General features: G+C 37.9%; 1 protein-coding gene across 2 annotated transcripts; it reads right to left on the bottom strand.

Annotated features, from left to right (window-relative positions):
- Window positions 1-10,876: 10,876 nt before the first annotated feature.
- Window positions 10,877-98,241, bottom strand: EML5 (EMAP like 5; the record flags this gene model as incomplete). Of its 2 annotated transcripts, none has more annotated exons than XM_081312779.1 (42): window positions 10,877-11,404; window positions 11,730-11,830; window positions 12,405-12,558; window positions 14,696-14,799; window positions 15,956-16,118; window positions 16,534-16,706; window positions 16,932-17,120; window positions 21,118-21,232; window positions 22,286-22,443; window positions 23,454-23,662; window positions 27,108-27,281; window positions 28,843-28,863; window positions 30,293-30,391; window positions 30,521-30,650; window positions 31,027-31,138; window positions 42,476-42,602; window positions 43,380-43,581; window positions 44,616-44,792; window positions 47,088-47,176; window positions 48,074-48,205; window positions 49,261-49,413; window positions 50,673-50,814; window positions 52,437-52,564; window positions 55,642-55,753; window positions 56,606-56,808; window positions 57,505-57,605; window positions 59,595-59,688; window positions 60,496-60,601; window positions 61,686-61,872; window positions 64,706-64,824; window positions 66,647-66,753; window positions 68,966-69,133; window positions 70,680-70,892; window positions 71,532-71,788; window positions 72,852-72,989; window positions 74,492-74,693; window positions 76,507-76,642; window positions 82,407-82,592; window positions 89,441-89,509; window positions 89,940-90,038; window positions 92,831-92,990; window positions 98,045-98,241. In XM_081312779.1, 42 exons carry the CDS (start codon window positions 98,239-98,241, stop codon window positions 11,368-11,370), a joined length of 5,943 nt encoding a protein of 1,980 aa, XP_081168905.1. In that variant the 3' UTR covers window positions 10,877-11,367. The 2 variants fall into 2 exon arrangements, with proteins under 2 accessions (XP_081168905.1, XP_081168906.1); XM_081312780.1 differs by having other exon boundaries at window positions 31,027-31,105.
- Between the last annotated feature and the right edge of the window lie 10,129 nt (window positions 98,242-108,370).

Here is a 108,370-nt window from a genome sequence, read left to right as displayed (position 1 = left end):
TTGGGTCCTGGGCAGGTATTCCAGGGACTGTATGATGCATAGATTGTCACTGACTAATGGTATAGAAAAGGCTCCAACCTTGGAAATAGCGATTAGTATAACTCATTGCCTGATAGATTCCAGGCGGCGCTGGGGTCCCCACCTGCCTCCGTTGCTCACAACTCGGCGGATGCCCTAGTGGAAGCCTGGGAAAGGACGGCCACTGAGGCACTCGACCGAGTTGTACCCTTGCGGCCCCTGACCCGGTGCAGATCCCAACGAGCTCCATGGTTCTCCTCGGAGCTCCGGGAGATGAAGCGTCGGAAACGGGGCCTAGAGAGCAGTTGGAGGTCCAGCCGATCCGAATCCGACTGGTTGCGACTAAGAACCTTTATTAGGTCTTATCTCGCAGCGATGAGGATGGCGAGGTGTAATTACTTCTCTGCCCTCATCGCGTCCGCAGAAAATCGCCCGGCCGCCCTGTTCAGGGTGGCCCGCTCCCTCCTTAATCAGGAGGTGAGGGAGGATCCCTTGCAGGGTTGTGCCGAGGAGTTTGGACAACATCCGCTGGATAAAATCGCTCGGATTCGGACCGGTCTGGACTCCAACTGGGCAGAGTCTGACGAGCAGGACACGGGCGGTCTTGTCGATGTTATTTGGGAGGAGTTTGATTCTGTAACCCCTGAGGAAGTGGACAGGATTATGGGGAGGCTGAGCTCCACCACATGTTTATTGGACCCGTGCCCTTCTTGGCTGGTTTATGCAGCCCGGGAGAGGACACGAGGCTGGTTCCAGGCAGTTATATCTGCTTCCTTGAGTGAGGGTAATTTCCCCGCCATCTTGAAGGAGGCGGTGGTGAGACCTCTCCTCAAGAAGCCTGCCCTGGACCCAGCTGTTTTGAACAACTTTCGTCCGGTCTCCAACCTTCGCTTTCTTGCGAAGGTTGTTGAGAGTGTGGTGGTGCATCAGCTTCCCCTGGTCCTGGATGAAGCGGATTATCTAGACCCGTTCCAATCGGGTTTCAGGCCCGGGTACAGCACGGAGACGGCATTGGTCGCTCTGGTGAATGATCTCTGGAGGGCTCGGGACAGAGGATATTCCTCTGTCCTTGTCCTATTAGACTTCTCGGCGGCTTTCGATACCATCGACCATGGTATCCTGCTGCGGCGTCTCAGGGGATTGGGAGTGGGAGGCACAGTTCTTCAGTGGTTCTCCTCCTATCTCCTGGGACGCTCGCAGTCGGTGTTGGCAGGAGGGCAGAGGTCGACCCCTAGGACCCTCGCTTGTGGAGTTCCTCAGGGGTCGGTCCTCTCGCCTCTCCTGTTCAACATCTACATGAAACCACTGGGTGAGATCATTCGTGGTTTTGGAGTTGGGTATCATCAATATGCCGATGATACCCAACTTTTTATTTCGACCCCAAACCACCCCAGTGATGCCCTCGATGTGATGTCCCGTTGCCTGGAGGCGGTGCGGGCCTGGATGGGGAGGAACAGACTTCAACTCAACCCAGACAAGACTGAGTGGCTGTGCATTCCGGCATCCCGGAACATTCAAAATATTCCATCCCCGTGGATAGGGCTCGCAACTTGGGAGTCCTAGATTCACGACTCACTCTGGAAGATCATATAGTGGCCGTGACTAGGGGGGCTTTCGCCCAGGTTCGCCTGGTGCGCCAGTTGCGGCCCTATCTGGACCGGGATGCCCTGTGTACGGTCACTCATGCGCTCGTGACCTCTCGCCTGGACTACTGCAATGCTCTCTACATGGGGCTTCCCTTGAAGACCACTCGGAGGCTCCAACTGGTACAGAATGCAGCCGCGAGAGTTATCTTGGGAGTTTCCCGGTACTCCCATGTTACACCTTTGCTCCGCGAGCTGCATTGGTTACCAGTTGTCTTCCGGGGGAGGTTCAAGGTTTTGGTTATGATCTTCAAGTCCTTACATGGCATGGGTCCGGGATACCTCGAGGACCACCTGCTGCCGGCGTCGACTCCCCTCCGCCCTGTGCGTGCCCACAGAGAGGGCCTCCTCAGGGTGCCTCCGGTCAGGGAATGCCGACTGGTGGCCCCCAGGGGGAGGGCCTTCTCTGTGGGTGCTCCGGCACTATGGAACCAACTGCCGGTTGAGCTCCGGATGGCACCGGACCTCCGCTCCTTCCGCCGCAGGCTGAAGACCCACTTCTTTGAACTAGCTGGTCTGGCCTGATGGGGAGGGTCTTTTTAACGGGTTTTTTATTATTTTATTGTCATTGTATTTTAATTGGGCATTGGTTTAATCTCTTTTTAATTTTTGTACTGTTATTTATTTATATATGCCCTGTTAACCGCCCTGAGTCCCTCGGGAGAAGGGCGGTATAGAAATTGAATAAAACCTAAACCTAAACCTTTGTTCCCCCAAAAAAGCTCTGTCCAGTATCCTAAAGGGTCCCCAAGTCCCAAACTGATGTTTTGTAACCTTTGATATGGTACAAATATATTCCCAATTAGCTATAGTCTTTAACAGAAGGAAATCCCTACACTTCGCCTTTTTGATTTATTGCCAGTAAGTTCTCACTGCTTCTTCAGTTAAAGCAGCTATGTGTAGTAGTGATATTTTTCAGACCTAAGGTACAAATAGGTGATTTGTTCCAGAGGCTGTGGGAGTGCACAGTCCTCCAGGCTATTGTATTCCCTTAGTTGCAGTTTATCAAAAGCTCCATGTTGCATCCATACTCAGTTTTAGATATGGGTAAAATGAATGGTAATTCCCATGAGAGATGCAACATGAGGCCACTAAAAATGTATACATTCTATCAGGCTTATTATATAGCATTAGAAAGTACACCTATCGGAGGTTTTTGAAATCTCACTGACCAAAATTCTGTTGGGCTCTTTGATTATAGCATTAAAAAATTAAACAGTAACATTAATGCATTTTAAATTACGTTCATTGTGGTTTTTACTGGGCCAGGGCATTGTGTGACACTGGGTTGTGTACCTTGTATTCAACTGTTACTACCTAGGTGTGAGACAGGTTTTTTTTTAAATTTGTTTCTATAAATAATTTGGGTTTTTAATGATTCTAAGCTGTCCAGTCAATTAGCTGATAATTAAATGAGTTTGAAGAGCTCTGCCCTATAAAAAGCATGTGTTGGTTACTACTATTGAGTAGCATCACAAGTTTGTAGATGTAAATCATATCCCAATGAAGAGAGCTATCCATACACCTCAGAAAAAAGGTTGTCAACACTTGTGAGGCTGGAAAGGGTCACAAATTCATTGTCATGTATTTCGGCTCCATCAGGCCACTGTTAGGCAGATAATATATAAATGGAGAAAATGCTATGCCACTGTTACTCGTTCCACTAGCTGTCCAATACAATCCACCCCAAGAGAAAGATGATACAATATTCTGGGAAAGTTGTAGAGTAATCCAGATCAGTGAGAGAAATTTGCAGGACGCCATAAAAACAACCCCCCCAAAAGAATAATGTGTTTTGGAGAATACCAAGGAGGAAACTACCGCTTTTCACTGCTACTTGTTTTAAGACCACGTTGCTAATTGCGCAGGATTGTAGAACAATGGATGGCTTACTCAAATGTAGAATGTTTTGGCATCAGTGAGGAATTGATGTTTGTAAAAAAATAAAAAAACCCTACATTTTAACAAAAGAAACTCACCCGGCTCATGAAGCGTAGTGATGGCAATATCATGATTTGGGGCTTCTTTGCAGCCTCAGGAGCTGGACTGCTCATAATTGATGAGCAAATAATTTTGGGACCATAACGTATCAATAAAATGTACAGGTGAAGCATAAGCAAATGTGTATTGTGCAGCAGAACTATAGTCCCCCACACACAAATCTTTGAATGAACAGCTGAAGCTGAAGACATTCTATTCGTTGGAATGGTTGTCAAAGCCCTGGCCTTAATCCAACTGCATTGTTATGGTAGTAGTGCTCAAAAATATCAACAACTTCTGCCAATGTGCAGAAGTTATTAAGAGATTCAAAAAAATGTTTGGTTGACCCACTCCTGCTAAAATATATGCCACCAATTGCTATAAAAAATTCCAGCAAAGGGAATAAATGTTAGTTGACTGTTCAATGAAACCATGCCAGAGTACTCTGGTTTGGGAGTGTGTGTGTGTGTGTGTGTTAATTTAACTAGAATCCTTTTTGCTATTAATGTGATTTGATGAAGTTCAAATGACATGGTAGATCACACTTCTACAGACCTATGGATAATTTTAAAGGGTTCACAAGGCTTCTTTCTCCATTATACATTGCCACATTATCACATTTATCTTGCTTCCTCTGGGAAAAAAAATCCAATTTCACATAAAAGTATTGCTCAACTTTGAACTGCATTTTCCACCGTTTCATATCTTGATCCAAAATACCAGTAAATGAATGTAAGGCTGCCCACCCTATTGTCTTTGTACAAGTTACTTTAAAGTTTTAAAGCAGAGCCACAAGTACTTGCTAGGAGCAGCAGATCTTCATACCCTCAACAGCTAAGATTTTTCAAAAATACAAAGTAAGCATATTTTATACCAGTTTAGTTATCAGCCATGTTTCATCTTGCCAGTTGTTTAACAATGTTTTCTTCTTTTTTTGCAGTGTTTTGCATTGCTTGACGGTTTTATTTGGCTTACCCACTTTTACACCAATAGGGTGGGCAGCCATACATTCAGCCTTAAAACAGATGAGCAACTGTTAACTCTTGATTATCAAGGATTGTGCAAGATTGCTTGCTGTGTAGTTAATATTTATCAGGCTTATATCCTGCTGCAGTTGTAGAATTCTGCAGCTCACAAAATAAGAATGTACAACAAAGTATAAAACAAACATACATCAAATAAAATTGCAACAATGTTGAATTTTCTCCATTTTTCCATGAAAGCTAAATTAGTAATTTTGGACAAGTAGAAAATGCTATCAAATAATTTAGTGTAAGAAAACATTCAGTAAGTGATAGGTTTTACAACAGTGCCCCTCACAATCTATTAATTCCATACAGAGAACAATGGGTCAATTCAACCTTAAGTACCCATTAAACGATATCTCCTTTGAGATATAATTCCAAGTTGAGATTCTGTATGGAAGATAGAAGCAGTAAGTAAATCAACTTTGCACTGAATCCACTGATAGTTCTGTTTAGATCACTACAATTGTTCCAGGACTCAGGGTGACAGCACAATGGAATATTTGCAGTAAAATGAAAACAATCTTGTAAGTATGGAGAGCGTTGATAGCATCAATGTACATGATTGTATGCAAATGGAGATTTAATTTTTAAAAACGGGTCACAAAATTCTTAGCATATTGAATAATATTCATGGCCAGTTTGAGTCCAGTTTGAAATTTTGGAACTAAAATGATGGTTCTCAAGAAAGCTAAATGCTGCATTTGATGCATTTCAATATTACCAAAAGCCATTTTGAAACATATATATTCGGTATAATACATATATTGGACTTTATACTGCTTTTGAGCAATTTTAATGAGAATTACGTATTTTTAAAACTTAAAAGGATGAGTTATTAGTACTATATAAATTTTTAAAGACTGGTCTCCCTATTGCAACAGCTTTTCATTAGTATCAAAAATATATTATTTTCTTTGTGATTATAGAAGTTACAAATCTGTTAGAACGGGTAGGAAACCTTGGCTCTTTTATGACTCGTGGACTTCAGCTCCCAGAATTCCTGAGCCAGCATAGCCTAGCAACCCCTGTGTTAGAAGTAGAACACATTGTAGGATTGGAAGGTGGTGTGTAGGCCCACCAAGTCCAACTTCCTTATTGAAGACTTGAATCCAAACCGAAGCATCACTAACAGACGGCTAATAGTGATGTGAATTGGTAATTGTTTCTAGTTCAGATTGGCCTCATACTTAGGAAGTTTGTTTTAACATTCCATTGGAATTTGCCTTCCTGTAATTTGATTTTTTTTAATTTCATCTCCGTTTTGGAATAATAAATAATAAGTCTTGGTATATTGTAAACAAGGTTTTTCAAGTGTCTGAAGACTGTTATATATTCTGCTTCACTTTTGTTTTTTCAAAGCTAAACATTCCTGTAATCATTTCCTATTCCAATATATACTGCTCAAAAAAATAAAGGGAACACTTAAACAACACAATGTACTGTATTTAATGGTAGGATGTCTTATTTTGTGTTCCCTTTATTTTTTTGAGCAGTATATTTTTCACAAGTACTGTTGCCAAACCAGGAATTCCCCAATCTAGTATACATTTTATTCTTATTTTATCTCTATTTGATTGTTATTTTCAGCTATCTAAATGATCAAGATCATGTTGAATTCTATTTCTCTAGATTTGTGTCATCAGTAAATTTGGTGAACATTCTTTCCATCTTTTCCTGCAAAGTATTTGCAAACACAGGATCATGGACCAAAATTTGTGACATCCCTCTTGAAATTTTACTCCAGTTTGATGAGGAAACATTGATCAACAGTCTGAGAGGAACTTCCAATCCACTTAGGTATACACCCAATTGTTATGCTATCCATCTTACAGTAGCTTGTTAGTCAATATCTCATGGGGCACTTTGTCAAAAGGTTTAATGAGATAAAAACACATTACATCTGCAGTGTGCCAATGACATTTGAAGGAACTTACCCAGTCAAAAAAAAATAGGACTTAAGTCTGGAAATAATTGCTAATGACAAAATCATGCTGATTATAAATCAGCCACATTAATGTCTGGCTGATTTTTAGTAACTTGCATCCTCCCCCCACCCCAATACACCAGTTTTTGAAGAAAGGGATAAAAACTGGTCTCCAGTTGTCTGATACTCCTGTTCTCCAGGATACTGATTATTCTCCAAAATAATATGTAACATCAACAAGCTCCTTCAGTACCATGGGATCTAATTTATCTGGCTTAGAGCTTTATGTTCATTCACAATATATCCCCTGTACATATTTCTATCAGTTTCAAAGCTTCAGTTCTTCTCATTCTGCCCTTCATAATTGCCTGGTGAAACACATATCCTCTTATTGGAGAAGACTGAACTTAGGTAGATTCCCTTTCATCATCTCCATGAGCAGCTGGTACATTGATTGTTCTCCCTTGAACATAACTGAAGAAGACATTGTTCTTGGCATATTTCACTAACCTAAGCTCAGATTAGGTTGAAACTCAAATACTTTGGCCACCTAATGAGAAGGAAGGACTCACTGGAGAAGAGCCTAATGCTTTGAAAAGTTGAGGGCAAGAGAAGAAGGGGACGACAGAGAATGAGGTGGCTGGATGGCGTCACTAAAGCAGTAGGCATGAGCCTAAATGGACTCCAGAAAGTGGTAGCGGACAGGAAGGCCTGGAGGAAAGTTGTCCATGGGGTCGCGATGGGTCGGACACGACTTCACAACTAACAACAAAAGCTCAGATACTGAGTAAAGTCCACATAATTGAAACTCTCCATCTTTACAACTTCAACTTGAAAGATGTGCCATTCTTTTTTTGAAAACATCTACCTCCTGGTTGGGTAGGCAGTAATAGATATCACCAATTCTTCCATTTAGCTTTAACCCTGATAATCTCTACAGAAATGCCAAATTCATTTACAGTACTAGGATTTGGGGGCATTTATAATATATTTCTTCTGCTTTGGAATATATTCCATCTTAATTGTAAAGTTTATATACTTATAAAATCAGTATCCCCCAAAGGTACACAAATTGTTGCTAGGGAATTCATAAACTTTGGGCAGGGAGTTGGCCTCAAGGGATAAGTTGCTTATCTGCAAAACAAAAGGCTGTGATGAAATCAAACCTTTACTTTTTTCAAGATTGGAAATCTCTTTCTAGTAAAAGTTGTTTCAGTTGTTTTCCTGTGGCTTCTTCATTCCCTTTTTCCTCCATTCTTTAGACACATCTCTTCCTACAAGGATTTTTACTCCTGTTAAGAAAAACTTGACGCTGCATCTTGAGTAGATAACTATGGGTCAGTGAACAGTTTAGTTACCACTACAAATGGGAGACTCTTAAGTTTTATTTTGGGGATGTTTGCATGGTATAAAATATAAAGGTTAAATGAAAATGAATATTATACTTATCTGGCAGTAAAATTTTATGATCTAGTCATTCATTTTATCAATAAAGGAGAATATTAATAGTTCAGGGTTGAAATGAGAGGTCCTGGGCACTCTCTGAGCTTGGTTTTTATTTCATTTTATATCAGTATAACATTTTTACCCATAATTATAGTCTGTAATTTGCTTAGCTTATACAGTGCTGACCATAGCCATAGCAATTGTCTCCACATTATGCAGTTTTTGTTAGCAAAAAGTAGTAGTCAACATTTACTATATTCAGGGTATACAGATACATCTGTAACGACTTGGATAGGAATTTTCAACTTGCTTTTTATATGCCATAGACCAGTGTAAGCATCAAAAAGTTTATTATAATCATTAAGAACTTTTCTCACTAGCAACAGATTTTCAACAATATAGGGAAATACCTCTCTTACTGTTTAAAAGAAAGGGTTTAAATAAACTGATAAAATCTTTCCATCTCACATCATATTAAATGCAACCACAATTGAATGTAAGTTTATTTAAAGCTGTTTATATGGGAACCCAGGATAAGAAATGTAGTTTCACAGTCAAGAAATATAACTTAAAATAATTCATTGGCATAGTTTAACATATTAAATGGGACTATAATTTTTTACCTCTGGAATACTGTTAACAGTCCTCTACGGCTCATATGAAGCTGGTTTTAAAACCAATTCATTTGTACTATGGCATAAGCCTAATGCCCCACCCGATCTCACCTAAAACATACACACCATTATCATCATCAGATCATCATTATATAGATTCCTTAGTGTTAAAACTATGCAATAATATATGCAGAAATTTGAAAAGTACATAATAAACATCACATTGCATTCTTCCTAAATGCAATATTCTCCTTTTACAACAGAGTAGTAACCACTTCCTCTTAGAGAAGAAGGAAATATTTAACTTATAGCACCTATTAAACATTTCAGGAAAACACTGGGAAGGTTATATAAGCATTAGCCAAGAAAACATGCAAATTAGTCCTAACTGAACCATTAAAGCATGCTTCTTGGTTTATCCTCTAGTATCTTTTAGTATTAAAAATATACATTTCAAAACAAAGGTTTACATCTAGGACTCAAAAAAATAAGAACACTTAGATTTGGTTTGCTCATTTCACAGTGACTGGATAAACCAAGATAGGAGGAAGCAAAGCCTAGAATAAAAAACATTTATACAATGAATCCGCTATCATTTTCAGGATTATACATATAGGCTGAAGTTCATAGGTTCAGGTATTCATTACACTTTTTTAACTATTGCAGAACATTTTCAGGTCAAAATTTGCAAGCAAAAGAATCACTAGAAATTGAATTTCTTGCAATGATCCCACTGTTAAGATTGGAAGTCATATTTAGGCTTTTTATGGCTTCAGTGTACCTTATGTCATTAAAATTGCATGACTATGTTTGGGAAAGGTAAACCTTGTACGTGATTATACAATGATCAAAATAAAAATTGAAAAGGTATTGTTGTAGGTACCTATGGCCGACGCTCTTCTCAATATTATTATATATGCTTTCAAGTATTCAAAGAGGGGAAGAGAATTCTTACTTAAGTAATCAGGTTAATTTAGATGCTACGTTATCTGGGATACTCTGTACTGAACACTCAACATAAAGGAAACTCTTTAGAATCCCAGATTAGCTAAATGTATAAATATCCTGACATGTGTTAGGCATCTTTTCCTTTTTATGATGGCATTCCTAACTCACCTAATGTTTGTCTTTTCAATTGCCTGAAGGTGTATTTTGGTTCAGAATTCTTGATAATATAATTTTCATTTCTTTCTAAATGCCTTTGGGATGTTTAAAATGAGATATGGTATGCAGGTCTTTTTTATTTTAAAAAAATTAGAATTCTGAAGAGGGTATGTAGAAACTTTGTTTCCTGTTTTTTATATAAAACACTAACTGACCCAGGTATGTTTCCAGTTTTACTTCCTAAAATGAATGGTATTGCTTTTAAAGACACACAATAGTCTACTTTACAATGGCATCCATTTTTACAAAGGAGACTTAATTCTTCCCTGGTAGCAAGGAATTATAGTTACAGAAATGTTTTGGTTCTCATTTGCCAATGTTTTCATTGATTATGCTGAAGTTACATTTTGATTCCAGAACAGAAGTTTTAAAAATCCCCTAGTTAACTAACCTGTAACTTTTCTATCCGTAGGCACATTTTTATTCCAAAACAAATAATCACGAATGTTTTCTGAGGTTAAAAATGATGGGGACATGCATGTATGAACTGATTCTGACTTGAAGAACAAGAAATTTAACTCTTCTTATTTCTTCTGTTTAAAAATCACTATAAAATACAATTGAATTGCTGATTTCACTTTGAATTTACGAAGTTTTCGTCCAGAAATGCAAGGAATATGGAATAAATAATTCCTATTGCTATTGATTTTATTTTTGCAATTGTTGACAGTCTATTCCTTCTATATACCTGAACACTAAAATGAACTCAATCCTCTTTTCTTCAGCATTGTTTTACAAACAAGCACTTGCTCATTTACTGATAACACATTTATTCACAAGGCAAAAACCGAAGTTAGATCTTCTAGGTTTTGGGCAAGGCACTCAAAATGTGAGCAAATGTGATTCTGCTCACAGAATTTATTTAATGCTCAAATGATACAAAAACAGTAAGTCTGCCTTGAAGAATGGGCTCCTACAGGTCTACCCACAGTCACCCAACAGGATTACAATTCAGGCTTCAAAATCAATACAATTATGCAGGTCCTGGAAGCAAACAATTCTTAAGGGGGATGGGTTGATTAGTTAAAAGTTGGGTAAACTAAGCAAATCTTTTCGAGGTCCATTTTTTAAAAATTTTATTTTCACTTAAAAAAAAAGTTTTAAGACCAGCACAGTAGTTTGCTTTTCAGTAATAAAATAAGAATTCTTCTGTTGAATATAGAGTACCCAGTATTTAAACATCCATGATGAAAGTAAATGCATCAATATACCTTACAGATTTAGATCAGAAATAATATATCTTGAATATAAGCCACAATTTTATTGGGGCACTGTAGACTGAGCCCAAACTCCTTCTTTATCAAAGTATTTCAATATCTGGCAGTGAGTGGGAAAGAGATATAGGCTATCAGATATGCTAGAAATAGGATTAATTTCAAAATATTTGCAGTAGTTCATGCTTCTGATAGATTCTAGTCAGACAGACAGATCACTACCTGTCTTTATCAGCACCATTTCTTGAAGCATGAAGGGCACTGGAGAACTCTCTTTGCAGCCGTAGTGTGCTTGTCACTTCATGTCCCATCTATCAGAGAAGGTCTCCATGTCTCTTAATGAGGCATGTGGACACATTTCCAGACAAATATACTGCATTTTTAAAAGAAGGGAAGGAAAAAGAATAAAACATGTTAAGGATTAATGGATTTTAAAAGAGAAAATATATATATATAGTATGTATGTATGTATGTATGTATGTGTGTGTGTACACACAGTATGTATATCTTTAGTCATTCAGGTTTTTTCCCCACGTAGAATTGGAGGTATCAGGGCAACCCACGGTATCTGTAGACCAGCAATTATTACATAAATTTCTGCTAATTCTATTAATTACTTGAGTGCAGTTTTAGAAAGAGCTGAAGATGTGTTGGTGCAATTTTGTCTCTTTTTCACATTCAAATGAAGATTAACATACCTGCTATCATCTCCACCAGCACTGACAACATATCTGTCACCACTTGTAAAGCGAATATTAGTCACATGAGCTGAGTGACCTAAAAATCGTTTATGTTTTGCCTTCAAAAAACAGAAAATTTCCTGTTAGTTTAACACTTTTTAAAAATTGACTTTATTGAAATAATCATTAATCAGGGCTCATTGCTGAATTCCTTCTCTTTATATTGCTCCCTCACTGCAAAACTATCCATAGTACGACTAAATATAGCATCTCCTTATGGAGGATACTTTTATGTCTAAAAAGATAATTTCAACACAGTTCTATAGCAGGTATATATGCATTTTTCCTTTGTCCTGTTTGACTGTTTTCTTGGGATGATTTGGCAGAAAGGGAAAGCAAAACTGGATTGTTGCTCAATTCTTTATGAAGGGACAATAACAACTAAATTTGCATTTATACCTTTTTGGGATCTCCACATGGTATAATATGATATAACCATAATGGTATAGTTAAAAAGGAGTTGGTAGCCATGACAGAACAATCAAATCTCTGTCTGCGACAGACATTTAAAAACAGGCAAAGTTCGAATTGCACCACTGTGCCCATCATCTTGATATTTCTGTGGATACTCTGGTAGCTTTCAAATTCAGCTATCAAAAGACCTGGTGACTGAATGAAAGAAAAGGGTCTTACAAACTTCTCTGGACAAGGGAAGTCAAACAACTTGACCATGCCAAAATCATCGCCTGTTACAAGGCTAATTCCCGAGTGAGAAACACAGGCACAATTTACATCCGCTTTCTCAGCATGCCTGGACCAGATTCCAACAACTTCATCTCCTAGAATGCTGAAATAGAGGGAAAAGAAAGGAACCAAGAGGATATGTTCTGATGTAGTGGAGGAAATAAAGAACAAGGTATACTATATTGTCAGAACTGAATCATTATAACATTTAACTATTATCATTGTTTTATAACCTTATACTATTTACTGTAGTAAATACATATATTTACTGTATTTTGTCCATAAATTTTGTCCTCTCAGATAGAAGATTATGCCAAAGAGTAGGGTCACTTAAATAGAAGGCACCTCTCTGAAGTCATAATCATAATCTAATAGTAAAGTTGGAAGGGACCTTGGAGGTCATCTAATCCAACCCCCTGCTCAGGCAGGAAACCCTATACCATTTCAGACAAATGGCTGTCCAGTCTCTTCTTAAAAACTTCCAGTGTTGGAGCATTCAAAGCTTCTGGAGGTAGGTTGTTCCAATGGTTAATTGTTCTAACTGTCAGGAAGTTTCTCCTTAGTTCTAGGTTGCTTCTCTCCTTGATTAGTTTCCATCCATTGCTTCTTGTCCTGCCTTCAGGTGCTTTGGAGAATAGCTCCCTTTTCTTTGTGGCAGCCCCTGAGATATTGGAACACTGCTATCATGTCACCCCTAGTCCTTCTCTTCATTAAACTAGACATACCCAATTCCAGCAGCCGTTCCTTATATGTTTTAGCCTCCAGTCCCCTAATCATCTTTGTTGCTCTTCTCTGGACTCTTTCCAGAGTCTCAACATCTTTTTTACATCATGGTGACCAAAACTGGATGCAGTATTCCAGGTGTGGCCTTACCAAAGCATTGTAAAGTGGTATTAGTACTTCACGTGATCTTGATTCTATCCCTCTGTTAATGCAGCCTAGCACTGTGTTGGCTTTTTTGGCAGCTGCAGCACACTGCTGGCTCATATTTAAGTGATTGTCCACTAAGACTCTGAGATCCCTCTCACAATTACTACTATTGAGCGAGGTAGCCTCTATACTATACCTGTGCATTTGTTTTTTCTTGCCTAAATGTAGAACCTTACTTTTTTCACCATTGAATTTCATTTTGTTAGATATTGCCCAGTGTTCGAGTCTGTCCAGATCCTCCTGTGTCTTAAGCCTATCTTCTGGAGTGTTGGCTATTCCTGCCAGCTTGGTGTCGTCTGCAAATTTGATGAATTCTCCATCTATCCCCTCATCCAAATCGTTGATGAAGATGTTGAAGAGCACATGGGGTGTAATCCATCTGGTCGTGATGGTTTGAACTCATCTAGGCTGCACAGGTGCTCACTTACCATTTTCTTGCCTATCTTAACTTGTGTTTCTATTCTGTTTTTTATGGCACTATTTTTGATAGGTTGGTCTGGTTTTTTCCCTTTGTATACAGATGCAAAAAATGAGTTAAATAGTTCTGCTTTCTCCCTGTTGCTTGTCACCTTCTTGCCACTAATGGACCAATCATTTCCTTTACTATTTCTTTGTTTTTTACATGTTGAAAGAAGCTTGTTATTTTTTACTTTGGTCGCAAGTCGTAGTTCATTTTGAACCTTAGCTTTCCTCACTTCGTATTTGCAGGCTCGGGCTATTTGCTGATATTCTGACTTAGTTATGATTAGTTGCAGCTTCCAAAGGTAATCTGCTAAGAGGTATGTTTTTATTGCCCTTATTTTATTTGGGGAAATTCAGTAAGACATAAAGCTGAACTGCAGAATTCCAAATTTTTCTAAACTTCCCCAGCCAGAATGACTAATGGTGCTGGATGCTGTGGTTGTGCAACATGTGTACTCCTGTTGGAATATACAGAACCAGGTAAAGGTCTCAATTAGTGCAGTTAATGAATTCCAAAACAGTCACATTACAGTAATGGAATATTTCTTTGGAAAATAAAGTAATTGGTTCCAGCTTGACAGAAGTAAGCAATTAAAATTTCTAAATGTAATTATATGTTTCTTAATGAAATGCTTTATGATAGTAAATGAGGACAAACCCATATGCAAAGAGTACCTGCTGTCTCCTGTTATCTCAAAATGAGCCTCTATTTTTTCAGCTTTCCTTGAATATCACACTATTTGAACTTGCACTAATTGCAACCTACCTGTATGCAGAAGTATATAGGTTTATGTTCTTTTCAGTGGGAAATGATGTGTCATATTTTAAACAATAAAATATTGATCTACCTGGTCCAAGTGGCCCATGTTATTCTATCAATCACTGTTTGATCCAGAAGTTGTTTTCCTGAAGGCACTTCATAAACTTGCCTTTTGTAAGACCCAGTAGACACCTTTAAGAACACATAGAGGTAAATATAAACTTTATAAGTATCCTAATAAATTTGTGCAGTCTATAAGAAAGATTTTGCATTCTTAAGTTGCATTACCAACATGTTACAAAAACTGAAGGTCCAGAACTATATCCAGAGAAGGCTTATATAAACTACTACAGGCAGTCATCAGGTTACAACAGAAATTGGAACCAGGCTTGTCATCACTAAGTGATGAAGTTGTAAAGCGCGATGGCACATGACTGCAACATTTAGCGATGGCAGTCCCAGTTCTTCTTGTAACCTCAAGATAGATAAGTTGTTAAGTGAGAAGTGACATGCGTTCCAGATAAGGAGCATAGCAATAGCAGTTTACAGAGTCAGCATATTGCCCCCAACAATCTGGGTCCTCATTTTACTGACCTCAGAAGGATGGAAGGCTAAGTCAACCTTGAGCCAGTCAGGATCGAACTCCAGGCAGTGGGCAGAGTAGTCTGTGATACTGCACTTTAACCACTACACCAGGAGGTCTAGCTCAGGCAGTGGATGAATTGGGAAGGGGCAGCTAAGGTGCAGTGTGAGCACATGGGAGGCCAGGGAAGTAGACCACAGTCCAAGCACAAGGATGCTGCAGCTCAGGACAAACACAGGGAGGCCAGGTGAGGATATATCAGAGCAACCTGCAACTTTCCCTGAGGCTTCCCAACTGACTGCTCGTTCAGCATTTTCTAACAACTTGGAAAGGTCTCTGAACAAGAAGTCAGTAAGTGAGATGCTCTGAAATGCTACCGTCAAAAATATACAATAGCTGTGTAATGAAGTATTGTTATTACTGCTATCACTACCCCTCCTCTTAACCCACATAAGAAAATTGATGGATAAACCCCAAAGAATTCTAAAATAAGAATTTTTTTAAGGAGTAGCATTTATTAGTTTTGTATGACTTTGAAATCTCCAAATCTCCTAACTTTAACTTTTACAAATGTATTTAAGTTCTGCTATACTTCCTGCTTAGGCTGTTGACACTCTGTTTGAATACAACAGGAACTAGCCTGTCTCAAGACCAAACTCTTATAAATTCATACTGTCGTCAAAGATTACAAGATTTAACCTTAAAAAAATGTTCATGATGTAAATGAAAAAAACGCATAACAAAAAATCCATATTGTTTCCTTACCTGAAGATAACAGCTATCTGCAGAAAAGTCCATTTGAATAACAAAGCTCGGGATGTCTTTGCAGTAGCTGGCTCGGTTAAGAGGAGGCCCCAGTGTCAGGTCATAAAAGTCAACTGCATTTTCACTTGAACCCACTGCTAAGTAATGGGAATCTGGGCTGAACCTATGTAGAAAAAAAGTTTTAAATTCATTCTAATTTACCAAATAACTCATTTAAAAAGCTCAAGATGTTAAACTGCTGTTTGAATCTTTTCTGCTGCATGCTGAAAATTATTCTATTTCCCCCTATCCAAGGCATTTTCATACTTCAAATTCTTTTATTTCCTTCTGCTTGCACATACACCTTTATTACTGTTGCTGACTGTGACTCAAAGGGGATTCAGTTCAGTTTCTTCTCCTTGAAAATGGTGAATGGTGAATGGTGGTGCTAGAACATTCCATCTGCTAAACCATTAATAGATGAACGAAATGCAATAGCACCATATCTGGATAAGCATCATATTCAGTAATAAAACCCAAGTGCAGATGTCACATTTGTTCCTTGGAGCAAGTGAGCGATACTGTATATGATTTCTCACCTGATGTCTTGGATGGCAGATCGTCTGTCTCTTTTCTTCCCCCATATCTTCAGAGAGTTCACTAATAGGATAATAAATTCTCCATTTTTCATGCCAATTGCTACCATGTCACCTTCTGGGCTGTATGATACAGTACATGCTGCATGGCCCAAATTGACTTTGTTCACCATTTTCTGCAATAGTTCCAAAAAACGAAAATAAAAATTAGAATAGCATGTTATATGACACAATGCTTTCTTTTCCTATAAATATTAGCTTATCTCCTGGTAATACTTTACAAAATGGGTTGAAAAATTAATTACCAAGCCACCTAGAATCCCTTCGTCAAGATGAGTGGCACAGATGTTCAATAAATAAATAACTTACTGTAACTTCTTAAATGCCATTTTTACACCTACTTTGTCAGCAATATCCCAAAGTCTGACTGTTCCATCTTCTGCTGCAGAAAGAAAAAGATCACGAGATGGGTGGGTTGCCAATCCCCAGATAGGTCCATCCATGTGCCCATTAATCAGAATGTTACAGGCAGCATTTTTCTCTCCAACTTCTATGATTTCAGCATTTCGTGTCCCAACAAGAATTTTTCCCTAGAACAATAGTGAATTAATAGTCATTGTATAATTTAATAATTTATAATTATACATATAATAATTATACATATAATAAAGAGAGAGCAAACCTAGAGTAACAGTTAAGGCATCAAGCTAGAAACTGAGCAATTGTAACTTTGAATCCCACCTTCAATTAGAAATAGAGACAAGGAAGACACCTCCAATGGGATCAGTAATGGATGCCATCATGGCACATAGAAGCTAAAAAAAGTAAGCATAACAGAGGACTTCCAGTTTTGTGCCATAGCGCATGACCGAGGGATTGCAAAGCTCTGCATCCCACGGCTAGTTTCACCCTGCCAGGGGACCCTAACTGGGTCTAAAGTCGCCCTGGAGAGGCAACAAATAAAGAGGGGCGCCCCGATGATTGTGAAATGATGGCAGTCATCCAGCTCGATCTGGGGAAGCCCTCTAACCTGACAGGAGAAAACCTGGCCACACCTCGGTGACCAGCCTAAGCTACTTGCAGCTGAAGTCCAAAGGCACTAACGGTGAACAGTGTGCTTGAAACTGGGTGAGGAATTCAATCTTCTCTCTCCTATTTTGTATCTGATTTCCTGGAAAAGATTCCTAAGAAGCAAAAATCTTCCCAAAGTGAGAAGGGAGGGTCTACACCCCCACCCTCCCATAGACGGAAGCAGCGAATTAAACTCTTAGATTAGAAGATTAGAATTAGATTTAAGAGATGTGATTCATCTTAGCAGATGGAATACTATATGACTAAACACCTGCTTGAATAGGGTTAAAAATATAACATTTGCATATAAAGAGGCCCGATAGTAAGATTGCTAGATGGTGTACTATATGATTAAATACTTGTTTGAACATGGTTAAAAGAATAGACAAAGCTTGGACATAAAGGGGCCCTATAGTAAGAAGGATAAGATATATAAGTAGTATAATACTTTTACAATATATGAAATGTAAAAATATTGAGATGGTGTATTTGAATGAAAAGTTTGGATATTCAAAGGTAATGAATTTTGAGAAAATTATGACTGATAAGAGTGGTTTCAATACTAAGGGGAAATTAAGCTTAAATAAGAATCTTGAAAACAGGACATATAATGACAAGAAGATGGCTTCTATAAATACAATTGAAACATAAGTTGATTAGAAAAGATCTTATATGTTGATGTTATTGTTATATGTTTATACCAACTCTGTATGTAATGAAAGTATTAAGAATTATATTTGTTTAATGTAGATAAAAGGAGATTACTGGAAGAAGTGAGGATCAAGGAAATATATTATCAACTAACATATTGATCAATTATAGAAATTAATTATTATTGATTGTTTTTAAATATATGAACCCAGACAACACATTGTTCACTAAGCACTAAAGATTGTTATTGTAAAAAATTAATAAAAATATATATAAAAAAATAAAAAAGCATAACAATATCCTCAGCTACTGGTTCTCGTAACTACGTATATAGTCAAACTGGTGGACCATAGTCTGGATTCCCAGGAAGAAAGGGCTGCTTTCTGGGAGGCAAAGAGGCAGCGAAGCTTGGAAAATTTAACCCTCAAAAAGAGGTTTAAAACAGGTCTCCTTAGCTATTCCCAGATTATGTCTGTAGTTGTGAAAATAGTTGCTTTAATCTGGCAAGATTCTGTTTATAGATAAAGGAAACCACTCTTAAGGAACTCTACGTCATTCTTGGTACTTGGGACCTGGCACAAACTATAGATTTACACAACTATTTAAAAATAAAATCTATTACACAGTATTACCTTATCTTTAATACCATTCTTAGTAATTATTTTTGTTCTTTATGTGGTCAGCAGCAATATATCAAAGCAGGGGATACATATAACCATGGTAAAAAACAAAATTTAAAATGGTGGCCACAACAACCTGATTGAAATTCTGACTGTTTTTCATGTGCAATGCATGATACTATGGCGGCTTCGACTGCACTGTTGTGGTCACCATTTTGACTTTACCATCTATCAAAGTTTAGGATTATAATAATAAGAATGTATTTATTTGATTTCTATAGCTGCCCACAACAACAAATGACTCTTATTACTATTGCTAGGCTCTTGGTATGGTTTAATCCTTACTCAAAAGTTTCTCCAAGATATTTTCGGATACTATAAGACAAAGAGAAACTCATTTAATCATTGAGAATATGTGACAGGGTTTATCCTAAGACTACTCTGTTTGGGTTGCAAACATGTGGATGCCTACTAGACAGCAAATACTGAAAACTCCAATTCTGTGCTGTCATCTTGTGGTTGTCATGAATGCTGCAGCCAGAGTATGGTACCTTAGGTGTATCCAAAAGTAGCTAGGACAAAAATAAAATATATTTGTGTTTTTTTAAGTTAAATTTAAATTTAATTTAAATAGATATGACAGAATAAATGCATTCAATTACATAACAATTTTCTACTTTTGACACATTAAAAATTAAAGCTGAATGGCATTTTCTGGAAGATTGTGCTACCACTGGGCAACAAATAGAGAAATCCAACAGGTGCAATTTCCCTCCAATGTTAAAAAAATAAGGAAAGAAAAAACTTCTATAAGGTTATAAATAAATTTCCTAGATTTGCAAAGATCTACTTGAAATTCACATTCACAGGAACACACGGACACACACACAAACACAGACAATGCATAAAAATCCCCAATTGCCCCCTTATGTGACCAAATGGACATTGGCCCACCAAATCAGTTTGGAAAAAATGATGACCTAAACACTGTCTGTTCCTGGATTTAGAATCTTATTTTCCAATATGGCATATATAAGTACCATGTGCCCTCCAAATCTCCCACACCACCTGCCAGATTCCCTCCCCATATGATTATTTTTTTCATTAGAAAATAAATAAATGGGTAGTTGGAGGTCATCAAGTAAGCCACTTACCTTAACTCTAATTTGTATTTCTAACAATATACCCAACTCCTTCAAATACTCATTTATTTCTTAATAAATAAAATAATAGATGGCTACAGTCAATACCTTATTTGACAATGTAGTTGCTTCCTGTGAAAGGAAAGGTAAACTGAATTGGTAGAGAACATCCTTGGAAGCTAGGGAGATGGGAAGCTTTGGGGTGATTGCCATATGTTGTGGCTGCCTTGGAAACTGCAGCTGGTCCAGAACAGAGTGATATAGGCAGTGTTGGGTGTGCCTCATTATACCACTGTCTGCAAATTGCATTAATTGCTAGTAGGCTTCCAGGTGCAATTTAGGGTGCTGTTTATTATCTGTAATGTCCTTCATGGCATGGGGCTATATTATTTGAGGAATCACCTGTGTCCCATGGTTTTTGCTAATCTGGTAAGATGGGGCAGAACTGGTGTGCTTTGGATCCTCTTGATCAAACAATGCCCTCTGTCAGGATCCAGGAAGTGTCCCTTCTCTGTTGCAGTGGAATCATGCTCCCCCAGAGATCTGTGTGGTTGCCATCCTGATGACCTTCCAGAAGTTCCTTAAAAACCTGGCTGTTCTCCCAGGTCTTGGGATACAGTGGTTGCAGAGCCCTGTTGGTTGTGTTTCATGATATATAGATTGTGGTTTGTCTAGATGCATATAATCATTCTTTTGTTTTCTATCTTTGCTTTCTATCTTTTTAAGTATAAGATGCCCAAAGTCATTTTAGAGGCAAGTGGCTCTAAATTTAATAAACAATCAAATAAGGGTTTTTATTTTGTTAGCCACACCCACTCTGACCATCTGTTGCCATGACGCCCTATCAAAACATAGATACATATTTTATGACTGGAAACACAATGGCAGCCATTTGAGGGCAGTGCCTATAACATGGTTTCAAAATTCTGTGCCTACCATCCCAAACTGTTACGAAAGAACAGGAATTAATATAATGTGTTACTATTTTTTAAATGTATGTTTTAATTACTGTAACTTTTACTGATAAAACATGGAAACAAGACACAATACCAGTTATTTATATATCTACTTTTGGTCTGGGCCATATTGCATTATTGACTTACTTTGCCTCTGCACACTGAACGGACACAGTCAATTACTTGTCCTGTCTCTAATCTAAAGGCGCGACATCTTCTAAGTTCCTGATCCCATAGCTTAATTGCACCTCCTTCTTTTGATCTAGCCAAAATAAGACAGAGTCTTTTCAGAGAAAACATATGAAAGCCCCTAAAACCAAGTATTATTTATTAACTACTAAACAATTCAACAGAAATTCAGTATTTAAAAAATGATAATGCCTCAGTTTGTGCTCTTCAAAAGTCATTATGGTATTTAAACCAATTTTGTAATACCAAAAATGATTTTTCCACGGCTGATAAGTGATATCTGATTATGTATGTAGGAGTTTGCATTTAATGATCTCAGGATATCAGAATTAAGATTATTGTATGAGTCGCTGAGAATAAGATAATTTTCTTCACATGGTATAAAGACTCCCTAAAGTTTTCATGTAATCTAGAACAGTGTTTGTCAACCTTGGCAGCTTGAAAATATGTAGACTCCAACTCTCAGAATTTTGGAAATTGAAGTCCACACATTTTCAAGCTGCCAAGATTGAAATACAGTGGTCTTGAATCATTAAACATACAATTAATTATTTCCTTTGCAAGAGAAAATTATTTACTATAGTCTATGTAAAACACTTAATTCCACTAAACACATAGGAAAATAGGAAAAGAGATGCAAGATAATTAAGTCACATGGCAATTACTACTTTTTCTACAAGTAGATATTTGTTTTACTTGACTAGAAGATTACAACTAGTCATGCAAAACCACTGAGGAGATGTAATCAGCAGCTCCAAATACATCCTCTTGGGTGGAAAAGAAAAACTGAAATCCATCTCTTTGATTTACTCATAAGCATCATTTCCCCCCTGAAAGTAACTAGATAGAAACAGCCACGACTGACATCACTACTGATTAGCCGTATCTGTCAATGTAGACAAGATAGATGCATTATACATTGTAAATACTTTACAAATACAATTACAATAAAATTTATTATTACATTTGTGTATCCATTAATTATTTTGTAAAATTACTAAATTTGTAAAAATTACTACTAGAGCTTATAAAATTACTAACATAGCTGTCCTATGGTAAGATGGGTGGCCAACAAATAAAAGAAACAAAGAAACAAAAAATATTCACATAAGAAAGCAAGACTCACGGCCTCTCTTTGCCTCCAGTTACAATTAAGCCATCACGTAATGTTGTATACATTGCAAATATAGGACCATTATGAGCTTTGCCCACAATTCGATTCAATATGTGGTCCTTCCAAACACACACATCTCCACTGATGGTACCTGTAAATGTCAAATTATTCTGAAAAGGAGGAAAAATATGTCTATCATCTGATTTCAAAAAGGAATGAATGCCAGCATTTACTATAAAAGGACAATTTATACAGAATATTGTGCCCAAATCCACAATCCCAATCTGACTTTAGTTCTGAGTTTGGGAGGGAAAAAAAACTTTAGTCATTTTGCAACCAATGATGAGGGCAAGATTCTAGTGTTGTTTACTTCTTATTGGCCTTTAATAGCACTGATCACAATTATTCTTCAGTAACTGATCTGAGACTTTACCTACATTTTTGCTTATAGGGATTCCTAAGCACTATGATCACTTCTTAATAAGTACTTTCTAGTACTTTCTTTTTTATTTTATATCCACAGAATTGTTTAAAAGAATCTTTGGGAGTTATGTGAGAAACCTAGCGATACTCTGCTTTTTGAAAGGGCACCTGTGTACTAGGTAAAGGTAAAGGTTCCCCCGCACATGCGTGCTAGTCGTTTCCAACTCTAGGGGCCGGTGCTCATCTCCGTTTCAAAGCCGAAGAGCCAGCGCTTGTCCGAGGACGTCTCCGTGGTCATGTGGCCGGCATGACTAGACGCCAAAGGCGCACGGAACGCTGTTACCTTCCCACCGTAGTGGTCCCTATTTTTCTACTTGCATTTTTACGTGCTTTCGAACTGCTAGGTTGGCAGAAGCTGGGTCGGGTAACAGGCGCTCACTCTGTTACACGGCACTCGGGATTCGACCCGCCAAACTGCCGACCTTCTGATCAACAAGCTCAGCGTCCTAACCCACTGAGCCACCGCGTCCCATACCTGTGTACTACACAGTAGCTAAAACTATAAGCTTTTCCCCATAAATGACGCATACTGTATTCATAGCATCATGCAGTCATTGCTCAAGCAATATACAGCCTCCCTAGTCCTTTCTGGATTGGATGACTGTGAGTCATGAGTCAGAAAATATACTAAGCAGCAATTACAAAGAGTGCTTTTAAAGTTGATTAATATTTTAAAATATTCTTTTAAATTACGTACAGCTCCAAATGCCAAAGAGAGCATGGTTTGCATTCGTGCATCTTCTATTGAACTTGTTTGTCCTTTTTTACTAAGAAGGGCTTTTCCAGCAAGGGTCCAAAATCTCACATGTTTTACTCCTACTGAAACAAACTGAGTGTCGGAATCAGGCCTGAATTCTGCTACAAAAATACGTTGGTTATGACCGGCTCTACTGGCAATTTTGGCACCTAGTGGGAAGAGTTAATTATATTTTACATTCAGATATACATAATTGTATCAAGAAATAGTGAAAAAAATAGTGTCTTAAACAATATTCTTTCAGGTATAGTTGTTTTCTATCATTAAAGCCCTGTCTTCCTAAAACCAAGCCCAGGAAATAAAAGAAAAATAAATTACATATTTGGTCATTTTCTTTATTGATACTGATAATAACATTATTGCTAATAATAACATTTTTATCTTTGTTAATGAAAATTGTTATTCACTTATGAAATTTTAGTGGTTAAAACTTTAAAAACAATCCGGAAATTATATACAATTCTAAATTTCTTATATTTCACCTTGCTATTAATCCCTGTATTATTTCCCATTCTATAATTAGTATCATATTTTTTTAGTAACTGTATCAGTTTGAAGAGGGATCTGTGATAATGTATTATCCACACATTATGTTGCTCATGTAAGTAGTCTAGTTAAATAAGTATTCCTATTTACATGCAAGTCAATACGAGAAATATTGGCGCTCACTAGTGATTAACTGGTGCTAATAAGTATAATCCAGGACCTAAAGCTTCTTTCTGTACAAGAAAGCAATAGCACTTAGACTTATATATCGCTTCACAGTGCTTTACAGCCCTCTCTAAGCAGTTTACAAAGTCACCATATTGCCCCCAGTAATCTGGATCCTCATTTTACTGACCTCGGAAGGATGAAGGCTGAGTCAACCTTGAGCTGGTGAGACTCGAACTGCCAAACTGCCAAACTGCTGGCAGTCAGCAGAAGTAGCCTGCAGTACTGTATTCTAACCACTGCGCCATCAAGGCTCTACAACAGGGGTGTCAAACTGGTGGCCCACGGTCCGGATGCATCATGGCAAAACCATGCCCACCCCATTGCCAGCAATGGAAAAAAAGTCGTGATACGTCACGACATATCATGTGCCGTTACGAGTTTGACACCCCTGCTCTACAAAGTATGGTTGAAACTATGTATGACATCATATTTAATACCCATTGTACAGGCAGAAGATATCAGATGATATCTTTGCAAAGGCTTTTTAGGATAGTAAATTATTTCATATGCCTTAGCTTTCTGCTTCTAGAACAGTGCACTAGGCCTATGAGACCTAAGAGATAGTTATTTAATAGTCAAGTTGCCCTCTGTTAATTCATAACATGAGTTCTCAATAGCAATTTCTATCCAGAAGGTTCTGAACAAATTAAAGCTGGGTGTAGCTGATGTAAAAAAGACAAATGCAAAGTTCTTCTCTTAAGTAATAAAAGTCAAATGGTCCAGTTAAAGATACTTGTGTAAATGATCTTGCAATAGTAGTTGATTGCAAACTGAGTATGAGCCAGCAGTGTGATAATGTGGCAAAAAAGGCAAAAGTAATAATTTGGGCTGTATCAAGAGAACTTCCAAACCAGGGAAACATTTGTGATAATGTGTTGACAAAATGTTGCAATTTCTCAATATTTTGCTGAATCTGTGATTATACCATAGGTTTGGATCACTATAGTATAATATTCATTTGTTTGACTTGAACTAAGCTGAGATAATTCTATCATTTTTTTCAGTGGTTATTCATGAACACTTTGGCACCATTAATAACAAAGGCTATTCCATTTCTTTTATTATCTTTCCATTCCTCAGTAAATTTGATGCTCCTTTGATGTAAAAGTGACCCATTCCAATGCATTTCAGTTCACTGATTTTCAGAATGTCAATATTCAGTCTTGATTTTTTGCTCTGGCAACATCAAATTGGCCTCAGTTCATGGTTCTAATGTTCAACAGTATACATGTACTGTATATTCAGTACTGAACTTTTGCCTCTGGGCACATCAACACGGGATGTCCAGCTTTAATTCATCCACATTAGAAACACTAGTGCTTCTTGTACTTCCCTCTGCTCTTCCCAAGTAGTTCACTGGCTGCCTTCTGGCATGACTTGGAGGTGGGCAGGGGGAGAGATGTCATCTTCCAGAATCACACTGATGCCCTTACAGCACAGTACTTGAGCAAAATGGTTCGGATAAGATTGGCATATGTGGGACTGATTGGGGTAGATTGTAGGGGTGATACCAAAATATAATTTTATCTTATTTTACTTGTTTATGTATTAAATTATTGTATTTTACCCCAACTTCATTTTAAATTGATTTTATGGGATTTTATTAATATTATATGTTTGGAACTCTGTATTTTGATATGACCTATGGGCTAATCAATCAACTAATCTAACTTACACTGATGCCCTGGTTGATATTGCCATTGGATTTCCTTGTCGGAATACTGAAGTGATTTATCACTTCTTTCTCCAAAGATTCTGTTTAATATATCTATAATCTATCTACTTGTCATGGATGACCTTTCTATATATTCAGAAAGATATAAAATCATGGAGACATGCAAGCTCCTTCACTGTTACCAGGTAATGATCTATGAAGGAGAAACCTTTATCACTTGATATCAAATACAGAGTTGGCTTCCTTAAAATAATTTATCAGTAAGAACTTTGTCCGGGGTGCCGTGTCTCACATCTTTTTAAGAAAGATGGGTGTCCGACTGCAATCTCTGATGAACCATTAGAGATCACCAACCTTTCCTGCTTATTGACTTCTGAAAAAAACTTCAAAAGGCATACAAGTTGGTTTTCAGAGAAACTTACCATTTGATTTGCAAGAAAGGCATACAAGTACTTTACAATTAACTGTAAATTTTGGTAGGGGAATTTTAAAAATATGATAATTCAGTTCAGACTGACAAGCAATCTCTCTTGGTTTTCATGCAACTTATAAATCATATTTCTCATGAATTTCTGCTTATTTATTCTTAGGATTGTTTTTTCTCCACAGTGAATAAGGTGCAGGTAGTTTTTTCAATGCCTTTGTAAATATTGCCTCTGCCTAAGCTAGACAATGTACATGATCTTCTTCAAAAGGATAATGCCTCCTTTCGCATTATCAAGTGACATTTAGCATTTTGGGCAGTTTGCCAATTTTTATTGTAGGTTATTCCTAATTTTGCTACACTAAGAACATCCCTGGTTTATCTTATTAAGAAAATAATTCCTTTCAACTAGTATTTTAATAGATGTTTTTTCTGCTTAAACAGACATTTACTTCTCTATGTATCCTTTCATCCTCCAAACTCCACCACCTCCTTTATTGTACCATACAGGCTGATACTCCCAATTTTATTTTGAGTGCAAATTGTGGTTTTACACCCTATTCCAGATATTAAAAGTGGCCTTCATTGGCTCTCTGCCCATCATGCATAATCAGGTGGAGAAACAAAAAAAAACACTTCATTCAGTCAAAAGGTTCATTGCTGTGTAAATTATGAGTGAGATTTCAGCAAGATTTCTTTAATCCTAGTTTGAAGTAAATACAGAATCTTGAAAACTCTCATAGAAATTTCCTAGTGTCAGACAGAGTGAATATTTGCCTACCTTCTTGCCATTTCCAAATGGTAACGGTATGTTCAGGATCCAAACCAACAGACAGAAGAAGCTTGCCAGTGGCACTAAATCCAACTGAACAAACTCCTTTTGAATGGTAACATCGCAGTACAGACAATGTCTGTTTGTTCATTGCATCCCACACATGAATACAAGGAGCTGTTGCTGAACAAATACAAGAACAGCAATAATTAATTTTGTTAAAGAAAGCATGTAGGGCATTTAATATTAAAAGCATTCAAATTTGTTTTAAATCATCTTTCATTTTTTTTAACATTTACATTTGTTCTTTTAAAAAATTACATTTAGTAAGTATAACCTCATTCCTGCTAAGATTTCTCTTGCAGTCCTAAACTCTTTTTAGATCTGAAAAAAGAATGCCTTAAAGCACATATAGGAGCAAGTGTTTTAACCAATAATAAAGTAAAGGTAAAGGTTCCCCCGCACATGCATGCTAGTCGTTTCCAACTCTAGGGGCCGATGCTCATCTCCGTTTCAAAGCCAAAGAGCCAGTGCTTGTCCGAGGACGTCTCCGTGGTCATGTGGCCGGCATGACTAGACGCCAAAGGCGCACGGAACACTGTTACCTTCCCACCGTAGTGGACCCTATTTTTCTACTTGCATTTTTATGTGCTTTCGAACTGCTAGGTTGGCAGAAGCTGGGACGAGTAACAGGCGCTCACTCTGTTACACAGCACTCGGGATTCGACCCGCCAAACTGCAGGCCTTCTGATCGACAAGCTCAGTGTCCTAACCCACTGAGCCACCGCGTCCCTTTTAACCAATAATACTTTATGCCAATTCATGAGTTTAAATTTAGTTTTCTAGAAATGTTTCACTGGATTTTAGTTGTGGGCCATAATGCCCTTAAATGGAGACAACATGGCCCTGGATAGGAAGGTAAAGAAACTGGAAAAACCAAACTGTATTTTCAACCACTTGCCAGCTGACTGTCACTGCATAGGAGAAAACAGGATCCTGGAAAGAAACTACTGCCTGTGCAGATGCTGCTGCTAAGAAGGGTTTGCATTTCTCGGTCATGGACTGCTCAACCCACATAAAGGAATCTTGGCAAGAGATGGATTGCATCGCCCACACACTGGGAAAGATGTGCTTGGCAGGTGCCTTGTGAATCTCCTATTAATCATGTAGTCAGTCCAAGACAACCCTCACCTACAGTTTTCTCCTCCTTTACAAAAGAGGCAAACATTTATGAACGAGAAGCAAATCCTTCTGCCCTGATTTGCCTAGACACAGATTTTTCATTGAAAGTAGAGTGCTGCCAGAAATGTTATGTTACTTTTATGTCTCTTAATAAATATTATTAATCAGAACTCAAAGACTTGTTCTGGTCTAACCCAGGTTGCTTGCAGAAGCCTGACAAGGAGAAATATGTTGTCACAGGTGCCACTAAAACCTAACAGGATAACATACATATTTGGAACATAGACTTGAAAAATTACAGTTTATTGAAAAGGAATAGGCTCAACAGAAATGTAGTTCAGAAATTGTTTATTACTAACAATAACATCATCATTACAAAGAATGAATATTTTTATTTCAATTAAGGGAAATTTTGAACATTTAAAAATGGTTAGATTTTATGTTTTGAATTAAAAAACCAGTAATATGTTTTAATACCATGTAATCAGTTATTTACAATACACTAAATAACAGAAAATGCTTAGTTATAATTGAAGATATTAAAATTTAGCTTTTTTCTTACTTGACATGTCTGCTGAGTCTCCTGTAATGGAAAACCAGTAGAAAAATCATTACAAACAAAAAAGATGATTATATATGTGTGGTATAATTTTAATTTATTATCAAAAATAAATCTAAACTTAAGCTATCTCTATGTAGTTAGATGCTGTTCCCAAGCACAAGATAAATTGATCAGAGCAAAAACAGACTTTTTTACATCAATCTTGTAGATTATATATCTAAATTATATGGAGTTTTCCATTTGCAGAGAAATTTTATTTGGCTAAAGACAGATCACGTCATTGTGTTCTTTTTTAAGCAATCCACAGAAGTGCAGAAAATTTATTATCTTAGCTACTACTTTGAGACAGTTTACAGGTTATCCAAACAATGAAACAGTATTATGTGAATGAAAAACTGCCCTTATACTAAATTTTCTCTTTTTCTAATTCATGCAATATCACAGGTGTTCTCAAACTGTAGTTTCCTCAAAATTAGGACTATGCATAATGTGTTTATCCTACCTTACTGAAGATGGGTTATAACTATGGGGGATAGGATTATTTATAGTAATTGCTTTTCAATTATTTCATCTTTTTAATGTTTTATTTGGGGTAAATTCTTTCTCTTCCTAACATAGACTAGGAGGAGACAGCTCCCTTTAATTATCTTCAGAGAATCATATTAGAATGAAAGAATAAAGAGTAGTACAATGATTTTTTTTAAACTAATTAGGAAAGGGCGCCTGTTATTCTCCAAAGTTCAGTAAACTGAACAAAGTTCCACTGCAGCAATACAAGTTATGCCATTTGAGCCGTTTAGGTTATGATGTCATATAATGCATTATGTAAATTAATATAAATGACAGAATATTTTGCATAACACATTATATCATTTGTATTATTGTGATTGTGATGTATCACAACAATGACTATTTCATATCAATTGTATCTTGACATCATTCACAAATGACATAAATCATAGCAGAATCTTGTGCAAAATCCGTTTACTGAAATTTGAGATCTAATTGTACTATTGTTTTTCAACCTTCACAAGATAGAGCATGTGGTTATATGTAATTTGTTTATCTACAAGCTATAGAAATCCTCTCTTCAGCCAGTATTCTTTGAAATCTTTTCTTCATTTCAAAGCTACGGCTATTTTATTATTTAAAATATTATAGTTGGCATATAGCAGGCTTCATAGTGTTATATAGAATAAAAAATGCTTAAGTGGGACTCACCAAATTTAATAATCATTTTGATGAATGCTGGGATGAAAATATAATTGGCATTGTAAAAACAGGAATAGATTTGTGAATAATTTTTAATGATATAAGAATAAATTTAACTGACTCCAGTAACTGACCAATCAGAAGCAGTATAACTACTTTCTTCTCTTCATGAACTCATCTGGCTATCTGCTCATAGTTATGGTATATATTGTTTTTTTCTTAAAAAATTGAAACATACCTACTTGGCCAGATGCCACAAGGTTGACAAATTTGGGATGCTGATTTATTGTGAGGCACAAAATGTCATCATTATGTTCCTGATAAAAAGATTGAGAACCTAAAGAGAAAAATGTATATGTATTATTTCAAGCTCAGTATTACATTTGGAGGGGGAAATATTATCATTACAGAAGGGAACATGAATAATGTTTCACACTACTTACTTTTAGATACGTAGTTTTCTTACCTGTTGCCACATTGTACAGAATCCCAACTGATGCTGTATGATAAATTATGTCAGCACCATCATTCAAATAGTGCACATTGTTTCTGCCATCTCTACCGCGGTATCCAAACACCAGTTCAAGCACTAAATCCTAAGAAAACATATTTAGAATCACAGGATTCTTATATGAAAAAGGCTTTAAACAGGTGTACTAAACAACTTTTAAGTTCCCCAAACATTGAGAAAAACTTAGATTACCACATATAATTGACAACAAACAAGAGACATGTCTTCTAAACCTCCTACTTCTGTTCTTCAATTTTAACCCTGAAGTACTAGTTGATTTAATTATTGGAAGATTTAAATAGAAACAGAATAAAATATCACAGTATGGGTTACAATTTATTCCTTCTAATTGGCCAAATACAGCTTCTACATTTCTTTAATATTTTTAACGAGATAGTTCCCTATAGTTCTTGAAATTATAGCTTAAATACTATGTTTTAAAAACTAGCAGTTTTTCTTACCTCTATAGGTCTCTTCTTTTTCCCAACATTATTTGTCTGGAGTTTTTCAGGCTGAGGCAGTGCCCTACTAACTGGTGGTCTGAAACAAAGAACTGAGAATAAGAAAAATTGTCTGTCACCTATTCAGTATAGAACAGTACCTTTTGAACTGTCACCTGGACAATGAAAAATGTTAGCCTACCTGGCTTATATATTAGGAATCAGTTTTATATAAAAATTTCTTATTTAATTGTGCACACATTATTAATTTTAATTGCCTTCCATATGTTTAAAAATTGTTTAAATGAATGAAATAAAAATTAAGTATATTTTATCATCACAAGGACAGTATTAATTCATTCTTGAGATAAAGGAACTAAGTTAACCTAGATCTCTTTTCTTTGATTATTAGTGTGTATATTGGTCATAACAAAATCAACTTTCTTGGCAGAATTTGCCTTCTCACTTTCCAGATCTTATATTTATCCATTACCTAAACTTGTCTTTATCCTGCTCATATTTAGGTAATGTGTTATAAATTCTTATTTGAATGAATAGAGCTGAATTAGCATAGTATTCTAGGGGTAGCAAAAATTATTATAGTATTTTGTAACATACCACACTCATACAAATCAAGAACCATCTAATTTAAAAATATCTCAAGACATTCCTATTAGTATCCAAAGTAACATACATTGGCAAATACAGTAGGTAGTGCATCTGAGATAAAGAGCAAAGTTCCTCTGTCTTTACTATTCTGAGAATAATGGCAAGAATGAAATAGGATTGGCTGCTCACTATCAGATGACAAAGGAATAGACAATGAGTAAAAAAAATGAGGTCCTAAATGCTATCACCAGATGTACAGTGATGGAACAAATATCTCTCAGACTTCTCTGATCCCTCCGTACATTATTTTACAATGACATCACATAGCTTCAAAAGGATAAGTGGAGAGGAAGAAAGCATGATAACTAGGTAAGAATATAGCAGGTCAAAATCTGAATTTGTTAAAGATACTTAGTTAAAATATACAACAAATTAGTCAACTGGATGAATCTAGAGCACATATCAGCAAGCTAGTAAGCAGGTTTACAACTGGTCATTCTATCATGCCCTTATACTTCAACTTTTGGCTGAAAATTACACAATTAAAACAAACTTAGTATTACATGTTGCATGTATTGATTTTAGACCTGCATTCTATCTAGTTCTCAAAGCAGAGTGATGGACTAAGATTATAAACCACTTTATAGATAGACATCTACTGTACAATGTCTTTAAAAACTGCAGAATCAAAGTCTTTGCAAAGCCACCACATGAATGAGATTCCAACGTGCTATTTAATCTGTACATAAATCCATTTCTGGCCAAAATAAATAAATCAGAATCTCATTCCTCAAAAACTAGCCCAACAGGCACACTGCAACCTTGTAGTAAACTTATAGAAGGAGCTTTAACTGCATTTAAATGAGCTTTGAGTGCCCTAATGTCTGCTTTGAGGAAGCACTCAAGATCAGCTACATAAAAACTAAGATTTTGATTTTTGCAAATACTGTAGATCTATCTAAACTTCATGCCTAAATGTTAGATGGCCAAAATATTGAACAAGTAAAATCCTTTAAATATCTGGGCATGGTTTTCCATAGTTCAATCAAAATCAAAATGCTCAAAAAGCAGCAACTGTAATTCAATCCTTTTGTAGTGTATGCTCTTAAAGCATACACGGAATGTCAGCACAGCAGGGGGCTGGACAGCTCCAGGCTATAACCGCTTTTGGCGGGAAAGCCTGAATAGAGCAAGTCGTTGACAGCCCCAGGGCATGGTCAGCTCTGGTGGGAAACCAGGGTTTAAATCCATTGGCCACCTGCACTGGCCGGAAGCCCAGGTTTGAATCTATTGGTCATGATTCACCTGGGCAGGTATAAAGAGACGCCAGGTAACCCCTTTGCCCCAGCTTCATTCCTGACCCAATAAAGAAGTACTACCCAGCTCAAGTGTCCGTCTCTGTGCGACCACGCAACATTGCACTGGCGACGAGGGTGGGATCCTGCACCGGACAATGCTAGCCGCGGACGGAATCCTATCGGCAGCCCTGGATCAAGACGCAGGACGACCGAGACGGCAGAATGGCACAACTGGGTCAGTATCCCCTTTTCAATAGCAACCGCCCAGAGGAGTGGGAAGGCTTCGTGGGGCAGCTCAAGTGCTACCTAAGGGCGAATGGGGTGAAAGATGACCGGCAGAGAGCGGCAGTGCTACTCTGCAGCTGCGGCACGGAAACGTACCAGCTGGCGGTTGGTCTATGCTCACCCGATGACATCCACACCGTCGGGTACAACGAGCTGCTAGCAAAGTTGACCGAGCATTTCAAGCCCGAGACGTCCGAGATCGCGTGGCGGTATCACTTTGAGAAACGGGACCAGCGGCCAGGTGAGTCTGCCAAGCAATACATGGCCGCCCTGAGGCAAGCAGCTTGCCTCTGTAATTTCAAAAACCTAGAGATCCGGCTGCGGGATCGGATCGTCTGTGGGTTGAGGGATAGGAAGCTGCGCCAGAAAATCTTCGCAAAGCAGAAGTTGACCCTGAGGGATGTCCAAGAGGAATTCCTAGCCTGGGACGCGGCCGAGGAGTCCGACGCGAGGGCGGATCCATCCACCAGTTGAGCGGTTGCGGCGATGCGGAAGGGCCCGAATCCGAAGTGGACGCCATACACCGGCAGCAGCGACCCGCCACCTCCAACTGTGACTGTGAGGGAGCCAAGACCAGCCGCAGCGGACCCGAGGTGCCAGGAGTGCAGGTGCGGAGTGAATGGTCCTCAGTCTACGCAGTCTCCCGGCTACAGCACAAATTGGCCCCGGTCTACCCAGCATTGCGGTTGTGGCCCCCGGTCTACCCAGCACAACGGCTGCGGACAACCCCTGTCTACCCAGTGCTCTGGCTGCAGCACGAACAACTCCCAGTCTACCTGTTGCGCCAGCTGCGGAGGTCAGCATCCCCAGTCCACCTGCCATTTCAAGTCGGCCAACTGTCGGGCATGCGGGAAAACCGGGCACATCGCGGCGGTCTGCAGGAGCAAGCAGCGGGATAGCCTGCACGACGTGGAGGTGGACTTCCAGTTCGCTACAGGTACCGGGGAGCGGTTGCCGAGTCTGACGGTCAGCCACACGGAGGGACGGCCGGACGTTTGTTTAACGGGCCCCTGCGGCGCTAACCCCAAAAATAAAATTGAGGGTGAAGCTGCAAGGGGTCCCCTGCACGATGGAACTGGACTCAGGGTCAGCCGTGTCAATCATCTCCGCCGGAACGTTTAAAGACATTTGCAAGTGGAGCGGCCAACGGGTTCCCTTGAGGCCATCCAGGCTGACCCTCTTTGACTTCCAAAACTCACCCATTAACGTTCGGGGGCAGGCGTCGTTGTGAGTTCAGTACAAGGGGTTCACGGGGAAATTAAGCGTGCTGGTCATTGAAGGGCAGCGAACCAGCCTCATGGGGCTAGGGTGGTTCAAGGCACTGGGCATTGGAATCACGGGGATTCACCAGACGCGGAGTTGCCTTTCACTGGAAGGTATCTGCAAGGACTTTGCAGACATGTTTGACAAGCAGCTAGGGAGATACACCGGTTCCCCAATTTCATTTAAATTAGACCCCCAGGTTCAGCCCATTAGAATGAAGGCTAGGAGAGTCCCGTTTGCGCTAAAACACAAGATAGAGCAGGAATTGGATAAGCTGGTAGACCAGGGGGTGCTAACGCCAGTCGAGGGAGCAGAATGGGAAACCCCCATCGTGATACCGCTCAAGGCGAACGGCGAAATTAGAATTTGCGCCGACTATAAGGGGACCATCAACCGAGCGTTGAGCGCCCATTCCTACCCGGTCCCCATGGTAAGCAGCATCCTGGTGTCCCTGCAAGGCGGGGCGGTGTTCGCAAAACTGGATCTTGCCCAAGCTTACCAGCAGCTGCCGGTTGACCCGGAAGCTGCTAAAGCACAAACAATAATTACACACAAAGGGGCGTTCCGGGTAGACCGGTTGCAGTTCGGGGTTAGCGTAGCTCCTGGAATTTTCCAGGAGGTGATGGAGAGGACCCTCAAGGGAATACCAGGGGTCTGCCCCTATTTTGACGACGTCCTGATCGCAGCCAGCTCCGAGGACGTTTTGGCAACCCGATTGAAGGCAGTGCTAGAGAGGTTCAGGGATGCAGGGTTGAAACTCAAAAGGGAGAAATGCAAGATTGGGGTAACTGAGACAGAGTTCCTGAGGTTCAGGATTGATGCTCAAGGCATCCACCCATCTGCATCCAAAGTCAGGGCAATCAAAGAAGCCCCAACTCCCAAAAACAAGTCTGAGTTGCAGGCATTTCTGGGCCTCCTCAATTTTTATCACGCATTCCTGCCACACAAAGCAACAATTGCAGAACCCCTACACAGGTTGCTTGACAAGCAAGCATCCTGGGACTGGACTAACAAACACACTAACGCATTCAAAACACTGAAGAACCTGTTAGCAGGCAATGCTACAGTCACGCACTTCAGGGAAGACCAGCCAATCTGCCTGGCATGCGATGCATCCCCTTATGGAATTGGGGCTGTTCTCAGCCATTTAAGGGAGGATGGAACTCAGGCCCCCATCGCCTACTACTCCCGAACCCTGTCAGCTGCAGAGAGAAATTATGCGCAGATAGACAAGGAGGCACTGGCAGTGGTTGCAGGAGTAAAGAAATTTCATGACTACCTTCATGGTAGGGAATTTCTAATATATACTGACCATAAGCCATTGTTAGGGTTATTTACAACAGAGAAGCAGACACCACAAATCCTGTCACCCTGGATGTTATGCTGGTCCATTTTCCTGTCAGCATATTCATGCAAGCTGGTACACAGGCCGGGCAAAGAGATGGGGCACGCAGATGACCTCAGCAGGAACCATCCAAGCATTGAGGGGGATGTTTGCAACGCATGGTCTGCCAGATGTGATCGTGTCGGATAATGGAACACAATTTACCTCCTCAGATTTCCAGGTGTTCCTGAGGACCTTGGGGATTAGGCACGCCACCTCGGCTCCTTTCCACCCGGCCAGTAATGGGTTGGCAGAGCGATTCGTGCGGACAACCAAGGATGCCCTCAAGCGCATAGTGCAGGGGAATTGGAAGCAAAGACTGGCCACCTTCCTCCTACACCAACATGCAACACCCTGCACCGCCACAGGCAAAAGCCCAGCGGAACTCAGATGGGGCAGACACCTCATAACAACTCTGGACAGGCTGCACCCAGACAGAGTAGCAGCAGACGCCGGGACCCCTAACATCAAAACAATTTTCAACACAGGGGACCCCATCTGGGCTAGGAACTATAGCACAGGTCACCCATGGGTGCCAGGGGAGATATTAGAGCAAACAGGACCCCTTTCCTACAAAGTAAGGGTGGAGGGGGGACTCCTTTGGAAGAGGCACCTGGACCAGCTGAGGAAAAGGGCTCCTGAAAGGGTTGTTGAGGACACACTGGGGGCTGAGGAGGAAGAGCCAACACAAACGCCAACACAAACACAAACACCCAGGAGGGTTACCAGAGGGGCACAGTGGCAACCCCACCCCAGACAGGAGACGGACAGAGTAGCCAGGCAATCACCGGAACCCAGCAGAACACAAAAACCAGGCACCGCAACACACACACACACACACACACCACAATCCACCACAACATTCACAGCAAGGGGGAGAGTCTAGAAACAGCACCACACCACCAGGAGAACCAGTCCCAAGAAGATCAAGCTGGGCCAAAGCTGAAAGGACGCTCAGCTGTGGATGTATCTGGTGGTGAAAGGAAAGTCTGATGCTGTAAAGATTTTTTTCCAAAGGAACCTGGAATGCAAGATCCATGAATCAAGGCAAGTTGAACATGGTCAAACAACAGATAACAAGACTGAACATCGACATCTTAGGAATCAGCGAACTAAAATGGACAGGAATGGATGAATTTAATTCAGATGACCATCAGGCATATTATTGCGGCCAATAAATTTTACAAATAAAATAAATGAAGATCTAGAATCTCAGAAGCAATAGTCTGCTCAATGCAAAATGTTTTTCTGAGCAGTTAAGACCCCCATTTCAAATAAACAAGACATATACATCATTTAATTTGTTCCAAAATTTTGAAGAGCACTAATGCAACATTCTCCTTATAGGAGTATTGGAGGGCCAGTGTAAAAAAGTTCCTTATGAGCTAACACTGAACCCTATAGATAGGAGCTATTAGGATTATATCTCATATCTTGCTATACTGTATCCTTTATAAGGATCCTAGTACCTCCCTTATAATGTGTTATATGGTAAAACACATAGGAAATCCTGATCATTTTTATATACAACTGTTGTTATCAGATCAGTATTATTTGGTTTGCTTGAATGTAGCTAAAGTCTGTTAATATTGCCTGTAAAATTAGCCACACTACGACTGCCTAGCGTTGCACAAATCTTATCTTATTCTTATCCTATTTTGTTTTGTTTTATTTTTAATGTGTTTATTTGCAGTTTGTTATAGTTCTATGTCAATAATACAATTCTATCCATCTATGAGGCAGAGACAATCTGCAAAATTGGCAGCATAAGAATCAGAGTGAAAGAATACACCGTCTTCTATTTATAAAAAGAATAATTGTGAAATGTTCTTTATCAGAGAAATAAATACTATTAAATAATTCTTTAACAAGTCTACAGAGAAGCAGTTTCTTGTATATTTTTTGATTTAGCTATTACCTTTTTTATCCCCAGCCAGAAGTTTCACTCACCTCTTGGAAATAAATGTGAAATAGGGACCTAAATTAACTAGTACCATATGGAACATTTCCAGTAAAACCTATGTCAACTTGTCTTCGACAACTGACTGAATTTCACACCTTAGTTTTATTTTATGTTTGTTTATATAATAGCAGTTACTTTACAAATATTTACTTATGTATGCAAATAACATAGCATGATAAATGTTGGCAAGTGCAGGTATAAATAAATAACGACACTACAGTGGCAGATAGCTTTGTAGGGCAATGAAAGATGATACAGAAATATGGAGTAGGTGGGTGAAAGAGAAAGTATTACCTGGAACCTCTTTTCAGCAGCAGATAGGAAAAAGAAGATGATTACTTATTCTAATCTGGCTTGAAACTGATACATTGAAATAGGTGCTTTTGGAAAAAAATCAATATTTTTTTCCTCATAATAGGTAAGATTTTACATAGAATTCTCTTAATTTTCTCTTCAGCACAATGCCTGAGTCTAAGATTTTTTTTTGAGGATGTATTACTACCAAATGGTAAAAGGCTGAAGGAAAAATTTCAAACATTTTTCAAGGATCCACTTTTACATTGCCTAGAGTTGCTGAGAGTAGGTCTGCATATAAATTTAATATATTCTTATTCGTATGATTTATTCAGATCCCCAATGATGAACAGACAAGTTCAAGCAACTCTGAGTAACGCTTGTTCCTTTATTGCCACTGGACACATCAAGAAAAGTATGTGGAGTGTGATATGTGGAGTTTCATGTCTCTTATCATCACTTAAAAATATTCAGAACCTCTGAATTGAACTGCATTGTCAGCAAAACAGAGCCTTTATGCGGTCACCCTGCCTCATATACAGAATTTCATGAAGGATAGCCAGCTTCCACTGGTAAATTCCCCATGTTTTCCTCATCACTTCTTTAATGTTTTTCTTTGCACAATAAAACTGGTATGAAAGAAAGTAAGAACAGCTACATAATCTCATTTGATCAACAGTACTAGCAGCAATTGTTTTGGAAGGAAGTCTACAGATGAAGATTTTGATGCGCCTATTTACAATACGCTAACTTTTCCCACAATACTATCTAATGTTTATATCATCCAAATTATAATACACGACCTAGACTGTATAAACTTTGGATCGGTTCCACCTACTACTCAATCTCCTCATAGGAATACTTCTGATCAGTATCATTTTCATTTCATTTGTTAAGTGCTTTACTAAAATTCTCCTGCCAGCATAGGGACTAGTACAACAATAAATTGTATCAGGGGAGGGTAATTTGAAGGCAGGACTATACTTTCTGGATTCTAAAACTTGCATAATTTTATAAGATTGCTTGATATAGATTTTTAGTTATAGTAACAAAGATATACTAACTTTGTGATCTGATATAGTTTTGCTTCGTTGAAACAGTCATTTGAAAATGAAAGATCTGCATCAGTAAGAGCACTAGAGCAAAGAATGAATCTGGCCAAACCCAAATAAGCCTATGATGGCAAATTGTTATTTCTCTACTCTTATTATTATACCCACCAATATCTTTATAATGGACCTGTTTAGTGTGTCTTCTTCCTTCCTGGTGGAGTTCAGGGTTCATAGAGTTGCTTTGAAGACTATTTTAGCTACTTGATGGATAAAATCTTTCAAATGTACTCAAAGTTTCAAGTCCAACTAAGGTATTTGATGTCTTTTACCTGGGCTGTTTTTAAGTCTGTCACTCATGATGTAGACAGGTCAGCTCAGCCACCTGTTCAGGTTGTTCTAGGGCAGGGGCGTTAAACTCTCAACATCAAATGATGTGTCACGACGTAGCATGACTTTTTTTCCATTGCCGGCAATAGGGTGGGCATGGTTTTGCCATGATGCATCCAGCCTGTGGCTGGCAGTTTGACACCCCTGTTCCAGGGTTATTAAAGCAGCCAGGGAGATGACATATAGTTGCGCCCATACAATTACAGCTTGCTTTATGGAAAGGCTGATTCCTCCATCTTTAAATAAAGTAGTGATGTAACTCTTCCTCAAGAAACCAGTCCTAGATCCAACAATTCTGAATAATTTTCATCCATTCTCTAAGACACGTGCCATCTGGAACATTATCAGCTCAGGTATTATATGGCTCCTAGCCTGATGATGTTCAAAACATCACTGAAAAATTGGCTATTCCCCCTGTAAAATTTTATCTGATAAAGTGTTGGTTTCTCCAGACGCTTACATTTGTATTGTTTTTCTGCTTTTAATTCTGTATATTGCCCAGTGTTGGGAAGCCTCAGAATTGTATGTATGTATGTATGTATGTATGTATGTATGTATGTATGTATAAATAAATAAATAAATAAATAAATAAATAAATAAATAAATAAATATGTTTTTCATTTAAAAATGCTCTGTGTGGAAACTATTAGGAGAAGCTGGTTGATCACAGCAGCTTTCTTACCCTTTGTAATCAATATTCATATGTAATCAATATTCATAACCAAAGAACATAATTAAAACACTGCTTTCTTGTACTTTCCTCACAGACAATTGTACTCAGGTGTGTTTTTTAACAAGTTTAAGAAGTAAAGATGTGCAAGGCAGTGAATTATTCAACATAACATCTGGTGGTTTTTCTCCTAAAACAAGCTTCTTTCCCAACTCTCCCTTGTAATATTCCACAACCAATTCAATTGACAACCTGAGTAGTGTGAGGAACAACTCTTGAGTTATAGAACAGCTGAATTATAACAAAACAAACACACAGATTGTGCAAACCATTTTCCCAATCCATTCCTAAAAATAAAAAGAACCTCAGTGCTGCTCAAAGCATTGGGGCAACATATCCTCTTTAAAAAGCTTGGTCTACTTTCTCACACTATAGATGGATGGATAGAAGACAATAAAGATTTAAGTAAAGCAAAGTTGCCCGACCCTTATAATATATATGGTAGATAGGTATGTGTCGGTATGTGTAACAGATCCAGTAATAATCCAGTAAAAATCCAGCCTCAGTAATATGCCTTTTGAATTTTCTAAGATAGTGATTTCCTGATTGCAGAAACAACTATCCTAGAAGGTTAGCAAAAAATATCTTGTATAAAATTTCTCCTAAGAATATCATACTCCCACTCTCATAGGGAAGAAATTCATTTATATCCAATAGCCTCCGCAATACATGATGGATATTGCCCCAGCAATCATAGGATTACTCTGCTGGAGATTAAAATATGGTAATTACACATTCAAATAATTCTGTAAACACAGCTAAAAGAAACCATGCCTTTCCAACACAGTGTTCCTTAGAGTCCCACTTGACAAATAATATCATTTCTCTAAGTTCAAACCCATTCTTTTTCTAATGAGATTTGACCTGATAACATGATTTATAGTGATTTTATAAAGAGTAGCTCACCTTACAACTCCTTGCCTTCATAGCAAGCATAAAAAATAAACAAGAAAATTAAATTACAAACAATGCACAGTGTACAGTAAATGTACTGAAAAGAGAACTGAAATTACTTAAGGGTGTTATTACTGTTTGATTCACTAATATTTAAAATGAATAATAATCTGTAGAGGATATATTTTATGACATATTAAAATAATTTTCATACTTTGCAATTAGTAAGCCTGTGTCTAGACTGATTCCCAAGGTAACTTTTGAACAAAGATACTGATACTAAGCACAAAATGTACACGTAAAGCATAATGGACAAGATGTACAATATATTGTGAGTCTCTGTAAACTTAGAAATAAATACTTTTACCAGTGCTACGGGAAAGTGTTTAAATATATTAGATTTTTTCATCCATGCACTGTTCAAGGACATTGTGGTCTCTGAGTAAATCTATCTCTGCGGTGATCTTTCTTTACTAGAGTTAATTGTGTTCTCTTTCAGCCTTCCTATAAGAATCTCCTACAAATCTTAAATGTTTTGCTTCCAGCTGTGCTAGAACTGACACTTTCAAATGTCTGTCTGAATAATGCATGAAAAAGAATATATTATTAGGCTTGGTAGGGAAACTATTATCACAACGTTCCCATCTTAAGGTTAGGGTGTCAAACTCAATTTCACTGAGGGCCGCATCAGCATTGCGGTTGCCCTCAAGGGGCCGGGTGGGTATGGCCAGGGTGGGCGTGGCCTACTGGGTAGGCGTGGCCAGCTCTACATTGTTCGCATCAAGGGTGCCTATGGGGGCCTGGGCAGGAGTGGGACAGATCTGAGGGTTTCTGGCAGAAGGAGGGTCTCTGGGCCAGGGCCAAGGCAGTGGGGGCCATTCCCTCACTGTTTCCAGGATGGCTTCGTGGGCCACATGAAACCACTTCACGGGCCGGATCCGGCCCCCGGGCCTTGTGTTTGACATGCCTGGGTTAGAGTTACTGTGGAGTTTCTCCTGGGCACTAGTCATCCTATCTAATGATGCCATGCAGGACTTTAAAGCTAAGGTTCATGGCTAAAATCCAGAGTTGCATTCAGATGAATTCACAGGAGAACTGCAAATTTGAAATATTCAGTTAAAGAATTTGAAGTATGTAATATAAATTATTTCTGAAGAAATGGGGATCTACTAGGCCCTTAACTAAACCACTGATCCTAAGTTCAAGCATCTTATTACTAATTAATTAATAATATGCATGTTAGTTGCCCAGAGTTGCTGTGGCAAGATAGTGGTCATATAGTATTTTTTGTTGTTGCAAAGTTAGAAGTACCTTTCATCGGCTGAAGGCTCTTTTTGCTGTAGATGAGGCTTGATTCCAAACATAGGTCTTATGTTGGTTGATAAGGCTTTAATGGTGTAATTAATTTCATTTTCTCTTGTGACATCACTATCATATCCTAATAAAATAATCACAATTGTAATAGTTATTGGAGTTAAGAAATAGGCTAGATATATTACATTATTTTTTTTTATTTATATAAGGGTTCTTTTTCCAGACTATCAAAAACAAATCAGTAGTCTGGTTCTAATATAGTCTTTCAAACAACAGGAAGAACCTTTCGTTTCCTAAAAGAGCCATTTCACTCTAAATAACACTCTGCAATAAAATGACAAGTTACACTTTATCCTATTTAAGCAAGCATTTGCAATACAAAACAAGTAAATAGTCTAGGTACAAACAACAAATGAAAGAATTTCCCTAAAATATTTAATGTACATAAATCACATAATAATGTTAAAAGTTTATGAACTTGTAAGGCTGCATTACTATCTATCCAGGGCCGCATGCAGCTTGTAGGCAGCGGGTTGGACACACCTCATTTAGAGCATACTCCCCTCCTCAGGCATAAAAAGGGCAAAGGTTTCCCTATCAGTCATGTTCCACTCTAGGGCGCGGTGGTCCTTTCTATTTCTTGGCTGAGGGAACCAGCATTGTCCGAAGACAATTTCCATGATCATGTAGACAGCATGACTATATGCTAAAGATGCATGGAACATTGTTATCTTCCCCTGGTAATGGTACCTTTTAATCTACTTGCATTTGCATGCTTTCGAACTGCTAGGTATATGATCTTATGGTTGGACTATACGTCCCCAGGTATAGTTGCTATTTCATACTGAAGATTTTATAAAAAGAAATCATTTTATTCTTTAAAATTTGAATAGTTACTTACCCCCATCTTCCTCAGAATCCAGATCAGATTCTTCGCTATCACACTGCCTACTTTCTCGATGACCCTCTATCTCATGGGTCCACAGCATTAGAGACATATCTCCTCCTCCAATACTGACTAATAGACTGTCATCGTGAGTCCAGCGAACATTTGTCACATGTGTACTATGAGCCACATACCGCTTAAATTTGCTGTACTTTCCCTAAATGTGAAATATATAAATGTTTAATTCACAATTAAATAAAAAGAATAATCTAAAAAACACATTAAAATGTCAGTGCTTTTGTTTCTTTCTGCTTTAACTGCAGACTCATCCATTTATGCAGTTAAAGCCAGTGTTAGGATTCTTACTAGAACAGATATAAAGGAGAGGAGATATTAGATTAAAACCCAAATTTGCAGAACTCCAGCAAAATAATTTTGAAATAAGCACATACTTTAGGCTTTGAACATTCTATCATGAAATGCATAAGTGTATATTTATGTTCACATTTAACATAAGAACTCTTCCTAATCATTAACACAGCTATGAACTTTGATTGGTATTTTTATGAATATTTCAGAATTTCCATGGACTTTCATTTAAAATTATTATAGGAAAAAAAGAAAAAAATCACACACAAAAAGCATAATACAAACAACGGGTATGATTCAGCCTAATTTTTAAATAATTCATTAAATTGCTACCACAGAAAATAATTAATAATATGTTTCAACTGTGTTGACAGAAAGCCAGTTCATAATGCAAAAGGAACATGTATTTAAAATCCACAATTTTAACACTGGTATAATTTTATCTTTCCAATGGAGCTGCTCCTTCTTCATACACAATAAATCCACATCTTCATAGGACGAATTCACTTTTGTTATAAATCAGGAGTCTTTTAGTACCTTTTCAAACTAAAAAAATTTATTTAAACATTTTTTGAACTAAGGTTTGTATATTCTACTTTATAATTTGGCAAATGCAATTGATAAAATGAACATTTGCATTATGAAACAGTCACTGGTTTGACAAAAAAGTAAAATGAAAGTTATGATAACTAGGAGTTTATCCATATATTTATATTAATATCATATATACTGGAGATAGAGAGGCAGACAGACAGATAGATATAGAGATCTTGCACTCAAGAATAACATAAATACAGTAAATTCCTCCTAATTAGTGTGTTGCTAAATATAAAAAACTACAGGATTGCCTTATTTTATTATGTAACCATTAATTTTACTTACTTTGGCAGGGAAGTGGAAAAGTTTTACAAATCCAAAATCATCTCCTGTTGCCAAGACTGTACTGTCACTGCTGAGGCACGAAGCAGTTACATCTGTGACCTCTCCAATTATTGGCCATATTCCTTCACAGCATGTACCTAAAACACTTGTCCAGGATGCCCAAGAAATCTTTTCTGCCTACAAAGATAGTAACCTGATCACAAAGATTACTCTGGTTTAGAAGCATTCTTGTCATTCACTAACATTAAATATTCTTCCTTCTTTCTCCTGTTATCATATATGAAAAACACTTGTCTCTTTTATGGGCTACAGTTTCTGTAATCCTTTTCTTTATGGTGCCCATGTTTCCAGAGAAATAGGTAAAACTGGCATTTCCTTAAGGCTCAACCAGAAACGTGGTTTAGGTCTTTTGATTCCACTTTGTGGAACATCTATTCTGAATTAATCCACTTTTTCCAGGGATTGGGATTTAGTCAAATCTGATGCATGTACCTAATTATTAGCCAATATACTAGTTTAAACTGAATTTTAGTTTAAAATGCAAAACTATTACAAATGAGATCTTACCTTTACATGCCTGGCAATTATTTTGATCATTAATACTATTTTAATTTTAGCCAAAAATATTTGAACAGATATTTCAGCTGTAATACTTAATAGAGGACTAATGCTTTATTTTAACTACTAGTTTTAACTATTATTCTGACTGACTGAAGACTTATAGCTAACATGTAAACATAATGGTTTCAGAAATTGCTATTATAAACTGTGCATTAAACTCCATTGCCACTGTGTACCGCAATGGAAACTTGCTGCTTACATGATTCTCTTGAATGACATATGGTAAATTGCAGAGGAAATAAATCTGCAGTAGTTACAGCACAATCCAGGGAATGTTTTCTTGGAAATAAGCCCTACTTGGTTAACCAGAGCTTACTTTTATATAATGCACATATGATTGGAGCCGCCGTGATTTTTATGTTCTTGTTATTCATTTGTAAGAAAGTTTTGGGAAGGCCCTTTTTTATATGGAAATCATAAAGATTCCCTGGACATACCTTGACTTCCTGTGTCTTGCTGGTGATTAGTGTAAATCATACTTGTAGCATTTGAACTGAATTCATAGAGATGAGTTTCTTAGTCTCCCTGAAAGGGCAACACAGCAATACTCACTATGCTATTCTAGGCTGTTCTATTAAATTTCTTTAATTGCTTATTTGTAGCTTCTAATGGTTTGTTTCCATTGACTATTTCAATGATGTAAACCATAATATTAAGTAGGGCTGCTAGCTTTGTGGGAGAAAATAGTACTAATGCTTTTTACAATCAAAAGTTGTTAAGTAAGCATGGAAAGAACAGTTATTTAATTGTAGAAAAACATTTCAGGATTTATAAAGAAAAAATAATCACACAGTAGATATGAATCAGTATTCTAGAAAATAGACGGTCTTTTGGGGGAGGTTATGAGACTATAGTTTGGATATGCTCAAGAAATGGCTGCCAAGGAGAGAAAATACCGTACATTCTTAATTATGGCTGCCACTAAAGGGTAAGGTCATTCAAAACCACCCTTTTATTATATATATAACTACACCCCACCTCCTTTCGTAGAGCCCCAGTAGCCTATAAGCTCAGATAACTTTTTCTTTTACAAGCGACTGAAGAGTATATTTCCAAACAAAAGACTGGGCTATATTCAGTCCCATTTTATTTCTTAAGAATTAAAAGGGAGTCACATAAAATCAGAGACATTCCTACAAATATAGTAGAAATGTATGTTTAGCTTTTCATTAACAAAAAATAAGCATATTTTTAAAGATAGGAAATCTGGAGGATATAAAGGAACTTTTCCAGGAGTACCACTGCTTTACATAGCCACTATTTTGCCAGTGTACCTCTTCTAATCTCAGTGGCATGTAAGAGAGCTTTAATGTAGCACATTATCCAAAAGAAATTGAAGATCCAGTGAAACTTAACTAATAGGTTACATAAGCAATTTAAATTTTGTACAACTATATATTTTTAGCATCTAAAAATATTACTCACAAATATATTACTGAAAAAATATATTACTCAAAACTCCTCAGTTTTGTTTTATACAATCCTTGCAGTGAGTTGCTTTATTTATCATTTAGCATTATTTATATGAAGACATGACCTAATGGATTTTATTTTTATAAAAAGATATAACCTGATTCCATTTAAGGTGTGGCCTTTATACAAATTAAGAAAAGCAAGCAAGCATCATGTTCTACTTCATTTTAATACTGAGAGGTGCCATTCAAATCATAAAAGTTTGTGTTATCCCAAAAGTTTGTGTTTAAAATCCCATTTTCTGCTATATTATAATTAAAAAGTCATTTTTGTTCTTTTTATTAGAAATTTAATGGTAGAAAAAAAATCCCAAATAAATGATCAAATGTAAATGACCAAATAAAACATAATTAAACCAAATGATGGGTATCTTTTTACCTGTGCAGTAGAAATTATCTGCCTTTTCCCCCGTGGAGCTTCAAAAAATAAATGTTCTTTAGCACCAGTGTTGACTTGTAGAAGCTTGCCTGAAAAAAAAAAAATAAAAATGCACAGTTCACTGATAATCTTACCAAACGCTTGATTGATCGTAGAATATTAAATTATGGCACTTATTCAGGACATTTGGGAGATATCTATCACTATTATTTGGAAATTATTTAGGAATCCTTCAGAATTATCAGAAACCTACCCTGTACAGCTTTACACTTTCTAAAACTGTAGAACTGTAATCAGGGACAATTGCTTGGAATCAGGGTGAGTGGCAGAGATTTATTTCAACAGCTGTGACACCTGCAATTTTCCAGGCCATAGCAGTATCCAGCAGCATCGAGCAGACTGTACGAACACTGCTGCTGTTTTGTATCTGTCACACATTCACCAAGCAAATTGGCTGCAGTGAGATCCGACGTCCATTTCACACACTTGACTCCCAAAGCCAAGAAGGAGGAAAGCAGCTCCTTGACAAATCACAAAGGGTGCCCACAGAGTAATCAGCATCTGGGCAAACCACCCAGGTCACCAGGATTCTATGTACTTTGTGGACTAAGGAGCACAGAAGAGAATTGTTTCAACTTCCCAGGGAATGCTGATTTTGCTCCAAACACAGATAGCTTCCAATATCTTTCCTATCTATTTATTTGGCTAAATTCTCCAGCTAAAATTGGGTCCCCAAGAGATATAAAACCCCAGTGACAAAAGTCCCCATCCTGAGGCTGGAAAAATAATGGGAATATAGGCTTTATTGGGAAGCCTCATTACAAAATATGTTTAGTGTAATTTATTGTACTTAAGTGTTAGCATTTTTAAAGAGAAGATAGACAATTGTATTTAAATGGCTCCATCAATTGCATCACTTGGCTTTGCCATTTACCCCACCATCAGCCACTAAGAATAATCATTTTACAGTGATTATATTTCCTTACCTCTTATATCCCAATCCATATGGGTTATATAACTGGAAGCTCCCTTGCAGATTCCAACCCTTTTACTGCTCATTACATTGTAGATATCTACAAAACTATCGTATGATCCTACAGCTAAGTATTTTCCAGCACCTGTAATGCAATTATAAGGGGGTAAGTATTTTCATATCATTTTCAGTATTCTACTGGTAGTGCCCTCAGCATATACCAACATTTGGACCACCTTACCTAGAATCATTTCTGTTTTAACAATAGCAACATAACAGAGTTGTTGGAAAAGATGTTGGAGGTCTTGTAACTTAACCCACTGTTCAAGCAGGAGACCCTATAACATTTCAGACAAATGTCTGTCCAATCTCTTCTTAAAAACGTCCAGTGATAGAGCACCCATAACTTCTGGGGGCAAGCTGTTCCACTGATTAATTGTTCTCACTGTCAAGAAATTTCTCCTTAGTTCTAGGTTGCTTCTCTCTTTGATAAGTTTCCAACCATTACTTCTTGTCTGGCCCTCAGGTGCTTTGGAGAATAGATTGACCCTCTTCTTTCTGTATCAGCCCTTCAAATATTAGAAGACTGCTAACAAGTCACATCAAAACAGAAAACTTCTGTTTTCCTTAATTTATTTCTATTACTTCCAAAATATCACAACTACTTCTAGTAAGAAAGATGTCTGTATAGATGATTTCCATTTCACAATCATTTCAGAAGCTAAAAATAGTGAGAATGTTACATTCAGTCTTGGGTAACTGATCAAAGGAAAAAATTAAAATTAATTAAAATGTCATTTCAATCATATTATGGGTAGAAAATTAATATGCCTGTTTTTTCAGTACAACTCTTCACGTACTACATAAAAGTCAATGTAATTCTAGGTTGAGAAAAAAGAGCTCTTCATAACTGGTACAGACACAATACTTAGTTAAATAGACTTGTGATCTGTTTTAGCATGCTCCAGTGGGTATGCAACACTAACAGTATGGGCTCACCTCAGATGTTTCCTCCTAAAGGTTTGAACCTTGAGATTTCTAAGGTTTTTTACTAGGTTTTACGGTATGTACATCTTCATCCTTGCAGAATGCAGTCTGCTACTGTAGTGAAACGCAGTCTTATAAACGTTCATTTCAATTCTTCTGAACATAAAGCACTATTATTATCAGGTGTCATCTGATCTGAAACCAATGACTTACCAGGAGAAAACCGTATTTCTGAAATAGCATCTTTCCTGTGATGAAAAGAAACGAGATCTTCCAGAGTATCTGAATTTACCATTAAGAAACTGCCATCATTAAGACCTACTGCCAATGCCTTTCCATCAGGTGAGAAAGAGCAACATCTTCCCCCTGTGAAAAGAAAAAGACATGCTGCATACCTGCCGATTCTGATCTCCAGCCCCACACCATCCTGAATGGTGGTCACACTTTGACTTCTTTCTATCTCTGCTGTTATTCAGTCTTCATCCTCTTACCTTTTCCCAGCATCGCCTCACTTCAAATTCCATTGCCCCATTATTCCATTCCTGTAATAATTACACTCACCTAATCCTTCCCATCATCTGTCCCACAACCCTCCTCCATGCACCTCCAATATCCGCTCCCCTCATTCATTTTTTTCCACTCACCATCAGAACTTTTACATGCTTCCATCTCCTTATGCTGCAAGGCCTCCAGCCCACTTTCTGACCATTATACCTCAAGAACTCAGCAAACTCAGATCTCCTCTCCTTTTCCCAGGGTATAGCAGTGATACAGATCTCCCTTACAAAACACATCAAAACTTTCCTCACTCCCTAGACCGAAGGATCAACATGTCATTCAGATGTCTTCTTGTCTAATTGTGACTCTAATACCTCATTGCCAAACATGCTATCTTATCTAGTCGCTGTATGAGAGGTTTATCAATAAAAACATCCCACCAGTTATTCTGGAATTTGATTGCTTAATTTATTTCATTGTATTGCAAAAACATAGAAATATTTCTTCCAAAAATCTAAACATTGCAAGGGGAAAAATACCTAAAATTGACCTCTTCACAAATGGATTTTCATGCAACATTGAATGAAGCCCTCATTTGGTGACTCCTTCATTTAGCAAACATTCACTTATGATGATGCAAAAGTAAACTTTGTGAGAAGTCCTTGCATTCATGACCTTTTCATAATGTAAGTATGATCTAAAATAAGATCTAAAGTAAGATCATAAGCTCAGTCATATTTTCACTTAGCAATTGTTTCACTTAATGACCAAATTGCTGGTCCTAAATGTGGTTACCTGTATCCCAGCAAATCCCATCCTTATCTCTATGCCCAATATTTCTTACCCACAAAGACTCTAGGAGGACATAGTGTATAGTAAAATGAGTTAACATATTCCACAAGCAGTTAGTGAGTAAATTTGCTTTGTAAGTTACCCTGATAGCTCTAGTAAAATTATCAACATATCTTGGTGGTTCATTCACTCTAACAATCTGATTCCATTTTTAAAATTCAAATTAATTTTTGTTTTTTAATACTTTACAAATTGTTTTATTGTCACTTAATTGGAATCTTGGTAAAATTCAAAGATGTGGGTAAGACTGGAAAAGGAAACCAAAGTAATCTTACCCTTCTTCAGTTTTCGAACAGCTAGCATGCAGTGGCTTGGTGAAAGATCCCATATTCTTAAGGTTTTGTCTTCGCTTACAGTGGCACAAATAGGTAAATGAGGATGAGAGGCTAAACCCCAAACATCTCCTTCCATATGACCCTGTAAAAACAAATTTTCCTCTGCAAGTTAACAGCTGATAGTGATGCACTTCAGCGGTGGGATTCAAATATGTGAACAACCGGTTCTCTTGTGTGGATGCCGCTTCCGGAAGTCTATTCTGGGCTTGGGCAACAAAAAATTAGCTAACGGTTCTGCCGAAGTGGTGCAAACTGGCTGAATCCACCACTGATACACTTATAACATGGACCTTTGGAAAAGATCATTGAACATCTTGGGAATATTTCAGCATGTTATATAGACATTCTGATAAAATAGCTACCCTAGTCAGTTTGGCCAATCACAAAACATCCACTTAGTAAAAGGAAAACTAATAAGATTCCTCCTTTTTATTCCCGCTATTTCCCAAATGTTTTTTAAAAATTTTTTGGGTAGAATTGCATTTGTCAAACAAGGCACTGGGCTGCAAGTATCTCTAATTTTATTTTCTAAGTACACCATTGGGATATTTCTTGGAGTGAGAAGTAGTTGAGATTGGAGCCTAGCTATGTAACACACCTATTTATTTTTTATTATATCAACATGAAAAAAAAAATCAAATGAAGCAAGTAGTTTGGCATCTGTGATCAGAAACACTGTGCCCAAATACCATATCTGGGGTAAAGGATCTTAAGACATCACAAACCCACTTCTTTCCCATCCTCAATATATAATTTTCTTTCTTTTGCTAAGATAATGCATGAAGGGAAAAGCAAGACATGGTTGATCCTGCCAGTGCAATTTTCAATGAGACTCTCTAGTATTCAGTAGCTGATGTTATATGGATTTGGGTACCATTAGATTCTTATTGTATTACCTGGGGGTTCTTTGGGTGGGGTGTTTGTTTGACCTTATGCCTGCTGACCAGAGCCACAAATGGCAAAATGGATGGATGTATAAATTGATTAAAAACAGCATTTAACTGGAGACATAATAAGATAATGCTTATTTAGAAGACATGTTTTTACAATGTCCTGTATTTACCAAGTTTTGATAGTAATGGATTATATAAATAAGATTATGCAACAAAGGCTAAAATTTTCAAAGGATCATATTCTCTTACAGTACATGGAATTGGACAACTGGACAACATAAATGAATTTTCCATGTCCCCTTAATATTGCCAAAAGACTCATATTGTAGAATTAAAAAGATAAATTTACCGGTATGTCCATTTTCACTCAATGGACTGACTGCCATCTATAGATTTGTCTATAAATGTAGATTTTTATATGGACACATATAATGAAATATGAGACTCATTTATACAGAACACAGATAATACAGATTTAAAAAATTTATACAGATTAAAAAAAAGATAGCTCTGTAAATGTATCAGAAATATATTCAACTTGAGTAATATTTGCAGTAGACAACTACAGTATATATGGAATTATAACTGTTTATTGTTATAATGACATATGGGATTCTTTTTTGTCACAGCACTTTTTATGTGTTTTTTATGTCTTTGACAATGTATGTATCACTATCACTATTATTTTTTAAAAAATAATAGTAATAATAGTGAATTGCAGTGAATTATTTCTAATTCACTGCAATTTTACTTCACTATTTTAACATTCCAAAACTTACACTATTAAATAAGAGATGTTTTTAATATTTACCTGAACTAGTAAAGTTATTGGTCCACTTTTATCAACTTCCAATATTTCACCATTCTTTGTTCCAACTAAAATATGACCATGTCCTAATGATATGGCACGGATAGAAGGATTATCTTCTAAAAGAAGACCTAAATGGGTAAAAGAAAATAAAGAATTCTATTTGAACAATCATTATATAAATAAAACCAATTTATTATTGGAACATTGTATTATGTTTCCTAAAGTTTAACATAATCTTTGCTTAAAAAATACATTTTTTCTTATTTATCTTTGATAATCCAATGCTTATTTATTGTGAATTGATCTAATTGAACTCACTGGGACATATTTATGCAGACATGCATAGCACAATTGCATGATTGTTTCTACGTACCACAACAGATTTAACAAGAAGGACATGCTCTTGAGTCTCTTCCATCATCAAACAATGCCCTCTTATTGGAGCTGGGAGTCATGGCTTCTCTGTGGCTGTGCCTAGCCTGAGCAACATCAATCCACCAGAGAGAGCTGAATGCTGACCTTATTATCCTTTCGTAAAGTTGTGAACTGAGCTTTTTTGTTTTAAGCCACAACTCAAAACTTGTACTGGTTGTGTTGTAAGATTGTGTTTCCTCAGGCATTTGGATCAGGAAGTTAGGTGAGCTATGCTGGTGATGTTGCTTTTTGTTTGGGGGTGTTACTGTTTTAACCAGGGCATCATATGCTGGTCCATAATCCACAAAAGAAATATATCTATCTAGCCCACAAAGAACAGGAAGAAAGCAACCTTCTGTTTGGCTGCTTTTATGAGTGCTTGCCATCTCTTCGGGTAGCCATTTTGCCAATGAGTTCACCAGCCACCTGGCATTGGTAGAGCAAGAAGTCCCCCCTCTGGTGCAGCTGAGTGCAAGCTGAGGTAAAGAAGGTGGAAGAAATGACAATGACAGCATGGCTTCTGCCCCCTATGTGGGAGAAGACTGCTGTAGAGATAACTTATACAAGATATTCAGAGATAATTTTGAAGAAGAAATGCAAGAACTGTTATAAAAAAGTAAATGATAATTTGATCCTGAGAATGAAGTGGGCTTGAGAAAGAGAATCAAAATAAACTCATCTTGCTTCTCCTTGGTATAAAAGTGGACTGAGGGATACTCCGGCAGGCTTTCAAGATTCTCTTATTAGGACTTTTGGTTTTGCACGGTAGCAACCACTCGTGGGCTTGCAGATTCTCCGCACCCCCACGGCTAATTTCACCCTGCCAGGGGACCCTAAATGGGTCTAAATCATCCTGGAGAGGCGGCGAAGAAAGAAGGGTGTCCCAGCGACTCTGGAACGACAGCAGCCTTTCCATTCGACAGGAGAAAAGCTGACGGTACTTTATCGACCAGCCCAAGCTACTTGCAACTGAAGTCCAAAAGTACTAATCAGCACAACTGTGAACAGCGTGTTTGAAACTGGGTGAGAAATTTGATCTCTTTTTTATTCTATATTTAATTTCCTGGAAAAGATCCCCAAAAAGCAAAATATCTCCAAAACGGAAGGAGGGGGATTTCCACCCCACCCTTATACTAATGGAAGCGGGGAATTAATCTTTTTATGGAGGATCAAAATATATTAAAGTGAAATAAATATATAATCTGAAATTTAAAACTTAAATCTGGATAAATTTAATATTGTTGAATGATTAAGACTCTCATTCTAAAGACAACTATTCATTTAGGAAATTGAAAAACAAATAGATGCTGACACCTAGTGGTGGATGAAGACTATGACAGCTATGACTTTCATATAAAAAGGTAAAGGTAAAGGTTCCCCTGCCCATGTGTGCTAGTTGTTTCCAACTCTAGGGGCCGGTGCTCATCTCCGTTTCAAAGCCGAAGAGCCAGTGCTTGTCCGAGGACGTCTCCATGGTCATGTGGCCAGCATGACTAGATGCCAAAGGCGCATGGAACACTGTTACCTTCCCACCGTAGTGGTCCCTATTTTTCTACTTGCATTTTTACGTGCTTTCGAACTGCTAGGTTGGCAGAAGCTGGGACAAGTAACAGGCACTCACTCTGCTTTGTGGCACTCGGGATTCGACCCGCCAAACTGCCAATCTTCTGATCGACAAGCTCAGCGTCCTAACCCACTGAGCCACCACGTCCCTTGGCAAAACCTGGGAAAAGCTAACCTGTGTTTGTGACCTTCAAAGCTTTAACAACAAAAAACAGCTGTGACAAAAAAGGATAATAATCTGGGCTGTAGACAAAGAGAGAATTATAAATTTCAAAAAAAATCTTTTTTGAACTATTTGGAGTACAAATATCTTTTTAACCAGGACTCTAAAGCTATTTGCAGAGAAAAGGAAAGAAGAGAAAAATTCAAATTCTTGGCCATTATGGATCAGAGATATGTAGAAAGAACATATCAAGAAAACATAAATACTCCACAGGAGCAGATATATAGTATACTGCAACTAATGCAAACAACAATGATTTTAAACCACAAAGAAATTCTAAATAATATAAATAATATAAATCAATCTATTCCCAAGTTAATTCTACAACAAAAAAATTCCCAGAAAACAACAGAGAAGGAGCAGATAAAACAGATAAGTGGATACAAAATTGAGAATAGAGACTTAAAGATGGAACTTAACAAAACAAGGAAACATGATTTAATACTAGTGGAAAAAAATTCACAAGAATTGGAAAAAACAACTTATCCCTTAAGACTACAAAATAAATCTAAGGACAAGGAAACAGATTGGATAAAATGGACTGTAGAGATGTCAGGAACATCGGAGAGAAAGGAAATGATAAGACAAGCAGAAAGAAAGAAAAAGAAAAAGATTTTCAACAAACATGGAAAGGCAGAAGCCCCATACAAAGACATTTTACCTGATTTACTTTTTATATCTATGGTAAAAATTCTGAACATATGGAAAGACCTTTCGACTCAGCAAAACACATTGATCAAGAAAGATACTGGGTAAAGGCAAAAGTCTAAAGTGGAAATCAAGAAAATAGATGATGGGACCTACTAGAGAGAATAATTAAAAAAGAAACATTTGTTTGAATATGGTTAAAGAAATAGAAAAGATTTGGATTATATATATAATAAATAATTCCGTGCTTTCACAGTCTTCAAAAATTTTCAGCTAATCAGTTCACAAAAAGACTATTGTTTTAAAATAGTAGGAAATAAGTTTGCATTATAGTAATCTAAGGAAACATCAAATTACCTTTGGATCCTGGGGCTAATGCAGTTCGTTTGATGGCATATGTTTTCAGACACCGTTCAAAACTGTCATCCCAAAGAGCAACAATTCCATCTTTTGCTCCAGTTACAAATCCCTAAAGACCAAGAGAAATAGAATATAAAACATATTCCATATGTCTTGATTGTAAACCACATTGAGAAGTTATTTATATGTTATACTCATTCATATTTTATTCCATTGCCACAACCTTGAGTAATATTTCTAGAGCTGTTTATTAATGCTATATTCAAGTTCCTATATTTATGGCATCTATATTCACAAATTTGTGTTTCTATGGCACAGATTGCAAACTTTATCATATTAAAATTTTGTTGCTTCATGCTACATTAACCTTGAATGATGGTGACACAGTTACACAGTGAGCATCATCTAAGCAGGATGGTTTGTGACCTTTGTTGCATTTGTGTGTGCGAGGCTACTTGTGCTAAAAATATTATTGTGCTTATAGTGAATTCCCTTGCGTTCAAAGAAAAGTGCATCTAGTGATGGAGAAAAGACTAAAAGTACTAAGAAAGGGATGACTTTGAATGAGAAAGGGTGGATTCTAAAGAGATTGCTTGGTTTTTTTTCTCCCCCACCCACAGCATACAAATTATTTAAATGAGGAGGGGGAGAAAAAAATGAAAAAAGGAGTCTCTTTATGCAATCTCTCCCATTTTCCACCCTCCCCCCCTTGCAGAGTGGAGAGATTGGAGAAAAAGAGATTACAAGAGACTAAGACTAAGGAAAAATACAACGAAGAATACCCTGGCTGCTTGTGTAGTGTAATATGTGCACTGTTGGTTAGATTCATAACCATACTTTTTGAGTTAAGGAGGAAAAAGATGAAAAATAGTGGGTTCGCCAAATCCTTTAGTCATGTCTAATCCAACTTCTGGGCTTGAATGCAATAAAATCAATTTATATTCAATGATAAGTTACTCACTTTTTCTAATGCATGCATACTGAACAATGGGCCATCATGTGCTTTTACTGTTTTGACGAGGAAAATATCTCTCCATATACACACATCTCCAGTTGCAGTTCCAGAGAATGTCATTTCTTCTGTCCAGCCATAAACTGCACACATCATTGTATCAATTTTTCCCACTGGACCCACATAACCTTTTTTCCCAATTAGTCCACCTCCTTAAATTCAAATAAAACCAAATTATATTTGACCTTGATCATGTGTTTCTAAACGAACACAGAAAGTTTTAAAGCTAAAACACAACAATGACTTCCATTTTTTTTATTAATTACAATGAATAATTTGTACTTTCAATTACGAAACCTTAGACTACATACAGAATTTAATATTAAACCATAAAAAGCATACAATACAACATCAAAACAAGTTTGACTGTATATATGTGTGTATGTATGTGTGTATATATATAAAATCTTCCAGTGAAACCGGTCTAATAGAACACCTTGGTCTACTGCTATAATCTATCTATCTATCTATCTATCTATCTATCTATCTATCTATCTATCTATCTATCTATCTATCTATCTACCTACCTACCTATGAAACAAAATAAAAACAAAACAAAAATAGAGGGATGTATTGATACAATTATTTAAAAATGTTGTATCAGTATCTGTTTCAAGAGAGAAATGGGAGATTATATATTTCAGTTGTATATTGAGTCAAGTGTCATCTGTTACCCTCACTTTCTCAAAAGCAAATTATATTAAAAAGCTAAACTTACAATTTATTATGCAGTTTAGCTTCATTTATTCTCACACCCCAGTAAACTAGTGTCATATAAAAGAGGAAAATAAAATATGATTGAAGTAACTTGATAATTATTCAAAGTAATTTTAAAAACTTTGCCTTACCCGCTCTTCGCCAGAATTTTATATGTTTAATTCCAGCTGTAATTAGTTTATCAGGCATAAAGGGGTTAATTTTAACAACAAAGATCTTGTCTTTACTCCCCCTAAAAGAAATTTAAAAATATTTTCACTTTCATGTGGGACAATATTTTCTCTATACAATAAAGCTTTGACAAAACTATATCTTCAACAATTACTTATATTCAAATAGCAATTTTGTTTTAAGATTAGTAGATGACTTGTCTATTTATCTTTTAAAGTTAGAATTTGACATTCTCATTCTGGAAAGACAAAATAAAAATATAGTTTTTTTGCATAATTATCTCCAATATAAATTTTTTCTTGCTATGGTATAATATCTTCATATACCTTTTTCACATCTCTTTATTATTTTGGTCCCTAATTCTTCAGGATATTTCCTAATATACTGGTCATAAGGTTTGTTAAAAAGATGAAGGTAATTATCTCATTTTGAAGTTTTGATCAGAATTCTGCAAGAGCCAAAATACGTTGTTGGTCTCTGTGACTTTATGTATGGACAAGGGACAGAAATGTCACTGGTTGTGCTTTTGGATGATCTTTGGCAAGGGCAGAAAGGGGGTTGGGCATCCCTCCTTTCCTGCTTGACCTCTTGGCAGCTCCCAATACCATCAGCTCACTCCGACAATACTCAATTAAATACTGGTCTAAGACTATGCCATCTTTGGTACTTGATGGATTGGCACCGCCCAACAAAGATCCACTGTGCAATCTGGGGGCCTAACAGTTTGCAGGTCTGACAGGGCCCTTCTAAGAGCAGGTGACAGTCACAGCTAGGAGGACCTTTGCAAACCTTTGAGTTGTGCACCAGTTGTGCCTATTTCTAGATCGGGAGACTCTGCTCACAGTCACTCATGCCCTGATCATCTCCAGATTGGACTATTGAAATGCACTCTATATGGGCCTGCGTATATACAGTATCTGGAATTTTCAACTGGTGCAGAATGCTGAGGTGTGGGCAGTTTTGTATATTCCCAGAATAACACATATCACACCTCTGCTCTGCAAGCTGCAATGCCTGCAACTTTCCTTCTGTACTCAATTCAAGATGCTGATTTTATCTTTTAAAGTCCTCCCTGGCATAAGACTAGGTTATCTGAGGGATCATTTCTCTCCGACGGCATTATCCATCTCATGAGATCTGCCATTTGCAAGAGTCTTACATTTCATGGGTCCCAGGAGGGAGTCCTTCTTATAGAACATTCTCCCTACCACCACCACCCAAAATCACTTCCATATTAATTTGATAAATAAATAAAAATGATATAACCAACCCTAATTACTCAACTGTTCTCTCAAAAATAGCTTGCTTCCCCCTCCCCTTTTCCCCCTTCTCTTTCAGTATTTGAAGGATGGATACATATACCGGTAATAAGACAGGAGTTCTTCCAAGCTTATTGAGAAAGTAAAAGAGTAGTTCCCTCCTCGTTAAAGAGTTATTAAAATATTAAACTTGACTACTTCTCTCAGTGTTGTCCCCATGTCTTTTAAATACAGTTGATGAGATGCATGCATTCAATATATATGGAATTAAAAACACAGACCACAAATTTAATTAAGAAGCCGTTTTATCTGCAGGAGGCAGATTCTGAATCCAGACCTTAAAATTCATTGTTCACATTCTAGGCTTTGTTCACATCAACATGCATAACATATTTTTTAAAAGACTGAAAACATCTTCCATCTTTTTAAAATAATCCTAATTGCAGTAAACTGTGATTTATGCACCTTAATCAGCAAATTAAAATTACAGATCTTCAAAATCTCTGATCAACATACTAATGATTAATCATAATGGGCTGTACTACCTTCCTTTTATCTTATTCAATTTTTACAAGTGGATGTAGTGTACATGTAAGGCCTGGGAATATAAACACAATAAAGAAGATTGGATATACTTTGTACAATTCACCCACATCCATAGTAAGACATTTACCAGTCCACTGCACATTAGGTATCAATAAAAACAACACCAGAAATGTCCTGCTTTTTACTAAGATTTCAATATAATCATAACAAATGATTATAGTAAAACAGTTGGATGACTTTTTTACCTTACTGCTGAAAGCTTATCTCCTTTTCTCCAATCCCAAAGAATAACAGTGTGATTGTCATCTATTCCAACTGAAGCTAAACGTTTGCCATCAGCTATAAAACAAAGTATAAATCATTGTTTTATAAACAGCAATACTTACAAATTATGGCAATAAATACGGGGGGGGGGGTATTCTGAATATCTAAACTCTATCACATATTTGTATATCAGCAGTAACTGTTTCCATTGCTATTCGACTCCAAATATGCACTTTTATTTTGAAGAATGCATCACATAATAACTGATGAAATTTAAATGCAGGCACTTTGATGCCAAAATTTGGAAGCAATATCTGTGATTCTTACTTTAAAGAGACAGTTTAGAAATGTAATGATTTCTCTAATTCAGTCATATGCCCGTTTTCAAAAGATATACTTTTTCAAACTAATTAATTTTTAAAATGTTTTTTTTCAATAGTAGTAAAGTATATGATAGAAATGATGCTTTTGTTGCATTTCAATGTTTTTTCATAAAATTTGGGTCAAGCTATTATGCTAATTAGCTTATTTTCAAAATTTAATCAACTTAAGACCAATGCTATTATCTGCTCCAATTACTTTCTATGCAGGCAGCTGTCTCCACTTGATGGTTAGAGATTCCCCTCCTTTGGCCATCAAACATCCACATTTTAGGAAGAGATGGGCCTCATACGGATAGGAAATGAGAAACTGAATTAATTTCATTATATTGTTGCTGAACAGAATCCAATCCCAATGACTACAGAGATACAAAAGACAGCTTTCTAATAATATACCGTACCTCCTTCATCACCATCAAATACACATCTGCCCATAGTATTAACAAAATAAATCACATTTATGTAATCTACAGTTTCACAAAAATATGATAACCATACATACCTGAAAAGTCAACAGCACAAACACCATATTGGTGATAGCCCTTTAATACCGACAGTGGTTTGATTGTTTCTGTATCCCAAATATGGGTTGAGCAATCCCGGCCAACCTTATATAAGAGATTGAACGCATATACTTACACATGCAATTATACAGTCAACTTTAAAAGCCCAAAGTATATAATAGAAACTGTACTAATTTCCTAGTTTTTCTATTATACCTAGTTCCTAACCATGCCATCCATTCATATTATAGTATTTTACTCCTATTTTCATGTCCTTCAGGAAACTTGCAAAACTTGGCTGCACAAAAAGGCCTTTTGAATCTGATTAATATGGAGCCATAACTCTGGCATTAATGTTTGCATTCTATATTCTTATGATTATTTTTACTTTATAATGTGTTTAATTTGTCAATACCTCTACATTCTCTAGAGTCCATTTGGAATAAGGAAATAGATAAATTCTGCAAATAAGTAAGTAAATGATAACTTAGCAAAAGCAGCATTGCTTTTTCTTGGGATGATTCTGTCTGTTATTGTAATGACTGTTGGAGAATTTAGAAAATAAACTTTGTAAGGTATATTATGTTACTTAAAACAACCACTAAATTAACAATTTCTAACAATTGTTTAGAAAACAGAAATTACTTCATAGGCATCCAGACCAAGATATTATTAAAATTATGACACTTTCAGGATGTAATGATGCAAATGGCATTGTTATATAAGAACATCACAACATATGATGCCACAACATAAACTGCATCATTTACATCAGGATCAAGATGTACTGTAGATGTCATCTTTTACATCCTTTGATCCAGCCACTGCCATCTATGCAATGGATTCAACCCATTGGTTCTAATCAAGCGTGGGTGCATCAATGTATTTTATGAAGTTCTGTGTATCCGGCTGCTTTAGTATTTTTCATGCAATGGAGATGCTCCCACACATACACAGAACATTTCCCTTTGCAGGAAAAATATGTTTCTGATTTCCAGACACTCCTATTCTTATATAGCCCAAGAATCATCCAAGAAAGTCATATATATTATTTTTTCCTTATGTAGCATAACAAGCCCAAACACATTTTCTATAGTAGAAGAATATTGACAGGAATATTAAATATCTTTTATAGACTGACTAAACTGAAATAACAACTCTAGATCTCTAGTTCCTCTATACATCTTACCTGGCCTGTGGCCACATAGTCCTTTAGAGGGTGAATAGCAAGGCATAGGATATCATCATCATGACCCAAATAAAAGCGCTGTGTGTTTTGCTGCCGATTGTATACTATACCCACTGCTGCAACATGGTACACAATTTCTCCAGTCTGAGTGTAAAATAAATTACTCCGACAGTCATAACCTCTGTAACTAATAAAACAACATTAAATTAAAGTAGCATGTATCTTAATACATTATAGACATGCATCATGCTATTCCTCTTCAACATCAGCCACGTTGTATAAAATGCAGAAAAAAACAATCTGAAGCAGGAGAGAAGAGAGAGAAAAAGGAAATCTAACTAAATTTAGTTTGTGCCAATATTATTCCTTCTAATGAGAAGGAAGGACTCACTGGAGAAGAGCCTAATGCTGGGAAAGATTGAGGGCAAGTGAAGAAGGGGACAACAGAGAATGAGGTGGCTGGATGGAGTCACTGAAGCAGTAGGCGTGAGCCTAAATGGACTCCAGAAGATGGTAGAGGACAGGAAGGCCTGGAGGAACATTGTCCATGGGGTCGTGATGGGTCGGACACGACTTCGCAACTAACAACAACAAAATATTATTCATCATACCTTTCTATCCCTATTTTTGCTTTCACTAGGTTCATACCTTGTCTTTTGTTCTCTAAGCTGCTCCCCTCTCTCTTTTTGAAGATCTCATCAAGTTCATCCAAAGAGTTTCCCAGTCTTCCTCTTCCCTTCAAACTGTCCTTTCTCTTTTTTAATAACACTCCATTTTTTGTATGCAGTCCATATTCATTTATCTTTCAAGTATCTACCATTCATTCTTGACCACATTTCTTTCTGTTTTACAATACATTTCTCCTGACTTATCCAATTCTCCATATAATAAACTGGGTGAAAGGACACTCCTATAAAAAAAAAAGCTAAAGGTTTCCCTGTCAATTGTGTCTGACTCTAAGTTACGTTGCTAATCTCTGTTTCTTTGGAATGTTGTTCAAAGACAATTTCTATGGTCATGTAGCTTGTGTGGCTATATGACAAAGGTGCATGGAACACTATTACCTCCCCACCAAAGTGGTACCTATTAATCTACTCATATTTGAATGCTGTCGAAATGCTAGGTGTACAGAACTGGGGCAAGTAAAGTGAGCTTACTCTTTTGTGCAGGTCTCTGGTCTCAAACTCGGGCTTGTCAGCTCTCCAACTGACAAGCTCAGCATCTTTAACTGCTGAATCATTATGCCCCTGCTCCTACATATCAAATTAGGTATGTCTCACAGAATAACAAATCAAACTAAGTTATATCAGTAATTTCCCTTTGAATTGTTTGCCCTGTTTAATAATAATAATAATAATAATAATAATAATAATAATAATAATAATAATAATAATAATAATAATAATAATAATAATAATAATAATACATCAGGAAATTGCAGCTTCCTGCAATAAGTCCAGCAAAGCTACAAAAAACTGTGCTACTCGGAACATCTTACATTTTAAGGAGATACCTGGTTGATACCTAGGATGGTGGCAGCAACCCGTGTCAACCATTAGAGCCACTCAATTTGAGTGTTCAGTTGACTGAGTTTCATGTTTTATGAATAAGTTTTATAATAATAAAAAAATTGAAGGGACCTTGGAGGTCATCTAGTCCAACCCCCTGCTCAGGCAGGAAATCCTAGACCATTTCAGACAAATGGCTGTCCAGTCTCTTCTTAAAAACTTCCAGTGTGGGAGCATTCACAGCTTCTGGAGGAAGGTTGTTCCACTGATTAATTGTTCTAACTGTCAGGAAGTTTCTCCTTAGTTCTAGGATGCATCTCTCTTTGGTTAGTTTCCATCCATTGCTTCTTGTCCTGCCTTCAGGTACTTTGGAGAATAGCTTGACTCCCTCTTCTTTGTGGCAACCCCTGAGATATTGGAACACTGCTATCATGTCCCCCCTTGTCCTTCTCTTCATTAAACTAGACGTACTCAATTCCAGCAACCGTTCCTTATATGCTTTAGCCTCCAGTCCCCTAATTATCTTTGTGGCTCTTCTCTGTACTCTTTCTAGAGTCTCAATATCTTTTTTACATCGTGGTGACCAAAACTGCATGCGGTATTCCAAGTGTGGCCTTACCAAGGCATTGTAAAGTGGTATTAACACTTCATGTGATATTGATTCTATCCCTCTATTAATGTAGCCTAGCACTGTGTTGGCTTTTTTGGCAGCTGCAGCACACTGCTGGCTCATATTTAAGTGATTGTCCACTAGGACTTCGAGATCCCTCTCACACTTACTACTATTGAGCAAGGTACCTCCTACACTATACCTGTGCATTTGTTTTTTCTTGCCTAAATGTAGAACCTTACTTTTTTCACCATTGAATTTCATTTTGTTAGATACTGCCCAATGTTCAAGTCTGTCCAGATCCTCCTGTATCTTAAGCCTGTCTTCTGGAGTGTTGGCTATTCCTGCCAGCTTGGTGTCGTCTGCAAATATGATGCATTCCCCATCTATTCCCTCATCCAAATCATTGATGAAGATGTTGAAGAGAACTGGGGCCAGAAAAGAGCCCTGGGGCACCCCACTACTCACTTCACTCCATGTAGAAAAAAAAGATTAAGATAGTTACTGCTTTCAACTTAGGCCTACTTCCCATTAACTACTGGGACAATATTCACTATCTTGACCTGTTTTTAACAATAACTCATAAATTTAACACAGTAAAAGTATTGTTTTATAGAAGAAATATGCAAACATGGGTATGTATAGGAAGAAACTTAGAGATGAAATCTGAGAAATTATACTCAGGAAAAATAATATTTTTTCCAGTAGTATAATTCCATTTGAAATAAACCCACGAGGCTGCTTTTAATTAAAAACAAAATAGAACAGCCAGTTGTAGAATTCATCCTCGAGTGTCCAAATCTGGATAAATACATAATAAGTATTATTTGCTTTTAGGAAAGAAAGGAAATGAAAGGGGAAAAAATACAAAAGGGAAAAGGAAAACGAAAACATTTACATACCCGTGAACAAAATGCAATCTTATACTATTAAGTGGAGCCCTCTCTCTTCTTTTTGAGGCTGCAGTTTTTCGTTTTTCTTTGCATTGCTCTTTAAGCTGAGGTAGATCTTCTTTGTAAACCTTAGCAGAGAATATAAAGATTTTCTGTCATTGTGCATATATGAAAAACCAATCACTATAAGGAATAGTTTTCTTACCATCTATATGAGCATCATATATTGGACATGGTTACAACACTGTTAAAAAGCTATTCCAATAAAATAAATTATTAGAATAAAGAATTATAAGTATTTACTGTGAAAGCTGAAAATGCAAATGGCTTGCAAGCCCTAGTAATGAAAGTCAATAACATAAAAAAAACTGAGACTAAGATTAAATATAATAGGAGGGTCAAACCACAACAATCTGTTCAAGAATTGAAAATGAAGATACTGAACTAGTGGAAAGTTTCTGCATATTAAGTTGACTACCAAAAATGAAGAAACCAGCAGTCAAGAAGTATGCCTCTGACTAATTCTTGGTGGATTACCAATGAAGATCTTGGAAAAGATATTTAGAAGCCATAACATGTCTGTATCTACAATATAAAAATTATGCAAACAATGGCTTTTCCTGTAACACTCTCTGGAAAAAAAAGTTGAATTTGAAGAAGCACGATAGAAACAATATTAACCATTATTAACTTTGGCATTGGAGAAGACTGATGAAAATACCACAAACAAATGAATTATAAAACAAATGAACCCAGAATTCTTACCTGAGCCACAATTAACATGTCTCAAGTTATCATACTTCTAACACATTGTGCAAAGATGCAACTCTCTAAAGAAAACTATTAATGCTGAGAAAGGAAAAGGGGAAAAAAAGAAAACAACCAACAGCAAATTGCATAGACTTGATTACAAAGGTGATGAATACACTGTTGGGAAATCTTAATGGCCACATTGGGGATAGGTGGTCCTGGAAATAGTGTATCTATGTGGTAGCTAAGTTGACACTGACTTGATAGTACATAGTCAGTGAATCAGTAGTTTGAATAACATTTCCTCCTAATTTCAAATGTTTCCACTAAAGAGTTAAAATCCACTGATTTTACATAGTTAAGGAGCTGTACATCAATTCCCATTACTACTTGCAGCTTATTATACTTTTTTTAATAACTCAGTAATCACTTGATTCAGTATGGAGTCGTGGTGACTGAATGGAGCTGAGCGTTTACTGGTTGGCTGCCCTTCCTGACACTTATGTGGAGTTCATAGCAAATATTTTCTATTTCCAGTCTGATAGAGAAACATCTGTCTCTGCCTAGGATTTAACTCTCAGCTTTTAGAGTTCTGGTTCCATCTTAGGCATGAAAACTGACCAGAATGACCTAGCTGTATGTAGCAAATGCATTTCTCCATTTTTAAAAATCCACTTGTGATGATAGCAAAATGTTTATCCAGTGATACACTACTTCAGGGGACATAATTTCAGGGGCCTACCTTTAATTATCTTGAATTTGGAAGAAGCTCCATAGAAACTCAGTATGACATGGCTAGGTGAGAAATTTTATTGAACAAAACCACTTAAAGCAGTTGATTAACCTCTGCCAACATGACAACGCTATCCCTTCTTATACTTAAATTGGGCACTTCTTCCTTTTTCATGGCTTAGGAGAATCTTGCTTTGTATGTCTTATGCTGGTCATTAACATATGGTAGTAGGAAAGTCTAGTACCCAACATCTCCAAAATCAACTGTTTCCACATTCCATCCCTTCCCTCCTTTTGATTCTGAGCAACAGACTATACAGAATTAACAGGCAGACATTTGATTCTATGGCGGAAAAGCAACTCAAGCATAATTGCAGTATTAATATTTTAGATGCATCCAGGATTATTAGGACAAGCGGAAACAATCTAGGGGTTTTCTAGCCCACCCTCTAATGTATAGGATAATACCTGTCGTCGATAAGTGATCTGAGTCTCTTGCTCAATTTCAGAGTCCAGCTCTGGAACATCAGATTGATCAGAATCTGATTCTTCACTATTGGAGTCAACCATGCTTTCTGTAATACAAATAAAATGTAGAGAAAATACTGAAAAATAAAAATCAAATTCAAGTCAAGAAATATACATATCCCCACTGAAGCAAATTCTATGGAGAATGGAATGGAGTGGAGTGGAGTGGAACAGAACGGAACAGAATAAAAAAATTAATTGTCACTTTAAAAGTACACTAAACAGCATACATTAAAGTGAAATTTCATTGCATTCAGCTCTCAAAAAAAATACCATATACACACATACACACACATATTATGACAAAAAGAAACATCACAGTCTAGTTCGAATGTATACATATACATGGCGAAAAAAAGAATCCTACGGATTTACAAGATGGATGGCATAAAGAACAAAACTGTTATAGAATCAAGTAGTTCTGCTATAAAAACTTCAAAACCTCCTCCCAGATCATGAAGTGGGTGTGTGGGGTCTCTAACAATGCTTTATGCTCTAAGCACATAGCTCTTATAAGCAGTATCCAGAATAATGGGAAGCAAGCTTCCTATAAACTTCTCAGCTGTCCTTACCACTCTTTGTATGGACCTTCTATCTGAGGCACTGCTACCACCAAACCAAACAGTGATGCAGTTTGTTAAAATGCTCTCAATCATGCCTCTGTAAAAAGTGGCTAGGGCAGAAGGAGAAAGATGTGCTCTTCTCATCCAAGGCAAGAAATGCAAATGCTGGTTTGCATGCTTCACTAAAGATAACATATAAAGAGACCAAGTCAGATTGTTAGTTATCTGCACCCCCAAGTACTTAATACTATTGACCACCTCCACAGCTGCAGCCTTGATACAAAGTGGAGTATGACTATGCCATCTCTTTCTAAACTCAGCAATTATCTCCTTTGTTTTATTAACATTCAGAACCAGGTTACTTTTACTGAGGGCCTTCTGGCTATGAACGTAATGTTCCCACATGAGATAAAAGGTAAGATAACAGAAACCTGGAAGGTTGGGAAACAAGCAGCTACAAAGTACATGGGCTGTTAACTCAAAAATATAGAAGAAGATGGCTGGGATTCTGGGATACTGTTCTCTAGAGTGGAGAATTTCTTCAAAGGATAACACATACACCCTCTTATTTTACTGAAGTAAATTTACGTCTGCTTGAGAACATACAGGAGGGAGGAAGTTTAAATGTTATAAATGATACATAGCCCTCCAATTTAAGTTTCCTTTTTACTAGTACTCTCATCGCAGAAGGAGAGCCCATTCTTGACAGTGATCAATATCCATACATGCCTGGCAATAGTGCTGACCGTGGTTAAATCACCAAAGTTTTCCATCAGTATCAGAACTAAGTTGTCACCCGGCTGCAACAATTACAAAAATCCTCAAGGTACAATAAGCGATTGGGGTCAGAATTTCCATCAGTAAATGATGAGATTGCAAAACTCAACATCACATGGTTGAATTGGTTAATGATGGCAATCCCGGCACTTCTTATTGTAGTTAACTAAATCCCTCTAATCATTAGATTCCCATTAGATCATTATTACTTTTCCTCATTTTAGACTATTAATCTGATGAGAATGTCCGAGGACATCTCCGTGGTCATGTGGCCGGCATGACTAGACGCCAAAGGCGCACGGAACGCTGTTACCTTCCCACTGTAGTGGTCCCTATTTTTCTACTTGCAGTTTTACATAGTTTCGAACTGCTAGGTTGGCAGAAGCTGGGACAAAAGGATAACATTTAAAACGTATTTCATTGTAATGGTGCCACTATGTAGCCAATCTTTTCCAGATAAGCTATATTTCCTAAAAGACAGGAATAAGAATCATCTAATCTGGTGGAAATTCAAAAGTAAGAGCAAATTACAGTCCAGAACACTTGCAGAAGATTTTAATCAATCTTAATCAAATCAAATTCCCTGGACTTAAAAATTAGAAGTCTGTATCTAGCATTGATGAGATATATTTTCAATCATTGTTCCATACTGTTCTGCAATATTTTAGTATTATACTCATTTTTGTAATCTATTCCTGGCATTTAGCATGACTTATTTATGTTATTAAACAGCTATAGAAGGGGGAGAAATGTCTACATAAATAAATACCAATGTTACGTAAAAATAGAAAATAGCAAAGAAAAAAACTTAGGGGCAAAATCTGAAAAAATATTAATAACATCTCAAAACAAATTCATGTCAAAATCATTACTAGCAATATTATGTTATTGCTGAAATCATATTAATTTGTATACTCACCTTGCGGCGCTATGTGAACAGCATCTTTCAACTTTCTTTCAGGAATAAATTTCCACTGGAAAACAGAGTGGTCTGCTCCACCAATAGAAATAACCCATTGATAATCATGTGACCACCTGACATTTGTCACGTGTGCTGAATGACCAAGGTATTTCTTAAACTTTGCCCCTATTAAAAACATAGGTTATTACATTCTGAAGTATAGTTTACACAATTTATCTGATGCAGTATTTCTCAAATGGGGCTCTTAAGACCCTTGGAACCCCAGGCCTGGGCACATCACCAGGTTTTCATGGCCTTACGAAAGGCCAGCAGGATCCAGTTCATCCTGATCTCTGAAGGGAGATTGTAATATGTTTTTGAATTGTGAGCCACCCAGAGTCATTTGCTGAGACGGGCAGCTATAGAAATCAATCAATCAAACAAAAAAATGGAGAATGTTCTATGTCTCCTAGTTTCCACCATTCCTGGAGTGATGGGACCTGCCCACCTGCTAGCTTGAATTAGATGTGTAGACACAACTGGGAAAAGATGTTGTCTCAGGTAACTTTGTACCAAGCCATGAAGGGCTTTAAAGGTGATAACCAGCACCGTGAATTGCACCTGGAAATACACTGGCAAGCAATGCAACACATGCAGTAATGGTGTTACATGTGTCAAATATCCAACACCATTTAGTACCTGTGCAGCCACATTTTGCACCTGTTGAAGCTTGTGAATACTTTTCAAGGACATCTCCATGTACAGTGCATTGCAATAATCCAGATATTTATGACCACAAAACACAGTAAGGGTAGTGTTTACTTAACAACCACAGCTGAGTCTAGCAAATGAAACTCTGAAAGCTCATCACTGTGTAACAAGAGTTGTTTGTCTCTGCATCAGGGACATATTTTTCCCTCTTCATAAAGTTTTATTAATGTTACATAGCTATAACTGAATTAATTTTTTTGGATTGGCTTTTAATCTCTTTAAATGTGACTAAAAACTATCTTACAATCAGTCTCTTTTTCTTTCATGTACAGTATTTTAAGCATGCATAGTGTTAATATAGTCCACTGGACTATTAACCTGTTTGAATAAATACTATAAAATCCCAAGAAATACTGAAGTCTAAAATGATACAACCTATTATCAGAGAGATTTGCATATGTCCAATCAACCTATGGCTACTTTAATAATTAAATTCCATAATAAATGAGCCACTAAGGTTACATTAGGTTGATTGAGTCTGTGTTGCATCCAAACCTTTCTGAGCTGTGTAAGGGGATTTATTTTTATTTTATTTTATTTTATTTTAATTCCATTTATATCCCGCCCTTCTCCGAAGACTCAGGGCGGCTTACAAGCTTAGCAGTAGCCTTCATTCTATGTATATGCCTGCTTATTAGGGCTTTCACACACACCCCAAGTGGCATTATTACAAAGTCAGCTTAATTGCCCCCAACAATCTGGGTCCTCATTTTAAGCTCCAATTGGGTCCTGTGTGTTTGAAAATTGTTTAGGAGTATCGTCCTCATCTAACATGTTGTGAAACCTGTATCTTTTATAGATGTGTGTGTTTCAGCCGGCAGAAGTGACAATGCCTTATCCTACCTCCTTCCCACCAGCACATATTTCTTTTAATTAGAACTGATCTTTTGAAAAGACATTACTTTGGTTTACTACCTTATAAAACATATTTTCATTAAACGTACTTTACAAAAATTCTTACCTTTTCTGATACATGGATACCGAAAGAGTTTTACTGTTCCATAATCATCAGCTGTAACAAGAACCTGACCAACAAAATTTGCATCAACAGAATTTGTATCATTGCTCTCTGAATATTTAGGCCATATCCCGTTAACTTCAAGGCCTGAAACTGAAGTCCATGAAGCCCACTGGATACCCTTTAACTCTTCTCTATTTATCACCTCTTTCCCACCTAAAACAGAAAAAGATATCTACTTAATTATAAAAATTACTTTAACAATTAATTACTTTTAGTAAATTCTGAATTTCAGAATTGGCTTATTTCACATGAAGAGCCTTAATGAGGTTTCAACCAAGCTGAGAGAAGCTCTTCTTTCTCTTTATAAGAGAAAACTGAAAGGAACAACAGTAAATAGCACATTTATTAAAGATAATGAAAACATTGTTAAACAGGAAGAAAGAATAACTAAAACTAAGTTTAATATTACTTGAATTGGAAGTAGATGACAATAGAGCTTACTCCCAAGAAATACTGATGCAATATTGTAGCCTAAGGTATTCCAAGGTTTATGCTACCTCTAGCTTATATAAGTTTTAGTTCAAGCGCAGAAATTTTGTTAACACGTTTAAAGTTTAGCATACGTTTTGAATACAGCTATTCTGTTATGAATCATAAAGTTAGCCAACAAAGTGAGTGATTTAGGCTTTTATACTTGTTATTCTCAAATAGGGTTAAGCTTGATGAGAGTTGTTAGAGGACTAATCATTACAGTTCCTATGAACATTCCACTAAGAATATGATATTAGGCAGCCCAACACACAATTCACTTCTTTTTCTCTTGGGTTATATAACAGTAGTAAAATATCTCACCAGGCATCCTATAAAAAAGACGTTTTCCACTACCATCATTGGTTTGCAAATATTTACTGTCTAAAGACCAGTCCATATGGGTTATAAAACTTGAGGATCCAACACATTCTCCAACCTTTTTATATCGTTGAATAACACCATAAATGTCAACAGAGCTGTCATTGGAGCCAACTGCAAGGAAATTTCCATCTGGTGAATATTTTAATTCATGAATAGCTTCCTTCCTATCTTTAATGTGAACAACTTCTGTCATATCTCTGTAACACAGAAAATAGATAATATTAAATGATTAATGCTACATTTAAAAAGATTACGGTAATCTCTGTTGAAGCTAAACTCTTTCTTATTTTGTGGATATATCTATGTACTACAATCATATGGAAGTAGCTTGCCATTGCCTTCTGGGATATTTTTTTAGCTTTTTGTTATTTCCTAAATTATAGGCAGGATGCCTTAAGTACTAGTTTTCATGAAGTGACAATGAAATTTAATCCACTTGTGAGCGTTCTTGCACCTCTAGTTGGCCTTTGTATAACATAGAAAGTTGGAGTAAAAAGTTGTACGTGATCCAGTAGAGCAGTTTTTATATTCCTTATTCTCCATATATACTCCCATTAAGTCTTCCACCCAAGCAGAGAAATATTATTACTCCTAAAAGCCTGCCATGAAATTCTAACCAACTACACTTATTGATTGTTGAGATGCCCTCCCCAGAAAAGTTTGACTGGTGACAGGTGAAGACCTTTTTATTTTTCCAGGCATTTAATAGTACTTTAATCATATACTAATGGTGTATTAATTCATATTGACCAAAGATATTAATTACTTGCTCCTGCCTAGTTTGTACAGTCTCTTTGTTTTGTATTTTATTTGATTTTATTGCATATCTTTTGTTAAACTGGATTTATTTTATATTTTGATTTTATTGTATATCTTTTGAACTGGATTACTCTTTAAGTATGTGTGCATGCGTGTACACACATTTACTGTAAACTTAATAGTTTTGACTACTGGATAATTTAAAAATAAAATAAATGAAACAGATTAAAGCGTAAAAGTGATGATCTTGCACAAAAATAAGATTTTTTTTCTTACTAATCAAGGCAACAAAAAACAGCTTTCTGCAAAAAAAAATACATTCTACATTCCACAGTGGCACATATAGGCATTTTAAGCAATTGCATTAAAAATGAGTACAAATGAAAAAAATGGATTTAGTATTTATGTCATACAGCTAGTCAACAGGGGGTAAAGAAAATTACTATTCATTGAGGAAAGCAAAGTTTATTTTATGTTAAAAGCTCCAAATGTATAACCTACCTAACACGAAGTACTGTAAAAGAACCATCTTTCATCCCAAGAGCAAGATGAATTCCATCAGTGCTAACAGCTGCACAACGAATGGGTTCTTCCATGTTACACCGTGCAATTAGTGCATGATCTATAAGGCTCCATATTCTATAAGAAATGTATTTCATACAAACAATATATTATTGCCTATGCAGCAGAAAATAGAACTGATTTGCCCTTTATAAGCAGATAATTTTTTCTTCTTTCTCTTCTAAATCAGACTGACATTAAAAGTTTATTCCCATCATCTCAAAAAATATTTGAGTACTGAAGTGCAGAAGTCCCAACCTTTGCAGCTTAGCAGACCAGCTTAGGGGGCAGCGGCAACAAAGTGGAAGGGGTGAGACGGGATGGTTTTGCATGTGCACCGCTTTCACAAATGTAGCTTTGTGTATGTGTGTGTGTGCACTAGCCCACCACTTCTGCAGCCTGGTTTCAAATGGGCTGCAGCCTAGACTGGTGGGTTTGGGGACCCCTACTATAGCCCACAGTTCTCTGGCTGTATGGTTAAGTTATTATCCAATTACTTTGTCTGATTGCAGATCAATTTCTACTCACTTCAAATTAGCTATATTATTAAAGTAAAGGTAAAGGTTCCCCCGCACATGCGTGCTAGTCATTTCCAACTCTAGGGGCCAGTGCTTATCTCCGTTTCAAAGCCGAAGAGCCAGCGCTTGTCCGAGGACATCTCTGTGGTCATGTGGCCGGCATGACTAGATGCCAAAGGCGCACGGAACGCTCTTACCTTCCCACCGTAGTGGTCCCTATTTTTCTACTTGCATTTTTACATGCTTTCGAACTGCTAGGTTGGCAGAAGCTGGGACGAGTAACAGGCGCTCACTTTGTTACGCAGCACTCGGGATTCGACCTGCCAAACTGCCGACCTTCAGATCGACAAGCTCAGCGTCCTAACCCACTGAGCCACCGCGTCCCTCAGCTATATTATTATTACCACTCTAATAACATTAGTGCTTGCAATTGTTTACTGTTATACTCTATATTATTTTCTGTTGTGGTGGTTTTTTTGCTTATTCTTAAGTACTTGTTATATATATATTTGATAGCTTATGTATCAATGTTTTGTTTTGTTTTTTCCATTTTCTATTATTTAAAAGCAATTAAAATTATATTAAAAGGTATGTGATTATTACCATATATTGAAAATCTATCTGCCATGTCACGTAGCAATTAGATAATTATTCCACTTACTAGTCAGCCGGCTGCAGAATACATTTACAATAATGCAAAACTAGGTACAATTCATGTAAATAATTAATCTAATAAGGAAAGAATGTGAGTGAGGCATTGGAAAGAAAAGGAAGAAATAGGGCCCACACCTTTATCTGATTTAGTCTGTTAAACATGAACAATATAGGAACCTTTACATAAATTTCACATAATTTTATGAGCATTCTGTTCCAAAGGATTTAATTGTAATAGCCACGTTGTGGCATCAAAAGCTGATTTTATAATAAGGCAATAATTTTACTGGGCAGTAATGTGTATAATAACCGTATAATGTATAATGATTTATATAATTAGTTTGTATTTTAAAATTCAAATAACACTTTATAGAATCTTGTATCTTTTTATAAGTCCACGGAGCTAACCTAACTGATCGATCATCACTTCCAGTTACGGCTAATGGTTTTGTAGGATGAATTGCCAGGGCCCAAAGCTCTCCTTCACAGTGTCCTTGCATAATAAGGAAAGGCTTATTGCGTTCATGTACCACAATTTCAAAAATTTCACTGTCCTGTGTTCCAACTAGGATGTGATCTCCTCGCCAGCAAACACTCCTAACTGACAGACCTAGGAAGAAGTAGAACAATTGTTCAAGCATAGGTTTCATACTCAATTACTATTAGACCTCAAAATTGCTATTCCAGATAGCAGGAAACTAATTAAATTACACATAGTGATTAACCCCAAAGAGAGGTTTTATCTATAACAAATATAGCATACACAAATGTATTACAACTGTGCATGTGTCTCAAAACTTGCTTTTCATCCAAGTAGTTTGCCTTTTATCAGTCTGCCATACACCTGAAGAAAATATGGTGCTGCTTTAAAGAATGTACTCAGTAAGGTTAATGCAACTTTTTAAACCATGGCACTTTTTCCCCAAATTCAACCAAAGCCTTTAATGAAGAGCCAAAAGGATTCCTGTGCTGGTGCACACACACACACACACACACACACACACACACACACAAAAATTAGAGGTCAGTCAACTCCTACGAAGTTCAACAGAAATAATTCCTACGAATAGTACATATGTGAAGTCTTGTTTTAGCTAAACTGCTACATTTTTGGAAAAGAAATTTATTCATTTAACAATATGTCCAAAGTATTCCAGGTATTCCCATTTCCAAGGCTCTAATTTAGACACTAAAACCTGTCTGCAAAATCTTCCAATAGTTAACAGAAGAAAACTGAGAGAGGAAATTAAATATACAACAAAATATAGCAGGATCAATAGGTACAAAGAAGGAAATCTAAGTTGAGCTAAAGAATGTAGACTGGCAGCCAGCTTGGGTTACTAAATGGCTTACTCTGCAGGAGAATATATTTTTTTTACTTGTGAGAAAAGCTCAACATGATTGAGCAAAGTTACATTAATTTGTTTTTACCCCAAGTAGCTTTTTAAATGACAAAAGGATGCGTATTTGATATCTGTTTAAATCCCAATTTCATTACAATTGTGTACATTATCACAGCCTTCTGACAAAAGGCTAAACTTAGTAGAAATATTTTGGCAGACTTTTAATGAGAATCCTGTTGAGCATTTGCCTTATGTAATTAGCTTAATTGGACCAGTCATAATCCATCAAATAGAATGTTCCCTTCGTGATTTTCTTCATATTCCAATTATCATACCTCCACAGTTTCTCAGTGATTAAAAGCATTAGTAAGCATGTTTTGTTATGACTCAGTAACAGCAGTATTGCAGTATAATAATTTTAAAGAACATGAGAGGGGAGGATAAGAGGAGCAGATTGAAAATATAAGCAAAACTACAACTACATTGATTTAAACCCAAGTGGCAAAACCATTTCATGCATGAAATTTATCACAGTCTCATTACTACTCCAGATGCATTCCCAGATTGGCAAAACAAAACTTAAATCTAAATTATATATGGGATCTCATTATTACATGTTCATACTCCATGCTTACTATAATAAGGCCTGGGAACCATTCTTCTATCACCAAGAAGATGGAGTCAAGCTATTCTCCAAAGCACCTGAAGGCAGGACAAGAAGCAATGGATGGAAACTAATCAAGGAGAGAAGCAACCTAGAAGACCTTCCAACTCTGTTATTCTATTCTATTCCATTCCATTCCATTCCATTCCATTCCATTCCATTCCATTCCATTCCATTCTATTCTATTCTATTCTATTCTATTCTATACCAATAGAGTACAAAGAACAACCAGCAGAATTACTCATTGATGAAAAAGGGCCACTACTCTACTGCCCAACTCCAGCTCTGAACGTTACTCATTTGGAACACGATCTGCATTACTAGGTAGGAACATGTTTTTTGTTTGTTTTCTACATCATACTTTAGAAAAATTATCTCTTAGATAAACTGATTAAAGTAATCCATTTCTTTTTTACCTTTATACCCCTGGTCGGTTTCCCTGAGATCAATTGCAGTAATGGGTTTAAAATTTAAATCCCAAAGACGAATACAACCATCCCTGCCACCAGTGGCAAAGCCTTCTTCACATGCATTCATGCTGAAAATTCCTGCCTAGCAGAGAAAAAAAGAACATATTTAATTAGGGATTGCTTCTAAAACCTAGAGTCACTTTCATATCAAGGAACATGATTATTCAAATAAGATAAAATATTTTATTTATAATGTTTCATAATAACTACACTAATAAGAGATATTGTATCCTAAAATAGAAAATAACAATTATATGCATATCTGTATTTCTAGAGAACCCTTCCTTGAATGCAATTGCATTATATAATTGTAAAACATTTACAGCTTTCTATAATTCTTGAGTAATCTGCTGAAATAAAAATACACAAATCTATCTTTCTAATAGTAATTTCTATTATCATATCTGTATCATTTAAATCAATATTAAGTCAATTGTTTTAGTGTCATATACAGTAGCTCAAATATTTTTTTAATTTTTGTAATTACAATATCTAGACAGAGAAAATAATCACAGATCAAGTAATTACAACTACATGAGTTCTTTACATGTGGATAATAGATTTTTTGTACTAGCAACGTGGGTAATCCTAAGTGAAAACTATTATAATCAAATTATTTCTCACACAGTATGTACAAATATTGATAGGACAGTCCTTTTCTGTACTATATCTAACACTACAACTTCAACAATACACTTCTTGAGAAGAGCTGTTCCTCTGGGCCAACTGCAAAATCCATTTAGAAGCAACGAAAAATGTCCTTATTGAGAACAGCATATCAAGTCTAATTTGATAATTAAGGAACTGTTCCAACATGTTCTATCTTATGCAAAAACATATAAAATGCATGACAGCTCAGAAGCAGCAATGCTGAGGGGAAAATAAACTGCAGATAATACAACTGTATCACATCCACAAGAAATTTAAAATGATTTCAAATCTAAGCAATCTACATTTTAAGTAATGACAACCCATACATCCACAAAGGAATGTAAGGAGCATAATATACTAGCAAACAATCTCAGAGTATTTATTTATTTATTTATTATTTGGATTTATATACCGCCCTTCTCCTATGTACTAGAGCATATTAAAGTATTAATTTAACCATTAATTAACTGATCAATTATTAGTTTAAAAGATGAATGTGACTGTTTTAAAGTTTATATCTTATTGAAAAGTTTTTGTTCTTGTATCACATTTAACATTCCAGCTTCCAAAATTATAATACCTTAAATATATTTGCATATATTCTCAGTTTCCTTTGACAAACATTGGTTGGATGATCTGGGAGGGGGTTCACCAACCATTGTTCCCCTGTCATGGTCAGATCATCATCTCCTGCGGCTGATCTGGTGGTTCCGCCCCAGGCGCCTAATGGACCCGGAACAGTTCCAGATGGCGCTTGGTTCTATACCCATCGCCCTCACCCACAGCCCAGTCGATGCCTTGGTGGATGCCTGGGAAAGGGCGGCCGCCAGGGCACTTGACTGTGTTGTACCCTTGCGACCTCTGACCCAGCGCAGATCCCGCTGGGCTCCATGGTTTTCTGCGGAGCTCCGGGAGATGAAGCGTCGGAGACGGGTTCTAGAGAGCGGTTGGAGGTCCAGCCGATCCGAATCTGACCGATTGCAGCTAAGAACCTTTATAAGGTCTTATCTTGCGGCGATGAGGACGGCGAAGTCTAATTACTTTGCTGCCCTCATCGCGTCCGCAGATAATCGCCTGGCCGCCCTGTTTAGGGTGACTCGCTCCCTCCTTAACCAGGAGGTGAGGGAGGATCCCTTAAAGGGACGGGCCGAGGAGTTTAGTCACCATCTGACGGACAAAATCGCTCAGATCCGGGCCGGTCTGGACTCTGACTGGGCGGAGTCTGACGTGGAGGAATCGGACGGTCTTGAGCATGTTATCTGGACTGAGTTCGATCCTGTTTCCCCTGATGATGTGGACAGGATTATGGGGAGGCTGAGCTCCACCACCTGTTTGTTGGATCCGTGCCCCTCCTGGCTGGTTTATGCAGCCCGGGAGGAGACACGAGGCTGGTTCCAGGCAGTAATAACTGCTTCTTTGAAGGAGGGTGTCTTCCCCGCCACCTTGAAGGAGGCGGTGGTGAGACCCCTCCTCAAAAAGCCTGTCCTGGACCCGGCTGTTTTAAATAATTATCGTCCAGTCTCCAACCTTCGCTTTTTGGCGAAGGTTGTTGAGAGTTTGGTGGCACATCAGCTTCCTCTGTTCCTGGAGGAAACTGATTATCTGGACCCGTACCAATCGGGTTTCAGGCCCGGACACAGCATGGAGACGGCATTGGTCGCACTGGTGAATGATCTCTGGTGGGCTCGGGACAGGGGTTGTTCCTCTGTCCTAGTCCTATTAGATCTCTCAGCGGCTTTTGATACCATCGACCATGGTATCCTACTGCGGCGTCTCAGGGGGTTGGGAGTGGGAGGCACCGTTTTACGGTAGTTCTCCTCCTATCTCCTGGGCCGCTCACAGTCGGTGTTTATGGGAGGGCAGAGGTCCACCCCGAGGCCTCTCGTTTGTGGAGTTCCTCAGGGGTCGGTTCTCTCGCCCCTCCTGTTCAACATCTACATGAAGCCGCTGGGTGAGATCATTCGTGGTTTCGGGGTGAGGTATCATCAGTACGCTGATGATACCCAACTTTTTCTTTCCACCCCGAACCAACCCAGCAATGCCCTCGCCGTGATGTCCTGTTGCCTGGAGGCGGTCCAGGTCTGGATGGGGAGAAACAGGCTTCGTCTCAATCCTGCCAAGACTGAGTGGCTGTGCATATCGGCATCTTGGGTTAACCAGACCATTCCACCTTTAACGATGGGGGTGAGGTGTTATCCCCCGTTGATAGGGCTCGCAACTTGGGCGTCCTCCTTGACTCCCGGCTCAATTTTGAAGACCATATAGAAGCCGTGACCAGGGGGGCTTTTGCCCAGGTTCGCCTGGTGCGCCATTTGCGACCCTACCTGGATCAAGATGCCGTACGCACAGTCACTCATGTGCTCGTGACCTCCCGTTTAGACTACTGCAACGCTCTCTACATGGGGCTGCCCTTGAGGACCACTCGGAGGCTTCAGCTGGTGCAGAATGCGGCCGCGCGAGTTGTGATGGGGGTTTCCCGATACTCCCATGTAACACCTCTACTCTGCGAGCTGCATTGGCTCCCGGTTGCCCTCCGGGTGAGATTCAAGGTGCTGGTGATGACCTATAAAGCCCTAAATGGCTTGGGTCCGGGATATCTGAGGGAACACCTGCTGCCAGCATCAAGTTCCCTTCGTCCAGTGCGCTCCCACAGGGAGGGTCTTCTCAGGGTGCCGCCGGTAAAAGATTGCCAGCGGATAACACCCAGGGGGAGGGCCTTCTCAGTGGGTGCGCCTGCCCTCTGGAACCAGCTCCCCATGGAGCTCAGGACTGCCCCCGACCTCCATTCATTCCGCCGGGACCTGAAGACCTGGCTCTTCGAGCTCTCTGGCCCAGGCTGAGAATTTTAATTTTAATTTAATTGGGGTTTTTACTTTTTTCAGGGATTGATGTAATTTTTTAATTGTTTTTAACTTTTGTATTTCTTGTTTTAAATACCCTGTAAACCGCCCTGAGTCCTTTGGGAAAGGGCGGTATATAAATCAAATAAATAATAATAATAATAATAAATAGGGTTATATTTTGAACTGTCAAATCAGATCAAATAAAAGTCCATTTTTATAATGGTCATACCCCAGCATAAGGAAGATGGGTACAGTCATTAGGAAAAGCATGAAGGGTACCTTAAGGATCAAAATAAAAAAATCTAAAACAAAATATGAAAAGCTGTTAGAAATAAAAGATATTAATTAAAAATTAACAATATATATATATATAAAGAGCAAGAATCTAAAGGAAGGGGTAGGAACATTATATGGATAGAGAAGAATAGAAAAAAAATAGTTGGTGGAAGATTATATCTATCAAGTTACAAAACACTCTAATATGACAAACTAGATGATCATTAAGTCTGGTTTATAACACAGAACATCATCCAACAAATGTTGAGCACTGCTGCACAGAACCTGTGCAATGTGAGGACGTCTGTAAACATGATAGTAGGATAACATCAAGTTGTTGCTCTCCCTTCTCTGCCATCTGCTTGGCTATCCTCTTTTCTCCAGGAAGGCTTGTAGTTCTGGCAAGAATTGGTGAAGAATCAATGCAGCATGGGCGGCAAAGCATATATACTACTTCTTTAGCAAGGAGACATCCTTTGGCTTGCCCAATGAAATAAAAGGGGATAGCAGCTATTTCTCCTGTAAGTCAGGTAATGAACTTTGTCTGTGGTCATATTTCCCCTTTCCATAGATCATGTACTGTATTTTGTATGTATTTTCTTTGTATTTATTTATTTAATTCAATTTATATACCGCCCTTTTCCCGAAGGACTCAGGGCGGTTTACAGGGCAAAATTAAAACAATACAATATAAAAATTAAAATAAAATTAAATCAATAGCCCCAAAATTAAAATTAGAATTTAAAAACCTTAAAACCCCAGTCCAGGCCAGCTAACTCAAAAAGCCAGGTTTTTAGGTCCCGGCGAAACGAAGGAAGGTCAGGGGCGATACGGAGTTCCACCGGCAATTGATTCCATAGGGCAGGCGCGCCCACAGAGAATGCCCTCCCCCTGGGGATTGCCCGCCGGCGGGACCCTGACTGGCGGGACCCTGAGGAGGCCCTCCCTGTGGGAGCGCACAGGATGATGGGAAGTTGATGCTGGCAGCAGGTGCTCCCTGAGATAATCCGGACCCATGCCATTTAGGGCTTTATAGGTCATCACCAGCACCTTGAATCTCACACAGAGGGCAACTGGAAGCCAATGCAGCTCGCGGAGAAGAGGTGTTACAGGGGAGTATCGGGAGACTCCCATCACAACTCGCGCGGCTGCATTCTGCACCAGCTGAAGCCTCCGTGTGGTCCTCAAGGGCAGCCCCATGTAGAGAGCATTGCAGTAGTCTATCCGGGAGGTCACGAGCGCATGAGTGACTGTGCGTAGGGCATCTCGGTCCAGATAGGGCCGCAACTGGTGCACCAGGCGAACCTGGGCAAAAGCCCCCCTGGCCATGGCTCCTATATGATCTGTATTGTATGTTAAGTTTGCAGATGAATATTCATCAAGCTTTATTACAACTATGTGTGCAAGAGAGTTTACATAAGCAGTTAACAGAAGCAAAAATACTGTTATTTAATTCTAAATTATTAAAAAAATCTAAATCATAAAATGCTTCAAGTCTATTTATATATGGCCACCCCCTTGCCAAGCAACTCTGGTTGTTAACAATTTAAAAGCCAGTTTAGTCTAGTGGTTAAGGCAGGGGTCTCCAATACCCGGTCCGTGGTCCAGTACTCGGCCGCGGCATGATAGCGACCGGTCCGCACAAACAAACAAAGCCCCATCCGTGGGTTGCAGGCAGCACACAAAACCACACATCCTCCGGTCCGCGGAAAAACCTCTCTCCATGGAACCGGTCCCTGGTGCCCAAAAGGTTGGGGACCTCTGGGTTAAGGTACCAGGCTAGACCAGGAAACTCGGAGTTCTAGTCCCACCTTAGGTATGAAAGCCAGTTGGGAGATTTTGGGGCCAGTCACTCTTTTTCAACCCAACTCACCTCACAGGGTTTTATAATGGGGAAGATAGGAGGAAGGAGTATTAGGTATGTTTACTGCCATGAGTTAGTTATGAAAACAATAAAGGCAGGATAAAACATCTTTTTAAAGTATTCAAAATACATATTCTACAAATCAGTGTTTGTCCTGCCTGTTTTTTAAACTTATAAAAAAATAAAGATTGCCATATCAAAATTATACTTACGGCATGTGCTCCTTGTATGGTCCGTATAAGGTTGATTCCTTTCCATACATAAATATCTCCATTAAGTGCACCAGAATATGTTATTTCATCTCTTGCACAGGCGAGGCACAAAATAGTTTGGAGATCACCAGTCTTACCAAATACACCACGCTTTGGTGTCAAGGAATTTCCACACAGACTCCAGAACTGTAATATACAAGTTATTTGCTTTAGTAACATTATTCATGGAGTATTTTAAGCCAGTAAAACACAAATGTTTGAGGTGGATGGCTGCCAAGGCAAAGCTCCAAATTTTGACTTTTTTCTTTCACTGTCATATATTTAAGTAAATACAAGCTCACAATATGATGCCAATGCACTTCAATGTCATTTTTGTTCTATATAGACAGACAGGAAATATGGAATATGGAAGTATGCTGAGGAGAGATGAAATCAAGAAATATAGTTGTATCATTATAACTGTACATTTCTAGTAAAACAGCATTCACATTTTGTTTTCCTCCAACCACATAAAAGGCTATGCAGAACCTAATGTTATGCCTATTTCTCTGAGAGAGAATACTGCTGAATTCACTATTTTTTATTCTTAAGTCTACATAGTAAATCCAGACTTACACATACTTCAGGATGAGCCACTTAAATCAATGGGATTAGAAGTTCTACTGGTATCATTGAATCTACTGAAATCCAAACTGATCTTACAAGAAACATACCACGTATATCTGTGAACAATACAGAACAAATCCTCCTGACAGACAAAATATTTAGGCTTTAAGAACAAGCAATGCAAAATTAATATTAAAAAGTGGTGTCTGACTCTAGGAGGCAGTACTCATCTCCATTTCATAACTGAGGGAGTCAGTGTTTTCTGAACACCCTTCTGTGGTCATGTAGCCAGCATGACTATATGCCGAGGGCATACAGAATGCTGTTACCTTCCCATTGAAATGGTACCTATTTACCTACTTGCATTTACATGCTTTCAAACTGCTAGATTGGAAAAGCTGGGGCAAGAATGGGAGCTCACGCCATCACATGGTACTTGGGTCTCAAACTGTCAACTTTCTGGTCAAAAAGCCAGTGTCTTAACTACTAGGCCACCACATCCTCTTCTATCTTAATAAATTAATATAAATAACATTAATAGATGCTTTACATATTCTCTAATTGCAGAGCTGCTTTGTTCCTTAAGAGGTAAGGTTGAATAATTCTACATACTATAGGCATGTCTTCTCTCAAAAACAAACAGGGGGCTTGGCCAACATAAGCCTATGTTCAGTTCATATTTGGGAATTTGAAGTTTTCATAGTCCATGACAAATAAAGGACTGGTGCTCTTCATGTAAGGGGTTTTTTTAAGCATTAACAACTAGCAACTGGATCACAAGTAAGCTCCAAGCCACTCTGAATTAATAAACCCTCAAATCTAAATGGCCCATACAGAAAATAATATTTCATGAACTTCTGCTTGAGCTACATTTTTTACTTAACCTAGTTTACTAATAACCCAGTCCTTGACTCAGTCTCTTTTTAACTCTGAAGCTGCTTGATGTCTCATCTCCTTGAACTACATATATGAATATTGGCCTGATTTTTTATTCAAATGTGAGTTACTAGCTTTTTCATTTAGAGTATTTGATTTATTTACAGTATTTGCAGGCTGCTGCTGCTTTGATTGACAGCCTGCTTGCTCAACAGCTTGCCACGCAATATGTGAACAGTTAACACCAGCTAGAAAATATCTGATTCATACAAAAATAGCCAAAGGACAGAGTAGAAATAGTTATAAGCATACACAAAAACCACAACGAATCAAAAAGCCCAATGGGTCACAGAATGCCAGAACAACTGAAGAAAATGTTTTCCAATGAAAATGTTAAATATCTCCAAACCACATTAGAAGCAAGGTTTAAATACTTCATTTTTTTAAAAAAAGGACATCAGTCTAATGGAAACTTGATAAAATGAAGATAATTAATTAAATCTGGTGCTTTCTGGACATACATTTTATCCAAGGACAGAAAAGGATATAGTGTTGCTCTATATATCAAAGCCCAAGGGGTTTCAAACTGGAGGCTGTCAATATGCATCCTGGTCTATTTTTTCTGTCATCAAAATTCAATGACCAGTTACAGGCTGCATGAAAGCCAATAAACTGATAATTCAGAGGTAATGTGGATTGGCATCTTATGGATTCAGAAATTGAGGGTATCTATGTGGATGGAATTGAATCTTTGAAGGAGCAGATGTGTAGTCTTGATATATTCTTTGGTTTAGCTTGGTGACTTGAGTCTTAGGTGTATTGAGGAGTTTCCATACAATCCTTTCTTTTCTCTCTTTCTTGTCTCATGATCTTCATCTGGAAAGGGAAAAGTTTAGTACAGATAGTCCTCGACTTACAACCATTTGTTTAGTGACCCTTCGAAGTTACAACAACACTGATAAAAGTGACTTATGATCATTTTTCACACTTGCGACTATTGCATCATCCCTATGGTCATGTGATCAAAAATTTATTGTTAGTATTGAATGTATGCTTTTGTTTTGCTTCATTTTGTTTACTGTTTTGTAATTTATTTTCTATGATAAAACAATAAATGATATTTTTTTAAAAAAATTGGATGCTTGGCAACTAATTAATATTTATGAGGGTTTCAGTGTCATGTCATTTGCGACTTTCTGACAAACAAAGTCAATGGATAAGCCAGATTTATTTAACATCCATGTTATTAACGTAACATCTGCAGTGGTTCATTTAACTGTGGCAAGAAAGGTCATAACTATGGAGCAAAACTCACTTAACAACTATCTCATTTAGCAACAGAAATTTTCGTCTCAACTGTGGTTGTAAATGGAGGACTAACTGCACCAGCTGCTGGCTGGCTGGCTGTTAGCATTTCTGTAGGTCCTCAGGTTTTAGCAGCCAATGCATCTGAACTACATGCTCCCACTTTTCCCATATCACCAATTACCTGCACCAAACAACTTTGCCCTGATGCTTAATATAGGAGCATTTTGCAACATAAATACTGCCAAGAAAAGTAGAGATGTGCACAAGCAAAGACTAAACAACTCTCTCTCTCTCAGGAAGGTTTTAATTTCTGCAGTGCGACAGTGGCCTTAACAGCCAATTTCAATCTTATGATTGGGTGCTGCCGTCTGTAATATACAGACACATTTTTTTAATAAATAACTTGAGATACTGTTTGGATCTGAGGAAGGCAGGCATCAATTTACAGCAACAGAAGATCAGGCATTTTAAGAATCAGGAAGGAGTCTAGGGAAGTAAGTATTTAGAAATAACCAGTGCTTTTTTTGTAAGCCGGAACTCACACATGTCATACAACCCGCCTTGCCTACCCTACAAGTTTCCATCCAAAAAAGGTGCCGGAACTCCCTTCTGAGCATTCTATGAGAAAAAACACCCTGGAAATAACACTCCCATTGTAATCTACGGTTTGCATTCAAAGTTGAACTGACAAATAATACATTTTGCAAGAGAAGAAAGGATTAACTCAGAAATTAATTCTGTGAAATTATGCAGGCCATGATGAAAGATTAATGGAGGATGGAATCCTGAGACTCAATGGAAGATTTTTGACTCAGATTGTCCATCTGCAGTACTATGCATTCCCAATAAAACTTAACCAGCACCTTGATCAACTTTGTTGAGGTATGATACCTAAGAGCAAAATAAATGATTGAATGGGAATTAAAGCAGAAAGCAAGGATGCTCCGACTTGAGAATTTATTAAGAGAATATTTTTCCTGAAATAAAAATAAATAAAACCTAAAAGTATTGCCTATAATTAATACATTTTATAAAATGGATAGGCTTCGATAGAATTCTAACACAGAAATAGTATTTTATATTATATAAATGAGAGAGCAATAGCAACTAAACTAATTGTATACAATTAAACAAAATTATATGTTTACTATCCACATATTTAAATAATAAAATCAGATAGAAAACATGTATTTAGCCTTCTCAGTGTTGTGAGACACACCAAATTGTCCTGTTTTTTATTCTACTTTCAGAAACTCATTACAGGTAAAAAAGTTAAAAAATTTATTTAAAAATTCCTATTTAAATTATTTTAATAAATTCTGCAATATGTTCTAAAATAAGTTAAAGTAAGACATAAAATACTATTTTTATATAATAGTGTCAATAATAATTAGATTAATAAGGACAGCAGACTCTAGAGCTTCCAGTGGAGGCTGCTGAAAAGCTACTGGTTGCACCTTTGCCTATAGAAAGGAAAATTAATAGATATAAAATAAGTAGAAAAATAATCTGTATAAGTATTGTCTGACAGTCAGCTGCCTGTCCTTTTTTTTAATGATCTTCATGGAAATGGAGTAGCAGATCTCCAAGAAGGAGAAAAATATAATTAATATTCTCTCTGAAAGCTGTTTAAGATCTGACATGACAAATTCTTCCATTTCTTCCCATACACAAGGAGATTTACCAAACAATGCATTGGTCTGTTTCAGGAACAGAAAGGACCACAGCTTGTTTTTGGTATTCAAGAATAGCTAAGACTGCATTCTTATTAACTCTAGCCTGCAACATTAACCACACATTACTACTTGGTATCTTGATTCCCACCATTAGCAAGAACCAAAGAGAGTTAATGGTTGGAAATAACTAGCTAAGTGGAAAATATTTGTGGCTGACTACAATTCAGACCTAGTCAATGATCCTTTCAAACTTCAATTATAGTTTTAGTGCTCAGTTTTCAAGACAAATTATATAACTGAACTGTTGATTTTCTGTTTCTAGATAATTTGCTCACCTAACATGCTATGTTTGATGACACAGTCTGAAAAGAATTTTTGTCCATATCTGAAATATTCCAATATCTATAAACATAGCCCTTACATTTCTAGTAAGGTGAAGCATTTGAAAAAAAATTTCAGGCCACCAGATAAAAATTCATTGCTTCTTCTTCTTGATTAAATTCCTGCCTTTGCAGCATTTTATTAGCTTTCATAGTACAAATGAAACCTGCAAAATATTTATGCAATACACATAGTCCTCCACTTACAATTGTAATGGAACCCCAAAATTCCATTGATGAGTCATGATGGCTGTAAGTCAAGGCACCCACATGACTGGGCCCATTTTTTTAAGTTGATAGACTATAAACAAATATGTAGCAGCAATTTGAAATAAAGCTCAAGTTAATAAATTACTATTATTTTATATATTATATGCTGTGATACTCTTGAATCAAGCATTCACCTTACTCTGAATGGAGTATAATGTATTTACAGTTTGGAAATATTTCTAGATATTTCTAGATACAGATTTGATAATAGCAATAATAGATTTTATTAACTCTTTCTGTCTGGTAACTGAATCCTTTCCTAAAGAATTCAAACCTTGTCTGAAAGTTCAAGCACTTATAATTTCCTTGTTAGATATTCTTTCTTTTCTTACAAGAATTATTCCTTGGTTCCCTCTCTCCAGATGGCATGCTGAGTGGCAGGCGATCTCTTTTCTTTTGTCACACAGTTGATTATACAGGATAATTCTGGTTTTTTTTTACAAGTTGTGGTATCCAAAATTTGAAATGGCTTCATAGGGAGCATTAATATTAGCAATAGCAATTAGACTTATATACTGTCCCATAGAGCTTTACAGCACTCTCTGGAAGGTTTATAGAGTCGGCATAATGCATCCTCATTTTACCGACCTCAGAAGGATGGAAGGCTGAATTAACCTTGAGCCCCGCCAGGACCGAACTCCAGGTTGTGGCCAGAGTTTGCTTGCAGTACTGCATTCTAACCACTGCACCACCTGGGCTCCTTAGAAACAATCATTGCCTGATTTTGGATGGACAGCAAACATGACTTCATTCAGAAAAGCTTTGATTCTGTTGTGATTTCTGCTCTATTCAAGCACTGTGTTGAAGCATTTTCTATATAATCTTATAGTTATGTATTTATATATTCAATCAGTAATCACTGTAATCTAGTAGCACTCCAGCTCGTTAACCCAAAATGTTCATAACAAAAAACATCCAGAATAAATATTAATAGTGTACCCATAAATTAATAATGATCATTCAATGAAAACCAAAGACCAACAACAATACAAAAAACCCTGATGACAGCTGCTCAGTTCATAAAAGCTCTTTGGAACAGCTCCATCTTCAGCATTTCCTGAAATGAACACACAGAGAGAACCTTTCTGGTCTTGGCTGGAAGGCTGTTCCAAACTGCAGGAATTGCCACAAGAAAGCATTACCTCCGTGCCCCTCTCACTTCTAGAAATGCGAAACTACCAACAGCTTGTTCTAGGACAATCCAGTTAGTTGAGTTGATTCCGACTTGTGGCAGTTGTGTAACTCAATTAAAGGACAGTTGCAAATAACTTAGCTTTTAAAATTTATTTTGTTTTGACAAGAGTGGAACTGCTTATGCTGACTAATACGATTTTGGTTTAAATAATTTTCTGCCAAATACTGTAGCCAAGGAGATAGAGTATCCAGTGACAGGGAAAGGACATTTCGACAACAGGGCCAACTGGAATTAAACTTATTACTGCATCACTGCATGATTAAAAACCATCCAGACTTACCTTGAGGTAAGATTGGTGGTGTATAAATTTTATAAATGAATGAAAAAATAAATGGCAGTTTATAAATTGTATAAATAAATAACAATAGCATTAAGATTTATATACTGCTTCATACTACTTTACAGTCCTCTCTAAGTGGTTTACAGAATCAGTATATTGCCCCCAACAATTTGGGTCATTATTTTACTGACCTTGGAAGGATAGAAGGCTGAGTCAACCATGAGCCAGTGAAGATCGAACTGCTGGCAGTCAGCAGAATTAGCCTGCAATACTGCATTCTAACCACTGCACCATGGCTCTAAATAAAATCACTCAACTCCTAGAAGAGTAAGGGCTTACAGAACACCTCAAAATACCAAACAATTAAAAATAAAATACATTCACAAGGGTAGAAAAGGTCTGTTGTTATAAAATAGAAGTAGAACTGAAATATGTTTTCTTACCTTAATATGTTTTACACCACAGCTAACAAGTTTGTTTGGTTGGTACAAATCCCAAGAAATGTCAAATATCTGAACAGAGGACAGAGGAAAAATGATGGTTTTGAAAATCATTAATTACAGAGAAAAGCAAACATATTTACAGAACTACATCCACATCCCCTAATCGGATAATTAGATAAGATTTTCCTGGAGATATATTGTCCAATAGGTTTTCTTAAACTCCTTAAATAATTGTAGATTTATAATACAAGCAGATAAGCTTGTTAATTTAACTGAAAGCCAATCAAAGCTCTTTGCAAGAAATATAATACATAAAAATAATACTAATTATATTTAATTCATCATAATTTCCTCTTAAGCAAATATGTGTAAAAGCCTTATATAGAATCAGAAGTATAAACTATGCATTTTCACGTATTTGTGGTGCTCTAGAAATGGTTGCCAGACACAGAAAAAGGTTTTTACAATATACACAGAAATTAAATAAATTTATACCTACTCTATCAGTGTGACCAGGAGCCATGGACAACATTTTTCCTTTTCTCCAATCCCAGACACAGACTGTATTTTTTGAATCCAAACCAACTGAAAGCAAACGCTAACAATTCCCAAAATATTAAAGGAGAATAAAAGAAAACATTAATATTCAAATGATAATACGTTCTGAATGATTCAGTTGGGGGGGGGAGAATATTAAGAATACAGTATTTTAAAAAGAAAATAATGTATCACAGAGTTCTGTAAAGACAGGGTAAAATCCAAAGAACTACATGGAGAAGCTTCAGTAGTGTTATATTGCTTCTGTCCCCTTCAGAAATCATTTCTCATGTTTTTAATGGGGAGATTGATGAATTATATTCAGCACCTTACAAAGAGGGGGAAAGGAAGTTCTATTATAAGGTTCAATGCAGTTATAAGGAAAAACTTACTAATAATGGTTAGTGATAAATCAGATTCTCTCTTCTGCAGTTTAGGAAAACATCATTTTACAAAGTTTTCAACTAGATGTATGCTTTGGATTTTTGACTAAATACTGACCCACATCTAGTTGATTTAAAATAGATTCAAGAGGTACCATTCAGCAGGTACCCAAATCATTCTTCTGAAATCCAATCTGATTTCAATCTTATAAAATAGAGAGAGAGAGAGAGAGAGAGAGAGAGAGAGAGAGAGAGAGAGAGAGAGAGAGAGAGAGAGAGAGAGAGAGAGAGGAGAGGGAGGGAGAGAGAGAGAGAGATTTCCAGGAAGAAAATTAATCTGCAAAATTTGACATATTTTGCCTTAAAACTCTATCACATATAAAAAATATGCCAGGTTGAGAAAGCTGCAGTTTTGTATTGAGCCTTCCAGTTTGAATGGTTTAAACCCCAAATCTGCTACCACAAAGTTCAATGAGAGGGATACTGATGTAGGATTTTTCTAGAATTCAGTGCCCTTTATTTCTTCTTTAGAAAGAAAAATATTAAAAGAGTTGTGTTAGATTATTTTGGGGGAAATAAAGGGTTGCAATATAGTATGCCAACTTGGAAAATGCAGAATCTTCAACTTTTGCTTCTGTGCTGTTCATTCATCTTCATTATATATTCTATTAAATTGTATGACTTTGCTACCAATTTAGTATGTCATGGGAGACTCTTAAATATTTTTATTAATTATGCCTCCCAATAAATTTAATTATGAAATGAAATTATTTGGAGATATAATTAACTATAATTACATGTCTATGATGTATGTAATTTGAAGCAAATTACCATCTTCAAAATAAACAAACAACTATGAGAGAAGGAAGAAGTGAATCATCCACATTCTACTCATAAAGTTGAAGACTTTATATTTCTACTGGATTAACACTATTACTGTCTTAATGAACGTTCAGATATGTATTCACAAAGGGGATCTTTGTATGTCATTTTCATAAATGCTGCTGTCAAAATAAGCAAAACAGAAACAAATGCCCTTCACTGGAAGCAAAGTCATGGGGGTGGGGTGGGGATTAAAAAGGCGTGACATAAATTTTTAAAAAAGAGGAAATTTGATAATGCGGGCACAATCACCACCTTGCCTTTTGAACTCCCAGCTTGTAATCAACCCTCAGAAGTTAAGTAATATTTTAGATTCTTGCACATTTCTCCTTTCAGCCTATTTGTAATTGACTGTGCCAAACTGAATCCTACAAGGAAAGATAATCTATATAACAGTTGTATAATTTCACCACGAAATAAAAATGCTAACTTTTTATATTAAATAGCAAAATTAATCAGTATAGATACCTAGAACAAAAACTACTGCTTCCATAGTTTTAAAATTTGTCAGACTTCCTTCCCTAATTTTATTCATGTTGGTATCATTCAATTTGTGTTGGACTGAAAAAAGGTGGAAGACTTTGAATGATTGCTACTAGTGATCAATGATAGATATACTTTCAAAATAAGTTTCTCTTCTGGGTTTACAATCATATTAGGGACCTCTTGACACTGAGGACTACCTTTAACTGTCTTTCTTCTAAAGCCTCAGGATAACTTTAGGAGCTTAGTTTTTCTACAGAATTATGAAGCTGATTGTGAAATTCAGAATTTCACTCTTATACAAAAGCTAAGCTGGGTGGTATGGTGGCTCAGCAATTAAGACGCTGGGCTTGTCAGCTGGAAAACCAGCAACCAAAGATCAAGACCTGAGCATCACGTGACAATGTGAGCACCCATCCTCGCCCTAGCTTCTGCCAACCTAGCAGTTTGAAAGCATGCAAATGCAAGTAGATAAATAATCACCACTCCAGTGGGAAGATAACAGTGCTTCATGATGTCATGCTGGACACATGACCATAGAAATGGACAGCTCTGGCTCAATAGCCTTGAAATGGAGATGAGCACCACCCCCTATAGCTGGCAATGATTAGCCAAGTAAAATCCGCAGGGACTCTTTTTAGCTGAATTTAGACAGTATTGTGCTATATTACTGAGCTGTAGTGACGCAGTGGTTAGAACTGCAAGCTACTTCTACTGACTTTCAACTGCTAGCAGTTTGGCAGTTCAAGTCTCACTGGCTCAAGGTTGACTCAGCCTTCTATCCTTCTGAGGTTGGTAAAATGAGGACCCAGAGGGCAATATGCTGACTCTGTAAACCACTTAGAGAGGGCTGCAAAGCACTGTGAAGCGGTATATAAGTCTAAGTGGTATTGCTATTGCTATATAATGCAATTTAATTATTAGAATGATAGACCATTTTTAATTATGTACATAAGCCTTAATTTTCTTTGCATGTTTACGAATGCTTCTATATATTTATTTTAAAAACTAAATATCGTAATGTATCATCCGAAGTTAGTCTATACAGTAGAATGTGCAGCAAATTATGCAGAAATTAAACAGAATATTTAATAAATATACATACCTGACCCTCTACATCAAATGCCAAGCAAGCTATACCATGTGTATGAACATCTTTCATTACTGATACAGTCTGTACAGTGTAGGTGTCCCAAACACAGATATATGGTTCTTTCCCAACTTGACCTGTTGCTACTAATACTCGATCAGGATGTAAAGCAAGGCTTGGAATAAAAGAAGAATAAACAAAAGTTAATAACTTTTGAAACAGGTCATCTGTAGTCTGAATTTCACTGTGTGTCTTAAACGTACCTGAAATTATTATTCTGAACTTCAGCATAACAAGCTCTATGAACTTTTCTGCAAGCAACTTTCTAGTTGAACAGAACTGCAGCACCTCAAAGGAATTGCTTTTATGAATACTTTTCAAATGGTAAATTGGCAAAGAACAGAAGCATGGAAAAAAGAAAACCATTACTTGTAAACTACATCCTGCCAATATCTTTCATAATCCATATAATCCAAGGATAACAAACAAGTCACTTATGAATGCAAGGATTTATTCACACTTCTTCATCATCCAGAGACACAGTATATAGAAACAAATGTGGATTTACAATTTTATTATTTACTTTCAGAGCTAAAGATTTCACTCATTCACCATGGGAATAGGCACATTTGATTGATGGCATAAGTGTTCTAAATATGTTTTTTCACTCTAAAGTACTACATAGTATTTATGTGTGAGAACCAATTATATATGTTCAGTTCATAGTAACATAACAACCATAACAATATGGTTGCAAATCTACCAGATATCTAGAAGACCCATCCAAATAATCACGATAGATGCTAAAAGGCTGAAATGTCACTGCTGACTCCTGGCAAAAGAAGAACGTTCTCAAGAATTCTCTGTTTCCTAGAATGGACTTTATACTTTCAAAGTTTACTGAACAGTCTTAAATGCAAAATGTGGCATGGCCTTCCTAGTTCCCATTCCACAATAATATGGGACTGCCCTTGAAGACCATCCTGAAGAAAGCTGGAAATAATCCACTTGCCTGATACAGAGAGGAACAGTCTTCTTTAAAAAAATGATTTCTTTCTTTAGAGAAAGGAAGCTACTCAAAGGCTTCCCCACTATATCCAAACCAGGCAAGCCATAACCTGCTCTCACATAGTAAAGGGGACTCTAGATGCTACACAATTACATTTTAAGCTAGTTATCTCAAAAGTTCATATATTCTTTAATTCATTTTCACATGCTACTAACAAAGATTTCAAGAGAGCTAGATATTACAGGACATGTTTCTACTAGAAACTAGCATCTTTCAACCACATTCCAGATTTAAATGACTATAAATCCATACATCATTACTCTTTTAATGTCCTTAATACTGTAAAAACAAAGTATAGTGGCTAAAGATATTAATCTTTGGTTTTTTTCAAATCTAACATCTGAGAAGTTACATTTTCTAAGTACACAAAAATAATGTATAGCAATGTAATATAGTGATATTAGGGTAATGTAGAGGTAAGCTGATACTGTAATAATACAAAATAATTTAGTGGTCTACTGCTTTCTGTGTTCAGAATTTTTCTACTATAATATTGATATATTACTGATCTGAGATATTTCTTAGATTTTCATTCTAAACATCCTTTCTTACTGAATATAAACTGCCTTCTTTAAGCTTCTCTACATATTTAAGAGTTTTGGATAGCTATACATGCTCTGCTGCTGTTTGCTGAGGAACCCTTTGCCATGGAACTCTCCGAATCCAGCAATATGTTAAAACTGTTGTACTTCTTCTCACATACCTCTCCACCCAATATCTAAAACGAAAGCTGGACAGCTCCCATTTTGACAAGAATCTTGGCTTGTTTTCCTTCTATATTGGATGGTATCCCTTTGTGCTGGACAGCTCCCCTGCTGTTCATGGAATTTGCTTCTGTTTCTGCAGTAAGATTGGTGACTGCCATGGCCATACAGCTGCAACAAGACTGAAATCTCAACTGCTGAACAGAATGCTTTGTTCAGTTTTCTTACGAAAAGGCTCAGATCCCACCACTGAACATCCTACTGAGTCCTTCACTGACTCATGAGGTTTCCCTAGATAGATTGCTTTATCAAATTTATCTTTGTAGTTTTATGAGTTATAATGGTGTGTTTATTTTAAAATAAATTTGACATTTCCTAGCTGCTGGATTCTTTTCTTACTCTAGAGAAAATCACACAGACCCACAATCTCACTTACTAATTTCTGCACATGGTAGCAATATTGCATTTAAGAAACAGGGTAGAAATTCAAGTTAATGCATATTAATGTTGGAACACATAAGAAACTAATTCCTCATGACATGCACTTAGTATAGAAAACAATAGTACAATTATGCTAATAGCAATAATTGTATAGTATACAATATACTATAAAGAACAACTTTTTATTGAAAATACAGCTATAATATTTATTTGACACTGATGCTTCAATTAATGGTATACTCTAGTGAAAATATAGTTTTATTTATATGTAATTATGAACTAAAATATGAGTGATACAATAAAAAAATATTTGAAATCATATCTCAAAATTAACACCCTTAAAATATTCTCTATTTTTACTGATAGTTCTTAGAAAGTTAATGAAAGATTTAAAAACATTTATTTTGAGCTTGGAAGATTAATGTTTAAGGGAAAATGTAAGACCATCAGAAATTCAGAATTCAGTTTACCGTAGTATTGTTTGATTTCTACTTGGGAAGTTGTATATATATATATATTCAAATGCAATACACAATTATTAAAACCTAAGTGAAAACCAATTCCAAAGCAATGTTTTTAATATTGTTTTCTAAGATTTTGCCAATGTTATACTACGATTGCCAACATTAGTTATATAAAAGTGTGATTCTATTTATTCATATAATACAGCACAACTAGCCCAAGACAATATTGAAAAGCTTGAAAAAATGGGTCATGGTTATATAACACATCAACAGTAAACTTCTGCAAGTTTACAGATTTGAATTAATGGGAGGAATCATGAAAATCCATTGCCCAGGATAGAGAAAAAATAGTTTTCTCTGGTGTAAATGTGTCAAATTTGTTTATTAATCAACGAAAGAGAATAATAGATAGATATTAAATGAAACAATAGATATTGTTTTAACTAAAAAAGCATACTTGGTAGTAATGGAAAAATGCACTTGTTCCAAGTTAGCTACTCGTAAAGATTACAATGATTTAAAACGTGCACTGCTCAAACTGCTCAACTGTAGACAATTTCATACGGCAGTGAAAGAAAAAGAAGCAGCACTATAAGAATATCTTTCCAGCTGCCTTTAACCATATTGAAAAACAACACGTTGGAATATTAGACGTGCACCCTCAATTGATCTTAACAAGCATACATAAAGATCACTGATGACAGGTGATGTTTTTTTAAAGAGAGAAATTGAAGACCTTTCAATTTTCTTCCTAGCTGCAAGACAATACTCTCTGATGTCTAGAAGTTGAATCATGGCAATTGGATTTCTCCTCTTTTTTGGGATTGAAATGTTTCATTGCTTATCCAAGTAGCTTCTTCAGTCTTCCAATACTACTTGGATAAGCAGTGAAACACTTCAAACCAACAATAAAAGAAGTCCAATTGCCATGACTCCACTTTTGTACAACTCTACCTGTATGACTGAGAATTTTCATTGACAATACACCCTATTAACTTTTTTTGTGCCATGTCCACATGACATAACCCTCATCTTATCCCAAGTCAAGTTAGATGGCTTTAGGTCCATACCCATATCAAAGTAGTTCTTATTCCTATACCAACTGAGGCCAGATTCATGGTGTGTAAAATCTATTAGGCTTATGACCCTGTGCCTTAGAGGAAAGTTGATTATTGTTACTGACAGGGAACAGTGGCAATAGAAGCAGGCTAGCAATTGGCAAAGAAGACTGTGTAGTTCATGTAAGGATACTATAAAAAGGTAAAGGTTCCCCCGCACATGCGTGCTAGTCATTTTCGACTCTAGGGGCCGGTGTTCATCTCCGTTTCAAAGCCGAAGAGCCAGCGCTTGTCCGAGGACATCTCCGTGGTCATATGGCTGGCATGACTAGACGCCAAAGGCGCACGGAACGCTGTTACCTTCCCACCATAGTGGTCCCTATTTTTCTACTGGCAGTTTTACGTGCTTTTGAACTGCTAGGTTGGCAGAAGCTGGGACAAGTAACAGGCGCTCACTCTGTTACGCGGCACTCGGGATTCGACCTGCCAAACTGCCGACCTTCTGATCGACAAGCTCAGCGTCCTAACCCACTGAGCCACCGCGTCCCTAAGGATACTATAGTTGTCTCTTAATCAAAGACGGACGGACAGCAGTTCAACTCGACTATGGGAAAAGGCTAAAAAGGGGTGGAGTACGAATCAAAATCAGAGCTACAGTATTCAGTATGTGAATTCCGCTTCTATACATTAGCCAAAAATAAAATGGATTCAAACCTCTACCTCATTCTCCAAGAAAAAGAGGTCACATTTGCTAAACGTTTCGTTATAAACTCAGGGGCCGCCACAAAGAAGAGGGAGCCAAGCTATTCTCCAAAGCACCTGAAAGCAGGACAAGAAGCAACAGATGGAAACTAGTCAAGGAGAGAAGCAACCTAGAACTAAGGAGAAACTTCCTGACAGTTAGAACAATTAACCAGTGGAACAACCTGCCTCCAGAAGTGGTGAATGCTCCAACACTGGAAGTTTTTAAGAAGAGACTGGACAGCCATTTGTCTGAAATGGTATAGGGTTTCCTGCCTTAGCAGGGGGTTGGACTAGATGACCTCCAAGGTCCCTTCCAACATCATCATCATTATTAATTATTATTATTATTATTATTATTATTATTATTATTATTATTATTATTATTATTATTATTATTATTATTATTATTATTATTATTATTATTATTATTATTTAAACTGAAGGTTTTTGCCTGAGATTATTTCAGTCAATCTTGGGAAAAGAGAGGAACTGCAATGAACAGAAACCAAACCTTAACGTTTGGCACAAAACAGATAAGCAGAAGTCTCATAAAAGAAGAAGGAGAAAGAGAGCTTGGAAGAATCCCAGCAAACTGACAACGCTTCTAGGAAACCAAACCAAGCGGGGACTCGGTGCCCTACGGAGGGCGCCCGCTGGTTCTCCTGTGATAATTCCTGCAAGGACGGCTGCAAGGAAAGCTGGAAAGACAACCAGGGAGGAGGGCTGGGGAGAAGAAGGCGGCATCCTACCTGATGATGTCGTCCTGGTGGCCCAGGTAAAATTTCTGCCGGTGGTCCCGGGGACTATAGACCACTCCAACCCCCGCCACAAAATAAACGATCTCTTTGGCGGCCGTGTAGTAAAGGTTGTTGCGGCACTGGTGACCTCTGTAGCCATAAACCCACTCCAGCCTCAAGTGGCACTTCGGGGCGCTTCGGTCAGCCATGCCTCTCCGTTCCCCGCTGGAGAACGGATCCTTCCACCCGGAGCCCCGAGGAACGGAGGGAGAGCGGAAGAATTCAGCCGGCTCTCTGCGCCCGGACCGGGGTCTTCCTCCTTCGCTTAATCCTGAGCCGCCAACATGGAATCGTCTCATGCAGCCGCCGCCGCCGCCGCCGCCGCCAATCCGCCCGCTTCACAGAAAGCGCCGCGCACCGCGCTGAGCTGCGCTCCTCCGGGCAGCGCTTCTGCCGCTAACGCCGCTAGACATGGCTGCGCGGCGGCAGGGCGGCCCCCATGGTTCGACCTGCTGGGTTATCCACCTGCTGGGCCCGACAGCCGGCCCGGCGCGACGGAGGCCGAAACTGCAAAAGAAGGCTAGGCGAAAAAAAAAACCCCGCCCGTCGTCGCCGCCGCCGTAGTGCGCGCGGCTACTTCGCTGCGTCGTCGTCCTCCCGAAACCCGCGGGCGCTTCTCCCGCAATGTCAATCCTCCCCCGCCCCCCCGTCTCTCCACTGCGGCTGCGCGGTGCCTTCATCTTGGCGGCGGCCGGCGCTCCCCTTGTGGTTTTTCCCCCGAAGGCTGCTTGGACGTCTGGGTGATGGGTTTCGTCCCTTTCCTTGAGAGGACTTCGGTGAACGGCTGCCCGGTCTCCATTTCTTTTAAAATTTTGAGCTGGAGCCCTTCAGGGCCAGGTTTTCCCAGGGCAGTGCTATCCAGTCCTCGCGTCTCCTTCGAGCCACATGAAGAGGGGAAAAAGGCGAAGAGAGAGGCGAAGCTGCCTGCGAGAGTAAGCTGCTTTGCAAATGAGGAGGAGGAACGCGGTTCTAGAGAAAAGATTTCCCGAAGTATATAAATTAAAAACAACAAGAAAACACCCATCCAAGTAAAGAGCCAGATTGTTATTCCAAACCTGGCATAATTCCCCCCCCCCATAGTACAATGTCCTATAAGCACAGATGTCATTGTCCTGAGATGGCATTTGATTTTGAAAAGCTTCGCAAAGTTTCATCCTAAGTGTGGATAAACATTTAAACTGCAAAACAGAATGGCCTGTAGCTATATGTATCTTAAAGTTGTCTACCTAAGTGCATTTTAAAACATAGCACTTAAGTGCAGCCCAAGCCTTTGTTCCTGAACCACCTAAAGGCAAACATGTCACACAACCCTGCAGAAATTTGCTGAGAAAGGTACCTTTGTTGTTTTCCCTCCTTTCAGCCATCTAGAAACACTTTCCATTAATCATTCACTCTCAAAGTGCAGTATGGTGCAATATTTTATGCTCGCCTTGATACTTCTCAATTCATTTACAAATTGTTTTTAACCTGATAAAGAGCCAATTATGTTAAAATGCCAGAAAGATACCGTATGTGATTCAGTGAATAAATAGCTAACTCCAGATGCTAGACTTCAACATGCACACAAATGCACATTATTATTTATATCAAGACTTTAAGGATACACATCCTAGTCTATTTTTTAAAAAAAATGGGATAAGTAATATTTTTAAAAAAGAAAGCTAAATTCCGGATTTTTCTTACAGGGGATTTAATAATGATGGTACAAATGTAAACCTAACTAGGTTAAAGTTCTAGATGGTCTTTGCCTGAGTCTGCACTCAGTTGTCAAGATCTTATATTATTTGTTCGCTTACTTCATTTGATAACATTTGCAGTAGAAAAGGATGATACACAACATGTGAGAAATGTTTCTTTTTGACATGACCATCTATTTTTGGGATAAGGTTAGAAAGCAAAAATAAAGAATAAATAAATAAACATTACAACAACAAAATCTGATCAAGGCACTGATAAATAATTGGTAGAGAAAATTTCCATTGTTGAATGCCTTGGTACATATATTTTTTTCGAGCCTTTCCTACAGGGATGCATTACTTTGGATCTAATACTTACCAACTGGAAGGGAAGCTTGAAGAAGTGAAGGTGACTGAAACCTTGAGAGAAAGTATTCATGATATCATGGCAGCATGAATGAGAGTCAGGGATATATACTGGAAGAAAAGTGGATGATGATTAACTCCAAAAGAAGCTAGATACAATCCAATGACGTGAAATCCTGAAAGAGGACAGTGTCTAGTAAAGAAGAAAAATCCTAGGAACTGAACATGCTGAACATGCAATTGTAAAGAATACTTACTAGTGGAAAAAAAATGGGAGACCTGTTTACAGACCTGTGTCTTCACACACAACTTTCCAAAAAGAAAAACTATAGAAAGTGGGGAGGGACAATGGAGAAAGGTGCATACAACCAAAGACTGATACTGTATAAGGCCATTGCAAGAAACTAAGCATTGTGTCAGAAAGGATAAAGGTCAAGAGGAACTGAGGCTTGCAATAAATAGCCCAAATAAGAAGACAACATTTTCAGAAATAAGTGATATATTTTTTTAAAAGCCAAAGTATAGAAATCTATTGCAAGAAAAAAAGGAATAATGATGAGAAAGCAGAATTTTAAAATAGTATTTTCTGCTAATCTTCACTCAGACTACAAAGCTCTAGCTGGCTATGGAATAAAGAGAAGAGAAGAGAAGAGAAGAGAAGAGAAGAGAAGAGAAGAGAAGAGAAGAGAAGAGAAGAGAAGAGAAGAGAAGCAAAAACTAGCAAAGGTGAACACAAAACAATTAAATAATATCTGAGTATTCAGGTCCGCTTGTAAATGTAAATGTTCCTTTCTTCAAAAAAGGGAACAAGAATAATCTGGAAGATACAGACCTGAGCAAAATCCTGAAGCAGATTATTAAACAGCATGTTTATGAGCACTTGCAAAGCAACAGTGAACAAAAGCCAATTAATTTGACCTGCTTTTCCAACAGAGTTACTAACCTAACAAATCAAGGGAATGCTGTGGACATATTGTATTTGACTTCAGCAAAGCATTCAAGAAAGTCTCATGATATCCAAATTAATAAAATAATAAAATACAGAGTAGATGCCACGCTATTAGATGGATTCAGAACTGACTGAATGATGACATCCAGGAAATACTTTTAAATAGTTCCACATGAGCTTAAGAGAACAGCATGAAGTGGAGTTCAAGTTCCCATCTTCAACAAATATCAGTTGTTTGATATTTTTCTTGCTAATGAATAAAGGGATTAAGGTTTGATTATATTTGCAGATGACTCAAAGTAACAGTGACTATTATTTTAGAAAAGAAGAAAAAAATACAAGGTAAGAACAAGTTTGAACGACAGGCTAGAAAGAATGGGATGAATAGTTAGGCTCAGAGTCTCCTCGAACCATAATGGGTGTCATATAAATTAAATAAATGGAGAAAATATAAAAGGCACAAATATAAGATAGAATAGATCTGGCTTGGCAGTACTGTGTGGGGAATGGTTCTAGATGATATAGCATATCATAAATTGAATATGATGCAGCCGCTAAAAAGGCAAATGCAATTTTGAAATGTAGATTCCAGATCATGATAAAAAATTGTCCGCTCTATTTTCCCTTGTCCAGACTTTAGTTAGAATTCTGTATCAAATTCCATGGGCTGCAGTTTAACATCAACAATTTAATAAGAGGCCCCTGATTACCATTTTAGCTAAATTTTTTGTAGGGTTAGGGAGGGGGGAGGGTTGTGGTTGGTTGGAAATGGGGGGTAATCCACCAATCGCTGGTCAGGCCAGGCCTGGGACAGATCGCGGGGGGGGAGGAGCTGGAGTCTGCTGCCTCCGGAGCTCGGAAGCGGGTCGTGGGACTTCCTATTCCCACGACGTTAGGGAATGGCAGCAGGTGTAGAAACAGAGGGCCGTATCGATGTCCGGGAGGGCATCTCCGCTATTTACAAGCGGTGAGGCGCTCCGACCCTCTGTCTTCACCCCAAGGCTCCGGGAGCGAGGATGTGCAGCCACCTGAGCTCCGGCTAGTGTACCTGAACGCCAGGTCCGTCGTTAATAAGGCTCCTCTCGTCCGGGATCTGGTCGAGGGTGAGCATGCGGACCTGGCCTGCATCACGGAGACCTGGTTGGGCCCAGAGGGTGGTATCCCCCTGGTTGATCTTTGCCCACCAGGCTTCCGGGTGCTACACCGGCCTCGGACTCAGGGTAGGGGTGGGGGAGTGGCTGTGGTTATGAGGGAGACCTTATGTCCGCAGGAGGCCACCGTTCTTCAGATAGCCGGATGTGAATCTCTCTTACTGAGGTGTGGTCCTAGGGCGCAGTTGGGTCTGCTGCTGGTGTACCTTTCGCCTAGTCATGCAGCAGCAGCCCTGCCTGAGCTTCTCGATATCCTCTCGGGGCTGGTGATTGAGTTCCCCAAACTCATGGTTTTGGGTGACTTCAATCTACCTTCCCTGGGAGGAGTATCTGAGTTAGCTCGGGAGTTCATGGCTTCCATGACAGCCATGGACCTGACGCAAGTAATTCAGGGACCGACTCATGTGGGAGGTCACACCCTGGATTTGGTTTTCCTATCTAGACGGTGGTTAGATGATCTTGGTGGGGGCTCTCCAATTGTTATGCCCCTGTCATGGACCGATCATCATCTCCTGCGGCTGGTCTTCCGTTTTGCCACTCCCCACCGTGGGGGTGCTGAGCCAACTAGATGGTTCCGCCCCAGATGCTTAATGGACCCTGAGAGGTTCCAGGCAGCACTGGGGTCCCCACCTGCCTCCTCTGCTCACAGCTCGGCAGATGCCTTAGTGGAAGCCTGGGAAAGGACGGCCACGGAGGCACTGGACCGAGTTGTACCCTTGCGGCCCCTGACCCGGCGCAGATCCCAGTGGGCTCCATGGTTTTCTGCGGAGCTCCGGGAGATGAAGCGTCGGAGACGGGTCCTAGAGAGCGGTTGGAGGTCCAGCCGATCTGAATCCAACCGATTGCGACTAAGAACCCATATTAGGTCTTATCTCGCAGCGATGAGGGTGCCGAGGTCTAACTACTTCGCTGCCCTCATCACGTCCGCAGATAATCGCCCGGTCGCCCTGTTTAGGGTGACCCGCTCCCTCCTTAATCAGGTGGTGAGTGAGGAACCCTTGCAGGGGCGTGCCGAGGAATTTAGTCAACATCTGTCGGACAAAATCGCTCAGATTCGGACCGGTCTGGACTCCGACTGGGCAGCGTCGGACGATCAGGACACGGGTGGTCTTGTCAATGTTACCTGGGAGGAGTTCGATCCTGTAACTCCGGAGGAAGTGGACAGGATTATGGGGAGGCTGAGCTCCACCACATGTTTATTGGATCCGTGCCCTTCCTGGCTGGTTTATGCAGCCCGGGAGGGGACACGAGGCTGGTTCCAGGCGGTTATATCTGCCCCCTTGAGTGAGGGTAGTTTCCCCGCCGCCTTGAAAGAGGCGGTGGTGAGACCTCTCCTCAAGAAGCCTGCCTTGGACCCGGCTGTGTTAAATAACTTTCGTCCGGTCTCCAACCTTCGCTTTCTTGCGAAGGTTGTTGAGAGTGTGGTGGTGCATCAGCTCCCTCTGGTCCTGGATGAAGCGGATTATCTAGACCCGTACCAATCGGGCTTCAGGCCCGGGTACAGCACGGAGACGGCATTGGTCACGCTGGTGAATGATCTCTGGAGGGCTCGGGACAGGGGATATTCCTCTGTCCTAGTCCTATTAGACCTCTCGGCGGCTTTCGATACCATCGACCATGGTATCCTACTGCGGTGCCTCAGGGGATTGGGAGTGGGAGGCACGGTCCTTCAGTGGTTCTCCTCCTATCTCCTGGGACGCTTGCAGTCGGTGTTGGCAGGGGGGCAGAGGTCGACCGCGAGGCCTCTCGTTTGTGGAGTTCCTCAGGGGTCGGTCCTCTCGCCTCTCCTGTTCAACATCTACATGAAACCACTGGGTGAGATCATTCGTGGCTTTGGAGTTGGGTATCATCAGTATGCTGATGATACCCAGCTTTTCATTTCGACCCCAAACCACCCCAGTGATGCCCTCGACGTGATGTCCCGTTGCCTGGAGGCGGTCCGGGTCTGGATGGGGAGGAACAGGCTTCGACTCAACCCTGACAAGACTGAGTGGCTGTGCGTACCGGCATCTCGGGACATTCAGGATATCCCACCCCTCTCTATGGGGGGGTGAGTTATTACCTCCTGTAGATAGGGCTCGCAACTTGGGAGTCCTCCTAGATTCACAGCTTTCCCTAGAAGACCATATAGTAGCTGTGACTAGGGGGGCCTTCGCCCAGGTCCGCCTGGTGCGCCAGTTGCGGCCCTATCTAGACCGGGATGCCTTACGTACGGTCACTCATGTGCTCGTGACCTCTCGTCTTGACTACTGCAACGCTCTCTACATGGGGCTACCCTTGAAGACCACTCGGAGGCTCCAACTGGTACAGAATGCAGCCGCGAGAGTTGTGTTGGGAGTTTCCCGACACTCCCATGTCACACCTTTGCTCCGTGAGCTGCATTGGCTTCCAGTTGTCTTCCGGGTGAGGTTCAAGGTGTTAGTAATGACCTACAAAGCCCTACATGGCATGGGTCCGGAATACCTTGGGGAGCACCTGCGGCCGGCATCAACTTCCCTCTGCCCAGTACGCTCCCACAGAGAGGGCCTCCTCAGGGTGCCACCGGTCAAAGAATGCCGACTGGTGGCCCCCAGGGGGAGGGCGTTCTCTGTGGGCGCACCGGATTTATGGAACCATCTTCGGGTCGAGCTCCGGACGGTGCCTGATCTCCGCTCCTTCCGGCGCGATCTTAAAACCCACCTTTTTGAACAAGCCAGCCTGACCTGATGGGATGGGGTTGGGTTTTATAAATTGGCCTTAACTTTTAATCTGTACTAATTTATTACGGGCATCACTGTTTAATTACTTTTTAATAATTTTTAATTTTTGTATCTTGTTTTTATTATGTATTGCCCTGTTCACCGCCCTGAGTCCTTCGGGAGAAGGGCGGTATACAAATTAAATAAATAAATAAACAAACAAACAAACAAACAAACAAACAAATCAGAATTCTGGGGAGAACTACCAATATAACGAGGGGCCAGGAAATCAAGTCCTGCAAGAAGTGATGAAAGGAACTGGGTACATGTTGTTTGATGGGGCATTGCCATAGATACCAAATAAGAGTAGACACCAACCTACTAGTTAACTGTATAAATGGTTGCACTGAACCGTAGAATAGCAAACTAAAGTGGACCATCAGAATAATCATTTCCAGTGTTTCTGGCAACACTTTTTCCCAGTTTACAGAAAAACTGAAGTAGAGAGAATAGCTAGAGTACAGATAGAGTTAGTTTGCATTAAAATTAGCTGATTGAGATACATTGTACACCATGGAACTGCTCTAGGTGGTTAATGGTGCAATAGACCCAGGCTATCATCATATAAAATCTATCTTGCATTTTGCCTGACAGAATTAATTCACCATCTGCTTTGCAACTAAGAATCATGAAAAAGATTAACAAGCTTGTTACATATGCATACTTAGCATATGAATATATTAAGCTTCTATGTGAAAAGTCAGATCCTTGGACTATGTAGCCAACTTATATTTTATTTACCAATAGCTGGCAAAATTCCTGACTTATTTATTTACTAGTATATTATATATTTCCAAAGAAGCGATCATCTAGCTACAGTATTTCTGATATAACTGCTTTCCATATTATACATTATGTGTTATATTAAAATTAATTATTAGTCTATCTGCTATTAGTTGAATAGCCATCTACAGAATGGTACTATCCCATCAAGTCCCCCCAGGCCAAGCAGAAGAATTATAATTTTTTAACAGTTATAATTTTATAGCATGCCATTCTGATATTTCATCTTTTTTAAGGTCATTGTGTAAAAAAATCCACATTCTATGGATGTGCTAATTATTATTACTTATGTTCCTTTGTTAATTTTGTTTTAACGTGAATATACAAAGATGAGAGTCAGGGTCAGTTTTAACTGAAACTGAAACAGTTTTTTATATTTATAAAATATAAACATAGGTAAATAGATATTTCAGGACTAACTTAGAAGGCCTGTAATTCCATTGGAACGTGGGGGATGGAGAACACTACCGTAGTAAGAGTTCTATATCTTATAACTATCAACCTAATTTGCTTGACAAGTAGATAAACAGGGAAGGACCTCCTATGTTGATCTCAGAAGTTTAGCTTTTGACTGTTGAGTAGGATACCTTACATCAGGGGTGTCAAACTTGCAATGTCATGTTGCAACATATCGTGACTTTTTTTCCATTGCCAGCAATGGACTGGGCACGGTTTCAGCATGACGCATCCAGCCCGCGAGCCGGAAGTTTGACACCCCTGCCTTACATAGAGAGAGAGGAGGTCAGGTTGTCTCATTATGCTAAGCCATAATGTTATTTATAAACCATGACTAATATCTTAGTGTTCAGTTGAATCCAGCAATTACTGTTTATTCAACCATAATGAAAACAAATTATAGCTTAGCATAGTATGCAAAGTCAGATCCTATGGATATTTTTCCTTTAACTGGCTTGACATTTTTTAATACCACCTAATATTTGAGTGGACTGCTAGAACGACCTCAAGATTTCGGAGATGGGGTGAGAGGGGAAATGTATGGCTATGCTATCTGGCCTGTAAAAATCTGGAAATAATTATTCCACCAAATGGTCATCTGAAATTCTGCAGCTCAGGTAAGTGGACTGGTTAAAAGAGGAAGCATGGCTAAGTATTATGGTATGAAGTGGCCATTTAAATGCTGCTTATTCTCATACATTTGAAACAATTTTAAAATCTTTACTTTTTACTTAAAATATTAAGGAACTTCAAAAATAGGATATATCCTTCCTTAACAATCTGTAATGAAGTAAAAATCAAGTGGTAATTATAAGAAGTAACACTGAACACAACACATACAGAAAAGAAAAATATAACAAATTAACACTTGGACATCACATTACAAATCTGCATAATTTAGTAAAGAATTTAGCAGCTGATAGAATCATTTTCTGTTGATATCAGCTGATGGGAATACAGTAAATTAGATACCTATCCGGAGTTCTTCCAGTGAATTAGTTCAATTTCACTTAATTGTTCAAACCAAATTCAGTCTATAATTAATACAATAACTATTATTCAGTACAACCAGTGATCATTAACAAAAAATAACAGCTAGATACAAATATCACGCTTTTTATTCACCCCAAAGAAAAATGGACTTGAATTTAAGAATCTTTCAATTCTAAAAGGGGTTGATATACTAAAGTATTATAAATATTAATAAAGTATTATAAATATTGACAAAATCCTGTAGAATAGGAGAGCATTCTCTGTGGGCGCGCCTGCCCTCTGGAATCAGCTTCCAGTTGAGCTTTGGATGGCTCCTGACCTTTGCTCGTTTCGCCGCGACCTGAAGACTTGGTTGTTTGAACAGGCCGGCCTGGACTGAGGGATTGGATTTTAGAGTTAAATTTTTAAAAAATTTTAAATTTTAGAATGTATTTATTACTTAGGGCTATTTATTTAATCTTATTTTAATTTTTATATCTTGTGTGTTGTTAGTGTTTTTTGCCTTGTACACCGCCCCGAGTCCTTGGAGAGGGGCGGTATATAAATCTAATAAAATAAAATAAATAAATAAATAAATATTGTCAATCTGAAACTGCAAACATCAGCTGAAAGAAATCCTGGATACTTTCTCCTTTTCAAAAAATACTTGTACATGCGCCTGTGTGTTTATTTATACATATGTCTATATATACCTGATGAAAGATAGAAAGTGTAAGATTCCCCATTTATAACATCAATTGATCCCAATTATCTCACATATGGAAATATACACACCCATATGTATATTTCCTTCAGAAAGAGATAAAAGCCCCGTTTTATCCATAATAATAACCGTGCGTAATAAGCAGAGAAAAATTGACCCAGATTCTCCAAAGTTAACTCAATTTTCAGAATTTTGCATAACACACTGAACCACAGATGAACCACACAGTACATTTTCTAATCATACACCAAGCAGGAAATTAGTTTCTCAAGTTTTGACTTAACATGCAATCGTGGAATACATTTATCTTCCTGCCACTAGACAAAGACAATTATTAACGGCTAAAATTATGTTAACTATTGCTCCAAGTAATTTCCTCTCCAATGTTTATGAAGTTCAAATCACGAACCATCAACACATGAAATTTCTTGGTTCTGCCCGCTACAAAAAAATGCTACTTTAA

Source organism: Vipera berus (assembly GCF_964194415.1).
Source record: "Vipera berus genome assembly, chromosome: 1".
In the NCBI taxonomy this organism is placed as follows: domain Eukaryota; kingdom Metazoa; phylum Chordata; class Lepidosauria; order Squamata; family Viperidae; genus Vipera; species Vipera berus.
The sequence above is the reverse complement of the archived record's forward strand: the minus strand, read 5'-3'. Positions and strand labels throughout refer to the sequence as shown.